The sequence below is a fragment of the Schistocerca piceifrons genome, chromosome 3 (assembly GCF_021461385.2).
Source record: "Schistocerca piceifrons isolate TAMUIC-IGC-003096 chromosome 3, iqSchPice1.1, whole genome shotgun sequence".
NCBI classification, from domain to species: domain Eukaryota; kingdom Metazoa; phylum Arthropoda; class Insecta; order Orthoptera; family Acrididae; genus Schistocerca; species Schistocerca piceifrons.
This window is the reverse complement of record NC_060140.1, coordinates 827,038,074-827,182,252: the sequence shown is the minus strand read 5'-3', so window position 1 is coordinate 827,182,252 and position 144,179 is coordinate 827,038,074. Positions and strand designations below refer to the sequence as shown.

At 44.9% G+C, this 144,179-nt stretch overlaps 1 protein-coding gene across 1 annotated transcript; it reads right to left on the bottom strand.

Moving 5' to 3' along the window:
• Positions 1 to 33,594: 33,594 nt before the first annotated feature.
• On the bottom strand, positions 33,595 to 113,338 carry LOC124789091 (putative uncharacterized protein DDB_G0290521). Its single transcript, XM_047256381.1, has 4 exons — positions 113,241 to 113,338; positions 107,502 to 107,677; positions 97,007 to 97,142; positions 33,595 to 33,823 (listed from the first exon to the last, which is right to left on the bottom strand). Exons 1-4 carry the CDS (start codon positions 113,336 to 113,338, stop codon positions 33,595 to 33,597), a joined length of 639 nt encoding a protein of 212 aa, XP_047112337.1.
• Positions 113,339 to 144,179: the final 30,841 nt, after the last annotated feature.

The following is a 144,179-nucleotide window of genomic DNA, read 5'->3' as shown; positions in this document are numbered from 1 at the left end:
TATTCCAGAAATATTCCTAAAAAAATAGTTATTCGAGTTTGTAACACCACAACAAAGACACGATATTTTTACAATAATTTTTTTTAGGGGTAATAACACTGTAGCGGCATAAAAAACGTTACCTTGAAAATTTTTTTGGCGGAAACAAAGGCGATAGAAAAATAATACCTATGATAGTTATTGAGCGTATATTTGAGTATATAAGAAAAAGAAATTTGGAGGGAAATATTACAAAATGGTGACAATGCAGCAGTTCTCCCGAAGCGTGCTGAATTTGAGGCGATCTTCAGCATGCACTATAGCCGGTGCCAATTTGAATCCGGAGAAAAGAAAAAAAATCTACGCAACCTAAATGAGTGTAGCTAGTGAACCACCTAGGGGATTTAGAAATATAGCGAGATGAATAAAGTCGTTAAACTTTCACCAAAAAAACAATCGTCATTTGTTAATAAATATTGCTCAAATTAACTAATAAAAATATCGTATGTTGCTAAGTTTGAAATGTTATTTCAAAGTTGTGTTAACTTTTGAAATGAAATGATTGAAAATTGTTGGATTTACGCTGCGTGCCGTTTTCAAAAATGATGTTTTGAGAAAAACGTGTTTGAAGTTTTGAAATGTCTTCTAGAGACGAAAAACTGAAAAAATTCTATCTATACGAAACACTTACCGTTAATCTGTTATCCTTGGACTGGTGAGTCGTACTGCTGCCGCTGCGATTAAAATCATAAGCACTAATTTCTCATAGAACGACTGAAATGTCGGTCGTGTTTATTCTGTGAAAAGCATAAAACTTTACAATTCCGTTTAGCACTACTCCAAGCAGGCACATCACTAGGACGATTCGACAGTTGATTTTCTATGTGTTCCGTATAAACTTACTACTTGTTATAATAACTTCTGGGCAGTTTGGAGAAACAATAAGCCCGGAGAACTTTGTTCTTGTAGCGTGACGTCTGCATTGCACGTTTTACATTTCACGTGTTGAGAAACAACAGAGAAATGGCAACAAAATTTACACTGGTCAGCCGTAACACTATGACCACCTACGTAATAGCCGGTACGTCACCTATGAACGGATAACAGCGTCGACGCGTCGTGTCAAGGAAGCAGGGAGGCCTTTGTAGGTCACTGGAGGCAATTGGCACCACATCTGCATACACAAGTCACATAATACCTGTAATTTCCGGAGAGCGGTGCGATGAGCTCTGAAGCCACATTCAACCACGATCCAGATATGTTGGATTGGGTTCACATCTGGCGGACTTGGGGGCCAGCAAATCAATTGGAACTCGCCACTGTTTTCTTCGAACCATTCCATCACACTCCTGGCCTTGTGACATTGCGCATTATCTTGTTGAAAAATGCCATTGTCAACGGGAAACGTGATAGTCATGAAGGGGTGTACGTCGTCTGTAGCCACTGTACGATACTCTTTGACCCAGACGGTGCCTTGCACGAGCTCCACTGTACCCATGGATGCCCAAGTGAATGTTCACCACACCATAATGTAGAGCTTGTCTCCGTCCTGCAGTACAGGTGTCAAGGGGCTGTTCCCATGAAAGACGACGGATTCGCACACTCCCATCGGGATGATGAAGTTATCGGGATTCATAAGGCCATGCAACGCTCTGTTAACGTGCAGTGCCGATGGTCACGTGCCCATTTCAGTCGTAGTTGCCGATGTCGTGGCGTTAAGCCGTCGGCACACGGACCGTGCATCCGAACGTTGAGCGTTGAGCGTGCCGAGTTTCTGACGTCATAGCGTGGAACAGCACGCTCGGGAGTCTTTCCGAACGTGCAGAGGAATATCTGGCACGTCAGATATTCTGAGCTTGCGTCTGAGCATTGACCAATGAGATGGCACAACGCCACCTACGTCACACGCACGCCGTCTCCCTTCGGTACAGAGTTGTGAGGCGCCATATTGCTATTCATTTCAAGCCTATATGTATATATGCCGTTCCGAGCACCAGCAAATTGAGAATCTCTGCAAAACCCGTTGTTAACTGTGTGATTCATTCCAATAAAATACAGCGAAACATCATATTCGTGGAAAAAGAATTATTGTAACTTGCGTATTATGGGAGTATGCTATTTGAAGGCAGCGACACACTGAAGATCCACCCAAAAAGCATTGTTCTTGGTACAATTTGTTATAATTAAATTTCAGTTAGTAACATATCTACGATTAATGTTTTTAGCAAGCGCTAAGATACTATGATTAGAAGCAAAAGGCGATATGTTGGTTTAGCGTAATGAATAGCGTCAGTGTCCACGAAAGAGTTCATTTTGTTGGGGCGATGGTACGCGTTGTGACACAACCAATTTTTTTTTTTTTAACATTCGCGTTTTTATTAGGTTCCGATACTTTATTATTAGTTTAATACAAGTGTAGACTATAATATTTGATGTTATGTAAATACAAGTTCACCTTTTTTTGGGGGGTGACTTTGTTCGATTGGCTTAATCTAAAGGACAGCTTGCGCTACTTGTATAAAAGATATTTTACTCCTTCTTCTTTTACGCTTCGTAATTCTGCTACCGGGTAGGAACAGTGATCAAGTAAGACTGACCTCGGGGTTTTACTAAATGTGGGAATCATGAAATAATGTTTATCTTATGCGGAGAAGTATTCCAAATTTGTGACGCACTGTTTGTAACGGAACTTCTATAAGCCTGTGTCCTTATCGATTGGACACGGTACTTTCCTTTTCGGGACGATGGAAGAAATGTGCGTTTTAATAGAGCTAACGTGAGAATTTTACGCGCGCCCGTTGAGTAAACAGTGTGATTTACGAACTAGAAACATCCCTCAACTGCCGCTGGAGTGCGTTGCGATCGCGTATACCACGTTGGGGGTCACTTACCGTATGAACGAGTCGCATCGCTCCTGAGCGTTCAGCAGCACGTCGAACTTGGCACTCTCAACGTTAACGTTCGACAGCACGGTCCGTGTGCCGACGGCTTTAACATTGGCACATACATGTATCATCGATTGCGGAGGCCCGTCATTAGGACTGTTCTGTGCATTGTGTGTTCAGACACATTTGTACTCTACCCAGCAATAAAGTCTGATGTTAGTTCCGCCTCCGTTCGCCGCCTATTCTGTTTTATCAGTCTGTAATGAGAGGTGGACACCGAACCCCACGACGTCTGAACGTGGTTTCGACTCGGTTTCGCTACGAGTCGAAGACACTCACCACAGCCACTCCTCGAACACTCGACAAGTCGTGTAGCTTCCGCAATGCTCGTGCCGAGCCTCTGGGCCATCACAATCTGTCGTCGGTCAAATTCAGATAGATCGCGCCTCTACTCTACCCTACACATGGATAGCACGCTCACTGATACTATAATGCACCGTGTGTGTATCTGACTAGCAGTCATTCCACGCCAGGTGCCGATGCTATCGCCTGGCCGGGTTTGTATGGATACTAGGTCGGTGGTCATAGCGTTCTGTATAATGCTATAGCTCAATACGTAATTCACATCAAAATCCTGGTCAACGTCTTTCACTTTGTCAGAAGAGGCATTGACTCTTTCCGAACTGCTGTCAGCTTCAAATCTACTGTTTGGACCCTTTGACGTCGCGATGGATACGATGCTTTCGTACCTTTTCTACCTAAGTACACTTTCTTGCCACTCATTCCTACTTGAAAGACAAAAATGTATACTATAAGACCACAAATAAACTATGAAAAGTCAATATCGCACACAGACATCGAGATTCGAAGCCAAATAATTGGCTTTTTCGTACACATACTGACGCTTGCACGCGTCAAGCTAACGTATTATTGTTCTGAAATGCTTCTAACTATACACAAAGATTAAAGGGGGTATCAAGTTGGCGCAGGTAGGCTGTTTTGGGTCATCCGAGGTGCTAGAGGAGCAGCTCGAAATTCCATATAACAAATTTTTTTCAGGGATTAGACGTTTGCTTCATATTTAATAAGATTCAAGGCATCTTTTAAGCCAATAAAATATTTTTGAAAAATTAAATATTATCTAATTTTGTATAAACAACAATATTGGTTTTCCTCTATACAGTTTCATCTGTGAGTAAAGAAAAAAAATCTATTTGATCTGCATTTTATATAACGATTTTTAACAATCTTTGTAATTTTATGCGAATTTTTATTACATAAGATTACTGCCAGTAGTGAAATATGAGGGTAATCCCAAAAGTAACGACTCCTATTTTTTATAAGTACATAGACATATTTATTTCTGCAATGGTTTACATCGGTTTACAGCGTGAACATTTAGCTATTTTTCGACATAATCACCATTTCCGTCGATGCATTTTTGTAGACGCTGTGGCAGTTTTTCTATGCCCATGTCATACCAGCTCTCTGCCATGCTGTTCAGAAAGTTATGAACCTCTTCTTTCACCTCGTCGTCGGAGCTGAATCGCTTTCCGGCCAAAGGTTCTTTTAACCTAGGAAACAGGTGATAGTCACTAGGCGCGAAGTCAGCACTATAGGGTGGTCGGGTGATTATATTCCACTAAGACTGTTGCAAGAGAGCAACGGTTTGCCGAGCGATGTGTGGGCGAGCTTTGTCATGGAGAATGAGTACGCCCTTGCTCGACATTCGTCATCTCCGGTTCTGAATTGCCCGTTTGAGTTTTTTCAGAGTCTCACAGTACCTGTCAGCATTAATTGTGGTCCCAGCGATTCAGCTCCGACGACGAGGTGAAAGAAGAGGTTCATAACTTTCTGAACAGCATGGCGGCGAGCTGGTATGACATGGGCATACAAAAACTGCCACAGCGTCTTCAAAAATGCATCGACAGAAATGGTAATTATGTCGAAAAATAGCTAAATGTTCAAGCTGTAAACTGATGTAAACCATTGTAGAAATACACCGGTCTATGTACTTATAAAAAGTAGGAGACCTTACTTTTGGGACTACCCTCGTATTAGAGAATGGCTGGTGTTTATATCTGCCAGACAAGAGACTGTGGTAGTAGCAAAACCTATGTGCGCTGGCTTGCTGCGTCATACTGTGCGCACACAGCTCTCCAGTAATCCACTGTGTATACTGGATGTGTGTACTTCGTGCAAGACGAGAAATTGGTCACGTCAGGCAGTCATATTTTACGACGCATGCCGGCAGGTCAGTTAAGCTCCAAATAACATCAAAAGCCCCAAATGCAATTGACCAGTGTTATCTTAACAAATGGAGCAATGCAGCATTTCGGAGACGTCGTCACCGTCGTATCAACAACATCGATAATCCTTAAGATTGCTCACAAACTAACTTAGAACTTTTGTAAGGTATACCCAGTGGATTTCACTGAGTACTGAATAATAACACTAGTCATGTACTTCTCGATGTTGTCAGCAACCTGGACTGAGATCCTACACTTTTCCTACTGTAATATAACCGAGTTTCGTTTCTGAATGTGTGTTTCAAAGATTATGCCAGCATTATTTTTTGTAAAATTAATTAAACCGTTCAAGAATAAAGCTCCACTAAGTCAGCCAATTAGTTCAATATTACATGCTGAGGCAGTGAAAATCGTAATTTGAATAAAATACTTAATGAGTATGACTTAGCCTGATGTCGACCAACTTCTCGCCTTGCACGAGGTACACACATCCAGTATACACAGTGGATTACTGGAGTAAATAAAAAAATTGAATGTAGTAATACTGACAAACTAATATACACGATCCAGTCACATTAATGTGACCACGTCCTATTTTCGATGTCAACGAGCAGTAACCACTCACACACTGTAGATGGCAGCACTAGCAACGGAGGGCAAGCATGTCGGTGTCGGAGTGACAAAATTGGAACCTGTTATATGAAGCGTATCGGGGGACGCGGAAAACAGTGCAGTCGTTGTCGTAATGGGGGTACGGAGTGACCTATCTTACGTCCAAAAGAGCAAGCTCATTGGCTTTCGAGCCAAGGTTGGAAGCATTTCCGGAACAACTAAGGCCCGTTTCAGACTGGGACACTGGTGACGGTCAACAGTGACGGTCACCGGTAATTGTGGTGAACACTCCTGGATCACCAGTGTCCGACACCGCAGGTATTGCCAACTGATTAGTTAGTGAAATGGACTCGAGCGAGGAGGAACTTTTGTTGCTACTTCTAAGGAGGAGGAGGAGGAGGAGGAGGAGAATGAAGACAAAACGATTTTTACACATACATTCACTGCTACACGATCGGCTCGAGAAAGGATTGTTTTATACTCTTTACGCCGTCTGAGGATACGTTAACTATTCAGGGATCGCACATGTCACCTCGTTCAGTCCGTGGAGGAAATATTGCGTACAGTATCAGAGATGACTTTGCAAACTACTTTGTTAGCCCTGAAGATGAAGTGGCTTGGCAGTAGCAAAAAATGTAATTGCTAGAAATGTTACGTGAACGTTAGTGTGGTTAGGCCTCATTGTTCAACTGGCATTGCATTTGTGATGTGCATTGTGCAATTATTTCTATGCTAACTGTAAGTCACATTATTGTATGCCCTGAACAGATTGGAACTTACAGTTAAAATTACAGTGTGTCAGGAACTCGTACCTCAATAATATTATAACAAACAAATAAAATTCATTATTGTAGCAGCCACATATGCGTAAATAATTGTAATTAAGAATAATATTTTAACTCTATTTTTGGACCATAATGCGAACGCCTGAAGACTCAGAAGAAAAGAGGGCGAGGGATGCAAATGTGCTTGAAGGTTACTACCCTTCTAGCCACCACTTTGTTGCTATAGTCATCGCTTTTGACGTCCCAAATAGCGGGAGGAGTTGCTACTTCACTTATAAAATCTTCCGTGTTAGTGAAATCTAAACCCATGGCTACAATGTGTACAGTGTAATACACTACTGGCCATCAAAATTGCTACACCAGGAAGAAATGCAGATGATAAACGGGTATTCATTGGACAAATATATTATACTAGAACTGGCATGTGATTACATTTTCACGCAATCTAGGTGCATAGATCCTGAGAAATCAGTAACCAGAACAACCACCTCTGGCCGTAATAACGGCCTTGATACTCCTGGGCATTGATTCAAACGGAGCTTGGGTGGCCACCTCGATCGGCTGTTCGTGCCATAGATCATCAACTCAGGAATTAAGCGCAGCTGGCCACAACTCCAAATCCCTGTCGGTACCTTCCAGAACCTTACCGACTCTCTTCCTCCAGGACTTGCAGTGGTTCGCGCTGCAAAAGGCAGTTATTCAGGCTTTGCTTTTGACAGGTGGTCATTTGAATTCGACTAGACACACACTCTCTCTATACATAGACAAGTCAGAAAACACTTTGAATTATTTATTGCAAAAGAACTAAACATTGTACAGATGTCATACATATTACATTTTGAAGAGAAACTCTGAGTATATATATACACAGGGCGGTCCATTGATCGTGACTGGGTCAAATATCTCACGAAATAAACGTCAAACGAAAGAACTACAATAAACGAAACTTGTCTATCTAGAAGGGGGAAACCAGATGGCGCTATGGTTGGCCCGCTAGATGGCGCTGCCATATGTCAAAAGGATATCAACTGCGTTCTTTTAAATAGGAACCCCCATTTTTTATTACATATTCGTGTAGTACGAAAAGAAATATGAATGATTTAGCTGGACCACTGTTTTCGCTTTGTGATAGATGGCGCTGTAATAGTCACAATAGCTCACAATTTTAGACGAACAGTTGGTAACAGGTAGGTTCTTTAAATTAAAATACAGAACATAAGTACGTTTGAACCTTTTATTTCGGTTTTCCAGTGCGATACATGTACCATTGTGAACTTAACATTTCTGAGAACGCATGCTGTTACAGCATGATTACCTGTAAATACCACAGTAATGCAATAAATGCTCAAAATGATGTCCGTCAACCTCAGTGGATTTGGCAATACGTGTAACGACATTCCTCTCAACAGCGAGTAGTTCGCCTTCCGTAATGTTCGCACATGCATTGACAATGCGCTGACGTACGTTGTCAGGGGTTGTCGGTGGATCACGATAGCAAATATCCTTTAACTTTCCCGAGAGGAAGAAATCCGGGGACGTCAGATCCGGTGAACGTGCGGGCCGTGGTAAGGTGCTTCGACGACCAATCCACTTGTCATTAAATTTGCTATTCAATACCGCTTCAACCGCACACGAGCTATGCGCCGGACATCCATCATGTTTGAAGTACATCGCCGTTCTGTCATGCAGCGAAACATCTTGTAGTAACACCGGTTGAACATTACGTAGGAAATCAGCATACAATGCACCATTTAGATTGCCATTGATAAAATGGGGGCCAATTATCCTTCCTCCCATAACGCTGCACCATACATTAACTAGCCAAGGTCGCTGATGTTCCACTAGTCGCAGCCATCGTGGATTTTCCGTTGCCGAATAGTGCATTTTATGCCGGTTTATGTTAACACTGTTGGTGAATGACGCTTCGTCGCTAAATAGAACGCGTGCAAAATATCTGTCATCGTCCTGTAATTTCTCTTGTGCCGAGTGGCAGAACTGTACACGACGTTCAAAGTCGTCGCCATGCAATTCCTGGTGCACAGAAATATGGTACGGGTGCAATCGATGTTGATGTAGCATTCTCAACACCGACGTTTTTGAGATTCCCGATTCTCGCGCAATTTGTCTGCTACTGATGTGCGGATTAGCCGCGGCAGCAGCTAAACCACCTACCTGGGCATCATCATTTGCTGCAAGTCGTGGTTGACGTTTCACATGTGGCTGAACACTTCCTGTTTCCTTAAATAACGTAACTATCTGGTGAACGGTCCGGACACTTGGACGATGTCGTGCAGGATGCCGAGCAGCATACATAGCACATGCCCGTTGGGCATTTTGATCACAATAGCCATACATCAACACGGTATCGACCTTTTCCGCAATTGGTAAACGGTCCATTTTAACACGAAGCAAATATCGTCCGCACTGGTGGAATGTTACGTGATACCACGTACTGATACGTTTGTGACTATGACAGCGCCATTTATAACAAAGCGAAAAAAAGTGGTACAACTAAAACGTTCATATTTCTTTACGTACTACACGAATATGTAATAAAAATGGGGGTTCCTATTTTAAAAAAACGCAGTTGATATCCGTTTGACCTATCTTGTTTCCCCCTTCAAGCTAGACGAGTTTCGTTCTTTGTAGTTTTTTTCGTTTGATGCTTATTTCGTGAGATATTTGGCCCAGTCACTATCAATGGACCACCCTGTATATATATATATATATATATATATATATATATATATATATATATATATATATATGATGTGTCGGCAGCTGGGCCAACACCTTGTAGATCGAGATGGCTGAAAATGCACGCTAGACTAACGCAGACGGGCGTGAAGTACTGGAACAGGCTACGTAATTAATGCTATGAAGAAAAGTACGTAGCTGGATTAATACTTATCTTTAATCAATCATTGTGGTACATCGCTCTTGACGATACACAGGAGACTTTAATTACAATCACTGTAAGGCTAATGGCGCCTTGCTAGTTGGTAGCCATTAACTTAGCTGAAGGCTATTCTGTCTCTCGGCTAATGAGAGAGAAAGGCTTCGTACATCTAGTCGCTAGCTAGGTCGTCCGTACAACTGGGGCGAGTGCTTGTTCGTATCACGAGACCTGCCTTGTGGTGGCGCTAGGTCTGCGATCACACAGTGGCGACAAGCGGGTCCGACATGTACTAAATGGACCGCGGCCGATTTAATCTACCACCTAGCAAGTGTGGTGTCTGGCGGTGACACCACATTCCTCCCCCGCAAATCGGCGAACGGTCGTGAGATAAGGCTTCCGCCCGCCGTGGGGAGGACCCCTTGTTGACGTATGCGATGAGGTGGGGAGCCTAACAACAGGCGAGGCTGTGCCACCCGCACCCGGCCATTCGGTCCGAGGGGAGCTAGGAAACGCCTGAAAACCTAGTCCAGGGTGCACGTCAACATGCGTCCCCAGGGCGCTGACCGGACGGCACCGTCGCTGAAAGCAGACGGGGAGCGGCAGAACCCGTGCGACGACAGAGGCGCAGCTGATTGAGATGCCGACGCATCTCACCAGAATGCGACTCTTTCAATTTCAACATCTGTGACTTGAAAGTCCGGACCAATCGTTCAGCGGCACCGTTTGACTGAAGTGAAAACGGCGCGGATGTCAGATGTTGAATACCATTGGCCTGGCAGAATGACTGAAATTCTGCGGACATGAATTGTGGGCCATTGTCGGAAACAATAGTCTGCGGAAGACCTTCAATGCAAAAGATAGCAGACAACGCTTGGATGGTGGCGGAGGACGTCGTGGAAGACATCCGGACAACAAAAGGAAAATTACTGAAGGCGTCGACCAGAACCAACCATTGAGCATTCCAGAATGGACCAGCAAAATCAATGTGCAAGCGTTGCCAAGGGGAAGTGGCTTTTGGCCATGCAAAGACTTTCCGCGGCGGTGCGGATTGTTGTTCGGCACACGCCACGCAAGAAGAACACATATTCGTAATCGCAGCATCGATTCCGAACCAAGTACAGTGCTGACGAGCTAGTTGTTTCGTTCGCACTATACCCCAATGTCCTTGGTGAAGAAGCCGTAAAACAGAGGACTGTAACGAACGTGGGACCACGACTCTGGACTGATCATTATCAGAACGCAACAACAAAACACCACGTCGAACAAAAAGTCTCTCCTTGTGAGCAAAAAATCGGCGAACCAACGGATCCTCGATCCGAGACTTTGACAAAGGCCATTGCGTAGCAACAAAACGTAAAACAGTAGCAAGGACAGGGTCAGCAGCTGTGGCTGTAGCTACACGACGAAAATCGATCGGAAACGATTCGACCACTTCATCGGTTTCCGAATCAATGAACAGGCAAGCAAGTTCGGAAGAATCGAATGCTTTATCCTCAGCAACAGGCAAACGGGACAACGCATCGGCGTTTCCGTGCTTAGCAGTGGACCGATACAAGATATCGTAGCGGTACTGCGAGAGGAAAATAGACCAGCGAATGAATTTCTGCGCTGTACGCGGAGGTACAGGCTTGTTCGGATGAAAAAGCGATGTCAAAGGTTTGTGGTCTGTGATGATGGTAAAATGACGACCATACAAGAAATCATGGAACTTAGTAACACCAAACACGAGAGCCAAAGCTTCTTTCTCTATCTGCGAGTAATTTCTTTGCGCAGACGAGAGCAATTTGGACGCAAAGGCAATAGGGCGATCATGCGAGCCAACTTTGTGCGCAAGGACAGCACCGATCCCGAAATCCGATGCATCTACCATCAACAAAAGGGGTTTCTGGGGATCGAAAGGCGTAAGGCAAGTATTAGAAAGCAACGCCGATTTCAACTGGCGAAAGGCGCGTTCGCATTCCGTCGTCCAGACGAACGGAACACCTTTACGGCGAAGCGATGAAGCGGAGCTGAAATGGAAGAGGCATTGCGCAGATATTTTTGATAATAGTTAATTTTACCCAACACGCTCTGTAGCTGTTTCACATTGCGAGGGGAAGGTAAATCTTGTATGGCATGGAGGTGCTCTGGACTCGGATGTATGCCTTGGGCATTGATGACATGGCCCAGGTATGGTAAGTCACGAGCAAAAAACACACATTTGTCCTTCCTCAAGCGAAGACCATATTGTCGCAAGACCTGAAATAACGTTCGTAGGTTCGCAAGATGATCTTCTTCTGTCTGTCCGGAGATCACTATATCGTCCAGATAGTTTGCTGCAGTAGGGACCGACGCACAAATAGTTTGTAAATACTGCTGAAACAATGCAGGGGCGGATGCACACCCGAACGGCAGTCTTTTGAACCTGTACAATCCAAGATGCGTGTTAACCACCAATACGCCCTGGGATTCGTCGTCCACAGGTATTTGCAAGTACGCATCGGCTAGATTCAACTTCGAAAAATATTTTCCCGGGCACAGTTTAGCAAAAAGATCTTCCGGGCGGGGCAAAGGAAAAGTAGCAGTCACTAGTTGTGGATTCACTGTGGCCTTGAAGTCCACGCAAAGTCTCAATTTTCCGGAAGGTTTCGGCAAAATTACTAAGGGTGAGGCCCAGAGAGAAGCTTGCACACGTTCAATTACACCCTGTGATTCGAGATCGTTCAACGTTCTTGCGACCTCATCACGCAATGCGTGGGGAACATTGCGCGCTCTGAAAAATTTCGGTTGCGCATTGACCTACAGTTCCAAATGTGCTTCATAGTTTTTAGCGCAACCTAAGCCCGGTGCAATAATGTCTGCAAATTCTTCACATACTCTAGAAACACTGTCCGTAGGTACAGTTTGATTCACTGATAGCACCTGATTTACAATAGACATGTTAAACAACTGAAATAAATCTAAACCAAACAAGTTCACTGCAGTAGAAGAACGAAGAACGTAAAACGACACAAGCTTTGTTTGTCCTTTATATGTTGCAAGAAGAGTGCACTGTCCTAACACAGGTATTGTCTGTCCTGAATAACTATGTAACTTAACATTTGCGGCACGCAACGGAGGTGCGCCCAGTTGTTCGTACGTGTCGTGATTGAGCAATGAAACTGCAGCTCCGGTATCGAGCTGGAATGGTATCACTTTGCCTTCAAAGTCTAAGTCCACAAAAAGTTTATTGTCCTGCTGACGACAAGAGCGACTGTTTTGTGCAATATGAATAGACACTGGTACAGAATCACTTGCTAATTGACGTGATTTCCGGCGACGTCGACGCACAGTTTTTGTGGGACGAACACAGTCACTGTTAGAGAAAGTAGCACTGGACGAAGTGGAATTAACTACATGAATGTCCATGGGCGAAGGTCCACGATCCTGAGTGTCCTTGGTTCGATTCCAGCGCGAAGCAAAGGGCCTGGAATGATTGTGATTGTCTGATCGGAGCTTTTTCTGGCAAACACTTTGAACATGTCCTTTCCTATTACAGAAAAAGCAAATAGCTTGGCGTGACGGGCAATGTTCACGCGAATGTCTAGTAGCACACCGCGGGCATGATTTCACCGCATTTGTGGGCTGGCGCGGCACACGTGGCTTATAGCGCGGCGGCAGCTGCGTCTGTTTGCGCGAGGGCAGTTGACCGGGCCGCGCAGCTCGCCCGGCGGGCCGGATAATGTTACACACTGCTGGCGAAGTTTCAAAAGATTCCTGAGCACAGTCAAGTGTGTCGTGTCTATCCAATATGCCTATCACTTGTTGAAGGGAGGGATTAACTAGTTTCAAAATTTGCTCCCGTATGCGAACATCAGAAACGTTCTGAGCAATTGCATCACGTACCATTGTATCTGAAGAAGAAAGACCACAGTCACAGTCAAAGGCACAGTCCCTAGTAAGTCCTTGCAATGTTGCTACCCACTCCCTATTAGTTTGACCGGCCGTACGTTTTGTACGAAAAAACGTATACCGTTTTGCAACCACATTAACTGTTTCTTTGAAATAGGCATCTAAAGCAGACAAAATTTCGTCGTAGGACAGAGTTGCTACGTCGCGTCGGGGAAACAATTTCACGATCACACGGTAGGTGGACACACCGACACAAGAAAGCAAAAACGGCTGCCGCTCATTACCTTGAATTCTGTAGGCGGCGAGGTGGAAGGCAAACTGGCGGGACCATTCCCGCCAAGTCTCGTGGTTTTCATCAAAACTTCGAAATGGTGGTGCAACGGCAGGTTGTGGCTGCGGTACCGGTGAAGCGGCGGCGGCCGCATCGGTTTGAATGGCACGTTGACCCTGGATGAGCTGTCCAAGGGCATCCAATAACGCCTGCATCTGCTGATTCTGCAAGCGATAAAATTCGGACAGTACATCTGGAGAATGTGGCGAAGCCATGACACAAATAAATTAGGGCAAAGTAAAACACAAGATCCTTTGTAGACTCGTCGCCATGTGATGTGTCGGCAGCTGGGCCAACACCTTGTAGATCGAGATGGCTGAAAATGCACGCTAGACTAACGCAGACGGGCGTGAAGTACTGGAACAGGCTACGTAATTAATGCTATGAAGAAAAGTACGTAGCTGGATTAATACTTATCTTTAATCAATCATTGTGGTACATCGCTCTTGACGATACACAGGAGACTTTAATTACAATTACTGTAAGGCTAATGGCGCCTTGCTAGTTGGTAGCCATTAACTTAGCTGAAGGCTATTCTGTCTCTCGGCTAATGAGAGAGAAAGGCTTCGTACATCTAGTCGCTAGCTAGGTCGTCCGTACAACTGGGGCGAGTGCTTGTTCGTATCACGAGACCTGCCTTGTGGTGGCGCTAGGTCTGCGATCACACAGTGGCGACACGCGGGTCCTACATGTACTAAATGGACCGCGGCCGATTTAATCTACCACCTAGCAAGTGTGGTGTCTGGCGGTGACACCACAATATATATATATATATATATATATATATATATATATATATATATATATATATATATGAACCGCCATGCAGCAGCGCTGCTCAGTCTTCGCTGGAGTACTGGTTGTTCTTTGCGTTTCCCTCTGCCTTTTAATACGTATCGATAAAACTAATAATGCTGTATACTAATATGGGACCACTCTACCGAATGGGCATGTACAGTTTTGCTTTGAAAACCATTTTGTTTGTAGAAGGAAACAAACGAATGCTTTGCGTCCATACTGGGCGTCGCATGAAAGACCTGATCAGCAGTATTTGTTTGAGCCGACTCTAGCCAGCTACATCTTTTAAATATGGAATTGAAAATATCTGCGGTTGTGTATTCTTACATTTTGTGTTTCTGTATGCCTTTTTCCGTTTTTGGTGTCTTTTGGACTGCACTGTATCCTGTACAAGGGCACTGCGCGAAGTCTCTCAAAATGCAAGGGCAGCTATCTACTGAGATCTTGTATGTATTTTAAATTTGACTTGCCGTGTACTCAACACTGTTTTATACCAGGGCACCACACAATGTTTTAAAATATTGAAAAAGGTGTCTACCTGATAAGAAATTTGCATGAGCGGCATCCAATGTGTTTAAAACATGTTGTGCCAGCCAATCTGACGATGCCTTAAAAAAAACTGCAAAATATAAAATAATGCAGCCTGTTTTGCAAACAGGACTGATTACCTTTTCAAAACATCACGACATGAGTGGGAGAAAGATCAGAAACTATTGTATTATAAACAGGAGTGCAGTCTCTTCGGAACCGCATTAAATTTAAAATTACTCTGGGCTTTTGCTGTAATCAGGGTGGCAGTATGTCAAATCCTTGGATTTATGTTTATTCTTTCTCTCATAACGGGACCGTCGGGATTTACTATGAAAGATGTTAATTTATTATAAATATAACAGTGAAGACATCGGACTACCCTTCACCGATTTATAATGAAATTTCAGCACGCACGGTAATATTATCTGACTTTTGTGTACACGTGCTGATAGTTTGTAATTATTATGAAACAAAGCAGTTATGAAAAATGGAAGGTTAATATGGAGTAGCTAACTAAGTTACACTGTATTACTGGATCACGTAATAATCTAGTAACATAATAACTACAGTGATCAGTCACATCGTTATGGACTAATAAACAGAACTACTCATGAAGATGACAATGTATTTACTAAACTGAGTAATTTACTGCTGGGGCCGAAATAGTACGCTCACAATGAATTCTTTGAGTGGCAAAATAATTTGTTACGAAGGGTTGACAAATTAATAAAAAAAGAATCATTTGTCTAAACTGTTTTTAATTCTTTACTTTCAAAATGTGAATGCAAAACGTCAGAGAGAAACTGCAATTTACAGATATGCACCACTTAGATGGGGCGTTGCTATGACGTCACTGATTAGAGCTAGAAAAAAAATTCCCCTTTTACTGCCATGTTATTTTCTTATTTACATAGTGGTACATTTCTTCTTGTATTATCTCCATATATAGCCTCATTATAAATATTCCTCCATAGGTATTTCATCGATCATCACAGAATGCTCGCAGTTGCAGACAGATCACTCCATTGCAACGAACCGACAACCGCACATCACTACTCTAAAAGTTATTGTAATAACGGAAGTCTCTGCCTAAATAGTGCGGCTGTCGTGCAAGGGCAATAAATGTTTTACGCACTTTGTTTCTTTATAACACGCATTCTCTTACTCAGTTTGATATAAATTTTTAAATAATTGATTGCACAAATAACGTTATCCGCAAATTCGGTAGTGCTCAGACACAAATGACAACATTTATGAAAATAGTTCCTTACACTACTAACAGACGACGTAACTGGTAACAGTTACAGAACAGTGGCGCGCACTTTCAAGTACCCCGGATCTGGTTACGAATCGAAATTAATAAACTCGTAAATAAAAATTATGCTGCGTCTTTATGTTTTCCAAGTCAGTGAATTTAAGTGTATGTTACCTCTTGACATAACTGTGTCTTTACAAAAAATGGTTCAAATGGCTGTGAGCACTATGTGACTTAACATCTGAGGTCATCAGTCCACTAGACTTAGAACTACTTAAACCTAACTAACCTAAGGACATTACACACACCCATGTCCGAGGCAGGATTCGAACCTGCGACCGTAGCACCAGTGCGGTTCCGGACTGAAGCGCCTTGAACCGTTCAGTAACAGAGGCCGGCTGTGTCTATACACCCTACCCCAAGTGAATCAAGCCCATGATTAACGAAGATCCCAGACGGCCTAGTTGCTCATGGATGATTGGAGAAAAGGCGTTCCACAGCAGGACGAGCAAAAGTTTGGTATGCTCGTGATTTGGGAACAGTGAGGATTTCCAGTTTCCGACCTATGCAAACGCAACAAAATCCTAATGAAACATGCATGCGTAAAACTATTACTTCATTAATTCTGTCTTATCCTATGCTTATCCACCTCCTTAGCTGCGTGGTCAGCGCGGAAGACTGGCATGAGGGGTACCAGGGTTCGGTTCCCGAAACTGCGGGTGATTTTTCCTTGATTGGAGGACTGATACTGAACGCACTCAGCCTCATGAGGCCAAGTGCGGAGCTATTCGACCGTTAAGTGGCGGTTCCAAGGTCAAGAAACCCGACAACGACAGGGAGCGCTGTGCTGATCACATACAGGCTCCATACCATACCCTCTGACGCCGTTGGCCGAGGACGACACGGCGGTCGGTCGAGTCTGAGTGGCCCGTCTAGGGGCAGAACGGGGAAGTTTATCCTATGCCATACTGTTGAGTGAGTCGGCATGTTAACTTGTTCACTGTGATTAATAACGTTGTTAAGTTCTTCAGCAGTCCAATGTGTCTGCGGGCTACATAAGTGTGTAAAAACGATCGTGTTGTAAGCTGGTAGTTATTAGAATGAGCTATCCTCTAAGACGTTGAAGTGACTTGTATCCGTATTCGAATGCCAGTAATTGTCATTATGTGATTGAGAAAGAATTATGGGACGTGTTGAATGGAGTGAACTGTCTGATGAGAACACGCTAGGATTGAGACTAAGCCGAAGAAACTACTGAGAAGTAATAGAACTAAGATTAGCGACAAACTTAACAACAAAATTGGGGACCGAGCGGTGGACGAAGTTAAGAAATTCTGCTACCTTGGAAGCACAATAACACACGACGGACGAAGCAAGGAGGATATAAAAAGTACACTGAAGCGCCAAAGAAACTGATATAGGCATGTGTATTCAAATACAGAATACGGCACTGGGGTCGGAAACACCAATACAGGGTGGAGAAAAATTGTGTCACGAAATTTTAACCATGGATAGCTGATGCCAGTAGGAACCAAAATTAATAATGTTGCGCCGGCCGGAGTGGCCGAGCGGTTCTAGGCGCTACAGTCTGGAACCGCGCGACCGCTAAACGCAGGTTCGAATCCTGCCTCGGGCATGGATGTGTGTGATATCTTTAGGTTAGTTATGTTTAAGTAGTTCTAAGTTCTAGGGGACTGATGACCACAGCAGTTAAGTCCCATAGTGCTCAGAGCCATTTGAACCATAATAATGCTGCGTAAGTCGAACAGGAAAGAAAATGACTAATAGTGATACAGAGTCCCCTCCGCCACGCACCGTACCGTGGTTTGCGGAGTGTGTATGCAAATATAGATGTAGATATGCGAAACGCTGAAGGAAGAAGGTATAAGATGATAGGACACGTCTTAGGGAGCAGGGAATAACCTCCATGGTGCTAGAGGAAGCTGAAGAGGGTAGAGCTGTACATTGTCTTATTGTTTGGAAAAAAATCCATCAAATAGTTGAGGATCAAGACCGAAATCACTACTGTGAGATGAAGAGGTTGGCACAAGAGACGAATTCGTAGGGGGAAACATTGAAATAGCCAGAACACCGACGAGAAAAATGTAAAAAAAAACCCACAAAAAATAAACAGTGTAGCCTCATAACTGATCAAATTCATATAGTGAAGGCCTTATTACTCGAAATTCCTAAATAAAATTTACTACTGAAAAATGATTCCGGATTTTGTATAGGGTTATTGACTGTATGCGTATCTTTCATATTAATATATTAGGTTGGTGCATAAAGCACTCCGTCGTCAGACCACGAGTTGCCCACCGGGACCATCGACCGCCGTGTCATCCTCAGAGGAGGATGCGTGGGGTCAGCACACTGCTCTCCCGGTCGTTATGATGGTATTCCTGACCGAAGCCGCTACTATTCGGTCGAGTAGCTCCTCAATTGGCATCACGAGGCTGAGTGCACCCCGAAAAATGGCAACAGCGCATGGCGGCCTGGATGGTCAACCGTCCAAGTGCCGACAGCGCTTAACTTCGGTGATCTCACGGGAACCGGTGTATCTACTGCGGCAAGGCCGTTAGGTTGGTGCATAAGTTCGTGGCTTTTCCCCACACGTTCAATAAACACAAGAGATATACAAAACAGAGACTTTATTCATCAATAATGTATTCTCCTTCACTGTTTACAATAGTCTGCCAATGCTAGGGCAACTTTTCGATCCCGCGGCTGTAATTATCACGTGTTTTTGAGGTGAAGAACTTGTAGAGTCATGTAAGAAGCGCATTTTCATCAGGTAAGGAAGTTCCTTGAAGGATATTCAATAGAGAGCGGAAAATCTGAGGGCACATGATCAGGTGAATAAGGTGGGGTGCGGAATGACTTTCAGACGCAACTTCCGTAAAGTGTGTTTTGTCAGTCTAGCGGAATGCAACCGGGCGCTATCGTGGAGTAGCATCACCTCGCGCAGACGTTCTGGTCTTTGTTCTTGGATGGCGTCTGCAAGATGTCTCAGTTGATGACAATAAATGTCAGCAGTGGTAATTACACCTCAGGGAAGCAATCCGTAGCGCACCACACCGTCGTTGTTCCACCAGATTCATAAAATACTCTCTTGTGGGGGCGCACGGGTCTTTACGAGGTGCATTCAAGTTCTAAGGCCTCCGATTTTTTTTCTCCGGACTGGAAAGAGATAGAAACATGCGCATTGTTTTAAAATGAGGCCATGTTCATTGTCAATACGTCCCAGAGATGGCAGCACCTTACGGCAGATGGAATTTTACCGCCAGTGGCGAGAGTGAGAACTGTTTTAAATACTTAAAATGGCGACGTTTTCCTTATTTGGACAGCGTGCAATCATTCGATTTCTGAACTTGCGTGGTGTGAAACCAATTGAAATTCATCGACAGCTAAAGGAGACATGTGGTGATGGAGTTATGGATGTGTCGAAAGTGCGTTCATGGGTGCGACAGTTTAATGAAGGCAGAACATCGTGTGACAACAAACCGAAACAACCTCGGGCTTGCACAAGCTGGTCTGACGACATGATCGAGAAAGTGGAGAGAATTGTTTTGGGGGATCGCCGAATGACTGTTGAACAGATCGCCTCCAGAGTTGGCATTTCTGTGGGTTCTGTGCACACAGTCCTGCATGACGACCTGAAAATGCGAAAAGTGTCATCCAGGTGGGTGCCACGAATGCTGATGGACGACCACATGGCTGCCCGTGTGGCATGTTGCCAAGCAATGTTGACGTGCAACGACAGCATGAATGGGACTTTCTTTTCGTCGGTTGTGACAATGGATGAGACGTGGATGCCATTTTTCAATCCAGAAACAAAGCGCCAGTCAGCTCAATGGATGCACACAGATTCACCGCCACCAAAAAAATTTCGGGTAACCGCCAGTGCTGAAAAATGATGGTGTCCATGTTCTGGGACAGCGAGGGCGTAATCCTTACCCATTGCGTTTCAAAGGGCACTACGGTAACAGGTGCATCCTACGAAAATGTTTTGAAGAACAAATTCCTTCCTGCACAGCAACAAAAACGTCCGGGAAGGGCTGCACATGTGCTGTTTTGCCAAGACAACGCACCCGCACATCGAGCTAACGTTACGCAACAGTTTCTTCGTGATAACAACTTTGAAGTGATTCCTCATGCTCCCTACTCACCTGACCTGGCTCCTAGTGACTTTTGGCTTTTTCCAACAATGAAAGACACTCTCCGTGACCGCACATTCACCAGCCGTGCTGCTATTGCCTCAGCGATTTTCCAGTGGTCAAAACAGACTCCTAAAGAAGCCTTCGCCGCTGCCATGGAATCATGGCGTCAGCGTTGTGAAAAATGTGTACGTCTGCAGGGCGATTGCGTCGAGAAGTAACGCCAGTTTCATCGATTTCGGGTGAGTAGTTAATTAGAAAAAAAATCGGAGGCCTTAGAACTTGAATGCACCTCGTATATGGGGAGTCACTGCTTTTTTTTTTGGGCTCAACCATTCCTTTCTTTTCCTTATGTCAGCAAAAAAAAGACCATTTCCCATCACGAGACGATTGATGACGAGCAAGCAGAGATGCACATACATGTATGGCCAAATGGATTTTTGTGAATTTGGCCTAGAGCAGGCGGTACCCATACACCAGATTTTTGAACCTTCCCACTGCATGCAAATGTCGCACGAAGATGGAATGAGCACAGTCAACACATTTGACGGTTCTCGGGCACAATGACGTGGACCCTTATGGATTAACGCCTTTAAACAATGAACGTCTCCCTGAAGATGGAGAATCATTAATGTCAAAACGATCCTCCTTAAAACGAGAAAACAATTTTCTTATTGTGCTCTGTCCAATGGGATTATCCCCGCACATGGCGCAAATGTTACTGGCTTTCTCCGCCGCTGTCACCCCTCTATCGAACTCAGACAGAAGAATTTCTCCAATTGGCACCCAGTATTCTAGCGTCCACAGGTCAGTGCACTACCTGCAAACGACAGAATGTCCGTATGTAAACTCAAATAGCAACAGGGAACTATGTGGTATCTCGATAGTGGTGGCGCAGGATCTGGCAGATTCAATGGTATGCGCACACGGAGCCATCAGCAGCTCCGTACCACGAACGCCCTCTGCTGCGGTGATATACACTTATGCTCATAAATTAACGATAATTGCAGAATGTGGTGCCACACAACGTGGCACTACACAAAACTGGCGCTAATAGCAATAGGCTCATAGGAAAAACACACGACACAGATCTGTAAGTCCACAGTATTGGTGATAAGTTGAGAAAACCGCTCCGAAACACATGTGCTACTATACGCTACCGTTTCCTGCGCGTGTACCCCGCCATAAGTATGGGATATGATCACCATGCACACGTACACAGGCCGCACAACGGGTTGGCATACTCTGGATCAGGTGGTCGAGCAGCTGCTGGGGTATAGCTTCCCATTCTTGCACCAGTGCCTGTCGGAGCTCCTGAAGTGTCGTAGGGGTTCGAAGATGTGCAGCGATACGTTGACCGAGAGCATCCCAGACGTGCTCGATGGGGTTTAGGTCTGGAGAACAGGCAGGCCACTCCATTCGCCTGAAATCTTCTGTTCCACAATACTCCTCCTCGATGGCAGCTCCGTGGGGCCGTGCGTTTTCATCCATCACGGGGAAGGTGGGACCCACTGCATTCCTGAAAAGGCGGACATACTGGTGCAAAATGACGTCCTGATACACCTGACCTGTTACAGTTCCTCAGTCAAAGACATGCAGGGGTGTATGTGCACCAATCATAATCCCACCCCACACTATCAAACCACGACCTCCATACAGGTCCCTTTCAAGGACATTAAGGCGTTGATATCTGGTTCCTAGTACACGCCAGATGAAAACCCGGCGAGAATCACTGTTCAGGCTATACCTGGACTCGTCCGTGAACATAACCTAGGACCACTGTTCCAATGACCATGTAATGTGTTTTCGAAACCAGGCTTTACGGGCTCTCCTGTGACCAGGGGTCAGTGGAATGCACCTTTCAGGTCTCCGGATGAATAAACCATGTCTGTTCAGTCATCTGTAGACTGTATGGCTGGAGACAACTGTTCCAGTGGCTGCAGTAAGGTCCCGAGTGAGGCTACCTGCAGTACTTCGTGGCCGTCTGCGGGCACTTATGGTCAGATATCGGTCTTCCTGTGGTGTTGTACACTGTGGAAGTCCCGTACTGTAGCACCTGGACACCTTTCCTGTCTGCTGGAATCGTTGCCATAATCTTGAGATCACACTTTGTGGCACATGGAGGGCCTGTGCTACGACCTGCTGTGTTTGACCAGCCTCCAGTCGCCCTAGTATTCTACCCCTCATAACGTCATCAATATGTGTTCTTTGAGCCATTTTCAACACACAGTCACCATTAGCACGTCTGAAAACGTCTGCACACATACTCGCTGCACCGTAATCCGACATGCACCAACACACCTCTGTGTATGAGGACTGCTGCCAGCGCCACCGTGCGACAACCGCAGGTCAAATGCACCGCATTCTCATACCCCGTGATGATTTAAACCCGCAAACCGCCCACCAGAGCTTTGTTTCACCATGTATCAGCATTATCCTTAATTTATGAGCATGAGTGTAGGACGGCTTGCTGCAGGTGCTCAGCCCACTTGCACTTGCGGCCTCTTCGCTATGACACCATCGTTCATGCTTAGTACAGTGAGCTTCATCATAGTTTCTATTGTGTGGCCTGGGCTCTAGATCTTGCTGCATCATTTGTAATGAATGTATTTCTACACAGGGAGAAATAAAAGTCAAGGAATTTTTTTTTTACTTTGTTAACTTCTGAGCTAATCATTTCCGCTCCTTCCATATTTCCTATGACGACAGTCACCACACCACTGTGCAGCACACTCCCCCATCACCATTGTGTACTAATTCGTACATAACAGACTACAAATAAAAAATACCATCATGCAAAACAAAAACGCTACAAACTTGTACAGAAACCTAATATGTCTACAAAAACCATCGTAGTGTATTCTGATTATTAATGCATTGAGCTATCCTCTAAGACCTTGAAGGGGTTGTATCTGTTTAGCAGTGCCAGTGATTAGTTTTCATAGAGTTATATTTGTGGAAGTGAAGAAGAATTACGGGATGTGGTGAATGGAATGAACAGTCCAATGAGCACTCACTTGAATTAAGAGTAAACTGAAGAAAGACGAAAATAATGAGCAGTAGCAGAAGTGAGCCTAGTGACAAACGTAACATCAAAATTGGGGATCGAGAAGTAGACGAACTTGAGAAATTCGGTTATCTTGGAAGCAAAATAACACATGACGTACGAAACAAGGATCTAAAACGCAGATAAGCACACTCAATAAGGACATTTCTGGCCAAGAGAAGTCTGCTAGTATTAAGCATCGGCCTTAATCTGTATACAAGAAATTTCTGAGAATGTACATTTGGAGCACAAAATTGCATGGTAGCGAGTCGCGGACTGTGCAAAAACGGGAAAAGAGAGTCGAAGCGTTTAAGGTGTGGTGCTGTAGAAGGGCGTAGAATGTTAGACCAATAAGGAATGAGGAGGTTCCCCACAGAATCAGCGAAGAAAGGAAAATATGCAGCGCACTGACAAGAAGAAGCTACAGGATGATAGGACACGTCTTAAGACACCAGGAATTAACCTCCATAGTACTAGAGTGAGCTGCTGAGGATGAAGACTGTAGACGAAGACAGAAACTGGGGAACATCCATCAAATAATTGAGGATCAAGGGTGCAATCGCCACACTGAGATGAAGAGATCGGTACAAGAAAAGAATTCGTTGCGGACTACATCGAACCAACCAGAATAATGTTGAAGAAAAATAATTAAAAAAATGAACTGAAGGATGTTTCCAGAATGAGACTTTCACTCTGCAGCGGAGTGTGCGCTGATATGAAACTTCCTGGTGGATTAAAACCGTGTGCCGGACCGAGACTCGAACTCGGGACCTTTGCCTTTCGCGGCCAAGCGCTCTACCATTCATTTTATTTATTTATTTATTTTTGGAGGAAACGCTGCAGGAGAAAGACGACGGGTAGGGCAGGGGTCGACACCCGAAGCCTGGCCATCCCGCTGCCACGCCAAAGCAACGTGTTCGAGGATCGAAGGATTAGGAAGAGGATGTAGTGGGTTTGTCTATGTTGTTTTATTTATTTATTTCTTTAATTTTTATTTCTTAATTTTTCAAAATTTTTATTTTGTATTGTATTTATGTATTTATTTTTGTTACGCCGGCCGCTGTGGCCGAGCGGTTCTAGATGTTTCAGTCCGGAACCGCGCGACTGCTACGGTCGCAGGTTCGAATCCTGCCTCGGGCATGGATGTGTGTGATGTCCTTAGTTAGGTTTAAGTAGTTCTAAGTTCTATGGGACTCATGACCTCTGATGTTAAGTTCCATAGTGCTCAGAGCCATTTGAACCATTTATTTTTGTTTCATTACAAAGAAGATCCTACCACTGCCGTAGCCGAACGTCCGAGTCGTCTTCTCGTCTGTTGGGAGGGGTGCCCCCCCCCCCCCCCCCCCTATTCCGTCCGTAGAGGATTCTTCTTCATGTTCAGCGTCTCATACTCGGAACGCCCCAGTGAGCAGGAGGATCCGCAAATAATGAACCAAAAAAATTTGCGAAACGGGTTCTCTACTTAGGATTGCGACTGTAAGCTGCATGTGTCGTCATCAGTAGGGACCAAAAGTCGAGTGTGCCTTTGGGAGCATCGCAAAATATGTTGTAAAGGGCCATGCCTTTTAGCCAGTTAACGGCGTTCGTCCTGGTTGATGGAAAGTATACGCCGTCGGGGCGCAATATATCATTAGGGGAGATAGACTCCGGCAATTGCCACAAGAGTAATGGCAGCACGCGCTGCGTCAGTAGCCAGCACTCGCTGGTCGCGGCACAAGTCAGACGGTATGCATCCGAGTCAAAGACTGAGCATGTCTGATACAAGGGGTCGTCCGTCAAATGAATGGAATGTAGCCTCTGACGAATAGCGAAAATCCCATTCACAACCACGTACCACAATGAACTCACCGTCGTAGGTAGAAAAGGCGTGTGTACCGCTCTCCACACCGTGTTCCAGGAAACTTCAGGATTTCTGTGGGCGACCGTATTTATAGGTTGCTGCTGTTGATAGAGGAGGTAATAGCCTTTCGTGCTGGGCATCCGTGTCGTGGGAAGTTCTGACCGAGAGTAGCTGAAGTCAATCAAGAACTCTTTGATGTGGGCGAGTGCCGGTGAAATGTGTCCTACAGAAACCGGGGGATGCAGAGAGTGTGGTGCCACTTCCTCTGTGAGGGTGCCCGTCAGGGTTGCGTGGGCAGAGGTACACGTGCGACGCATAGTGTTGAGATAAAGCTATCGCGCACGGTTATATACATGAATTAAGCCGCTACCGCCCGCCCTCTGCGGCAGTGTCAGGGTGGCGTATCGGACTTTAAAAACAAGGCCGGTGCTTACTAAATGTCCATATGCTGCTTGAAATCTGTCGGCCATCGTAGCCGTCAAGGGAAGAAAATGCGCAAAATAGTTCAGTTTGGAGACAAGATGGGTGTTGACATAACGTGTTCTGAGGAGCATATTCAAGTGACGCAATTTGTTGTCCTGCAGCAGAGCACGTGTCTGGTGTAGTAGCCGGCGGTACGTAGCCACCGCCGTGCAGCGAACATTGATATAGAATTGCACTCCTAAACAATTGAGTACGGGCACCTTGTCAAAGGGCACAGCCGTTGTGTGGGAAAGCCCCCCTCCGACATCCATGTATTTTGTCTTCCTCACGCTGATGACGCTCCCAGCGACCGCCCCGTACTGGCGTAGCCACTGTCGCGCCATATGCATTTCATCCTCTGATCTGGCCAGGAACACCACGTCATCGGCGAATGCACCACAATGAAAGGTCAAGTCCCGCATGGAAACGTCTGTTAATCGCTGCCGTTGACCATGTAAAGCTGGTTCAAGCGCTGCCGCAAATAATATACCCGACAGGGGTCACCCTTGTCGCACTGACCGTCCAACAACAATGTGACCAGACTGATAACCGTTGACCATCACGCGGGAGCGCGCTCCGTGGACCACCTGTGCAGACTCTGGAGAGAGGCCCATGTGTTGCAAAACTGCACTTAAGAAGCCGTGGTCGACGCGGTCGAATGCGTGGTCAAAATCTACGACGACAAGGGTGCCTCGTATTTTAGAGACCGCCGTCAAATCAATTACGTCGCGGTATGCTCCTAACGCCGTATGAATGTTGCTGACACCACCTAAACTTGTCTGATCGGTGTGGATGGCTTTCCCGATAGCGGTGTGGAGACGCGCGCGGAGGATGCAGGCGAAGATCTTGTAGTCGTTGTTGAGGAGTGTGAGTGGGCGAAAGTCCTGCCACCTACAACCACCATTCGGTTTCGGTACTAGGATCAAGATGCCGTCTGTGAATTCTGTGGGGACAGTGAAATCTGGGTGGATCAGCCACTTGTCGCCCATAAGGTCGTAAAAAGTGCGGCAGAAGTCCAGGGGTAAACCGTTCGGTCCATGAGACTTGTTCGGTGCTCCGCGTGCCAAGGCCGATGTCAGCTCGTCGGATGTAATGGGCAACAGCAGAGTATCATCGGGTGCTACGTCCCTAGGGGCGGGAAAATCGTGCAACAGCTCGTCATAATCACGCACGTTTCTCGGATCTTCCATGTACAAGGACCCATACTGTCGGGCGAACGTGTGCGCTATGTCCGTTTGCGTCACTGCGCGGGCGCTCTCCTCCGTGTTTACCGCCGTAATGAGCTGACGTTTGCGGTGGCGCCTCTCGCGCACGGATGCGGACACCTTCTAGCTGCTCTGCCCTGATGCGAAGTAGAGCTTTGATGCGCTGTACGGACATTTGACGTTCGGGAGATGGCGGTTGCGTCGCCAGCTCACGTAACGCTGTATAGCAAAATTCCGATGTTGTCCTTTGCCAATTCGATCTGTAACGCCCGTAGGCGATCAGGGTCGTTCGGAGTGCAGGTTTGACACATCCCAGCCACCACAGCAACGTGGAAGCACACATGGGCAGGTGCCTGATACATCGACGCCACGTGTCGGTAACTGCTTGCCGACACGCTTCCTCGTGGAGGATGGAGACGTTCAGCGCCCACGGGCCTCTGCTGCGTCTTGGGAGTTGTCGGGGTAAGGTGGTAGTGCAGATATACGCGAGATGATCCGTGAAGACCGTCGGCCAGAGTTTTGCATCACGGGTTGCTGTGCGGAGGGCACGCGAGACTTATATCCGGTCCAGACGATTGGCAGAGTGGCTGGTAAAGTGCGTATATCCAAGCTGGTTCCCATGATGTAAGAGCCATGTGTCGTGGAGCGCAAGGTCACGTATCAATGCTTGTAGAGCCGGGCGTGGGACGTAATGCGGTATCTGGTCCTCGCTCCGCAGAACATTGTTAAAATCGCCGCCCTCTATGTGATGGTCCATATTTCCTTGCAAAAGTGCGACTACCTCCTCCGAATAGAAGACATGCTTGTCACCACGGTGCGAATTACTGAAGGGAGCGTAGACGTTAATGAGGCGGACTGCGACAAGTGTGAGAGCGATGCCTCACCCGTTCGGCAAGTACGCCACGTCCGTCGCGTCTATGTCATCTCGGAGAAGGTTGGCCGTTCCTCCTGCGCCATCACCAAAGGGTAGGCTGTAGGTGGTGTAGCCATATTGGTCTAAACGCAGCTAGGGACGGACCTCCTGGAGAAGGGCAATGTCCAAGTCTGCCGCTCTGGTCATGTCGTGTAACATGCGGGTCTTGACAGTGGAATGGACACCACCGACACTGACTGTTCCCACACGGTGTGACAGACATATCAGTGTGCTGGGGCAAGCCCACACTTATCTCACACACCACACAGCCATCCAGCCGCATGCTGTGCATTACTGTGCCGTATGATCCCCTGACTGGCAGAGCCCTCCGGGCTCAATGTCAGCCATGGGCACTGGTGGAGATATCGATGTTTGCTGTGCATCATCGGCCTCCATATCGTCTGCCCAATCACCAAGAGAGGTTTGTTTTGGCACTAGCTGGTCGCTTTCACAGGAGCACTTATCGACCTTAATGACAGTGAAAAAATAAACCGCGTGTACCTAATGGAAATTTGGGAAAAGCGATAGTCACAGAAGTTAATATGTCGGTAAAGAGAGAGGAAAGGGTTACATCTAAATGAAAGGAAAAATGCAAATGAAACTGGTGGAAATTAATTTTGAAAAAGGGTAAAGTTAATAAAGAAAGTAAATGTGCGGTCGTTACATGTACATCTACATTTATACTCGGCAAGTCACCCAACGGTGTGTGGCGGAGGGCACTTTACGTACCACTGTCATTACCTCCCTTTCCTGTTCCAGTCACGTATGGTTCGCGGGAAGAACGACTGTCTGAAAGCCTCCGTGCGCGCTCTAATCTCTCTAATTTTACATTCGTGATCTCCTCGGGAGGTATAAGTAGGAGGAAGCAATATATTCGATACCTCATCCAGAAACGCACCCTCTCGAAACCTGGCGCGCAAGCTACACCGCGATGCAGAGCGCCTCTCTTGCAGAGTCTGCCACTTGAGTTTGTTAAACATCTCCGTAACGCTATCACGGTTACCAAATAACCCTGTGACGAAACGCGCCGCTCTTCTTTGGATCTTCTCTATCTCCTCCGTCAACCCGATCTGGTACGGATCCCACACTGATGAGCAATACTCAAGTATAGGTCGAACGAGTGTTTTGTAAGCCACCTCCTTTGTTGATGGACTATATTTTCTAAGGACTCTCCCAATGAATCTCAACCTGGTACACGCCTTACCAACAATTAATTTTATATGATCGTTCCACTTCAAATCGTTCCGCACGCATACTCCCAGATATTTTACAGAAGTAACTGCTACCAGTGTTTGTCCCGCTATCATATAATCATACAATAAAGGATCCTTCTTTCTATGTATTCGAAATACATTACATTTGTCTATGTTAAGGGTCAGTTGCCACTCCCTGCACCAAGTGCCTATCCGCTGCAGATCTTCCTGCATTTCGCTAGAATTTTCTAATGCTGCAACTTCTCTGTATACTACAGCATCCCGCGAAAAGCCGCATGGGACTTCCGACACTATCTACTAGGTCATTTATATATATTGTGAAAAGAAATGGTCCCATAACACTCCCCTGTGGCACGCTAGAGGTTACTTTAACGTCTGTAGACGTCTCTCCATTGATAACAACATGCTGTATTCTGTTTGCTAAAAACTCTTCAATCCAGCCACACAGCTGGTCTGATATTCCGTAGGCTCTTACTTTGTTTATCAGGCGACAGTGCGGAACTGTATCGAACGCCTTCCGGAAGTCAAGAAAAATAGCATCTACCTGGGAGCCTGTATCTAACATTTTCTGGGTCTCATGAACAAATAAAGCGAGTTGGGTCTCACACGATCGCTGTTTCCGGAATCCATGTTGATTCCTACATAGTAGATTCTAGGTTTCCAAAAACGACATGATACTCGAGCAAAAAACATGTTCTAAAATTCTACAACAGATCGACGTTAGAGATATAGGTCTATAGTTTTGCGCATCTGCTCGACGACCCTTCTTGAAGACTGGGACTACCTGTGTTCTTTTTCAATCATTTGGAACCTTCCGTTCCTCTAGAGACTTGCGGTACACGGCTGTTAGAAGGGGGGCAAGTTCTTTCGCGTACTCTGTGTAGAATCGAATTGGTATCCCGTCAGGTCCAGTGGACTTTCCTCTGTTGAGTGATTCCAGTTGCTTTTCTATTCCTTGGACACTTATTTCGATGTCAGCCATTTTTTCGTTTGTGCAAGGATTTAGAGAAGGAACTGCAGTGCGGTCTTCCTCTGTGAAACAGCTTTGGAAAAAGGTGTTTAGTATTTCAGCTTTACGCGTGTCATCCTCTGTTTCAATGCCATCATCATCCCTGAGTGTCTGGATATGCTGTTTCGGGCCACTTACTGATTTAGCGTAAGACCAGAACTTCCTAGGATTTTCTGTCAAGTCAGTACATAGAATTTTACTTTCGAATTCACTGAACGCTTCACGCATAGCCCTCCTTACGCTAACTTTGACATCGTTTAGCTTCTGTTTGTCTAGCCGGCCGAAGTGGCCGTGCGGTTAACGGCGCTGCAGTCTGGAACCGCAAGACCGCTACGGTCGCAGGTTCGAATCCTGCCTCGGGCATGAATGTTTGTGATGTCCTTAGGTTAGTTAGGTTTAACTAGTTCTAAGTTCTAGGGGACTAATTGACCTCAGCAGTTGAGTCCCATAGTGCTCAGAGCCATTTTTGAATCTGTTTGTCTGAGAGGTTTTGGCTGCGTTTAAACTTAGAGTGAAGCTCTCTTTGCTTTCGCAGTAGTTTCCTAACTTTGTTGTTGTACCACGGTGGGTTTTTCCCGTCCCTCACAGTTTTACTCGGCACGTACCTGTCTAAAACGCATTTTACGATTGTCTTGAACTTTTTCCATAAACACTCAACATTGTCAGTGTCGGAACAGAAATTTTCGTTTTGATATGTTAGGTAGTCTGAAATCTGCCTTCTATTACTCTTGCTAAACAGATAAACCTTCCTCCCTTTTTTTATATTCCTACTAACTTCCATATTCAGGGATGCTGCAACGGCCTTATGATCACTGATTCCCTGTTCTGTACATACAGAGTCGAAAAGTTCGGGTCTGTTTGTTATCAGTAGGTCCAAGATGTTATCTCCACGAGTCGGTTCTCTGTTTAATTGCTCGAGGTAATTTTCGGATAGTGCACTCAGTATAATGTCACTCGATGCTCTGTCCCTACCACCCGTCCTAAAAATCTGAGTGTCCCAGTCTATATCTGGTAAATTGAAATCTCCACCTAAGACTATAACATGCTGAGAAAATTTATGTGAAATGTATTCCAAATTTTCTCTCAGTTGTTCTGCCACTAATGCTGCTGAGTCGGGAGGTCGGTAAAAGGAGCCAATTATTAACCTAGCTCGGTTGTTGAGTGTAACCTCCACCCATAATAATTCACAGGAACTATCCACTTCTATTTCACTACATGATAAACTACTACTAACAGCGACGAACACTCCACCACCGGTTGCATGCAATCTATCCTTTCTAAACACCGTCTGTACCTTTGTAAAAATTTCGGCAGAATTTATCTCTGGCTTCAACCAGCTTTCTGTACCTATAACGATTTCGGCTTCGCTGCTTTCTATCAGCGCTTGAAGTTCCGGTACTTCACCAACGCAGCTTCGACAGTTTACAATTACAATACCGATTGCTGCTTGGTCCCCGCATGTCCTGACTTTGCCCTGCACCCGTTGAGGCTGTTGCCCTTTCTGTACTTGCCCAAGGCCATCTAACCTAAAAAAACCGCCCAGCCCACGCCACACAACCCCTGCTACCCGTGTAGCCGCTTGTTGCGTGTAGTGGACTCCTGACCTATCCAGCGGAACCCGAAACCCCACCACCCTATGGCGCAAGTCGAGGAATCTGCAGCCCACCCGGTCGCAGAACCGTCTCAGCCTCTGATTCAGACCCTCCACTCGGCTCTGTACCAAGGGTCCGCAGTCAGTCCTGTCGACGATGCTGCAGATTGTGAGCTCTGCTTTCATCCCACTAGCGAGACTGGCAGTCTTCACCAAATCAGATAGCCGCCGGAAGCCAGAGAGGATTTCCTCGGATCCATAGCGACACACATCATTGGTGCCGACATGAGCGACCACCTGCAGATGGGTGCACCCTGTACCCTTCATGGCATCCGGAAGGACCCTTTCCACATCTGGAACAACTCCCCCCCGGTATACACACGGAGTGCACATTGGTTTTCTTCCCCTCTCTTGCTGTTACGTTAACAATTAACTAGCGGTAATTAGATATTTGAGATTTTGGGTAAATTACGGTCGCCAGTCCTATGGACAATTACTATAGTAACTGAAAAACAAAGGTTATTGCACATATAATTAGCACTAAAAGCGTGGCAACTGAAGGTTGACACGTGTAGTGTGAAAACTGAAAGTTTGTCAGAAGTAATAAATTTCGCTACACTCTTACTTAATTTAGCAAAAGAATTAATAAAACCGGAAAATTGAAAGTTAATTTAGTGACTAAAGTTAATAGTGAGCTTTCTTTCTGAAGCACTACGAAATTCAGTAGAATGCGGTTAGGCTTGGGCTACCTCAACAATCATTTCAAAAGCTACTTGAATCTACGCAATTTAGAAATAAGAGATTTAACTTTGAACTTGAATTAAATGATTCTGAACAATTAACAATAGTAAAATTTAGTACATACCAAGCTGAATTGCAGTCACAGGTAAGCTAAAATACGATAACAAAACGCGCATTCTTAATTTGTGCTTGTGTAATCTAAATATTGTAGCCAGCTATGAATACCTTAACTGAACTTTGAAATTAAAGCAGTGAAATCGAATGATATTATTTTAATGCTGGCGTTTGAATTTCAACGACACTCAGGTTCATTCCGGAAAAGGAAGGGACCCTGCTTGGTAATGCAATTGAGCCAATGAGCAACAAAGGTTCATGCTACGTTGCTGTAATTTAGTGAGAAAAATTTAACAGTTTGAAAAGCTGAGGTCTGCCATACAGTTCTAAAACTTAACGTGCTACCAGTCTTCCTTGTTGGTTGATTGAAGGTTTGAAGTCGTCGGTCGAGGAGGTGGCGACAGTCACTCATTGTCGGCCGTCGCTGTTGCAGAAGCTGGATGTTGGCGCGCCTTTTTCTCGACACGGTCTCCAGCCGAATCGGGCTCTTGATGTGTGCCAGCTAACGCTCCCATTCGCGACACCACGTCAGAAACTAACATAGCAAGTCGAGCCAATTACATGCTGCCAAACCCCGATAGCGCGGCAACTCGCGGGAGCGTCACACAACACACCTGCTCCACTGCCTTCCTCCAGCCAGACTCTGCTCTGCCCCCGCTCCACATGGCCGAGTTCACACTACCAAAGATCCTAAGCACTTTGGTTCTCGAAACGACCTATCGATGTATTCGTTCGATAGCATAGTTTTCCCTAGGCAAGACCCAGCGTGTAAATACAAATAATAATAATAGTTACAAAACAAACCAATTATACATCGACGACACAGAAATGTAATATCTTCAGGTAACGAAATACGGAAAAAAATTTATAGTACAATAGATGGAAATAGGATGATATGCATTTCCCTGCGTTACAAGCCCACATTTTGGAAGTCGACGCAATGCGGCTCGTTTTCTGGGCCACCAGATATAGGAGAGTGTTCCTTGTCTTCAGGTGCCTTCTGGTGAATGATGCCACTGGAGTCCGTTGCAACTGTGGACGAGTCAACGAAGTCGTTGTCTTCCGCCGGCTTCACATCCCTGTCCCGTTCTTGAACTGACAATCACCTCTACTTGTGTCGCTTGGGTGATTTTCGCTTGCGGGTCCGTGATTCGACATCCACTGGAGGGCGGGGCTTGACACGGTCTCGGTCACCAGGAGTCCGTGTGTCCGATCCCGACAGTGACGGCGGCTGGGTGCCCACAACGCTGCGGTGGGCAGAGGCTGTAGGTACCTCCGCACCGTTTGGCTGCGGCGTCGTCGATCGTGGATCGTTGGGGAAGTTCATTGCGGGGCACCTGAACGAGGCGGCGATGCAGACGTTCTAACATGGCCCTCCTGGTCGCAGCCCGAGCAGGTTTTCGGTTGGCCGTCATATATAACATTTGCGCGGCAGCCACCAACGAAAACATATGATGGAACGTGCTTCTTAAGTTCTATGCGCACTTGTAGTACTCCGTTAAGGACAGGGTACGCTTCGAATGTGTTCCATTTCTCCTCTGTGTGGCGCAAAACTGTGCCGTATGGCCACAGCGCATCAGCGACAAGGTTGACAGGAGCTTCGAACGGTAGTTCAAGGATGCGCACGGTATGCACCCCCAGACCAGCATGGTCAACTACTACCGCGCTCACATTACCGTCTGCGTGGCAAAAGCGAAAGCCGTTTGCAGATCGTTGAAGTAGTCTGTCGCAGGCCGCTTTGTCAATCAGTTTGAGGTACACTGTGCTGGATACAACAGACAAATGAATGCCTATCAGTTCTTGCGGTTCTATGTGCATGATGTCTCGAAGAAACCGTTCAATTTCATGGGCCTTCGGTCTCGTGTACGATGCGTTGAATGTCAGTTTGATTGTAGCTTGTAGATAAGAGAGCGCCATGGCGGGTCGGTACCGGTACTATAAGGCAATAAAACGACGCAACCGCGTGCTAGCGGTTAAACAACACCTGCAGAGCGATGCCCGGCGTGCTGAGCCCGTCCGCACGCTATCACGGCTGAAGGCCGGCTGCCCATCTGAGCTACCCAAGCACGACTCACGGCCCGTCCCCACAGCTTCAATTTGCCCGCGAAAGGCGAAGGTCCCGAGTTCTAGTCTCGGTCCGTCACACAGTTTTAATCTGCCAAGAAGTTTCATATCAGGGCACACTCCGCTGCAGAGTGAAAGTCTCATTCTCGAAACATCCCCCAGGCTGTGGCTAAGCCATGGCTCCCGAATATCCTTTCTTCTAGGAATGCTAGTTCTGCAAGGTTCGCAGAAGAGCTTCTGTGAAGTTTTGGAAGTAGGAGACGAGGTACTGGCAGAACTGAAGCTGTGGGGACGGGTTTTGAGTCGTGCTTGGGTAGCTCAGATGGTAGAGCGCTTGCCCGCGAACGGCAAGGGTCCCGAGTTAGAGTCTCGGTCTGGCACACAGTTTTAATCTGCCAGAAAGCTTCAATTAAAAATGGCTTAACCGCATAAATAATCAAATACGAAGGGCATTCAATAATATTTTTCTGAAAGCAGGTTTTTTTATTCAGGATTCAAATAAATCATATTTTTCCCCACTATCTTGACTACAAAACCCTATTTTTCGATATAATCTCCGCTCAATTCGATGGCGTTACCCCACCTACCTGGTAGGTTCTGTATGCCCACATTGTATCGCTCTACTGGTCGGTGCTGGGGCCAACGTCTTGCTGCATCAGTAATCTCCCCATCATCGACGCACTTAAACCCGCAGTGTGCATCCTCCATTATGCCAAACAAATGGAAGCTGGAAAATGCGAGATCCGGAATGAGGTAGAACAGTTGAGTGAAGTTTCATTAGGTCCTCCTTGGTGCGCAGACTTGTGTGAGACGACCAGTTGTGCAGCGACGTGTTTTGATTGTGATCCATCTGTCGCTTCTAATGAGAGTGTCCGCACGTTCAAACATTGCAGGAGTCATAGCTGTGTGTTGCCGTCCGGCACACGGGGTTCGGTCAGATTTGCACGACACTGTTGCGATGACGACAGGCACCTCACCCAACGATTCACCGTGATTTTGTTTACCGCTATATCTCCGTAGACATTCTGCAAGCGCCTATGAATATCTGCTATGCTCTGGTTTTCCACCAAAAGAAACTCAGTGAGAGACCACTGCCTGAAAAGCACGTCCGTTAAAGGCACCATTTTGAAGGCTACACATGGTGCCATCAGCTGTCAGAATTTTATGATACTATACAGGATGAAGAGGGAATTCTCCACGATGTCCCACTAAAAATTCCGCAATTTTTTCAACAGAAATCGGCCGAGAAAAGAAAATGTTATAATACTTACTGTATGCCCTTCGTACATACAGTGAAGACCTAACTAATCGAAATTCCTACGTAAAATTTACTGTTGAAACATGTGACCGGATTTTGTATAGGATTACTGGCTGCATGCGTATCTTTGATATTAATACATGTTGATGGCGTTATTTCGGCTCTTTGACCGCTAAGCGGAGTCGGCCTTTATGGCCACACATGCAGATAATGGCCGAAACTCATAAATAACTGCGTGAAATCTCGACTGTAACTGAAATGAGTACGGAGCTAACACTTTTCAGATTTCGCTGCACCCCTTCACAGACATTACGTCTACCATTAATTTTTGGTTTTACGGTAAGCAGACCAAGAAATGAGTTTTATGTTACGTAGAGTGATACATTTTCACTACGAATGTTAACACTAAATGCGTTGCGGAGTCCTGGGGACTCCAAAACAAAGTGTGAAGTGTCTGGAACTTTTTTTTGTTGTTTTTGGTACAATACGTTATCAAAGACGTATAACGAAACAAACTTTTTTATTTACAACAAAATTATTTATTTACAACAAAATAAAGCCAAAAACTAAAGATATTATGAAAATAACCATAATCTTTCTGTTATATCTATTTTCCAAGAAGAAACTTACAAAAGCTTTTTTTTTTATGGAATAAGAAAAGAGCAAACATTTACTTCTACCGTAAAATATTGACAATGGTGCAAACGCTTTTATAAAAAGAGATAATTTTTAGGATTCTTGTAGATCTGCAATGAATTAAACGCACAATTTTCATCTTCACTTTCAGTACCTTGCGTATCATCTCCGTCAATAGATGCATCGCCAGAAAATTCACTTGCTATTTTTGATCACTTGGAATAACATTTACAACGATAATATTGCTCTCGGGATCGCCATCTTGATCTGAACAGTCAGCATCACATTTCTCAATCCATCTTAGTTCATGTTCCTCAAAGTTGCGATCTGCAGTGTTAACCAGTTTTGGATTCGCGACAACAGTCGCCTGAACATGTGGCGCGTCTTCCCTGGTCAACAAACACAAAAGTTACTACACTTCATTCTTCCCTGGAGTCCCAATTATAGGTTAACTGTTGCATTGTTGTTGTCGTTGTTGTGGTCTTCAGTCCAGAGACTGGTTTGATGCAGCTCTCCATGCTACTCTATCTTTCTTCATCTCCCAGTACCTACTGCAACCTACATCCTTCTGAATCTGTTTAGTGTATTCATCTCTTTGTCTCCCTCTACGATTTTTACCCTCCGCGCTGCTCTCCAATACTAAATTGGTGATCCCTTGATGCCTCAAATATGTCCTACCAACCGATCCCTTCTTCTAGTCAAGTTGTGCCACAAATTTCTCTTCTCCCTAATTCTATTCAATACCTTCTCATTAGTTATGTGATCTACCCATCTAATCTTCAGCATCCTTCTGTAGCACCACATTTCGAAATCTTCTATTCTCTTTTTGTCTAAACTATTTATTGTCCACGTTTCACTTCCATACATGGCTGCACTCCATACAATTACATTCAGCAAAGACTTCCTGACACCTAAATCTATACTCAATGTTAACAAATTTTCTTTCTTCAGAAACGCCTTCCTTGCCACTGCTGGTCTACATTTTATATCCTCTCTACTTCGGCCATCATCAGTTATTTTGCTCCCCATATAGCAAAACATATTTACTACTTTACGCGTCTCATTTTCTAATCCAATACCCTCAGCATCACCCGATTACATTAGTAATGCGAAAAAGAAATTACTTAATGCCTCTGACGGGGAAGGGAGGGGGTCGTGACTTTTCTAACCGAGGCTGCCCTTCTGAGGGATCAGTTGATTTCTCCCGCTCAGCACTGCTCCGCAATTAAGTCTGGAGAGGGCGGCTGCGACGAAACAAGACGCCAGGTCGGTTTACAAAGCCCAGGGAGACGCTCCCCAGGGCTTATGATTGCGGACCGGACGGCACGGGAAGAGCAAATAAGGAGGCAGGAGAGCTAGCGGATTCATTTTTAAGTCTGCACGTTCCGGCTGGCGTGCGCGTTTCCGCCCGATAGCTGCGAGCGAGTGAGTGGGACAGCCAGCGAGGGGAAAGAAAATACGGCAGCGTCGGAGTGTGTTATTGGTCCCGGCGGGCCGCCGCCAATCTATACCGCAGCCAATTACTGAGTGGCCGGCGCCCGGCGCTAGGCAACCCGCGCGGCGGCATCGAAACGCGCGTTGTGCGCTGCGTCCAGAGGCCAGAGCCCTGCGCGTGTTTTAAATTACACACGCTCGCCGAGGCAGCCGCGCCTAGCGGGCCGGCCACCCGCGCACCAGAGGCGCTAATTCACAGAGTGCACCAGTAGCAGGGGGGGGGGGGGGGCGATCACACTGGGTGTTAGCGGTCCGTAAACTTTGGGGACGAGGGGGGAGGAGGGGAGGGGAGGGAAGCGAGTATCTATTAGAGAGAAGGGAACACATGAAATTGTCAGGGATTGTTTTTCAAGGAATTAAGTGGTTCTCTGAAAAATGGAGTCTTCCTTAACTTTGAGAAAACACACTACATGCAGATCCGTACAACAAATAGTCATTTCAAACATCTTACGGGTTTGCTGCCGGGTGACGTCGCCGACCACCGCCGATATTTTGCGAGGTGCCGGGGCAAGCAGTGTATTTAACACTAAATTCTTCTAGAATCTACATATGTAAATGATACTCTAAGCCCCCCCCCCTATTCTAACTCCGATTAAAAAAATATATAAACTCCAATTAAAAAAATATACGCGAACTGACTGTAATCAACCCTGCAAGTGGAGTAGAAAAGAGTTTGGCACCTGCAATAATTTAATTTGATAAATAAGTTAAATAAAGGAAGGTTTCATTAACGTAGTGAGAAATGATGGGTTGCTCTACCGATTAACAGAATGAAAGTTCTGTCCAAAATAACAATATGATTTATTAAGACTAAACACAAAATAATAAACAAAAACACATGAAACATTTATAATACATCAAATTGGCTCAAATTGGATACTCAAACAAACGCTGTGAAGGAGAAGTTGTCCCTAAACTAGATTGTGAGGTTTATGACGAAGTGGTATGTGGAGCCAATTCCTTGCCACTCAAATCTTAAGAGACACACACAGCTAACCCAACATTAATTCCTGCTACTCAAGACAGAACAAAGTTAGAAAAAGACGAACAGGCGCGCTCTGCTGAGCTCTGATTATCACCTAGGAAAATCCCTATCTGCCGGTGCTGCGGACATACATTACCAAACTGTCTTCTTAACTGCCGGAACACGATCTGGCATACCGGCGGCGATGGCTGGTTGCTTCGACATCCTCGACCGAAAAGCGAGAGCCGACCACCCTAGAGCACCCGTACATGCCGAACACCGAACATTCCCGCCCCCACGACAGTGGCCGTGGTTAAACGTTCCAATCAGCAACTCGAAAACCGGCGGAAAATTCCACTCCATTGTCAGAGCACTACCATTCCACCAATGGAGATCCTTGGCGCCAATTTCTGCGCTGATTTTGCTACGTCACGGAGCTATGCCCTGAGCAAGCCAATCACAGTTACTATTTTGCAGAAAGCGCAGGAATTTTCCCGCCACAACTGCCTGGGTACACAAGTCATTCCCACGCCTCGCTGGTAGCCCGCCAGAAAGTGTTTTCGCTAAGTTTCTTCGAAGTAACGGAACCTCTAGCCCAGCCGCTACTTCAGGCCCCTCCGGGCGTGTCTTTTGACAATGTCGGCGTCTGGAAAGCATTCACTCGACTCCCTCACACCCTTTCAAAGTCAGCAGAGCCCGCCTGTCACCGGACCACCCGGGTGACGAGAGACGCTGCGTGGGAAGTCCGCGTGTGAAGGAATAGCAACTTTCCACCGCATGCAATTAGAGAGGAGAATCGTAAGATAGAAATATGAGAGGGGGCTCATGCCAACTCTCAATTTCAACAGGAGCACACCCTGCCATTCTCAAGGCACAAATGCAAGGAGGAAGAAATGTGCACGGAAATTTAATACCTCGGTTCACAGAGGAGAAACAAGAAAGATACCACTCACAGAACAAGTGTCAACGGAAAGATGACCAACACCAGAAATATCGATAGTGACTCATCAACAAGTGAGGTAACACTAATTCTGTCCCTCTGTTTTTTGATGAGATGCAGAGCCGGATTCCAAGCAGCATTTAAACGAAATCCACCATCTCTGTTAATAAGGTTGCTTGATAGTTTGATTTCAACATCTTCCTTAATAACACTATCCCAATAGCTGGACGTGCAAACCAGATCACCGTGTTGTTGTATTCCATAGGATGACCGGTGTCAAGGCAGTGTTCTGCAATAGCGGATTTGCTCGGCTGTTGTAACCGTGTGTGGCGCTTATGTTCAATACACCAGTCTTCCACAGTCCTGATTGTCTGACCAATATATGACATACCACAACTGCAAGGAATACGATGGACCCCAGCCTTACGCAAACCAAGATCATCTTTTACGGACGCCAACAGGGCCTTAATCTTAGGTGGTCGAAAAATACATTTCACATCATACTTCCGCAAAATACGGCCAATCCTGTTGGAAATGCTTCCTGCGTAAGGCAAAAACGCCGTAGACTTAGGTGGCTCTTCGTTGCTATCGTCACTCACCCGTTGAGCAGAAGGCCGATGGCGCAACACACGTTTGATCTGCCTCTCACTATAACCTACTGAAGAAAAGTTCTTTGTCACAGGAGACTATCAAGAGTCTGAATTCTTACTGTGCTGTACCACCTAGATTATATGGCCTCCCTAAGGTCCATAAAGAGGCTGTCCCGTTGAGGCCTATTGTTTCTAACATTGGTGCTCCGACTTATCGTGTAGCTAAACATTTTGCTAGTTTGTTGAGCCCACTAGTAGGTAGGTGTGAACACCACATTAAGAACTCTGCAGATTTCTTACGTCGATTGCAGGGATTGCGTTTGAATGACTGATATTTTAGTCAGTTTTGATGTGGTTTCTCTTTTCACTCGCGTCTCTCTCTCTGATTCGTTGCAGCTAATTGAGGTGAAGTTTGGTGTCGAGTTAACAAATTTGTTTCGACATGTGCTGACTTCCACTTTTTATTTAATGGTCAGCCGAGCAAATCCGCTATTGCAGAACACTGCCTTGACACCGGTCATCCTATGGAATACAGCACGGAGCTTCTGGCTTGCACGTCCAACTACTGGGACAGTGTTATTAAGGAAAATGTTGAAATCAAACTATCAAACAACCTTATTAACAGAGATGGTGGATTTCGTTTAAATGCTGCTTGGAATCCGGCTCTGTCTCTCGTCAAAAAACAGAGGGACAGAATTAGTGCTACCTCATCTGTTGATTAGTTACTATCGATATTTATGGTGTTGGTCATCTTTGTTTGTGTTGACACTTGTTCTGTGTGCGGTATCTTTCTTGTTTCTCCTATGTGAACCGAGGTATTAAATTTCCTTGCACATTTCTTTCTCCTTGCATTTGTGCCTTGAGAACGGCAGGGTGTGCTCCTGTCGAAATATCGGCGGTGGTCGACGACGTCACCCGGCAGCAAACCCGTAAGTTGTTTGAACATTCAATTCGCCGGGAAAAGTTAAGGTCTCACAATAGTCATTTGCTAATTTCCAGGAAACGTTAGTACTTCAAGTGCTGGCCGACTTCGGAACGTCTGAGCGCCGTTAGCTGCACTGCCTTTTCTTATTTTCTGTTGTGTGTCTTTGTATAGCTCACAGCCGATGGTTTTGAATTAATGTTGAATTGTTGTCAGTGGTGTTTTAAGTCATGGGCCTTCAGCTGATTTAAAATTAAAGTTCCTTACTTTTCAAGTGTTAGGTTGGTTGGGCCTTCAGCCTGATTAAAATATTGTACAAAGACAAAGCCTTGGGCCTTCTGCCTACTAAAAATTATTTTAGTTGTGTTTTGAGTCATGGGCTTTCAGACGTTTTAAAATTAAAAGTTTCTTGCTTGACAGGTGTTAGCTTGTTTGGGCCTTCAGCCTCATTAATATATCGTTCAAAGATAAACCCTTGGGCCTTCTGCTTAATAAAAATGATTTTAGTTGTGTTCTAAGTCATGGGCCTTCAGTTGTTTTAAAATTAAAGGTCCTTGCTTGTCAAGCTTTAGCTTGTTTGGAGCCTTCAGCCTAATTTAAGATAAGGCTGTGTTGTTTAAATTTATTTTACCTTGAGTTTTACATCATGGGGCCTTCAGTCGTTTTTAAATTAAGGATATCTGTCTTTCGAGCATCAGACTATTTGGGGCCTTTAGTCTAATTGAAGATAAGACCTTCTGCCTTGTGTTTCTTTTTACTTAATTTTACCTTGAGTCTTAAATCATCGGCCTTCAGCCGTCTGTAAATTAAGGTTGTTGTTTTTCAAGTGTTAGATTTTTGGGCCTTCAGTCAAATTATAGAACTTACTTAACGTGAGGCCTTCTGCCGTCTAAATATTCTTTTGGCGTCTGAATTTTGAATTAATGCCTTTTAGCCGTTTCTTTTACATTAAAGTGGTTGTGCCATTAAGACGTAAGATAGTGTGCCGTATTCAGCCGATAACTAAGTTCAAGAATTTGTACTGTAATGTTTGGTCAAATAAATAAAGTTATATGTGTTCTAGTGTAACTGACAGCCGGTCATTTTGGCCCCTTTCCACAATTCCAACTACCTGTCCTGTCCTGCGCGTTTGGCAGGGCGTTTCACCAGTGTGACCGGGTCGCCGTGTCTCCGAGTTCCGAACGAACATGTCGGATTGGAGCTGCAGTCAGCTTCGGACAGCAAAGACTCGCCCGACCGTTGCCGACCCACGTAACTTGAGTGGGAACGACCTGGGTTGGTCGTTCGGTCGGTCGACGTGTATTTGGTCGCCGACTGCTTGTGGAAACTCTCTGTGTGTCCAATTCATTCGTCCTTGTTGTTCCAGTGATTGCTTTTACGATTGGTCGGGTCTTTTGTGCAAGTGAGTTTACGTGGAACGGTGTGTAGCTTCTGTGATTTCCACTGAGCAGATGAATGATGTCTGCGTACTGAAGTAGTCAGTCGGTCGATTGAAACAGAGCAGCTAGTGTGTCGGATGGAACGGAATTGATTAGGCTGTTGGTTGGTTCCTCAGCCGTCCCTAGGTCGTGTTGCCACTCGATTGTTCAGTGTTACGCTTACCTGCCTGTCTCACCTAAACTGTGGGTCGAGTTTTCTCTACAGGCCGACCCTTGGAACAGTTCTGAGTATCACTGTTTGTTGTTTGTGATTGTCATTTTATTTGGTCGCAGGTACTGTGTGAGGCCTTCAGTCGTGTATTAATGTTTTCTGTTTATATTTAGTATATGGCCTACAGCCGAACTTCATGACAATTATTTTAAGTGATCTGAGGCTTTCCCGGCGAATGTGCTGTATCCAAGGTTCTCGGGTGTCCAGCCGGATCCGATCGTCGAAGATCCACGATATTTCGGCGAATAACCCTTCCGCCATCGTCAGGTGGTGCTGATGGAATGATCTGTTTGCGCTGTGTCCGTGGTATTTATTTCCGCGGGGTCCCTAGTCGTACCCCGGCGAGGGCGGCTGGCAGGGCGCCGCGTGGTGGGAGGGGTGGGAGTAGCTGTAGCTGTAGCGGGCTCCCCATGGCCAACCTGTTCATGGAGAGTTTCGAAGAGGAAGCACTGGAAGCCGCCGAACTGAAACCTGTATGCTTCTTTCGCTACGTGGACGACACGTTCGTCATCTGGCCACATGGACACGAACAGCTACAGATTTTTCTACAACATCTGAATTCGGTCCACAGTAACATTCAGTTCACCATGGAGACTGGCGGTGGGCCGGCGCCATGTATATATAGGACAATCCCCCTCCTTGTGGGGCCTTATCCGGAAAAAATGGACGCATTTTACGTAAACACCAAGTGAAAACCATCTTCCGTACTCCAAGCAAAACCAAGAGCCTTCTTGGTGGTGTCGAGGACAAACTTGGTGTACATAAATCAGGGGTTTATCAAATACCTTGCCAATGCGGTAGTGTATATCTAGGGCAGATCATTCGCACCGTTGAGGACCGATGCCGAGAACATCAACGGCACACTAGACTGCAACAGCCCAGTAAGTCGACAATCGCTGAGCATTGTCTGTCGGAACTCCACAGCATGGATTATGACCAAACCAAAGTCCTGACACAGACTTCCAAATACTGGGACTGTGTCATCAAACAGATCAGAGTAAGGGGGCCACAACTAAAGAGGTTACATCCTTAGCAAGACGTGCGAACCCGCGATCACCCGGATTAAGAAGAAAAAGGATATTTCCCAGAGTGTACCGACTTCGGGGGAGGAGGGAAGAATAATGAGAGCGGTGCTGGCAGACCCTCCTGAACGAGAAGCCCTAGGACGCAGCGCCCAGACGGCGGGAGAACGGACGCTGTACCTGGACCGCGCGCGAGGCGCGGACCTCACCCACTCATAGGAAGCGCCTGAGGGAGGAGCGGGAGGGGGATTGTCCTATATATACAGGGCGCCGGCCCACCGCCGGTCAGTACATCAGCGCACCTGATGATGACAATGTGGCCGATTGCCGAAATATTGCGTCCTATGCACACTCAAACCAAGCTATTCACCCGAGATTTATTTCGTCCTAAAATACGCCTAGAGAAATTGAAGAATCAGAACAGGCCGGCTACAACCGATACCGGTACTTTAGTTCTGAATAACCGGTATTTTTCGTTTTTTTGTCTCGTTTATAGCAGCTTTTTCATTTTTTAGTAGTAACTGGGCAGAAAAAACATATCAGTTTACCACAGTAGTGGTGCTAATTTTTGTTTTTGTTTTTGAATAAAACTTTTTTTAAAGACGAGTAATATTTATGCCCAAAATTTCTTTTGCTTTGAAATATTTTAATAGCAGACAGCGACAAACGCGTGACATAAGAATCAGTACAATATTGCTGAGACAATGTACAGGGTCACAGTTATTGAACTATTTGTAAAATAAACGTAAATTAGTTACAAACTACGGCTTGCACACACTTTATTCAACATGTAAACGTCACTGCAGATATTCGAATTTAGGTTACGACATGTTCGATATGCCTGCCATCATTGGCTATGATGTGGCGCAGAGGAATAACTATATTCTGCACGACCCGTTGAAGTGTAGGAACATCGATGCTGTCGATGACCTCCTGAATGGTTGTTTTTAGCTCAGCAATGGTTTTTTGGGTTATTGCTGTACACCTTGTCTTTAATATAGCTCGACAAAAAGGAGTTACATATGTTCAGATCCACAGAATATGACGGCCAATCGAGGCTCATGCCAGTGGCCTCTGGGTATCCCAGAGACAGAATGCGGTCCCCAAAGTGCTCCTCCAGGACACCAAACACTCTCCTGCTTCGATGGGGTCGAGCTCCGTCTTGCATGAACCACATCTTGTCGAAATCAGGGTCACTTTGGTTAACTGGGAAGAAATCATCTTCCAAAACCTTCACGTACCGTTCGGTACTCACCGTGCCATCAAGGAATATTGCACCGATTATTCCGCGACTGGTCGTTGCCAATTTTGTTTATTGACGAAACCATCCATATGAGAGTGGGATTCGTCTAAACCAAAACATAAAATTCCCATCATGCCCGCAGCCAACCGTGCAGCTTGAACGTCCTAACGCAAATCGTCCAGAAGTTATGACGTTTTTATTTCATATAGTTCAATAATTGTCACCCTATATCTGTTGCTGTGTGGCACCGTCTATTAGTTGGTGCACGTGCATCTGGAGAGTGTAAGACTTGGCCCCACCTGGCCTATACGGTAGTATCTCGCAGAGGACGGAAACACCACAAAACTCCACAAACAACATAGTCGCCAGAGAACACACAAATGCACAGAACAGAAACACTAATGAGATGACCAACAAGAACAGTTCGTACAGTTTAACATACACCCGCAAATAAACAGACAGAATAGCAGATACTGCATAGAAACACACACATAACATACAGAACAGCAAACACACTCCAGTTGTGAGCGGCGGGTGGATAATAAGATTAAATTATATTTTGGTCGCGGTCTTTTTACAAGAGCCTGTAAACCATTTTTGAGGTCAGCCAGAAAGCGATGGAGAACATACTGACCATAATTTTCAGTCTGCAAGTCCCCATTCTTCTTGGATAGCTGAAAGAAATTTTCTACTCTATTTACTCAGCGGAATCAGCGTCTATGATTATAAATAAAGGTTCTGAGTCGTAACTAATTCATATATTCAGTAGAAGTTCACACGCACAAACGTAGTACTATTTCTGATAATAATAATGATGTCCCTGTCATAGGCAGCACTACGAGCAGTTCAGAGGCGTCCTCTGCTGAAAGTTCCAATTAAACGGTATTCTTCCTCCACTTCTAATCATCAAAGTTAATTGCTCACCACAAAAATGAAAAATAATCTCATCACTTGCTACGCGGTTTTTGTAACATTACGGCGGCACACAAACTGTTACTTCCGTAAAATCTAAGCGATCCAGGATGGTGTACAGTCCTCGCGAGTTCAATTCCTATTTGTACCGAAACGATGCGTTTTGCAGCAGACTGGCTATGATGTTATTCGAGGCAGTGTGTAAGCAGGCGTTTGACTGACGCGGACAAAGTGATAGCTCGGTGAGACGTGAAGTCCCTCAGTGCCCCTTAGGTCGCATTTATACTCGTATATAGGCGCAGCGAACGGCCGAAGAGAACATCTGCCGTCATCTGCTCTAAGCCTAGGTAGCAGCATCTAAATGTTCGCTTTCTCAGACACGTATTATTTAATAGCTCGGTCATGAATCAATTTACAAATTTTTATATGAGCGGAGTTAAGTTGGCTTTAATTACAGAAAAAGTTTCAGCTTTATGAAATTCAACTATGACGTGTAGAATTTTTAGAATGGAACTGACAGTAGAACATGACCTCTGAACTACTTCTTTAGGAGTCCTTGTATTGATTTTCATTTACATCAAAGACTTGAAACTTGTAGCTTTATTATTTAACGGATGTAAACAAGTCCTGTAATCAAAACTTTCTATCATTAGTATAAATGATTAATATTATGATACTTAATCTGTTACAAGTAAGGACATTTTGTTCCAAATTTAGTTTTTAGTAAGTTACTTGAAAACTACCTGAGGTAGTTTAGTGGGGTCGTATATTTAATGCTTTTATGACAAACTGAAGCTGCGTGCCAATTTTCATCTTTTTAATATTTAACGCCTTCAATTTTTCGTATAAACGCCGATTTTGAGCAATATTGCTCCGATCAAGTTGAGACCCGTAACAGTTGATTTTGACATACATATGCACATTCTGAACTACTTTTGGCTTTCTAGCTTTATTATTTAGCGCCCGCTTGTTTTTTCTAAAAACAATATATTTAGGGAACATATTCAGCTGATCACGCTGAAATTTAACAGTTTAACATTAACACACTGAAACATATGTTGACAAAGCTTGGAAAAGCTACTTTGCTTCCACCCTTAGGATATGGCGCAATACTTTGTGTGTTACGCTCAGGTGTGTTATGATGACGCGGCGCTAGTAGCAGTGAACGGGGAAGTCCCGCCATACTCGCTCGCCTCTGTATCTCTCACAATGATACAGCGCTTGTGTCTCACATGGTCACACACCAACAGAAAAACCAGGAAGATTCCAAGGAGCTGACATGTATCAGTTAGATTGTCAAGACTGTTAAGTCAGTGTATCTGGGAAGGACAGGCAGAGATTTCAAAACTAGACGCAAAGATCACATAATAAGCTGAAAGTATGAAAATGACCAGTCTACCTACGACGGGAAAGAAACCATCCAACACGGAACAGGGTGTGAAAATTATTAGAAAGAACAATTACAACAGAAAACGCCTAACGTTATAGGAAAAAAATTTGCACACAAAGTAAACTTGCAATGAACAAGGAAGTAACGAATGATCAACTCAATGTAAATAGCAACTCGATGGTCAAATGGTTCAAATGGCTCTGAGCACTATGGGAATTAACGTCTGAGGTCATCAGACCCCTAGAACTTAGAACTACTTAAACCTAACGAATCTAAGGACATCACACACATCCATGCCTGAGACAGGATTCGACCTGCGATCGTAGCGGTCGCGCGGTTCCAGACTGTAGCGCCTAGAATCGCTCGGTCACTTTGGCCGGCAACTAAAACAACCACTAGCCACTAAAATAACAAACACAGCTGCAGAGCAGCCGGACTACATACTAACTTAATCTTCCACCGAAGTCCTAAAAAACATTATTTGCAGTTCCCTCCACCAACACAGAATAATACACACAAACCCATGACAAACAAACGAATATCGAAATACATACAGACACCATAACATAAAAAAGTCAAACGAAAAATACCCAGCGACAGTTGGCCATACCATATACAGTAAACTCACACAACCGAAACACTGTGAAAGTGAAGTGTTCAATTTTAAGGTATTGGAAAACGCCGAAAATAGGACAACCTGCTGTAGGCAGACAACCACAGTTGCAGGACGACTCATTTGGAACCTTCAGATCACAAAATCGTAAGTAGAAACAAACACTAATTAAATTTACGAAACGTGTGCTCTAAGTAGTTGTTTCTTACTTAACAATAGGAAAAATAAAATGTAAAACCTTCTCGGTTTTCCTGCGGCGTCAATTCGGGATAAAATCTCAAGCTTTCGATAATAGCCGTCATCGTCAGGAGCAACTGAATGTCTTCATTGCTGCTGTGGTGGCCTTATATAGCCGTTGGATGGCTTCTCATTGGTCGGCTTGTGATTGGTCGGCAGTTACGTACTGCTGTCGTAGACGGTGTCAATGTGTGCGCTGGTGGCGCCTCCGCTTCCGCTGGAACGTCAACCTTGGAAGGAATGTTTCTGCTGCTTCTCTGCATCGAGCGCTCGTTTCCATGCACCGCTCAGATAGTACCCGCTATCAAGGTTAAAGTTCTTCTCGCTCATTCTTATTTCAACAGCCTCTTAAATAACAGACTCCCGTATGTGGAGGCATGGGACAAAATTTTTGTTTCATCGAACAGTATTTTATATTTGTTCGTGAGGCTGTACTCCGCAATTTCCGATTTCTCTAGTTCTCTATTTTTAATATGCCGTTGGTGTTATGCACAACGCTCAGAAACGGTACGAATGGTCTGACCTATATAATTGCTTCCACACTCACAGGAGATATAAATTCCAGGGACCCTGAGGCGGAGAGTGTCCTTAAGAGCGGGCATCATCTCCTTAATTTTCTTAGGAGGACGAAAAATCGGTCTTATACCCCGTCTACCTAGGACTCTTACTATTTTGCTGGATATAGCACCAAAAAAGGAAAGACCGCAATCGTTATTTCATCCCATGTGTGTGCAGCATTTTCACGTTTTCTTTTCTTGGAGAACGCTGCCTTTATATCGCTTGGACGGTAGCCATTCTTTCGGAACACGTAATTGATTTCGGACTTCAAGTGCTCCTCGTCACAAACAGTTTTTGCTCTATATACTAACGTGTTCAAGACGACTCTCTTCTGAACAGGGTGGTGGAAACTCGGTGCATTAAGGTATAAATCGGTATGCGTCGGCTTTGCGGTACATAGCGTGGCCGAGACGCCCGTCCACCTGTCGTCGTACTAAAACGTCTAAGAATGCCGCGAGGGGTAGCCGCGCGGTCTGGGGCGCCTTGTCACGGTCCGTGCGGCTTCCCCCGTCGGAGGTTCGAGTCCTCCCTCGGGAATGGGTGTGTGTATGTGTTGTCCATAGTGTAAGTTAGTTTAACCTCCTGAGGCCCCTGGTCCAGTATACTGGACTACGCACAAAAGCAGTGCTTGAGACCCAAAGTTCAGTATACTGTAGCAGCCATTCTGAAAAAAGTAAAATTGCAAAAAAAGTCCCGTTTTAATATATATTTTAGACATATCTGGCCCCAAAATGAGTATATTCTAAATGAAATTAAAGAAAAACCCCTTTGGGCCTCAGGAGGTTAAATTAGATTGTGTGTAGGCTTAGAGACCGACGACCTCAGCAGTTTGGTCCCACAAGAGCTTACCACAAATTTCCAAAATTTCCGCCAAAGAATGGCAGCCTTCCTTCCTTCTCCATCTCGACAGTGAACCGGATGTTCGGATGTATGGTGTTCATGTGTTCCATGAATGGTTCGAGAGCTTCTGCGCCGTGTGGCCAGACCATAAGTGTATCGTCAACATAACGATAAAATAAGGATGGATGGAGGGCAGCCGAATCTTATGTAAGTTCCTCAAAATTCTCCATAAAAAAGTTAGCCACTTATGGGAACAACGGAGAGCCCATCGCCATACCGACCGTCATTTCATAAAATTTTTATTACCATAGAAGAACTAGGTGGTCGTCATCACATGTCGGAACAACTTTATAGTTTCAGGAGGAAAAAGATCCTTCAGCAATTTGAAAGTGTCCTCCACAGGAACTTCTGTGAACAGCGATACCACATCCAGGCTGACTAAAATGTCATTTGGACCAACCCTAATCTGTTTGATTTCTCAAAGAACATCTGGGAGTTTTTGATGTGAAAATCATACCAGCCGACTATAGGAGTCATCAACTTTGTTACGTTTTTGGCCAGCTTGTAGGTAGGAGAACCAACTGCACTGACAGTAGGTCTCAAGGGAACATTATCATTAGCCTTGTAGATCTTCAGTAGTCCGTACAACCTGGGAGGTCTAGGAGCTCAGACTCTGAGGTTTTTCGGAACATAATCTGGCAGACCGGAATTCTTCAGTAGCTCCATAGTTTTTCTGCTGTACTCTAACATTCTGCGTGGTTTCTGTTGTTCTATATCGTGTCTACCTACCACTTTCGCGCAACGACGCTCTGAGCATGTTTTTTAGGGAATTGACTAGTTTGAACCTGGGACCTGTTGCTGGTAAGGAGACGTCAGACCACAAATGACATGTAGAGTTCAGAAGAGTTCAGTGAGACTAGCGATGATATGACCAAATACTTAATGATTTCAGCGTCAGCTCCACTGCACTCCCTGTAAAAGAATCTTAATACTAACTAAATTTAGTGGAAGGGGTTCAAGGCTTTCCTATTTTTAGTTGGCTGGTAAAATAACGTCGAAAAAGCAGTTAAGTGTATCATTGGAAATTTTATTCTACTCACAAAACATTGTTTAGCAGGCCGCAGTGGTCAAGCGGTTCTAGGCGCGCAGTCCGGAACCGCGCGACTGCTACGGTCGCAGGTTCGAATCCTGCCTCGGGCATGGATGTGTGTGATGTCCTTAGGTTAGTTAGGTTTAAGTAGTTCTAAGTTCTAGGGGACTGATGGCCACAGTAGTTAAGTCCCATAGTGCTCAGAGCCATTTGAACCATTTGAACCAACATTGTTTATAAATTGCACTATTGATAAAAGGAAATGTTTTAATACAGGATGGTAAAAACCAACTGCGTTCAACAAAAATGTGAACGAATATTCCCTGAATGGGTTTCCAAGTTCTACAAAGGATCGAAGGATGACCTATGCCATATCACATCTGTAATCTAGGTTTGAATTAAGTTTCACAAAAGAGGAAACTATCAAAACGGTCTACAGTGACCCTCAATTATCTTTAATTACTCATCTAACTTATCGTAAATTACAGTGGCTGATGTGGCTTCTCAATAATTATATAACAGAAAAATCATCGCTTTTCAGATTTTAACTTACGTAGCAAATGTGAATACCATGAGCTTTAATTGACGATCGACACTAGTATTACGCAAAACGGGGATGTAACAGATGAGACTTCTGCAGTTCTGAGTGAAGCCTTATGCGCTCAAAAATGCGGCATCACATGCGTTCATTACCTTGTCGGTGTTCGTCAGGGGGCGGCGGACAGCACAGCTCCGCTTACCTCGCCGTCTCGGAAGCAACTCTCTCCTAACTTCTCCTTACTACAGTTTACCGAAGTTGGTTTTAAAAAACTATCTGGCTGTGTTTTCATCTGACCAATCAGGGTTTCAATGTTAACCTTAAGCTCTGCCTACAAAAATTCTGTCTATCCAATGAGAAACGTTATACTTTTCTTGGTGGGGCAATGTTTTTAAAGTTTGAAACGTAACAGAGACGCGAAAAGTCTCACGCTAAAACTTGCAGCTGGTGTGGTCCTTTTAGTGTTATCGTAAGATCTATACTGTTCTTCTGGAGGTCTCTATCTTTTAACATGGGCTGGGTGTGGTCCTGACGTAACAGAGACCCGAAAAAGCCCACGCTAAAACTTGCAGCTGGGGTGTGGCCCTTTTTGTGTTATCGTAAGATCTATACTGTTCTTCTGGAGGGCTCTAGCTTTTAACATGGGCTGGGGGGTGGTCCTAGCGGTTAGCTGGCGACGTGGGTGTCCGTCCCTTATCGTAGGGCCTTCCAGCTTAACACAGTTCTGCTCTCGGCTTCTGTTCTCGTTTCTCCCCTCGGAACTGCGTCTGTCTCACGGTGGGAAGGTATGACATGCATTTAGGCATTCTTGTGTTATTCTGTGGTATTCCATTTGCTCACTCGTTACTCGTATTACTTTGGTTAATTTAATGCCACGATTTATTCGGAGCTATGTGACATACTACTGGATTTGCTTATCATGTCAGGGTTTTCATGGAAGGTGTTGGATTTGCTTGACACCTTACAGTATACCAAACTTGGGTCCCGTCTAAGACATTTGTACTTACTGTCATCCAACAGAGATGTCATTTTGCTATTATATTCGGTAGTATTAAGAATGACGGCGGCATTTCCTTTGCCATCTGGTAATACGACAAGATCTTCATCCTTCCGAAGTAAACGGAGCCCCTCCCTCTCCTCTCTATTGATATTAGATCTGGGAGGCTCAGCTGAGGCCAAAAAGCGACTGGTGATAAGTCTCACTTCGTCGGCGTCGTGCTGTGCAAGATGCTGCACCGCCTGTTCTGTCCACTGATAAGACCCACGATGGGTATAGTACGTGGTGTAGGAACTATCTCGGTCCTTAATAAAGGTTTGTATTTTGCTCCTACACCCCGTCGAAAGCATGAGATTTTATCCCGAGTTGACGACGGAATTGTAAAATGAATCTGCGTTGCTATCCTGCTGTGTTCAAAATTACTAATCAAGAAAGTGTACGATGTGTTACACATGACTTAAAAAGGTACTAGTATCTAAACAGATTTAGTCAGACAACGCTATGAAAGCACACCTGGAAATAGTGCGCAAACTGTGTGTACATCACTGAGTTGTTGTGTGTCTGCACGAGTCTTGTAGTTCAGTTACAGCGGCAGGCCCTAGTCTGTTACGGTCACTCGTCTGTGTTTAAACCACACTGTATTTTAGAGCTCAATTAATTTGCACCTGGGGGTGGATTAACGGTACGTCGCAATTACTGCATATCAGTTAAATTGTACATTTGCGTTTTTACCCTGAAACGGTCCACTCGTTGTCTAATCAGGCTGTCGCCCTTATTACATTCTGAAATACTGTTTCGGAAGTTCTGAGGCATTCCACGCTTTATGTACGAATTTGCCTTTGTTAATAATACCAGAAAGTAAGGATAAGGATTGGAAATGAAATGTCAGAAGGGAGCAGCATTGGACGAGGTGTAAGACAAGGGTGTTGCCTTTCCCCACTGTTGTTTAAAGCATACCTTGAAGAGATTATTGCGAAAGGCTTAGATGGGAAAAGAGGAATATGTAATGGTGGAAAGAGAATAGAATGTATAAGATTTGCTGATGACATGGTATTAGTGGCAGAAAGTGAGCGGACAGTGAATAACATGCTGAAAGATCTGAATGAAGGTTGTGTGGAATATGGGGTGCAAATAAACACAGCAAAAACAAAGATTATGGTCATCAGTACAAGACGCAGACTGTCCAATATTAAAATTGGACAATCTACCATTAGCCAAGTAAGTGCATTTAAATACTTTGGAAGCACAATACCTGAAGACTTGAAATGTCACCAGGAGGTGAAAACTCGAACTGCCATAGCGAAGGAGGCATTCAACAGAAAGAGGAGACTCTTACGTGGCAAATTAGATACAGGTCTAAGGAAAAGGCTTGTCAAATGTTTCGTCTGGGGTGTGGCATTATATGAGGCAGAAACATGGACGCTGAGACAAGAATATGAAAAAAGGTTAGAAGCATTTGAGATGTGGATGTGGAGGAGAATGGAGAGAATGAGCTGGATGGAAAGAATGAGTAATGAAAGAGTATTGGAAAGGGTTGGTGAGAGAAGATGTCTGATGAAGGTTGTAAGAGAAAGGAAAAAGAACTGGTTGGGACATTCATTGAGAAGGGAGTGCTCGCTAGCAGATGCTTTGGAAGAACTGGTTTGTAGGAGAAGACAGAGGAAGAAGGAGATACAATAGACGACATGAAGGGAAGAGGAAATTATGCAGACCTGAAGAGGATGGCATAAGACCGGACAGCCTTGAGAACTACCAGGTGAAAACCTTCCTTTTGGCAGAACACTTATGATTGATGATGATGATGATGATGATGATGATTTAGAAAGTACTGTCAAGTTTCTTTTTCTTTCTCTGTTTGTTTTTGGCACGGATGTTGCGATGGACTCGAAATGATGTCTGACGTTTTGTAGTAGCTTTATGTACGTTTTAAATAAATCGTGGAAAATAGACATGAGTTCGAGACCAAATGAAGATATTTCATTTGTATTTTACGTTAACGTTTAATTCTATCATTCACAAAAATTTTTTACGGGCCTTGTACGTTAGGAAAGCAGTACAACGTTTTTTTCCTTTAGTTACTTTCCTGTTAGCTGCTAGTAACTCCCCTCTCTCACCACCGATTCTTTAATAAATCGTGCTCCGTTTTAAGAGAAATAAGTTTTTCACTCATCTATATGTTTATGACGTCATACCTCCCGAACTATGTGTCGTCTAATAATGTAATGTTGCAGGTATATTCAGTGCAATATGTGGAGACTGTCTGCAAAATATGTTGCGAATAGAGGTACTAGTAAAGAAGTAATAATGACCGATGGTGACGTTTTGCTCCATGAACAGCAAAAATATAGTAAGCGATAATTTTTTCCTTTCGTCATTTTGTGGGGGGGGGGGGGAGGTGTCATGTGTTTTCAAAGACGAAAAGTATTTTGCCATAACATTGGAGTCGTCTACGTCAGCGCGCTCCAGGCCTCAGCCTCGTTCTGCTAGACAATGGCGCGTCTTCCGGTCTGCTGTCCCGCTAGGGTAAAAATGACGTGACGCTGACACCTTTAATAATTTTGAGTGTTTTTCATACTGGAATGCCTTCCATCGGTACCTACAAGTCAGACCCTTGCAGGCTGATATCTGCCCGAATTTTACCTAACTATTACAATCCGTAAGATTACGAGGCACTACACGGTCTCTGAGTTTTTATGTTACTCTGAACTCGTCCAACCGTTCGGAAGGAAGGGTTATCCGCTGCAGAAAACTGCGCAGTTTTGTCGTATCCATCCTCCAAACTTCGAATTTTCCAGAAGCGCTGGCTCCGTCGGCGTCCCGATAACTTGCGTTTCTTTACCGACACTGAACCGCCCCGCGACCTTGGCGGAACCCGCACGCTCCGAGCAATCGTGAATTAAGATCGACCAGCGGAATTAAAACGTAAATATCTTGTGAGCCGTTAGCTGGATAACGCTGCGGTTCTCTCCGTGTGATAGGACGGATCCTTATGTGAAGTACAGGGTACCACGCTTTTACATACTATGCCGTGCACATTTCACACTCTAGCAAATGTTAAAATACAACTTTTGGTGCTCTTTGTTGTATCTAGTAGCATTGTACACGAGATATATAAAATGTAACAGACCCATTTAGTCAACTACTGTTCACCTATACATAATTAGCAGGATTCTTTAATTAGTCGCCGGCCGTTGTGGCCGAGCGGTTCTAGGCGCTTCAGTGTGGATCCGCGCTGCCGCTACTGTCGCAGGTTCAAATCTTGCTGTGACGAGTGTTACGATTAATCAAGGAAAACCCCCAGTTGGGAAACGGGGCCAAAATTAGTTGGTTACTGTCGAGTTGCAATGTACAATTTCTATATTGATTACTTCAACCATTAAAAGTCATTTCTTTATCACTTGACCAGGAACAGATCCAAAAAGCTAGTAGGCATGAGTAACTTTTCAAAACAATTTACTTTACAGTTAACAGCCAAGCCATTTTACTTAAAACCGACTTTGATAAAGCATTTAATAACAAATTAAAACTTTCCAATTAATGAAACAAAAACCACCAATTTGCATACAATTTCGCTACCGAACATGTAGGGAGCCAACTTCTTTTAAACTTTGGCACAACAAGATATTAAATTACAATGGCTCGCTAACAGGGAGGCAGAACTAGCATTTTCAAAGGATGCCAAGTAGATTAAAACAATCAAAGTAAAGACACAGTCATTCACCTTTTACAATAACTAACAATTTTAAAGCCACGTAATTTTAAAAACCCACCAATGAAAGACAAACATAACCTTTTTAAACAGTGGCCAAAAAACAATCAGAGTAAAATACAACCATTTAACATTTTACAATAACTAACGACTTTAATACCATGTCCTGCCACCAAAATGTCCTGGGATAGAAATAATTAACCGAGCGGGTGTAAGGACGGCCACTGTTGTCTCCCGAAGGATGCTCAGGCTAGAAGCGGACTAACAGACCCACAACACCTCACATTCAGCAATCACATCGACCTCACGCGAGGCCAGGGGAGGAGGAGGAATCAAATCAGGAACCATAATCCCTGCTCAAAAATACACTTCCTCCCAGGCAGTACTAATAAGAAGTCACTGTCTATAAATACACCGGCGACAGAGACAGGAAACCCGAACGCAGGAGGCCACGAGGCAGAAAAGACGCTGGCTGCACAAACCAAAATTCAATTAACATCTAAACCTTTAACCAACTTAACTTGCAGTTTATCAGAGAAACAAATTCCTCACACCCGACCGTGTACACGTCGCCAGCATACCCAATTGGGCACAGTCATGCAGCCACGCGCTCTGTCACCGGAGCCCTCGTTTTCTCTGCACCCACGGCGGCGAAATACCACTCCTCAGGTTAGGCGAGTTACTAGTCCATCATTCCCGCCTCCAGACGGAAAATTTAAAGACATCCGTTGCCGCTCCCACCAAGGAACCACAGCCGTGGCCCCCGGGTGCTCACAGCAAGAGCTTACAGCCTTGTCCGTCAACTCGTCCCACTCGTCTCGCACAGCCAGGATAGACCGCGCGGCTTCTCGGAACAACAGCCAACTCTCCACCGCCACGCCACGCCGCGGTCTCATAGTACGACATTCTCTAATTCCCGATTTTAAAACCCGACCGATCGGCTCGTCACAGCTAGGCAACCAACCGGCCATCCCCCAAAAGATCTTATTCCCTTACACAAGGCTAACAGGAAGCAACGACTCGAAGATCGATAAGACCAGACACGCCGCCAGAGGGGAATCTCAACAGAATCGTACGCAGCATAACGATAAATATGAAAGAACCAATTAACGATGGAACAGAAGGACTCAGAACAATCTTTACAGCGCGATATATGTTGAGAGCCGACACACGGCTCACCTGCCTCGGGCATGGATGTGTATGATGTCCTTAGGTTAGTTAGGTTTACGTAGTTCTAAGTCTAGGGGAATGATGACCTCAGATGTTAGGTCCCATAGTGCTCAGAGCCATTTGAACCATTTTCAATTAGTCGGAAAGTAACTCTTCAGGCTTTCCCGGCGATCTAATGACATCTTGGGTTGTCGGGTGTTCTGCCGGATATCAGCGTCGTACTTGCACGATATTTCGGTCACGTAGCTCGAGACCTTCATCAGGTGCGACCTGAGACTGCTCCTCGAGTGGACCTGGTCCAGTATTTATGCCTATGGCCTTCCCCCTCCACCAACGGCTGCAGGCGCTTCCTCTGTGGTCCGCGCCCATTCCCTGTGGAGATCAGGTGCAAAGAACATCAGAGGCACACTAGATTAAGACATGTGACTAAGTCAGCCATTGCTGAACACTGTCTGGAACTAGATCATTCCATGAAGTATGAGGATACCAAGATTCTAGCACAAACACCCAGATTTTGGGACAGTGTTATAAGAGAATCGATTGAGATTAAAATGGCTGACGATCTTATGAATCGTGACACAGGGTACCAGCTAAGCAAAGCCTGGGATCCGGCTCTGGAATTGTTAAAGGAGCAACGGGGCCAGCTGCAACACTACTCAAACAGAAAAACCAGAGACATGGAGATGGTAAACGAGCCCGTGACGGACTGCCAGGAGCACCAGACCGAAGATGGAACACCCAGAAGTGGGACTGGTGGGCGCGGACCGCAGAGGGAACATCCAGAGCCGCAGCAGATGAAAAACGGAGCGGCAACGCTCCAACAGGTCGTGGTGAGCGGGTGCGGACCGCAGGGGGAACGCCTGGTACCCCAGACCGTAGATGAAACCCCCAGGAGCGGGTTTGGTGGGCGCGGACCACAGAGGGAACACCTAGAACCGCAGCGGACGGAAAACGGAGCAGCAACGCTCCAGCAGGTCACAGGGAATGGGCGCGGACCACAGAGGAAGCGCCTGCAGCCGTTGGTGGAGGGGGAAGGCCATAGGCATAAATACTGGACCAGGTCCACTCGAGGAGCAGTCTCAGGTCGCACCTGATGAAGGTCTCGAGCTACGTGACCGAAATATCGTGCAAGTACGACGCTGATATCCGGCAGAACACCCGACAACCCAAGATGTTGTGGGGCGGCGGATGCATAAGTTTGTAATATAATAAAAAGACTGTAGAAACATTTCCCGGCCGATGCACCATATGTGGGGCGGCGGATGTGTTTGTAAGAAGTAAACTAAAATCTGATTGCTGGATATATGCTTGCGTGTTGAATCAGTTTCTAGCTTTTAGAATGTTGTTATTGCTGTCTTTTGCCGTTCTCAACACTGGCTCTCTATTTACTCCGTGACCCCCAGAAAGTGATTTAATAAAACTTGGAGCCAGTAAATAGATATCCTAGTGCCCACTTTACCTGAGAATGTTCTTATAGCTGCAGCTTATAGCTCTGAGGAATTAGGAGATTGTCCGGGATTTCTAATCAAAAACGGTTTTCCAAAATAGTTGAGTATATTCTGAAATTCACTAATAAAAACCACAAGTATCCCTACAACCTAACTAACAGAACAGTTCAGAGTCTAATGCGCTGATGCAACTATAAATGTCCGAATCAAATGTTAAAAAGAATGCTCGCCATAATTTGATGAAAATATTTCATCAAACGCCACGCTAAATATTTGGTAGAATGTCTGTCTCGCGACGGCACGTGAAAATACGACAATACGCAAACTGAAGCTAGATAATGAAAATCATCCCAGAATTAACACTTCACATGAAATGTTTTCATGGTTCCGCGTATCTCTAGTAACTTAATACGGCACCCGAGGCTGTTTGTAGCAGATACACTGATGCGACGCGACTACCGACACAGATGGCGTGTCATTCAGCGTCTGGAGAGAACTGGGCCTTCCTTCCTCGCGCAGTGTTCTTATATATAAAGCCGCGGTGCGGACGGCTGAGGGAACGCCTGATTAAATCCGCTCTCCCAACTAGCCGCTGGGCTAGTAACGCACCACTTCAAGTTACATAATAATTTATAGCTTCTTTGGCTGATGGCCAAAGAATCTCTTAATTTAAACGTGCATTCAGCACGCAGGTAAGTATTGATAATAAAATTTTGACGTGGCTAAGTTAAATACTTTAGGCGAGAGAATTAATTTAATTGCCCTGCACGCACTAGATGAGCTCTGAACTGGCCCTGTTGAGATCCGCTATCGCTATAATTTTATAGGTATTAAAAAGAAACTTTACACATCTTCATAATCATAGCGGACCTCCAACCTATTTAAATCTAAACATCCTAGCCTTATTTACTAGCCTACTTAATCTATCTTGCTTCCTTCAGTTTTGAGATGAAAACCAGAAAATCATGAATTTCCACTAAAATCTTAATTTGTGAAATCCAAAGTACTGTTTTTATTAAATCATTATGAAAGATGAATCTAAATATAAATTTTGAAGTCTCTAGCTCTTTTCTGTTGCGCCCATGATTTTTCCAGAAAAACGTCCAAATCTCGGAAATGGCTGAAGTTATCGAACTGATATTTAACACACATTAATTTAATATTATTTCTGACATGCTAGAAAAGTTTTAGTTCATTTGCTTGATTTTTAAGGTATTGCGCAACATTTATGACGTCAGAGCTAGTTACAGCAGACTGGCTGGCACACAATGGAAACTGATGTGAATTTACTACAGCGTGAGTAGGCTGCTTCCCTACATCAACCTCTACTTAAATTTTTTGTTTATGAATGTTAATGAATGAAAAAAAAATTTAATTACAAAAAGGGAAGCAAGAGTATAGTTTAACTCCCTATGAAAATTCAAAATTGAAATATAAACCTGTAGAAACATTAAAGAAAACTTATTACCTACATTAATTATTTAAATTGTAGGCATGTTCACTGCCTTTTTTTTTAACAATGTCATTACTGAAAATTTTAAGCAAAGTCAACGAAATATTTTGACATACATATTGCCTTAGACAAACAAACACATACAAATTGAAAAATTATAAAAATCTTAACTACATTAAATACATTTTTACATACACAAATTCAAAGAAAATAACATGACACATAAACAGATGATTATCTCTTAGCAGTCTTTTCTAAACCTGAAAGAAAAAGTTCACAAATAATTTTTACACACGTGGTTGTAGCCGCTTTGGCTGGCGTCCTACACTTCCATTCACAAGGGTAGAGGAGGGGAAGTTGCTATGGTGTGCGTCCTTCACGTTCTCTCTAAATTACATGGGGGAAAGGGGAGGGGTCACTGTGAGTTGTGTCCAAGTCACTCCACGCTTTCACGCAGCTACCAGGCTGCCATTATCTGGTTTGTTCTGTAGAACAAACAAAAGAGTGCCTCAGACTCTGTTCACTTAATATCTAAGGGTGGGTCACAATGAAATGGGGATATATACATTTTATCTTCCAATATGTTACTGGAACAAAGTTAACAGAACTTTTTCAGTATTACTCTCGCGGTTACTTAACTGTCATAAAATCGTTAAACAAATGGCTCAAAACGCCTTTAGTCATGTATTAGAGAAAATTTATGCTCCTAAGGCATACAGTCATAAATCATATTTAATCTGAATTTATTATTTCTGGGCCGGAACACTGAACCAATGCTCGGTACATTTCTGACAAATCTGCATCTTATTTACTTAACTGGCTCATCTTTGATTACTTTATTCTTAGAGATAGTATGAGTATGATTAGTGGTTGTTTTCTCAGCTTCCATGTACATGTGAGTAACTTTTGGTAATAGTACAGTTGTGAGTGTTCAAAACACACTACGTTTAGTTGACTACAAAATCCACTTATTGGTCCTCTGCTGTTGTCAGTTCCACATCTGCAATTAGGTACTTACTTACTTTGAAGTGTATTTATGCGGAGCTAAAATATGGTTTCACGTCTGTCATTATGTTACTTATTTACTTTGCTAGTGTATGAACTTATTTAACACTCACTCCATTTTAAAACATAGGAAAGCACATTTATTTCATATTCATAGTGTACTGCAGCTGATTAGTTTGCTCACGCGACAATCCATTTCCACTCGATCGGACGCTGAAACCTCAGGTAGTCTCTCTCGGACCTACCACTAAACTGCATCAAGTAATTATGGACGAACGTAATGCTAAATTCCTTAAACCTAAAGGACACCATGAGCTGCTCTGTCTCATCTAACATAAGGGTACCTACGGTCGCATTCACGCCTCCAACTCATAACCTCAATACGTATAGGTGTATCCTGTCACACACTACACTAAAATAATGGCCAGCTCCAACCTTATAAATACTTCAGGGACGTGTCCTTCACGTCTCAACCACAAACACTGCTCAATTTTATTACACTGCCTTTCCTTGCTACACCAGGTGAGTTTAATCTTACAACTTATCTGCATATTTTTGATAACACTAAGCAATCTCTTTCTTACTATTTATTAGTTAGCTCTACAGCATACACTAGGTTTCACTACCACTTCAGATCCTGCTTGTACATGAATACATCTTTTTAAATTACTGTTGGTGGACCATTTCCAATAAAACAACACTTTGTACTTACTATATTACCAGGGTACTATACATAATTGTTACTCAAATACATTTGTATCTTAATTACGTCATACTTCTCTATTGTTTGTCACTATTAGGTTTGTCACATTAGGTATTTTTCTTCACTAATCGGTAGATAGACTGGTTACATAACTCATGGCTTGATAGCCATGACAGAAAATTTTCATTTCTGGAAAGAAGAGGTCGAAATTTTTGTGGATAGGAAAGATGAAGAATGAGTGAGACCTGAAAGGGAAAGAAGATCTCACACAGCTGGGACTGCACAGCTGCCACACTGTGTAGAGGTTAAAGAACAACCTCCTCCCTACAGCACTCATTGGTTTAATGCTGTAAAGAAGAGTTAGAAATTTTAGGTGGATAGGAAAGAGGAAGAATGAGTGAGACCTGAAAGGGAAAGAAGATCTCACACAGCTGGGACTGCACAGCTGCCACACTGTGTAGAGGTTACAGAACAACCTCCTCCCTACAGCATTCATTAGCTTAATGCTGTATTGATAATTATACTGGAAAATTTAGTATTTTGGAAAGAAGATGTCGAAATTTTTGGGGATAGGAAAGATGAAGAGTGAGTGAGACCTGAAAGGGAAAGAAGATCTCACACAGCTGGGACTGCACAGCTGCCACACTGTGTAGAGGTTACAGAACAACCTCCTCCCTACAGCATTCATTAGCTTAATGCTGTAAAGAAGAGTTAGAAATTTTAGGTGGATAGAAAAGATGAAGAGTGAGTGAGACCTGAAAAGGAAAGAAGATCTCACACAGCTGGGACTGCACAGCTGCCACACTGTGTAGAGGTTACAGAACAACCTCCTCCCTACAGCATTCAGTGGCTACCTATGAATCTGACAGGTCGATCAGAAAATACTTTATGATGCCTTTTTAGAACCTGTCTCAGTTCTTCCTTTTGATTGGCTGAAATCCTATCGATTTCCTGCAATTTAGTTTCTATTTTGTCTAAAATAATTGCTTCTTCTTCTTCTTCCTCTGTGTTCAACTTATTGTTATTAAGATTAACATCCTCGTCCCAATACCTCCTGTTTTTCAGAACTCGTATAGGCAGCTCCCAAGTTTCATGATCAGTTACTACATATTTATCACTAAAAGGTACTATAATTACTCCGGTTATTGGCAAGACCATTTTTAACTGGCTTCTTTCAAAGTCAACAACACTCTGATATTTTGACAAGAAATCTATGCCAATTAAAACCTCAATACTGAGATTGTTTACAATTAAACATGGATGATCAATTAAATTACCATTAATGTTAAAGGGTAGTAAAGCTTCTTGCTTTACCGTTTTTGAAACCTTGCCAGTAGCACCAATTATTCTTAGTCCTGATACCCTCATTACTGTAAGCTTATCTTTACCAGGTAATGCGTCAAAGAAGGACTGAGATATTGCACTCACCTCACTTCCACTGTCTAAGAGGCAACGAACATTGATACCCAACGTATTCACTATTATTATAGGGTGGCTTATTCTAGGTTTTACAGGTGGTTCCTCAAATTCATCTAATAGTTCCTTTTGGATTTGTCTCCAACTAAAGTGATCGACATCTGTCTTCATTACATTTAGGTCACAGTGTGTAGGGGTTTCCTGAATTACATTTTCAGCTGCCTTTCCCAGTCGGTCTATTAATTTTAAATCGAAACACCGCACGACTTCATTACATTTAGTTTGCTGAACATGACCCAAATTACTGTAGTCTGAGCGATTCTGCGCCTCCAGACCGGGCATAATACTAGTTACAGCTAAACCACTTTCACCATTATCGTCGGTTTCCTTCTCAAGTGACAACTGGTCACAGCTACTGGGTTCATCGACCCCCAACAGGCTACCCTCTACATTCTCACTTATCTCCTGTCCTAAATCTATTAGTACATTATCAACATCCTGCACAGGCACTTTAGATAAGAGCACATCATTTTCATCGTAAATATAAGCATGAATTTCTTCTGCTTCTTCACCTGACAATTCAGTATTTTGTAGCTCATCCCTACTGTTACGCTGCTGCGCCTTCTCTTTCTCTTCCCACTTAGAAAGCGTCTCTAACACGGTATCTATCAAATACTGTGAGTGATCTAATATTTCTGTTGTATCCTTAGGAGCTACCGACTCTTCATCCACATGTTCGGTTTGAGTATTCTGATCTGTCTTACCAATTCCCGTAACTACTGGCTTAGGAAAAGTAACCGCCTGGTGAGCGCCAGTGTCCTCATAGACGGGAACTAGTTTTCCTGCCTCGGCATACTACTGTTTCCTTTAGTTTCATTATAGTTAGCTGGCATAGCCTTACCTTCCGTACTGTTGTTTACATGCATATTTCTGTTTGGAACAAAATTATTATCCCTTGGACGCCATTGTTGGTTCGGATAATTATTTCCCCAATTCCTACCTCTCTTAGGATGGCGAACACCTACTGTTCTGATGTTTACATTGCCATTTTGCTCGTTCCTAAAATTACTACTATTATTGTTATTGGCATTTCTGTTATTACGTGCTTGCTCCTCATTGGCAGCAACACGTTCTACACGTTCCAAATACTCAATGAAACGATCCAGATTGTCTCTAGGGGCTGATATAATTCTAGTTTGCCAGTACCATGGCAGTTTAGCTTCCAGACCTAGTATAATCATTTCTGGTTTTAGCTTTTCCGCCAAATGTGACAAACGTGAAATCCATGACCTAGCAAACTCTTTAATTGATTCCTTGCCTGCGTTGAAGCGTTTCCCACTCCAAAATTCTCTCAACACTTCATTTTGCTTATTGCTAGACCAATACTCATTAATGAAAGCTGTTTTAAACTCCGCTAATGTTTTACACTTCAACATAACATCAGCTGACCAACGCATAGCGTCGCCTGCTAAATGGCTTTTAATAAATGAGATTTTCTCTCGTTCAGACCAAGTCGGTGGAATCACATCTTCAAAATCGTTCCAGAAATCTAGCGGGTGGATATTTTTATCTGGATCGAACCGCAAGAACTGCCGACACCCGATAAAAGCGGCGTTTGCAGCTACAACTTGTTGTACATTACCATTACCAGAAGTTACTGAAGCTACTTTACTCTCAATGTTAGCAATGTTAGTACTAATATTTTCTACTCTCATTTCCACATTATCTACTCTTTGCACAATATGAGTAGTATCAGTTTTGATTGCTTCTACTTCTGCTTGACATATGTTTACCTTTATATTAACATCTTTAAATCTATCTGAGCACAGTTCAGATTCCGCTTCGATCTTTTCTGTTAACTTGTGCTCCAGCTTCGCATCTTCCATTTGGAAGTCTTTGCGAACCTCTGCAACTTCGGATTTAACTGTTTTATACATTTCAGAAAACTGTTGAGCAACCTTTTTCTTAATATCCTCATGGTTATAATCAATTTTATAATTCAAATTGTCCAGATCCTCTTTCAACTTATTGCAACTAGCCTTGAAAGAATTTTCTAATTCAGCTTTATTGGATTCTAATTTATTGTCCATCGCCTCAAACCGCATATTAAAATTTGTTTGGCTGGCCACAATCCTGTTATTTACTTCAATTATATCAGATTTTAAATCAGCTGTCATTCTAGCATTACTGGCAGCTATTGCTTGTAATATAACATTTAAATCAACAGCCCCAGCATCTTTGGGTTGCTCACTAGCTGGCTTTTTATCACACTCAGGTGACGAAAAACTAGCTCCAATACCAGAATCATCAAAACTACATGAAACTTCTGATTGATTAGTCATATCCAACTGCTCCTTCTTAAACTCTACCATCTCTGATGACTGTTTCATTTTTAATTCATCAGAGAAACTATCATCCCATAAATTTACAATTTCTACTTTCCGCTTTACTACAGGGGTCTCTATTATTGAATCATTGCCCCTTCGCACACTACTGTCAGGAGACAATACTTCATATTTCACTTTAACATTACTACTTTCATGCATATTTACACTTGAACCGTTGTCTGGATTTACAGTTCCCTCAACAGACATAGGTTCTGATTTAAGTTTAACCTCAGTTTCTTTTGGCGGTTCCATCGCCGACAGTCTTTTAGTGCAGGTTAATAAAATTTTTAACAGCTTTTCACTTAACTTAGTTCCTTCTGCACGACGTATGGCGTTGCCGGCGCGTCGTACCAGGATTCCTGATGCGACGTGGCACGTTGAACTGCAGACGGCTCTCCGACGGCTGTTGTGTGTTTGCGTGGCCCGCCATTGCAGGCTCTGCGTCGGCTGCTCCAGCGGACGACTGCGGTACGGCGAAACTGGCTTCTCGCGATGCTGGCAGCACCGCTAGACTCAGTGCCAGCTCCGTCAATCCAGATGCGTTGTTAATCCAATTGCGTCGTCCATATGCTCACGTAACACATTCACTGTTCTATACTCAGTTGCGTGTCGCATTTCACTCGCGAATCCGAAAAGTTAAAAATCACTTTCACTTAGTTGAGTTTCCCGGCCGATGCACCATATGTGGGGTGGCGGATGCATAAGTTTGTAATATAATAAAAAGACTGTAGAAACATTTCCCGGCCGATGCACCATATGTGGGGCGGCGGATGTGTTTGTAAGAAGTAAACTAAAATCTGATTGCTGGATATATGCTTGCGTGTTGAATCAGTTTCTAGCTTTTAGAATGTTGTTATTGCTGTCTTTTGCCGTTCTCAACACTGGCTCTCTATTTACTCCGTGACCCCCAGAAAGTGATTTAATAAAACTTGGAGCCAGTAAATAGATATCCTAGTGCCCACTTTACCTGAGAATGTTCTTATAGCTGCAGCTTATAGCTCTGAGGAATTAGGAGATTGTCCGGGATTTCTAATCAAAAACGGTTTTCCAAAATAGTTGAGTATATTCTGAAATTCACTAATAAAAACCACAAGTATCCCTACAACCTAACTAACAGAACAGTTCAGAGTCTAATGCGCTGATGCAACTATAAATGTCCGAATCAAATGTTAAAAAGAATGCTCGCCATAATTTGATGAAAATATTTCATCAAACGCCACGCTAAATATTTGGTAGAATGTCTGTCTCGCGACGGCACGTGAAAATACGACAATACGCAAACTGAAGCTAGATAATGAAAATCATCCCAGAATTAACACTTCACATGAAATGTTTTCATGGTTCCGCGTATCTCTAGTAACTTAATACGGCACCCGAGGCTGTTTGTAGCAGATACACTGATGCGACGCGACTACCGACACAGATGGCGTGTCATTCAGCGTCTGGAGAGAACTGGGCCTTCCTTCCTCGCGCAGTGTTCTTATATATAAAGCCGCGGTGCGGACGGCTGAGGGAACGCCTGATTAAATCCGCTCTCCCAACTAGCCGCTGGGCTAGTAACGCACCACTTCAAGTTACATAATAATTTATAGCTTCTTTGGCTGATGGCCGAAGAATCTCTTAATTTAAACGTGCATTCAGCACGCAGGTAAGTATTGATAATAAAATTTTGACGTGGCTAAGTTAAATACTTTAGGCGAGAGAATTAATTTAATTGCCCTGCACGCACTAGATGAGCTCTGAACTGGCCCTGTTGAGATCCGCTATCGCTATAATTTTATAGGTATTAAAAAGAAACTTTACACATCTTCATAATCATAGCGGACCTCCAACCTATTTAAATCTAAACATCCTAGCCTTATTTACTAGCCTACTTAATCTATCTTGCTTCCTTCAGTTTTGAGATGAAAACCAGAAAATCATGAATTTCCACTAAAATCTTAATTTGTGAAATCCAAAGTACTGTTTTTATTAAATCATTATGAAAGATGAATCTAAATATAAATTTTGAAGTCTCTAGCTCTTTTCTGTTGCGCCAATGATTTTTCCAGAAAAACGTCCAAATCTTGGAAATGGCTGAAGTTATCGAACTGATATTTAACACACATTAATTTAATATTATTTCTGACATGCTAGAAAAGTTTTAGTTCATTTGCTTGATTTTTAAGGTATTGCGCAACATTTATTACGTCAGAGCTAGTTACAGCAGACTGGCTGGCACACAATGGAAACTGATGTGAATTTACTACAGCGTGAGTAGGCTGCTTCCCTACAATGTCAGTCGGAAAGTATCTTATTGTAACCATCAATTTTACGAAATTTACAGCAAAACTGATTATTTCATTCGTGTGACAATCAGATAATAATCACGTAGAAATGTTGGTGTTGAAATCAGTTCAGTCATTAAATGGAAAATTAACTGAAAAAATTCTATTATTTCATAAAAAGCGAAAATTGATGTTTGCAGTAGAATTCTGGCTAACTGACCCATTGAGTTATGTTCACTCCAAGAGATTATGTTTCTACAAAAACTCAAATCAAATTTTTGTAATTAATTCTGTTATTGCGAGTTCTAGAACTTTGTCATAAACGAACTATTGTTTCGATCATTTGGTCAAAACGAGATTATTATGTAAAATTTGAACCTCATAAACTATTTTCACATTATGTAAAGCGCTCCAGTATATGTTAGCATCAAAATCATGTTTTAATTAACGAAATATCAATTATTTTGTATCAAGTATTGTTAGTCACATTTCACAAGCAGAATTTCGATATTATATTTGAAAAAGAATTTGACTAGTCACATTTGTTACAATTAGTCATTTATTACCTTCAAAACTGAAACTGTAATTTCTTGTGCAACAACTGATTTTAATTGTAACTCAATTAATGTGACTCTGTTGAACAATACCTTCAAAAACTTGTATTGTTAAGAAACTACATAAGTGAGCCTAAGAGCTTGGGATTGGGAGTAGAGTGGCAGTTGTTTTCAGTTAGTTCGAGTACAATATCTGTAAAGTCAGTTTCTTCGAGATGTGCATTGTACGAACGTTTTGGAGCTATATAGATATTAACAGAAAATGAAAACTATGTGTTGGTGTAAATTATTTAATATAATCGGCTTTTCACATTGACTCCTGCTATTTCCGCAGTGAATCAGTTAATATTGAAACTTTCTGGCAGATTAAAACTGTGTGCCGGACCGAGACTCGACCTCGGGTCCTTTGCCTTTCGTGGGCAAGTGTTCTACTGGCGGAAATGAAGCTGTGAGGACGGGGCGAGAGTCGTGCTTGGGTAGCACAGTTGGTAGAGTACTTGCCCGCTAAAGGCAAAGGTACCGAGTTCGAGTCTTGGTCCGGCACACAATTTTAATCTGCCAGGAAGTTTCATATCAGCGCACACTCCGCTGCAGAATGAAAATCTCATTCTAGCAGTTTTATCCAAATTAACATTGAATTGGTGGAGAAAAGTCATCGAAACCAACAAGCTAAGTATACACTCCAAGCTTTTCGTTGAACACAGACTCGTAATCTACAGGTATGTTAATCGAATATTTTGAGCTAGAACCTGGTAAAAGAAGTGTGTTAGAACCTCCATTAATCTAATGAAATTCTCTAAGCAACTAGATATGCTTATACTGGCTCAGGTCTTCTTTAATTATTTTCATTTATCCAGTCTTGGACTGGGAATACACTGAGCGTTGACAGTGGACAGTCGTACCACTGCCACGTCTCAGTTAGTGGTACATCATGCAGTTTCCTTGGGGGGAGTTCCATTAGGGTGCTAAGCTGGCTGGCGTGGTCGCTTACTGCTGGGCTCGCTCGCTAGCCCTTTATGGCAGATAAGGGCAGGGCTGCAGGGCTTATAAATGGCGCTATCGACGAGTGCGCGCGGATGTGCCGCCGCTAAGCTGGACACGTGGCCGCCGGCGGCAAACACGGGGAAAGCACGTGCGGACGCCTGGGATCAGCCAAACCGATGAATCTGCACGCCTCACACTGGGGCAGAGTTTCAAATCTGGCGCAGCGGACGGCACAAAATACTGGCTTAGCCACACTGCTCCGCGAAACTTAACGACGAGATAGATAGAGCAACATTGTAAGCTTTCTATGTAATTTATCTGTATGTACTGAATACTCTTTTTTTCAAAAATTTTCTTCTCGTCTATAGTGTGCTTTAGATATCGGATTGAACTGCTGAGCGAAACTGACTGTTGGTTAGCCCTGTGCTGGGCATGTGAACAGTGTCTTGAATCCAAACTTAAATCTTAATGAAATACTGAATTTGAAATAATGGAAATGAATCTAATTAAATGCCAAAAAGGAACTTCCTCAGTGAAAACAGTTCAACTTACACTCGATACTGAAGTACATTATACAAGGTACGTAATGTGAAGTTCAATGTCTGACTTGAAATATCCACGAGATAAAATACTGCTGAGCACGGAAGAAGACAACTATTTAATATTACCTTCACTGTTTCTGACGACGTACTGTTTGCTCACAACAATGCAAAGTGAGACCTCACGTGAAAAAAGAGCAGCTTACCTTTTGCTCACCATGCTACTTTGTGTATGGTGTACTGACGTTCTCGAAAGCAAATTTAAATCAGCAAATGCAGCAGGTAAAAAAAATAATCTACTATAAATCTTTCTTTGCTTGTCAGGTGGAAGGTGCAGTGGTCACACGACAAAATATTTTAAACTCCACGAAGAATGATCGAGGAGGGTTTCACTCTACAGAAAAGCGTTCTTGAAAAATTCGGCTCTGATTACTACAACATAGGAACTCTAACAATTACAAAATTCTCTCATTCCAAAAATTACGCATTTCAACCAGCTGCTTAATTTGCAGCACAATGAAAACAAAAAGATCAGATTAACACAAATTATGAATATTATTAATTATCTAGGGGACAAATATTTTCTTCAATTAATAGTTCTGACCAACAAACATTTCATTCTTGTGCATGCATTGATAACCTTAAAATATTCCTCCAAAAATGTACTCCATCATTACAATCAATAAAATAGCATTATATTTCTGCTATTACCGGTTTAGAAAGAAGCAGTATAGAAACAGAAGATATAACCAACAGGGAAACCTTTCGGGAAAAAAATTAAAAAGGGAAGGATTCCAAGGCAGGGCAGCTAAAAAGACTGATCCAAAATGGTCTGAACACAGACAGTACAAACATAGTGAACAGATGAAAGCGTACTGGAAGAAAACGAAATAAGAAATAACGAAGAATTGAAATTGCAACGTGGTCCTCAGATCGCCTATTCGCAATAAAACAAAACTAGTTTTATAAAATTATTATGGATAATAAAGTACTCCAGATAATTTCTCCCAGATTCACAAATACCATATGTCCTTGTCTGAAAGCTCAGCTGCTCGCTGCAATAAGAAGGCCTCAGCGCTGCACAACCGACTCGCGACCATGCACACTGCAAATACTCGTAACATCAAGCACAGACTCAAGCATCTTGTTCACTACTCGTGCAGGGCGCTCCTACATCTTTGTCCCAGTCAGTAAAGGGGAATTTTTCACAATGTCAGAAAACACTGAAAATCTTATAACATAACTTATTAACAAGTCGGTGGAAGTGAATGAAAGTGCGGAAGCTCCTTGCCAGAAGTCCCCCAGTCGTGCACAGAAAGCTGGACGTCACATGGTGTGAGGTTAGCGTGATTACAGTGAAAATAGGATTGGCTCAGTTGAAGGAACGGGAAAGGACAATGCATATCAATCAGCGAGCAATCACACTGCAATAAGCTGGTGTTCCCTGCTACATCATAGCGCGGAGACATCTGGATGAGCTGACATAGGGAAGAATAATTTGGAAACTGGAAGAAGGACAAAGTGTGACGAGTGTAGCCTTGCACTTAGCTATTGCTCACAGCACTGGTTCACGTGTATAGGGAGAGTTCCGAACCACGAGCATTGGTGCCTGAAGGAAAGGAGATGGTCGACGACTGCCAATTGCAGCAGCAGATGGCCGCTACATTGTGCAACAGGCAAACACGCCCCTACATCAAGCAGCAGGTGCAGTTGGGTTGTTTGGGGGAAGAGACCAAACAGCGAGGTCATCGGTCTCATCGGATTAGGAAAGGACGGGGAAGGAAGTCGGCCATGCCCTTTCAAAGGAACCATACCGGCATTTGCCCGGAGCGATTTAGCGAAATCACGGAAAACCTAAATAAGGATGGCCGGACGCGGGATTGAACAGTCACCCTCCCGAATGCGAGTCCAGTGTGCTAACCACTGCGCCACATCGCTCGGTCAGCGGTTGTAGTTGCAACCGCATTTAACGGGACTGCAAGACAGGCAATCTCACGCTCAACAGTGGCAAGGCGACTGCTTGGCAGTGGTCGCTGCACGATAGCCAGACGTCATGTTCCGTTGGTACCCTACATCAGCGGCACCGTTTGCAGTGATGCCGATAGCAATGGGACAGAATGAACGAGAAGAGAAGTCACGTGATCTTTCCAGATGAAAGCAGGCCTCTCCAGCCACTGTATATCCACTCGTTACAAGACCTCCTCCACCTGCGCATCATCCATAAAAGTGACGTCATGACACAATGCACCCCTGAAAAGACGCAAATGGGAAGGAGCACAGTACCAGCAATTTGATCGGTGAGCCTGCCCGGTTCAAACGTTTGTAGGTCAGTAGGCTCATGCATCATTATGCCTCCCCACATCAAAACACCTGGACTACCAAACCAGTCATGTTCAACAATGCATTAGAAATTCATTCGAAAATGCAAGGCAGTGTATGGAAGAGGCAATACCTATGCACAGAAACTGGGCAACACTTTGACTGGTACTTTAGCTGAGATATTTGTAAATGCGCTAGAAAATAAGTTTTTTGAACAAAACCCTGACGTCTGCGAGAAAATTGTCTATTACCGACGATATTTAGACGATATCATACTACTGTAGAAAGGATACGAAAGTGAAATACACGAGATAGCGGAAAGAATGGGTGAGATGCACGAAGAAATTAAATACACAATGGAATTTGAAGAAGGAAGTACAAGTCTTTTGGATCTTAGGTTAACTAAAAGAGATGGAAGACGTAATACTAGCATATTTAGGAAGGCAACGGCCACAGACCCTACTATAAATGCGAAATCCTGTCACCCAAGGAAGTATAAATGGGCATACTTCAGAGCTATGATCAACAGGATGCTAAAATTACCACTTGCCCCTAATGACGAGGTGGAAGAATTAGGCGTGGTTAGACAAGTAGCTACGGCAAGCGGATATAAAGATCATGATGTAATGAAACTTTATTATAAACTAAAATCAAAAATATGCGGCAGGAAGGAGTCAATGGAATCTGAGGGCAAGACGTTTGTTGCTTTGACGAACAGCGGTGCATTTTCCGACAAAATTGCGTAGGCTTTCAGAAGACGAAAAAAAATTTAGTTTCAAACGAAAGGTACAATTGGCTGTAAGCTACGACACAAAGTTGACAACGACAGCAATAAAGATATGGGGTCTGGTGTCTATAAGATCAGCTGCCAAGACCGTGACAGTTTTTGTTTCGGTCAGACAGGAAGGAATTTCCAGACTCATTTTAAAGAACATACGAATAATCAAAACAACAGCGCTTTCGATACACATTTAGGCAGAGAAAGACATTTAGTAGGAAACACAGACAATAATATGAAAGTGTTGCATACGGCGCCAAAGGGACAGTTACTGAACCTATTCGAAGAAATGGAGATTTATGTGCACAGAAAACGACAACCGGAATTACTGCTGAATGAACAGAATGAGTTCAATCTAAATGCTTATTTTGATGTATTCAGAGAGCTACTAGTTTGAGTAGCGTAGATCACCCCAGCGGACTGACGTGCGCCGGCCGCCGACGACGTGGAGACTGGGCCATCCTCCGTAAGCTCCACCACAGGAAAACAAGGATACTAAGACATGTCGCCATTGAGACCACACGCTGGATATAATGTCGACTTTGGATTTTTTGACTTCAAACATATACTTACTATATTATTAAATGTACACTACTGGCCATTAAAATTGCTACACTACGAAGATGACGTGCTACAGACGCGAAATTTAACCGACAGGAAGAAAATGCTGTGATATGCAAATGATTAGTTTTTCAGAGCATTCACACAAGGTTGGCGCCGGTGGCGACACCTACAACGTGCTGGTATGAGGAAAGTTTCCAACCGATTTCTCATACACAAACAGCAGTTGACCGGCGTTTCCTGGTGAAACGTTATTGGGATGCCTCGTGGAAGGAGAAGAAATGCGTACCATCACGTTTCCAACTTTGGTAAAGGTCGGATTGTAGCCTATTGCGATTGCGGTTTATTGTATCGTGACATTGCTGCTCGCGTTGGTTAGCAGAATATGGAATCGGTGGGTTCAGGAGGGTAATACGGAACGCCGTGCTGGATCCCAACGGCCTCGTATCACTAGCAATCGAGATGACAGGTATCCTACCCGCATGACTGTAACGGATCGTGCAGCCACGTCTCGATCCCTGAGTCAACAGATGGGGACGTTTGCAAGACAACAACCATCTGCACGAACAGTTCGACGACGTTTGCAGCAGCATGGACTATCAGCTCGAGATTGTGGCTGCAATTACCCTTGACGCTGCATCACAGACAGGAGCGCCTGCGATGGTGTACTCAACCACGAACCTGGGTGCACGAATGGCGAAACGTCATTTCTTCGGATGAACCCAAGTTCTGTTTACAGCATGATGATGATCGCATCCGTGTTTGGCGACATCGCGGTGAACGCACATTGGAAGCGTGTATTTGTCATCGCCATACTGGTGTATCACCCGGCGTGATGGTTTGAACAGTGGACGTTACATTTCAGATGTGTTACGACCCGTGGCTCTACCCTTCATTCGATCCCTGCGAAACCCTACATTTCAATAGGATAATGCACGACCCCATGTTGCAGGTCCTGTACGGGCCTTTCTGGGTACAGAAAATGTTCGAGTGCTGCCCTAGCCAGCACATTCTCCAGATCTCTCACCGATTGAAAACGTCTGGTCAATGGTGGCCGAGCAACTGGCTCGTCACAATACTCCAGTCAGTACTCTTGATGAACTGTGGTATTGTGTTAAAGCTGCATGGGCAGCTGTACCTGTACACACCATCCAAGCTCTGTTTGACTCAATGCCCAGGCGTATCAAGGCCGTTATTACGGCCAGATGTGGTTGTTCTGGGTACTGACTTCTCAGGATATATGCACTCAAACTGCGTGAAAATGTAATCACATGTCAGTTCTAGTATAATATAGTTGTCCAATGAATACCCGTTTATCATCTGTATTTCTTCTTGGTGTAGCAATTTTAATGGCAGTAGTTACAACAATGACGTTTATGGTAACTGATCTGTCAGGTTGTAAGATTTTTTACATATTTTATTGTTACACTTTTTGTACTAGCTTATACAGGTTGTATGTTTTACCTTGTCAGGCTACTGGCTGTATTATATTAATTTGTACTTTTTATGGTATTTTAAGTATGAATCCAATTTCACATCAGTTACGTTTCATTATCAGATACTCGTTTTGTTATGGGAAGTAATTTAAAAAAAAAATTAACTAATGACTGTACATGCCGCAATTTAATCAGCACATTGGCGGCACTGGTTTAATATGCGCTCTAGCTAAAGTGCCCTCTGCTGACGCAATATGAGTATTACCAGCACGTACCATGTACTCACATGTTTAACTTGACGATGATTTACACCAGAATATTTTAATCGTATGTATGGCTGCTATATGTGGCTATAAACATTTTATAATTTTATACTTTATGTATCACTAAGACTTGTTTGATTTAGCGTTAACTGACTGAATCTGTCGCTTTCGCAATATTAATCTTTATAACGGATCTGAGGATGGCAGTATGCCGAAACCGGTAATAAAGTGTAACAAATCTGTGTGACCAAGACGGCCTTGTGAAAATAAAGTACCAAAAATGGTTGAGGACTCATTTACAGACTTTATGTCTTTAATTAACACCTATGCAATTTGATAAAATTGAAATTCAACCCACCTCTCCTACTGAAATTAGCAAAATAATACATTCACTCAAAAGTAAGAGCTTACACAGAATTGATGGCATTTCCATCAGAATACTAAAAGCTTGTTCCCCACAAATAAATAGGATTCCCAGCGACATATGTAGTAGCTCACTGAAACAGGACACTTTTGCATGTAGACTGAAATGAGCTATTGTTAGACTATTGCATAAAAAAGGGATAGGTCTGATGCTAACAACTACCGCCCAGTCTCAATTCTGACAGCTTTATCCAAAATTCTTGAAAAAGTAATATAGTCAAGAGTAGCATCACATACTTGTAAAAATGAAGTACTAACTAAATGTCAATTTGGTTTTCAGAAAGGCTTTTCAACACAAAAAAACGGAACAGCACCCATTGTGATATTTTGTGATCTTTCAAGGACTTTTGATTGTGTGAATTATGCAGTTCATCTAGATAAGCTTAAGTCATCGAGTAAAACAGAAGTAATATCCGGCGTTCCCCAAGGAAGTGTTACAGGCCTTCTATTATTCCTGATCTATATTAACGACATAGGAGACAATCTGAGTAGTCGTCTTAGATTGTTTGCAGACGATGCTGTTATTTACCGTCTTGTAAAGTCATCAGATAATCAAAACGACTTGCAAAATGATTTAGATAAGCTATCTGTATGGTGCGAAAAGTGGCAATTGACCCTGAATAAAGAAAAGTGCGAAGTTGTTCACATGAGTGCTAAAAGAAATCAGCTAAATTTCGATTACGCGATAAGTGACACAAATCTGAGGGCTGTAATTCAACTAAATACTTAGGGATTACGATTACAAATAACCTAAATTGGAACGATCACATAGATAATGTTGTGGGTAGAGCAAACCAAAGACTGCGATTCATATTTAAATATTCATCTATTGAGTAGAAGGAGTTGCCATTCAGAAATTATTTTAATTTACTTTTAAATGTTGGTTGGCTATCTGTCAGACTTTTGATGCTATTTGGCAAATGAGCAAAGATTTTTGTGGCAGCAAAATTCACCCTTTTCTGTGCCAACGTGTGATTTAATCCAGCATAGTGAAGATGATCCTTTCTTCTAGTGTTGAAGCTATGCTCTTCGCTGTTATTTTTGAATTTCATAAGTGAATATATGTATTGCGAAGGTACTGTGAGTATCCCGAGTTCCTTAAAAAAATATCTGCAAGGCGATGTTGGGTGGGCAGTAGCTATTATTCTGATTACACGCTTTTGTTCAATGAATACTTTTTCTCTTAATGACGAATTGCCACAGAATATGATGCCATATGAAAGCAGTGAATGAAAATAGGCATAGTAGGCTAATTTACTGATATGTTTATCCCCAAAATTTGCAATAACCCAAATAGCATAAGTAGCTGAACCTAACTGTTTCAGCAGATCATCGATGTGTTTCATCCAATTCAATTTCTTGTCAATGCAAACAGCCAGAAATTTTGAATATTCTTCGTTAGCAACAGACTTCTGTTCACAGTCTATATTTATCAATGATGTTATGCTGTTTACTATACACAATTGTATAAACTGTTTCCTCAAAATTTCGTGAGAGTCCATTTGCAGAGAACCAATTAATGATTTTCTGGAAGACTTTAGTTACAATTTCCTCAGCTGATTCGTGCTTGTTGGGTGTGATTACTATACTTCCATCATCAGCAAAAATAATTATCTTTCCATCTTCATGAATATAGAGTGGCAATTCATTAATATATATTAAGAACAATAAGGGACCTAAGACTGAACCCTGTGGGACGCCATTCTTCGTACCTTCCCGGATAGAGGACTCTGCTGATTTCTGCAGGCTATCTGTACTGTTAATTTCAACCTTCTGCATTCTTCCAGTCAAATACGAATTAAACCATTTGTGCACTGTACCACTCATACCACAATACTTCATCTACATCTACATCTATGTGATTACTGTGCTACTCACAATAAAGTGCCTGGCAGAGGGTTCATGAACCACCTTCATGCTGTCTCTCTACCGTTCCACTCTCGAACGGCACGCGGGAAAAACGAGCACTTAAATTTTTTCGTGCGAGCCCTGATTTCTCTTATTTTATCGTGATGATTATTTCTTCCTATGTATGTGGGTGCCAACAGAATGTTTTCGCAATCGGAGGAGAAAACTGGTGATTGAAATTTCATGAGAAGATCCTGTCGCAACGAAAAACGCCTTTGTGTTAATGACTGCCACTCTAATTCACGTATCATGTCTGTTTAATGTTATCTTCTCTGTTCGCAGTAAATCTGCTTATTTAGTACAACGTCTGAAATATCTGACGACGCTCACAAGAATGCTCAGTGAGATCTCCCATGAAAAAACAAAAAGGAACTCTAGCTCAACATATTATCAGGCTGTTTGTGTCTGGCGTACTGACGTTCTCGAAAGCAAATTGAAGTCGACAAATGCAGCAGCGAATGAAAAATAATCTACTCTATCTTTCCATGTAGAAACAATCTGTGACTGCATGTGGTGTAAGGTGCAATCGACACACAAGAAGATATTTTAAACTTTACTAAGACTCGTCGCTAATGTGGTGCCTGCAGGGTGCAGTGTTCTCGGAATGATATACAGCAATTCAAACAGATAACATTAGTAGGTTTATTTCTGGAAAACAATCGACAATACTTAACTTCACTACAGCAAATGTTGCTAGCTAGACGCGACATGAAAACATCACAGTTTTTGCTATACACAGAGTCCAAGGACACACTTCATACGGAACACGACAATCTGACAGCGTAGCACTAATCACGTTGCAGACTCGGGCCGATCTGAGCGGTCAAGGCTAGCAGGAGATGCGTTTATATGCACTTGTTGCAGGGGGCTCACCTGGCGCGGCGCGGTCCAATTCCATGTTTCATAGGCCGCCGTTACCTCACTGCCTTCTCTGGTCTTGCGTTCCAAACCTCCGTTCCGGCGTTACGCCAGAACTGGTTTTACTTTAAAGAAAAGCGTTCTTGAAAAATTAAACTCTGATTACTTTGAAAAAAAGATTGTACAACATAGAAGACTATAACAATTACGAAATTTTCTCATTACAAAAATCACACCTTTATCAAAGAGATGAAATTAATATATTATTAATTATCTAAAGACATAGATTTACTTCAATTAATAGTTGTGATAAAGAAACATTCCATTCTTTTGCATGGATAGATTACCTTCAAATATTCCTCCAAAAGTCTACTCCATTATTACAATTAATAAAATATCTTTATAACTCCGTTATTACCGGTTTAGAAAGAAACAATATAAAAACAGAAGATATAACCAACAGAGAAGCCTTTCGGGTAAAGTTTTAAAAACGGAAGGATTCTAAGGCAGGGTAGCTAAAAAGACTGATCCAGAATGGTCTGAAGACAGAAAGAAGAAACATAGTGAACAGATGAAAGCGTACTGGAAGAAAAGGAAATAAGAAATAACGATGAATTGAAATTGCAACGTGGTCCTCAGATCGCCTATTCGCAATAAAACAAAACTAGTTTTATAAAATTATTATGGATAATAAAGAACTCCAGATAATTTCTCCCAGATTCACAAATACCATATGTCATTGTCTGAAAGCTCAGCTGCTCGCTGCAATAAGAAGGCCTCAGCGCTGCACAACCGACTGGCGACCATGCACACTGCAAATACTCGTAACATCAAGCACAGACTCAAGCATCTTGTTCACTACTCTTGCAGGGAGCTCCTACATCTTCGTCCCACTCAGTAAAGAGGAATTTTCGCAATGTCAGAAAACATTGAAAATCTTACAACATAACTTATTAACAACTCGGTGGAAGTGAATGAAAGTGCGGAAGCTCCTTGCCAGAGGTCCTCCAGTCGTGCACAGAAAGCTGGACGTCACATGGTGTGAGGTTAGCGTGATTACAGTGAAAATCGGATTGGCTCAGTTGAAGGAACGGGAAAAGACAATGTATGTCAATCAGCGAGCAATTACAGTGCAATAAGCTGGTGTTCCCTACTACATCATAGCGCGGAGACATCTGGATGAGCTGACATAGGGAAGAATAATTTGGAAACTGGAAGAAGGACGAAGTGTGACGAGTGCAGTTAGCTATTGCTCACAGTACTGGTTCACGTGTATAGGGAGCGTTCCGAACCACGGGCATTGGTGTCTGAAGGAAAGGAGATGGTCGACGATGGCCAATTGCAGCAGCAGATGCCCACTACATTGTGTAACAGGCAAACACGCCCATACATCGAACAGCGGGTGCAGTTGCAACCACATTTAACGGGACTGCAAGGCAGGCAATCTCACGCTCAACAGCGGCAAGGGGACTGCTTGACAGTGGTCGCTGCACGATAGCCAGTACGTCACGTTCCGTTGGTACCCTATATCAGCGGCACAGTTTGCAGTGATGCCAATAGCAACGGGACAGAATAAACGAGAAGAGAGGTCACGTGGTCTTTCCAGATGAAAGCAGGCCTCTCCATTGACTGTATATCCACTCGTTACAAGACCTCCACCTGCGCATCATCCATAAAAGTGACGTCATGACACAATGCACCCCTGAAAAGACGCAAATGGGGAAGGAGCATAGTGCTACAATTTGATCGGTGAGTCTGCCCGGTTCAAACGTTTGTAGGTCAGTAGGCCTCCCCACATCAAAACACCTGGACTACCAAACCAGTCATGTTCAACAATGCATTAAAATTTATTCGAAAATGCAAGGTAGTGCATGGAAGAGGCAATACCTATCCACAGAAGCTGGGCAACAGTTTGCCTGGAACTTTAGCTGAGATATTTGTATATGATCTAGAAAATAAGTTTTTTGAACAAAATCCTGACGTCTGCGAGAAAATTGCCTATTACAGACTATATTAGACGATATCATACTACTGTACAAAGGTAACGAAAGTAAAATACGCAAGATAGCGGAAAAATGGGTGAGATGCATGAAAAAATTGAATACACAGTTGAATTTGAAGAAGAATGAAGTTTTTTTGGATATTAGATTAACTAAAAGAGATGGAAGACTAAGATTAGCATATTTAGGAAGGCAACGGCCACAGACACTATTATAAATGCGAAATCCTGTCACCCAAGGGAGCATACTTCAGAGCTATGATCAACAGGATGCTAAAATTACCACTTGCCCCTAACGACGAGGTGGAAGAATTAAGCGTGGTTAGACAAGTAGCTAAGGCAAGCGAATATAAAGATCGTGATTTAATGAGACTTTATTACAAACTAAAATCAAAAATATGTGACAGGAAGGAGTCAATAGAATAAAAGGGCAAGAAGTTTGTTGCTATGATGTACAATGGTGCGTTTTCCGACAGAATTCCGCTGAATTTCACAAAAACGAAAAAAATTGAGTTTCGAACGAAAGGTACAATTGGTTGTAAGCTACGGCACAAAGTTGACAACGACAGCGATAAATATATGGGGTCTGGTGTTTATAAGATCAACTGCCAAGACTGACAGTTTTTATATCGGTCAGAAGGAATTTCCAGACTCATTTTAGAGAACATACGTATAATCAAAACAAGAGCGCTTTGGGTGCACATTTAGATAGAGAAAGACGTTTAGTTGGGAGCATAGGTAATAATATGAAAGTGTTATATAATGCGCCAAAGGGACAGTTATTGAACCTACTCGAAGAAATGGAGATTTATGTGCACAGAAAACGACAACCGGAATTACTGCTGAATGAACAGAATGAGTTCAATCTAAATGCTTATTTTGATGTATTCAGAGACCTACTAGTTTGAGTAGCGTATTTGTTGTTACACTTTTTATACTAGCTTATACAGAGTGTATGTTTTACCTAGTCAGGTTAGTGGCTGTATTATATTAATTTGTACTTTTTATGGTATTTTAAGCATGAATCCAATTTCACATCAGTTACGTTTCATTATCAGATACTCGTTTTGTTATGGGAAGTAATTTAAAAAAAAACTAATGACTGTGCATGCCGCAATTTAATCATCACATTGGCGACACTGGTTTAATATGCGCTCTAGCTAAGTGCCCTCTCCTGGCAATAGTATCTTGTATAAATGCCAGACGCAATCTGAGTAGTACCTTCACCTTCACCCCCCTCACCACCCTCGTCTATCTCTCCCCTCCCATGGTACAACAACCCTACCCTGTACCACAATATTCGCTGCCTGCCCACCCACAAACTCCTCTTCCTCCACACCCTCCGTCAGCACCGTGTGGATGCCTTCATCCTAAATGAAACCTTCCTTCAACCCCGTATTTCCATCTCCACAGCTCCTTACACCCTTCACCGCATCGATAACTCATACCTCTGGCGCGTGGCGGAGTTGCTATTGGCCACGTCAAGCACCTCCCTGTCCGGCCCCAACCTCTCCTTAACAATCCTGCCGAGCATCTCACCCTCAGCTTCTTGTTTCCCACCCTTACCGTCACCTGTGCAACCATTTATATCCGCCCTCACACCCCCTTCCCGTACGATTTCCTGGCCCACATTGGCCGCATCTTCTCCACCTACGTGATTGCCGCCGACCTCAGTATCCACAGCCGTGATCCTGCCGACTTCCAGTGGTGGCATCAGTTTATCACCACCCTCCAGGGAGACCTGGTTCTCCTCCCTCAGCACACCTGACACGAATCCAACACCACTCCCGATGTGGTCCTTGCGTCTCCCAACCTCCTTGGGCGCATCACCGCAGATGTCCTTGACCTCATTGGCAGTGACCATGCTCCTGTTCTTCTCACTGTCTATAGTGGTCACAATCCCCAAACGGTCCTCGCCCCAACATCCCTCCTAAACTTGTCCATGATTACTCCCGTGCCAACTGGGATGCCTACCGGGACTCCATTCACACCCAGGTTGACGGCCACGACCTTACCCTCCAATCTCCTGATGACATCTCTCGCACTGCTGCATTCCTGGACCAGACCTTGTCTGACGCCGTCGCCACGCATATCCCCACCAAAGCCATTCACCCTCACCGCCCCACCTTGCCTCCACAGGCCGTCCGTCTCCTTCGAGAGTCCCGCTGCCTCTACCGCTCTTTTCTCCGCACTGGTGACCGGGATGCACTTACCCGCCACCGGCAATTACAACGACACATCCGCAACCTGCTTACTGCGAAGAAACGCCGTGCCTGGCGCCAGACATGTACACAACTCAACACCACGATCGCCATAAACTCTTCCAAGTATTGGTCTGCTTTCCACCGCCTTACTGGGAACCGCTCCACCCCCCAGTACCCTCTCCTCCTTGATGACCGTCCCTTTCCTGACAACCTCAGTAAGGCCAACCACTTTGCCTCTCACCTCTCCAATGTTTTTTCCACCCCAGATTATCCCCATTTTGATTATTCCCTTCGCTGACGTTATGGACCGTACGAATACCTCTGTTCCTCCCCTTGCTCCTAGCTTCCAGTACTTGGACCACACACCACCATCTGAACTTAACACCCCCATCACTCCACAGGACGTCAGCCTCACACTCCGCACTAAACGCATCACTGCTCCTGGCCACGACTGCATTACCTACCGTTACCTCAAACACTGCCCTCATTCCTTCCTTTCAGTCCTTGCCACCCTCTACAATGTCATCCTTGCCACTGGCTTCTATTCCGACCTGTGGAAAACCTCCCGTATCCTGAAGTTCTCCAAACTCAACAAGCCTCCATCTGATGCCTCTTCCTCTCGTCCTATCTGTCTCACATCGGTGTTCTGCAAGCTCTTGGAATCCATACTTTCCTGGCGCATCCATCACCACCTCCACCAAAACCACCTCCTCCCCGACACCAAATGTGGCTTTCGACCTTCCTTCTCTGCCGATGACAAACTCCTCCACCTCCCTCCAGCTTACCTCCTGTCGCTCCGCCATTTTTGTCTCCCTCGACCTCGAAAAGACCTACGACCATGTCTGGCATCCCGGTCTCCTGTTTAAACTCCAAACCTACGCCCTTCCTGTCAACTACATCCATCTGATGGCCTCCTTCCTCTCCCGCCATCCCTCCTATTTTACCATCCATAATGCCAATTCCCACACCTTCTACCCCTCTATGATCTATATTAACGACATAGTAGACAATCTGAGTAGCCGTCTTAGATTGTTTGCAGATGATACTGTCATTTACCGTCTTGTAAAGTCATCAGATGATCAAAACGACTTGCAAAATGAGTAGAATAAGATATCTGTATGGTGCGAAAAGTGGCAATTGACCTTGAATAAAGAAAAGTGCGAAGTTGTCCACACGAGTACTAAAAGAAATCAGCTAAATTTCGATTACGCAATAAGTGACACAAATCTGAGGGCTGTAAATTCAACTAAATACATAGGGATTACAAGTACAAATAACCTAAATTGGAACGACCACATAGGTAATGTTGTGGGTAGAACAAACCACAGACTGCGATTCATTGGCAGAACACTTAGAAGGTGCAACAGGTCCACTAAAGAGATTGCTTACACTACACTTGTCCGCCCTATTCTGGAGTACTGCTGTGCGGTGCGGGATCCGCATCAGATGGGACTGACAGATGACATCGAAGTACAAAGAAGGCTCGTTTTGTATTATCGCGAAATAGGGGAGATAGTGTCACAGACATGATACGTGAATTAGAGTGGCAATCATTAAAACAAAGGCGTTTTTCGTTGCGATGGGATCTTCTCATGAAATTTCAATCACCAGTTTTCTCCGTCGATTGCGAAAACATTCTGTTGGCACCCACCTACATAGGGAGAAATGATCATCACGATAAAATAAGAGAAATCAGGGCTTGCACACTAAAATTTGAGTGCTTGTTTTTCCCGCGTGCCGTTTGAGAGTGGAACGGTAGAGAGACAGCATGAAGGTGATTCATTGAACCCTCTGCCAGGCACATTATTGTGAATAGCAGAGTAATCACGTAGATGTAGGTGTAGATGAAATATTGTGGTATGAGTGGTACAGTGCACAAATGGTTTAATTCATATTTAACTGGAAGAATGCAGAAGGTTGAAATTAACAGTACAGATAGCCTGCAAAAATCAGCAGAATCCTCTAACTGGGGAGGTACCAAGAATGGTGTCCCACAGGGTTCAGTCTTAGGTCCCTTATTGTTCTTAATATATATTAATGAATTGCCACTCTATATTCATGAAGATGGAAAGATAATTATTTTTGCTGATGATGGAAGTATAGTAATCACACCTAACAAGCACGAATCAGCTGAGGAAATTGTAACTGAAGTCTGCAAATGGACTCTCACGAAATTTTGAGGAAACAGTTTATACAATTGTGTGTAGCAAACGGCATAACATCATTGATAAATATAGACTATGAAAAGAAGTATGTTGCTAAGGCAGAATATTCAAAATTTCTGGCTGTTTGCATTGATGAGAAATTGAATTGGATGAAACACATCGATGATCTGCTGAAACAGGTTCAGCTACTTATGCTATTAGGGTTATTGCAAATGTTGGGGATAAACATATCAGTAAATTAGCCTACTATGCCTATTTTCATTCGCTGCTTTCATATGGCATCATATTCTGTGGCAATTCGTCATTAAGAGAGAAAGTATTCATTGCACAAAAGCTTGTAATCAGAATAATAGCTATTGCCCACCCAAGATCGCCTTGCAGATATTTTTTTAAGGAACTCCGGGTACTCGCAGTACCTTCGCAATTCATATATTCACTTATGAAATTTGTCGTTAATAACCCATCCCAATTCAAAAATAACAGCGAAGCGCATAGCTACAACTTTAGAAGAAAGGATGATCTTCACCATTCTGGATTAAATCACACTTTGGCACAGAAAAGGGTGAACTTTGCTGCCACAAAAATAGTGTTAATAGCGTTAAAAGTCTGACAGGTAGCCGACCAACGTTTAAAATCAAATTAAAAGAATTTCCGAATGACAGTTCCTCCTACTCAATAGATGAATTTTTAAATATGAAGTAGTAACTATAAAGAAAATCAATTAATTATTTTGTGTAAAGAAAACTTATGTTAAAGTTATACGTTCGACATCATCACGAAATGTTGTGTTCATGATCTGTGGAACAAGGATTAATGTATGTATGTATGTATGCTGGACGTATTCTCACATGGCGAGAGGTGGGAACACGGCAGCCTTGTCGAACGTGGTCGTTTTGGTGGTCCAGGCATAAGGGAAGGCATAATGATGAGTGAGCTTACTGACCTACAAACGTTTCAACAAGGCACACTCACCGATCAAATTGTGACGGTGTACTTCTTCCCCCCCTGTGCGGCTCTTGAGGGGTGCATCCTGCCCTGACTTCACTTTTATGGATGACCGCGGAGCTGCTGGAACAAATGGATGTACAGCGACTGGACGTGCCTGGCCGTTCCTCCCACTTAAACACCGTCGGGCACGTGTGGGATTCACTGGGGAGACCTATTGCAGCACATCCACGTGCTCCAACGACCTTCCAGTAGTTGTCAACTGCCCTGCTGGAGGACGCCCTACCACAAGGACACATTACCAACCTTGTGGCCAGTTTGGGAGCACGTTGCAGGGCGTGCACTGCCGTCCGTGGTGATCGGACACTCCTTATTAAGAACCGTGTCTCGCACTTTGTAACGTTCGGTGCACCTCATAAATCCCGATTACTTCATTGTAATTACTGTCTTTGAATAAAAGTGTCATTTCTGTTAGTTTCATTGCGTGTTTCTTTCAGTTACCTTCTCTACTATACTGTAGCAGTTATTTCAATGTATGCTCAAACATTCATCTAGCTATGTTACCAGGTTTTCTTCGAGGAAGCGTTATCAGTATACATAAACGATACATCAGATAGGATCACAAATACTATGACTTGTTTCTGAAGAAGCTGTTACGTAGAGAAAAGGTTTAACCGCTGGACGACCGTAAAGAAAATCGGACAAAATTTCCTCTTCCTGTAACGAATAGCAACTCCCTTCAAATATGAATAAATGTAAAATAATGCCTATAAGTAAGACAAAGAGCCATAAATTTTCAGATTAGAAAGACAGTGGTGGACATATGTTACTGTCGAAACATAATAAGTACCAAGATATTTATTAGAAGAGTTACTGACTGTAACCGCAGAAACAGGTCTACTGACAATTTTGTGCGCAGTAAAGTTAGCTGAGTTCTGCCGCCCTTCCATTGGTAGTCGTTCGGTTACGTTCAGGCGTCAGTTGTTTTTATAAATTACTCTGTGCAGTAAAACGTATCGGAACAGTTGTATACTAGTCATATATTTTCCTCTCAGTCCATCAGAGGCGCTAAAGTAATTACACTGCTGGCCATTAAAATTGCTACATGTCATTACATTTTCACACAATTTGGCTGCATAGATCCTAAGAAATCAGTACCCAGAACAAGCACCTCTGGCCTTACTAACGGCCTTGATACGCCTGGGCATTGAGTCAAACAAAGCTTGGATGGCGTGTACAGGTACAGCTGCCCATGCAGCTTCAACACGATACCACAATCCATGAAGAGCAGTGACTGGCGTATTGTGATGAGCCAGTTGCTCGGCCACCATTGACCAGACGTTTTCAATTGTTGAGAGGTCTGGAGAATGTGCTGGCCAGGGCAGAAGTCGAACATTTTCTGTATCCAGAGAGGCCCGTACAGGACCTGCAACATGCAGTCGTTTATTATCCTGCTGAAATGTTGGGTTTCGCAGGGATCGAATGAAGGATAGAGCCACGGGTCGTAACACATCTGAAATGTAACGTCCACTGTTCAAAGTGTCTTCAGTGCGAACAAGAGGTGACCGAGACGTGTAACCAATGGCACCCCATACCATCACGCCGGGTGATACGCCAGTATGGCAATGACGAATGCACGCTTCCAATGTGCGTTCACCGCGATGTCGCCAAACACGGATGCGACCATCATGATGCTGTAAACAGTACCTGGCTTCATCCGAAAAAATGACGTTTTGCCATTCGTGCACCCAGGTTCGTCGTTGAGTACACCATCGCAGGCGCTCCTGTCTGTGATGCAGCGTCAAGGGTAACCGCAGCCATGATCTCCGAACCGATAGTCCATGCTGCTGCAAACGTTGTCGAACTGTTCGTGCAGATGATTGTTGTCTTGCAAACGTCCCCATCTGTTGACTCAGGGATCGAGATGTGGCTGCACGATCCGTTACAGCCATGCGGATAAGATGCCTGTCATCTCGACTGATAGTGATACGAGGCCGTTGGGATCCAGCACGGCGTTCGGTATTACCCTCCTAAACCCACCGATTCCATATTCTGCTAACAGTCATTGGATGTTGACCAACGCGAGCAGCAATGCCGCGATACGATAAACTGCAATCGCGATAGGCTACAATCCAACCTTTGTCAAACTCGGAAACGTGATGGTACGCAGTTCTCCCCCTTACACGAGGCATCACAACAACGTTTCACCAGGCAAGGCCGGTCAACTGCTGTTTGTTTATGAGAAATCGGTTGGAAACTTTCCTCATGTCAGCATTTTGTAGGGGTCGCCACCGGCGCCAACCTTATGTGAATGCTCTGAAAAGTTAATCATTTGCATATCACAGCATCTTCTTCCTGTCGGTTAAATTTCGCGTGTTTAGCACGTCATCTTCGTGGTGTAGCAATTTTAGTGGCCAGTAGTGTAATAATCCGTAACATAATTCGCACATGAGTTACGATTCTTATCCTTGTTCTCTAGTCTTGCATCATCTAAACGTCAAGAACTTGACGATATTCATTACGCTTTGGTAATCCAGGACATACCAGATGTCACACACCAGGATCCTTAGCATGGGATCACGTGCAGTCGTTCACAAAGCGTCCAGCCTCTGCTCCTCTACCACTTAGGAATATAAATGCTGCAGAATTGATATTAAAGGAAAAAAAATCACTAATTTATAAAAAAATATGCAACCACTCCGAAACGTCACAAACAGCGTGTTAGGGCAACGTATTTAACAGATTTTGACGGTTCTGTTTTAGCCATGATGCCCGTTTGTCGATTACACTTGTGACGAGTAAGTAATCTTTGCTGTTGCTCGATAGGTGGTATCCTATCGTGTTGTCAGCAGCGGCAGTTGGAAGATTCGTGCATATCAAAGACCTTGTAGTACATATGGAGGCGCTATACTATCTGGATGTCGAACTCCAGACGTCTGAACGTGCCAGAGAAAAATGCCCCTATTTTGTTTTTTGCCTAGTTACAACATGGCTGCCACGAAATGTCACGAGAACACTGAATGTAAGTACTGTTCAATTCTTCTCTCACATCAGCCTATTCGTCTCATATTGATGTAAAATTCAAATGAACAGAAGAAAATGAACAACTCTTTATCACGTACAGGCTGGTGGAAATCTTCTGCCTAATTACAACACGGCGGATTACGCAGATGACAAGAATCTTCAAGCACATCGAATTTCCATGCCCTCAGATCAGAGATCTACATCCAGGTAGCATAGAGATCACTGACAGTCGTTTGTGCTCGGGTAGACCTCTCTGGTGACAGTGCTCTTAGTGTGCTAACAAGTGGTAGTGCTTTGGTCTGCAATATTGAGAGCGCATTATTCTCTGCAAGAATGCTCAGCTGTGTTCCCGGGTTTGACCTAGTCTAGCAGAGGGCAGTGCGGCGCAGAGCTGTTGACAGCCGGTAGCAAGCGCCACGGCCCAGTCTTCCCTCAAGACGCATGAGTACCTCGCGACGGTTCACTAGCCATGGGCAGAGTGGACCGCTTCACGTCTACAATGGTGTATCTTGAGAGTCGGACAATATATTCAAAGTTGCACTCAGTCACGCTGTGGTCCCTACTATGGAATTAGACCAGCTTACTTCGAGTGGAGTGCATCTGTCTTAGAATGGTGAGCATCTGAGTTTACTAAAAGATGTTATCTGCATCGTGCCGGCCGGGATGGCCGAGCGGTTCTAGGCGCTTCAGTCTGGAACCGCGCGACCTCTACGTTCGCAGATTCGAATCCTGCCTCGGGCATGGATGTGTGTGATGTCCTTAGGTTAGTTAGGTTTAAGTAGTTCTAAGTTCTAGGGGACTGATGACCTCAGAAGTTAAGTACCATAGTGCTCAGACCCATTTGAACCATTTAAAAAAAGCGAAGTCATCTTAATAATACGGTTCTTTACAGGGAAGTGGGAAACTCTCTTGACATAAATCTCTCAGCAAATAATGGTATCGTCTGAATGGTGGGACACGGATGCTCTTTGAACGCACTGAAACAGAAACATTCGCTACAGGTGGGAGAGCCGCTAGAAAATGTTTTCACTCTAAAACTCCTAATAACTCCTACGATTTGGAATATTTTGCCATCAAACCTGGCTTGTGACCATACGTTCTGCTCAAGAAATTCTATTAAGCACAATGGAAAAGCCATAACGTGGCTGGATAATCAAAAATTCTTCCAAAAACTAAGTTGAAATCAATAAAACTGACACCCAAAAAACTCTCCTGATAACTGAATTTAATTACTTACATCATGAAAAGAAACGGTTGACCGGAGTCCCAAACAAAACGTTTTATACTATGTGTGCTCGAAAGCAGCACGACTTGCTTACTGTTGTGTATAGGAAAGCTACATACTCGGTTCGCTAGACAAATAGCGAAACAACTGTTATTAATGAGTTCGAAGTTAAGTATTTGTATTTGTCTTATTGTAATATAACACACGGATGTGTCACAGGCAAAGGGCGACATACAAAATCAACTGAACGTTAGTGACTCCTTGTCTCTAGCCGCTACGTAGAAGTTGGTAATGAAGAGGCTACGATGCGTCGGGTAACGAAGTGGCTAACGTTGAAGCTGTGCGGCGCTTATGTCTCCTTCACCTAGGGGCTGCTGCTGGCGCGTTGTCGTCCTGAAGGGAGCTCGGTCAGTGTGCAATTGGCTGACCTCTTCTCACAGCCGTCTCTTCTCTGTCGTTCCCGACTGGCGTGCCGGCGCTGACTTTACGCCGAAACACTTACCACGCCATCAGATTCCGACTAACTTACTCAGAAAATTTCTAAAAATCCCCAGACGCAGTGCTCTGGTCAAACATCCCTGAATGGAGGCGGAGGACAACCAGGCGTCGACAACCACCCAGCGGCTCAGGGAGCTTGGTTCAGTCGAGTGGAGGCTATAAGATACCAGCGTCAGTTGCTCAAGCCTCCCACCAGTTTACCGTACAAAATTTGAAAGAAATTTCAGTGGAAATTTCAACAGTTCGTGCTTCGGTCGGCCTCACCAATCGCAAGACGTACTTTATAAAGAGAGGGAGAGAAACTGTAGTCTGCATCGTGGTCACGCCTCATGACAGCTTTGAAAACTAAATTCAGAGGACGTTTTCAACGTCTATACAACGAAAACTGAGAAAGCTGTTCAGATACTACGATCGCATATGCTCTTCTAGTCATCCACATATTCATACGTTACAACGCTACCCACGGTTAAGATTATGGATAAGGGTTAACGTAGGATATCGATATGAAATAAAAGGGAAGTAAAATCGATAGAGTAAGTTCCCTACGCAATCCTACACCCAGGCATATGTAGATATCAAGCAAGCAGTACTCTGCTGAAGTAAATGAAGACAAGTTAACCTTTACAAATAATAATTTCATTAACAGGTTTGATTACTAGAAGAGGGAGACAAGGTCCGATGCAGAGTGGCGCGTTTCGTCGTCACTTGATCGTTCAGTCATCGCGGGAACATCACGGAGATGCTCAACAAATTCCAGTAGTAGACACTACAAAAGAGGCGTTATGTGTCATGAAGAGATTTACTACTGTAATTCCGAGCGAATATGTTCCGCAAAGAGTCGTACGACATATTACTTCCTCCCACATATTTCCCGTGAAATAATGACAAAATTCTTGAAATCATTTTTCCTACGAGTCAATCGCGAATGGAAAGAGGAAAGAGGGCCGAGGGGGGGGGGGGGGAGGAATCCGCCACACTCAGTTAGGTCACTTGCAGAGTTGTAAGGGTGGTAAATAAAAGCCTGAAAAGCTAGTAAGAATTTTTCAGGGTAGGTTGTGCTGTGAAATAGTTGTTAAAAAATTCGATACGTTGGACCGTTTTCAAGTTAACCAGTATCGAAGTTAGCCAATAAGGCCACTGCACACGCAAAATCAAGTGGTCCGCCAGATACAACGCACGGGACTGGTCAACCTGTCGGCATATCCATCCTTGTTAGATAGCAGGCGAGAACCACAGCCGATAGGATTATTACAGTTTTCAACGCTACCGTCAGATTTAATTTCATTGTCAATTTATTACCAACACTTCAATCATCATTAGGCCCCCTAAATACATAGTGGCTGAATTTTCCCGAAAGACATCAGTCACAAAGTCTCACGTGAAAAAAAAAAAAAAAATGGTTAAAATGGCTCTGAGCACTATGGGACTTAACTTCTGAGGTCATCAGTCTCCTAGAACTTAGAACTACTTAAACCTAACTAACCTGAGGACATACATACACATCCATGCACGAGGCAGGATTCGAACCTGCGACCGTGGCGGTCGCGCGCTTCCAGACTGTAGCGCCTAGAACCGCTCGGCCACTCCGGCCGACTCTCACGTGAAAAGAACCGGTATCCGCATCAGCTGGTGCAGTAAGCAACCACACACGGTGAGACTGTAGATAGAAGCACCCACTGTGTGTGGCTGCTTACTATAAGAGCTGATGCGGATACCGATTATTTTGACGTGTGACTTTGTGAGCGATGTCTTTCGGGAAAATTCAGCCACTATATATTTACCATAGAGGGCCTAATGATGACGACGTGTACTGTCGAAACCGGTTCCAATAAACTGATAAGGAAATTACAGTTGACGGTAGTTTTGAAATTGTAATAATGCTCTGCCTTCGTCTTGGATTCTATCCTACCACCGTCCCATATTCAATTTTTGTATCGCTATATTGTTCGGTTGTAGATCCCCAGACTCCGATTTCACAACATTTTTGCTAAAGCTAGAGGAGGTTCTTGGTTCACTTTATAGGAAATACAAAAAGTTAGTTATATGTGGCGACTTCAATATTAATTGTATAAGTGATTGTGCAAGGAAGAGGATGCTGGTAGACCTCTTTAATTCATATAATCTTATGCAAACCGTATTCTTTCCAACGAGAGTGCAAGGGAACAGTAGAACAACCATAGACAACATTTTTGTTCGTTCCTCATTACTAGAAGGGCATTCTGTTAGCAAAAAGATGAATGGCCTTTCAGATCATGATGCACAAATTTTAACTTTAAAAGATTTTTGTGCTGCAACACGTGTTAAATATAGTCATCAGCTGTTCAGGAAAGCTGATCCAGTTGCTGTAGAGACCTTTGTAAACTTTATAAAGGAACAAGAGTGGCAAGATGTTTATAGCGCTGATACAGTCGACGATAAATATAATGCTTTTCTCAAGACTTTTATCATGCTCTTTGAAAGTTGCTTTCAGTTAGAACGTTTAAAACAGGGTACTAGCACAAACAGGCAGCCTGGGTGGCTGACTAGAGGGATAAGAATATCTTGTAGAACAAAGTGGCAATTATATCAAAACGTTGGAAACAGTCAAAATCTAAATGCAGCAGCCCATTACAAACAGTATTGTAAGGTGCTTAAAAATGTTATTAGGAAGGCAAAAAGTATGTGGTATGCAGATAGAATAGCTAAGTCTCAGGATAGAATTAAAACCATATGGTCAGTCGTAAAGGAAGTTGCTGGTCTGCAGAGACAGGTCGAGGATATAGAATCAGTGCGTAGTGGGAATGTCCGTGTTACTGATAAGTCGCATATATGTACAGTATTTAATAATCACTTTTTGAATATAGCTGGTGAACTAAATAGAAACCTAGTCCCAACAGGGAATCGTATAGCGCTCTTAGAAAAAAGTGTTCCGAGACTGTTACCTGAAATGCTCCTCCATGATACTGACAAGAGGGAGATTGAGTTAATAATTAAATCACTAAAGACCAAGAACTCTCATGGATATGACGGGGTATCTAGCAGAATACTGAACTATTGTTCTATGTATGTTAGCCCAGTTCTCAGCCATATATGTAATTTTTCCTTTAGGAGTGGTCGGTTTCCTGACCGATTAAAGTACTCGGTAGTGAAGCCACTTTATAAAAAGGGAGACATTGATAATGTTGACAATTTTAGACCTATTTCTATGCCATCGGTGTTTGCTAAAGTTATCGAGAAGGTTGTATATACAAGGTTGCTGGAGCATTTAAATTCACATAATTTGCTGTCAAATGTTCAGTTTGGTTTTAGAAATGGTTTAACAACTGAAAATGCTATATTCTCTTTTCTCTGTGAGGTTTTGGACGGATTAAATAGAAGGTTCCGAACGCTAGGTGTTTTCTTTGATTTAACGAAGGCTTTTGACTGTGTTGACCACAAAATATTACTGCAGAAGTTGGACCATTGTGGAGTAAGGGGAGTAGCTTACAATTGGTTCGCCTCTTACTTTAAGAACAGAAAGCAGAGGGTAATTCTCCGCAATACTGAGAGTGGTAGTGATGTTCAGTCCCAATGGGGCACTGTTAAGTGGGGCGTTCCCCAAGGGTCGGTGCTGGGGCCACTGCTGTTTCTTATTTATATAAATGATATGCCTTCTAGTATTACAGGTGATTCAAAAATATTTCTGTTTGCTGATGACACCAGCTTGATAGTGAAGGATCTTGTGTGTAATATTGAAACAGTAAAAAATAATGTAGTTCATGAAATAAGTTCGTGGCTTGTGGAAAATAATTGGATGCTAAATCACAGTAAGACTCAGTTTTTACAGTTTCTAACTCACAATTCAACAGGAACCGATATTTTGATCAGGCAGAATAGGCATATTATAAGCGAGGCGGAACAGTTCAAGTTCCTAGGCGTTCGGATAGATAGTAAGCTGTTGTGGAAAGCCCATGTCCAGGATCTTGTTCAGAAGCTAAATGCTGCTTTATTTACCATTAGAACAGTATCTGAAATAAGTGACACTTCAACACGAAAAGTAGTCTACTTCGCATATTTTCATACGCTTATGTCGCATGGTATTATTTTTTGGGGTAATTCTTCTGATTCAAAAAGGGTATTTTTGGCTCAAAAACGGGCTGTTCGAGCTATATGTGGTGTAAGTTCGAGAACCTCTTGTCGACCCCTATTCAAAAATCTGGGAATTCTGACATTGTCCTGACAGTATATATTTTCTTTAATGTCGTTTGTTGTTAGCAATATTAGCCTATTCCCAAGAGTTAGCAGCTTTCACTCAGTTAATACTAGGCAGAAATCAAATCTGCATGTAGAATGCACTTCCTTGACTCTTGTGCAGAAAGGAGTGCAGTATTCTGCTGCATCCATTTTCAATAAGCTACCACAAGAACTCAAAAATCTTAGCAGTAGCCCAAACTCTTTTAAGTCTAAACTGAAGAGTTTCCTCATGGCTCACTCCTTCTATTCTGTCGAGGAGCTCCTGGAAGAGCTAAAAAATTAAGCAAATTCCAGTGTTACATTGTTGATTTTCTTCATTTAAACTTACGACTTGTCACCTGTATATGTTTTTTTATATTTCATTTTATCTGTTTCTAATATCGTGTTATAATTTCATGTATTGACTCGTTCCATGACCATGGAGACTTCTCCTTAATTTGGTCCCAGGGAACAATAAATAAATTAAATAAATAAATAAAACAAAGAACACGTTTGGCGACACCATTTCTGGCTTGCCGCTTGAATTTGCACTCGCAACGACCTGATAGGCAAACTGCAATGCTGATTAACTCGGAAGCGGCGCGGAAACGTATCAATTTTTTTTCTGGGCAGTGATTTCTCAGCACAGCCTACTCTGCAACAATGTTACAAGTTTTCATTCTGTTTCTGACCACTCTATTACAATTCGGGTGTGCAGCCGCATAAATTCCACTTTTGTAATATTTCGGTCATGTGCCGTCAGTCACCTTCAGAGTGAGCCAGAGACCGACGCTCCAGCACTCGCCCCAGCACTAGCGGACCGTGGCACTGCGCATGCTCCCACAATATACAGACGCGTGAGAGGTTGATCAGCAGCAAAGAAGTACAATGTGCATGCATTACATCTGTGGCTGCGCAGTGTGTCTACTCTGGAATGTTGATGTATCACTCTGAGCTGCACTGTTGCGACATCTATGTAAGTTGATAGAGAACGCGCTGGATTCCACGACTTATCCAAGGTGCCACTATCTCTATTACTTAAATTTTCCGCCAAGCGAATTTCAGTTGCCTCTTTCACCACAGAGTCCCAGAAAGATTATGTGGACGCTAAAAGTTCGACATTTTCGTACAACATAGAGTGACCAGTATCAACACAGTTTTCTGCCACAGCTGATATATTTTGCTGCAAGAGGCGGGTGTATCTATTGTGTTTCCTACGTCTCTCATGAACTGTACGAGTCACCCACTTGATGTACGAATGGCCACACTCGCAGGGGATCTCATAAACCCTAGCCTTCCGTAGCATCAAACAGTCTTTAACGGAAACCAAGGGTACTGCTGTCTTCGGTGGAGGACGAAAAATCACTTTTACCTTGTGCTTACTGACGACCCATCCTATTTCTGGCGATAGGTTTCCCACACATGGAAAGCAGTGTATTTAAATCTTTCTGTATCTTCTACAGCATTGCTTGTACCCACCTTTGGTTTCATTCGTAGTGCCGTAGGGACCTGTTGTGGAGAATACTGGCTTCAAAAACTCTCTTCAAGTTTAGATCTGTGAATCAAAGTTTTGAAAACGTTCATCGTCCTCGAAGGATGGTTGCAACTATTTGTACGTAGATATAGATCTGTACGCGACAGCTTCCGATGTGCTGTGTTTCCCAAGGTGTCATCGTCCTTGCACCGAACCAAAACATCCAAAAATGGAAGACATCTCACCTTTTCAGTTTACAATGAAAACTGGATTTGTGTATGAGTGGAATACAGATGGTTTAAAAATTGTGGTAATATATGTTGACCATGGGGCCACACTACTAACATACCGTCGACATTCGTCCGTGAGGTTCAAGGCAGCATTTTCCAGTGCCTTTTCCGCGAAGTTCTCCATATGTATACGTGGAAATGCAGATGTAAATCTGAGTTGAGTAGGAAAGAGGTTTTAAGTGAGTTTTAGAGAAAGAGAGAGAAAAGCGAAAAGAGAGCAAGGGACAGGGAGAGAGAGAGAGAGAGAGAGAGAGAGAGAGAGAGAGAGAGAGGAGGAAGAGAGGTAGGGGGGAGGTGTAGAGGCAGTAGCTGCGAGCGTGGGAGGTAGGATGGGAGGGGGGACCGTGTTGTTGACAGTAAGAGTACGTCAGAGGAGGGGGCAGGGTGTTGTTGGCTGGGAAGACGGGTGGCAGGCGGTGACAAGCTTTCCTCCTCAGCGGGGGCGGCGCCACGTGGGCTGTGGGGGCGGCGGCGGCGGCGGCGGCGGCGGTGGCGGCAGCGGCTGTTGCAGACAGCAGCAACCGCTAATAATACGGACGCTGTCACCGCAACGCGACGCCCGGCCTCGGGGGCATCTGAAAGTAGCGTCGCAGCAGCTCCGCACCGAGAGACACGCCACGTGGCTGAGCTTTCAGCAAGTGCAACAAGTAGTAGAAGTACCCCCCCCCCCCCCCCCCTTTTCAGCAACGCCTATTCCCCGCCACTCACTGTAAAAGTCCGTTGTCAACTTGACTGTTTCATAAAACAATTTGCTCTCCATTGAAATGTTGCACTTAGACCTTACGTACCACAAGAGAGATGGAAGTCACCACATTCAACTCTCCTCTCTCTCTTCTCTTCGATTGCATAAGTGAGCTGGCGCTTTTCTACCAAGTTAAAAGAATTATTGCACAATAGTCAAACACTTTCGAGGCACACATCTAGTATTATTTTGAACCACATACCTTCTAAATTAAGAAATGTGCTTGCTTATACGAGGGTTACCCAGAAGGTAATGCACCGCATTGTTTTTCTCGGCCGAAAACGATGCTACAAATGCGAAACATTACATATGTATTATTTGACATCTCCTGAGTGAGCGCGCCAAGTTTCCGTCACTTCCGACAGATGGCGTAGCTGCAGGACAGTTCCAAAATGGCGTCTGTAGGTGATGTACGTCACCAGAAACGTGTCATCACGGGCCGGCCGCTGTGGCCGACGGGTTCTAGGCGCTTCAGCCCGGAACCGCGCCGCTGCTACTGTCGCAAGTTCGAATCCTACTCCGGGCATGGATGTGTGTGCTGTTCTTAGGTTAGTTAGGTTTAAGTAGTTCTAAGTCTAGGGGACTGATGACCTGAGATGTTAAGTCCCATACCGCTTAGAGCCATTTGAATCATTTGTCATCATTGCATTTCTCACTGCAGGGAAAGAAACTGTGGGGAATATTTTCAAACCCTTGTGCAAAGTCTACTGAGTATCTGCTGTCGACAGAAGCACAGTTAGTCGCAGGGAACCAGAAGGCGGTTCTGCGGAGCTGCACGATTTCCAGTGGTCGGGGAGACCATCCACGGCTCTCACACCTGACAGCCTTGACCTGTTATGATGACGACGGACGAGTCGTCGCCAATGTTGACTGGCGGCCAATGCTAAATACAAACATATAAATCACAGCAGATTTGGTAGTAACGTCTGGATCTGCAACGACTAAAATAATTAGTCCTTGGTGAAAAATAGTATATATTGTACACTACTGGCTATTAAAATTGCTACACCACGAAGATGACGTGCTACAGACGTGAAATTTAACCGACAGGCAGAAGATTCTGTGATAAGCAAATGAGCTTTTCAGAGCATTCACACAAGGTTGGCGCCGGTGGCGACACCTACAACGTGCTGACATGAGGAAAGTTTCCAACCAAACAGCAGTTGACCGGCGTTGCCTAGTGAAACGTTGTTGTGAGGCTTCTTGTAAGGCGGAGAAATGCGTACCATCACGTTTCCGACTTTGATAAAGGTCGGATTGTAGCCTATCGCGATTGCAATTTATCGTATCGCGACAATGCTGCTCGCGTTGGTCGAGATCCAATGGCTGTTAGCAGAATATGGAATCAGTGGGTTCAGGAGGGTAGTACGGAACACCGTGCTGGATCCCAACGGCCTCATATGACTAGCAGTCGAGATGACAGGCATCTTATCCGCATGGCTGTAACGGATCGTGCAGACAGGTCTCGATCCCTGAGTCAACAGATGGGGACGTCTGCAAGACAACAACCATCTGCACGAACAGTTCGACGACGTTTGCAGCAGCATGGACTATCAACTCGGAGACCATGGCTGCGGTTCCCTTGACGGTGCATTACAGACAGGAGTGCTTGCGATGGTGTACTCAACGACGAACCTGGGTGCACGAATGGCAGACGTTATTTTTTCGGATGAATCCTGGTTCTGTTTACAGCATCATTATGGTCACATCCGTGTTTGGCGACATCGCGGTGAACGCACATTGGAAGCGTGTATTCGTCATCGCCATACTGGCGTATCACCCAGCGTGATGGTATGGGGTGCCATTGGTTACACGTCTCGGTCACCTGTTGTTCGCATTGACGGCACTTTGAACAGTGGACGTTACATTTCAGATGTGTTACGACCCGTGGCTCTACCCTTCATTCGATCCCTCCGAAACCTTACATTTCAGCTGATAATGTACGACCGCATGTTGCAGTTTCTGTACGGGCCTTTCTGGATACAGAAAATGTTCGACTACTGCCCTGGCCAGCACTTTCTCTGGATCTCTCACCAATTGAAAACGTCTGTGGCCGAGCAAGTGGCTCCTCACAATATGCCAGTCACTACTCATGATGAACTGTGGTATCGTCTTGAAGCTGCATGGGCAGCTGTACCTGTACACGCCATCCAAGCTCTGTTTGACTCAGTGTCCAGTCGTATAAAGGCCGTTATTACGGCCAGAGGTGGTTGTTCTGTGTACTGATTTCTCAGGATCTATCCACCCAAGTTGCGTGAAAATGTAATCATATGTCAGTTCTAGTATAATATATTTGTCCAATGAATACCCATTTATCATCTGCATTTCTTCTTGGTGTTGCAATTTTAATGACCAGTAGTGTAAATAGAATCATATAAATCACAGCAGGTTTTCAGGAACGTTGATAAGGTGCTGGTTGCAAGGTCTGGATCTGCAACGACTACAATAATTAGAAGTCTTTGGTAAAAAAATAACATATATTGTACTTAACTGGTTGTACAGGATTCTTCTTGGGTGCATATACACTCCTGGAAATGGAAAAAAGAACACATTGACACCGGTGTGTCAGACCCACCATACTTGCTCCGGACACTGCGAGAGGGCTGTACAAGCAATGATCACACGCACGGCACAGCGGACACACCAGGAACCGCGGTGTTGGCCGTCGAATGGCGCTACCTGCGCAGCATTTGTGCACCGCCGCCGTCAGTGTCAGCCAGTTTGCCGTGGCATACGGAGCTCCATCGCAGTCTTTAACACTGGTAGCATGCCGCGACAGCGTGGACGTGAACCGTATGTGCAGTTGACGGACTTTGAGCGAGGGCGTATAGTGCGCATGCGGGAGGCCGGGTGGACGTACCGCCGAATTGCTCAACACGTGGGGCGTGAGGTCTCCACAGTACATCGATGTTGTCGCCAGTGGTCGGCGGAAGGTGCACGTGCCCGTCGACCTGGGACCAGACCGCAGCGACTCACGGATGCACGCCAAGACCGTAGGATCCTACGCAGTGCCGTAGGGGACCGCACCGCCACTTCCCAGCAAATTAGGGACACTGTTGCTCCTGGGGTATCGGCGAGGACCATTCGCAACCGTCTCCATGAAGCTGGGCTATGGTCCCGCACACCGTTAGGCCGTCTTCCGCTCACGCCCCAACATCGTGCAGCCCGCCTCCAGTGATGTCGCGACAGGCGTTAATGGAGGGACGAATGGAGACGTGTCGTCTTCAGCGATGAGAGTCGCTTCTGCCTTGGTGCCAATGATGGTCGTATGCGTGTTTGGCGCCGTGCAGGTGAGCGCCACAATCAGGACTGCATACGACCGAGGCACACAGGGCCAACACCCGGCATCATGGTGTGGGGAGCGATCTCCTACACTGGCCGTACACCACTGGTGATCGTCGAGGGGACACTGAATAGTGCACGGTATATCCAAACCGTCATCGAACCCATCGTTCTACCATTCCTAGACCGGCAAGGGAACTTGCTGTTCCAACAGGACAATGCACGTCCGCATGTATCCCGTGCCACCCAACGTGCTCTAGAAGGTGTAAGTCAACTACCCTGGCCAGCAAGATCTCCGGATCTGTCCCCCATTGAGCATGTTTGGGACTGGATGAAGTAACGTCTCACGCGGTCTGCACGTCCAGCACGAACGCTGGTCCAACTGAGGCGCCGGGTGGAAATGGCATGGCAAGCCGTTCCACAGGACTACATCCAGCATCTCTACGATCGTCTCCATGGGAGAATAGCAGCCTGCATTGCTGAGGAAGGTGGATATACACTGTACTAGTGCCGACATTGTGCATGCTCTGTTGCCTGTGTCTATGTGCCTGTGGTTCTGTCAGTGTGATCATGTGATGTATCTGACCCCAGGAATGTGTCAATAAAGTTTCCCCTTCCTGGGACAATGAATTCACGGTGTTCTTATTTCAATTTCCAGGAGTGCATATGATTATAAACAGATAGCTATTGAGGCCTCACATAAGCCATAGGTTAATAAGCGCCTTGTCAGTGAAGCTGAAGCTGAAGGCTATGCTACATTCCTAGTTGACGTCCCGAGCAAGAGTGGACGAGAGCTCGCTAGAAACTTGATACAACTTGCGGAGCGGCGTTAACGGCGCTTGTCACGACTCGCGGGTCCAACGATACTAATACGGACCGCGGTCGATAACTGCAAACCCTAACAAGTGTGGTATCGAACGTTGATATCACATGACCTAGCTCTCTCAGACATCCACTTGTTTGGGCAATTAAAGGATGCCATTCGTGGAAGACATTTTGAGGACGATGAGGCGGTGATTCACGCAATGAATCACTCTTCCCGCCACCAGAACAAGGATTGGTAGCGACAGGGCATACACGTCCTTGTTTCACGCAAAATGAAGGCCATAGAACGGGATGGAGATTAAGTGCAAACATGAGCTGTGTAGATAAAATACCATTATGTTCAATAAAGAATTGATTTAGAAAAAAAAAGTGGTGCATTACTTTCTGGGCAGACGGTTCATGGCAGTAGCAGTGCATCATTAGCGTAGTCAAAAACATGGAACACCCCCCCCCCTCCCCCCAAGAAAACGTTTTACATTTTCTCTCGGAAATTTCGAGTAGATATAAAAACAAAAAAGTTTCATATTTTGTGACAGAATCGTTGCATGTAATTATTCCAGTTGTTTATCTTGAAAACATTGTGGTACATCAGATTCAATACTACAGTCTTTGCACCACTACTACTCGCTTTCTTCTCTTATCCACTTCCCACTCTTCTTCTTTTCTTTGTAATACAAAACTTTACAGTACCAAGTAGTGTTTACGTTATTGGCAGTGAGTGATACTCTTTCTGAAAACTGGCGACCAATGTTTCTGTCTAGGCTAGTGTTTGCTACAGTAGTCCAATGTCTCCTCCTGCAACTACCAAGTCCATGGTAACATTATGAAAGGTAAATTCGACTATAGATATCCTTTGCTTGGTGATATCCTTGTACAAAATGAAACCATTCACAGTAGATATTAGGAAAACACTAAAGAAAAGTTTTTTCCACCACTTGATTGTCTTGTTTGCGAGTGGGTACTAGGCTGTACAGCTGACTGACAGGATCTACACCATTCTTGTTTACGTTGTGATCTATGACAATGTTTGGCTTTATTTATTTATTTTTTCTTTATTGTAATTTTCAAACCCGTACAAACAGGCAGGCTGTCAGCAGCATGTTACGCCACTCTTCAACCATAGAATAGATCAATAAACAACAGAAAGAATACACATAAGTGACATAACGGTGGGTGATAAAACAGTAGACACATAAACACAAACACGGAGCCGTTCACACTCGACGATAAACCACACTACAAACTGTTGACACGACGCACGAACACTGAAGATGGCGATGGCACAGGTGTACGATGGAGTGCGACGGTGAACACTGAACACTACACACGATGGCACACACGAGACACTGATGGCGATGATCTCCGGCGCGCGAATGTCCACTTAGTGTGTGCGGGTCCGGGGACCTGCCAAGAGGGGAAGAAGGGTGAGGTGGGGGAGAGGGGAGAACAATGATGCCAATGGCTGAGGAGATGGGGGGAGGAGGAGAGGGACAGGTGAGGGGAAGCCCAGGGAGGAGTGGGGAGAAATCGAGGAGGGAGGGAAGAAAGAGAGAAGGGAGGGAGGGTGCCCATAGGAGCAAACACAGGAAGAGGGAGGGAGGATCAAAGTTGATAGGAGGGGTAGAGGGAGGGGAGGAGGGCATCATCAGGGAGAGGGAGCTGGCAGAAGCCACCTTGGGAGAGGGTAAGGAGGGTGGAGAGATGGAGACCGGGTGGGACGTAGGAATACAGGTGCAGCAGCGGGTGGGGGCGGGAGAGGATGGGCGAGACAAGCGGGTGAGGAGGATCGAGTTTGCGGGAGGTGTACAGGATCCGTATCCTTTCAAGGAAAAGGAGGAGGTGGGAGAACGGAATGAGATCGTACAGGATCCTCGTGGGGGAGGGGAGACGGATGCAATAGGCGAGGCGGAGATCATGGTGTTCAAGGATTTGAAGGGATTTATAAAAGGTAGGGGGGCGGAGATCCAGGCTGGATGGGCGTAACAAAGGATAGGGCAGATGAGGTATTTATAGGTGTGGAGTATGGTGGAGGGGTCTAGACTCCACGCATGGCCGGAAAGGAGCTTGAGAAGATGGAGTCGGGAGCGTGCCTTGGCTTGGGTTGTCTGGAGATGGGGGGTCCAGGAGAGGCGACGGTCGAGGGTGACACCAAGGTACTTAAGGGTGGGGGTGAGGGCGATAGGACGGCCATAGATGATGAGATAGAAATCAAGGAGGCAGAAGGAAGGGGTGGTTTTGCCTACAATGATCGCCTGGCTTTTGGAGGGATTGACCTTGAGCAACCACTGGTTACACAAAGTGGTGAACCGGTCAAGATGGGATTGGAGAAGGTGTTGGGAGCGCTGCAGGGTGGGGCAAGGGCAAGGAAGGCGGTGTCATCGGCAAAGTGGAGAAGGTGGACAGGGGGTGACAGCGGCGGCATGTCCACTGTATATAAAAGGTACAGAAGGGGGGAGAGGACGGAGCCGTGGAGCACACCGGCGGAGGGAAAAAAGGTGTAGGAATCCGTGTTATGGATGGGGACGTAGGAAGGACGGTGCGAGAGAAAGGAGCCAATCAGACGGACATAGTTAATGGGAAGGGCGAAAGTTTGGAGCTTGAAGAGGAGACCGGAATGCCATACGCGGTCAGAAGCACGTTCAAGGTCCAGGGAGAGGAAGATTGCGGAGTGACGGGAATTAAGCTGTTCGGAAAGGAGATGGGTGGGGTGAAGGAGAAGGTCATCGGAAGAGAAGGATGGCTGAAAGCCACACTGGGTAACGGGAAGGAGGCGGTGCTGGCAGAGATGCTGGTGGATGCGGCGGGTGAGGATAGATTCCAGGACCTTGCTGAAGACCGAGATAAGGCTGATGGGATGGTAGGAGAAGATGGCGGATGGCGGTTTACCAGGTTTAAGGAACACCAGGATATGGGAGGTTTTCCACAGGTCGGGGTAGTAACTAGTGGACAGGACTACATTGTAGAGCCTGGCCAGGGTGGAGAGGAAAGAGACAGGAGCTTCACGAAGGTGACGGTAGGTGACACGATCGTGACCAGGAGTGGTGTTGCGTTTTGTGCGGAGTGTAGCAATGAGATCCTGTGTAGTGATAGGGGCATTGAGTTCTGTGTGTGCAATGTTGTCCAAGTACTGGAAACCAGGTGCAAGGGGAGGGACAGAGGTGTCAGTTCGATCGCAGACATCCGGGAAGAGGGAGTAATCGAACTGGGGATCATCGGGGATGGAAAATACATCAGAGAGGTAAGAGGCAAAGTGATTGGCCTTACTAAGGGTTTCAGGGAAGGGGTGATCATCATGGAGAAGAGGATAGTAGGGGAAGGGTTTAGTTCCGGTAAGGTGACGGAAGGCTGACCAGAACTTGGACGAGTTTATAGGTAGGGTAGCATTTAAATAGGTGCATGTATGTCGCCAGTCGCAGCGTTTCTTAGCCACGAGAAAATTTCGAATGTGTCGCTGGAGTTGCCAGTGGAGTCCGAGTGTGTCTGGGTCACATGTGTGGGGGAAGGCACGGTAGAGACGGCGGGATTCACAGAGGAGGAGGACGGCCTGTGGGGGTAAGGGAGGACAGTGGGGGTGGGTGGTGACAGTAGGGACGTGGGCCTCCATGGCCCCAGACAAGGTCTGCTGGAGAAAGGAGGCTGCATGGGTGACATCGTCAGGGTGGTGGTAGGTGAAGGGGTGGCTATCGACCTGGGTGGAGAGGGTATCCCGGTAGGCATTCCAGTTGGCATGGGAATAGTCATGGACGTACTTTGGGGGAGGGTCATTACGAGGGTCGGGGCAGGGGCGACGACCGTCTGAAACGGTGAGGAGGACAGGGAGATGGTCGCTACCAATAGGCTCCAGGACATCCACCATTCTGCGGCCAAGGAGGTTAGGGGAGGAAAGGATAACTTCGGGAGTGGAGTTGGATTCAGGATGGGTGTGCTGGGGGATGGGGATGAGGTCGCCTTGAAGGGAGGAGAGGAACCGATGCCACCGCCGTAACTGGGCGGCGGAACGACTATGGATGTTGAGGTCGGCGGCGATCACGTAGGAGGAGAAGGTATGGTCAATGTGGGAGAGGAAGTCGAAGGGAATAGGGGTGTTAGGGCGGACATAGATGGTGGCGCAGGTGACGGTAAGGCCAGGGAAGAAGAGACTAAGGATCAGGTGTTCGGTGGGGTCGGGAAGGAGAGGTTGGAGCCCAACTGGGCTCTGGCGGTGGTGACCAATGGCAACTCCGCCACGCGCAATCGGGAGGGGATTATCGGAGCGGTGAAGGAGGTAGGGCGACATGTGGATGGTGTGGTGGGGTTGGAGGAAGGTTTCATTGAGGAGGATGGCATCCATGCGGTGGGTGGCAAGGGTGTGCAGGAAGAGGTTCTTGTTGGTGGGAAGGGAGCAGATGTTGTTGAAAAGGATACAGTGCTGTTGCGCCATAACAGGGATTTAGACAAGGGTGTTAAGACGGGAGAAGGTGAAATGGGCCTGGTTGTGGGAGTAGGTGGCATACATTTTGAGGTGGAAGACGGAACGGGCGGCGAGGGAGACCTGTTGGAGGGTGTGAGGGCGCTGGAAAGGGTGGACGTTTTGTAGGACAATGGTGAGGAACCTGATGATGTCCTCAGCGGTGGGGAGGGACGAAGGGAATTTCCAGGAGGGGTGGGGGCGTCCAGAGGACGGACAGGGACGTTGAGTTCAGGAGTGGTCGGAGGGGGTTGGGCTTCACACTTTTGGGAGTAGGTGGGATGGGGGAGATTGCAGGTATTACAGGAGAGAGGGGATTGAAGGTTAGGGCACTGCCAGAGGAAGTGCGCTTGCCTACAATGCGGGCAGGTGGGGGCCTCGCGGCACTCAGCTGTTGGGTGTGCGTTATAGTGCAGACACCTCTGGCAGTGCAGGGATTGAGGAGGGGAATGGAGGGGTCGACCTTATAGCGCTGGTTGAAGAGGAGGGCACCCTCCTTCAGGAGACGGTCATTGGAGTGGGTGTCTTTGGAGAAAACACGCATAAGGCGGGTGGGGCCGGCCGAGTTAAAATGCGGTGGACCGCCCGCACTTCCAGTGTGGGATGCGCCAACACCTCCTCCTCCGTGATCGTTTGATCGTTTGACTAAACCAAGTGATCACAGCGGTGAGGGTTGGCGGGTGACTCGGGGGTTCAGGTTGGCGGGTAGGAGATGGAGAAGGAGCAGGGTTGAGGGAGGCGTTGCGGCCAAAATGGGTGATGGGGAGGCGGGAGAGGATGTCAGTATGGAGGGTGGGGCTGGGGGAGGAGATGAGAGCTGAATCCTGTCTGGGAGTGAGGAGTGAGATGGGGGCACCAGGGAAGTGTTGGCGGCAGAGGAGGGAGAGATTCTGGGCCTCGAGAAGGGAAGGGTTGGGACGGGAGAGGAGGTATTTGTATAAAGAGGGGGGGAGGAGGCGGAGGCAGAGGGAGCAGGGCCAGGTGGGGAGACATCCATGGCATCCTGGGGGGGGGGGGAGGAGGATGGGGCAGGGCCTTTTTGGGAGTGGAGGAGGTGGTGGTGCCACTAGGGCGTTTAACGGCGGCGGAAGGGTGGGTGGTGACATGAGGGAAGGGAACTATAGGGAGGTGGCGGGAAGGGGCAGGTCCTGGCGTGGACGCAGCAGTCGGCGCCCGAGATGGTGACGGTGAAAGCGATGGCGATGGCAATGGTGGTGGTGGTGATGGCGAAGGTGATGGGGAGAGTTGAGCATGGGCAGTGGCCCGATGGGCCACCACCCGAGCTGGAGCTGCAGTGACAGGTTGGGAGAGTGGGGGGAAAGGATCAGAGGGAGAGGAGCGGGAGGAAGAAGCTGGAGAGGGGGCGACAAACAGCGAGGGCAAAGGGAGAGTGAGAAGAGGAGGGATGGAAAGAGGGGGCTGTGACTGGGCACACCATGTAATGGTGGTGGTGGCGGCAGAGGGCGACGTGTACACAATGGCAGTGGTGGTAGTAGTGGCAGGGATAAACAAAAAAGCACAGGACGAAAAGGAGAGGAAAAAACTGGGGACGGACGAAGACAGACGAAGACGGACGAAGATGGACGAAGACCAGTCCCACGCTGCTGGCGCCGGCGCTGGCGACGGCTGGCAGGAACGCCGTAGCTGCTGCTGCTGCCGCGGACGGGGCTGGGGCCGCTGCTGCTGCTGCTGCTGCTGCTGGAGGGAGGGCTGGCTGGCTGGCTGGCTGGCTGGACTGCTGCTGCTGGCCGGGACCGCTGTTGCTGGCTGGGACCGCTGCTGCTGGCCGGGACCGCTGCCGCTACTGCTGCTGCTGCTCGGCTGGACCGCTGCTGCTCGGATGGCTGGTTGGCTGGCTGGCTGGCTGGCTGGCTGGCTGGCTGGCACCTGAAACCCTATCGCTTCGATTAGAACCGGAAAGGCACAATCTGAGGGCTTTATCCTTCCGGATTACCGTCGGAGATGTTTGGCTTTATTGTTCTTGTAAAACCTTTATTTGAGCGTACAGAAACCTCTTTAATGTTTCGTGGAGAGGCAATGAGAACCACTTTATTTTTCCATTGTGAATTAGAATAGGACCCTTCCTCAAAAAACAAACATTTCATCTTCTTTTAGGTTCATTGTATAGAATCTTTCCGGTAGGCACTTCCTGTTCTTCGTGACAGTTCTGTCAGCTATTGTCTAGTGTTCTACAACATGGTCAGTAAGGGCAAACTTGTAAATCGACTCCTGCTGCATCTCGTGGACAAAATATGAACTACTATGGCTAACCTGGACCTCCCAGCTAGAAGCGTGGTCTGACGCGCTGCTTCCGCCCGGCGGATTAGTGTCGAGGTCCGGCGTGCCGGCCAGCCTGTGGATGCTTTTTAAGGCTGTTTTCCATCTGCCTCGGCGAATGCGGGCCGCTTTCCCCTATTCCGCCTCAGTTACACTATGTCAGCGATTGCTGCACAAGCACTGTCTCCACGCACTGTACCACACAAACATATGGGGTGGTATGAGACGTTCCCGGTGGGGTCCATTGGGTGCCGAACCGCACATTTGCCCTGGGTTCGGTGTGGGACGGCGGTGGCGTGGGTGGACCGCTGTGGCTTGTTGTGGAGTTGTGAACCCCTGAGGGCTACGGCGGGACAAGGCCTCTCCGTCGTTTCTAAGTCCCCGATTCAACACACACACACACACACACACACACACACACACACACACATACACACAAACGGCTGCCCTACAGCTGGCAGCCGTCTAGTGTGAGGGAAATGTATTCCAGTGGATGGAAGAGCAGAGCCTCTAAGGGATATGGGAGTCATCCACAAGGACGAAACATGCATGCCCGTATTGCGTACGGGCATAGCGCTGTGTTAATATACGAAAATTTACGTATCAACATCCACATATGAGAAATCCGATTGCCTGCCGGGAGTTTCTGGTTCCGCAAGATACGCGGGAGAACTCCTGTCAGGACAAAATAAACGGAACACACTTGAGGAAGTGGAAACGGTGAGGGCCATTAAGCGGTTACCCGAGCAGACTCTAAACGAGAACTACGTCATCGTAACATTCTGGATAACTTTGATTTTTTAAATGAAAGTGGCAGTTAAGGTTCTGTACACCTGTACTTGGTGAGTTCTCGAGTACTGGACCAATGTTACCGTATTTTTTTTTGCTTCAGTATACCTTACTTTATCGCTTATGATTTGGATTTATGTATACACAGATTTTATAACATGAACTATTTGTAGCTATGTCTGTAGTGTTTAAACATTATGTTACCATTGTCCACTAAAATGTTCAGTAATATGCTTTGATTGTTCATCACTCGCGTCTGGCAATATGCCCAAGTAAGCACGCCTCAGAATAATAATTTACCCGTCTATATTCTGATAACGATTTTTTCCAGTATTATTCCCAGTAGGTGCGTAATCAACATATGACAAATCGAATCATTTTCTGCTCACGGTTCTTTGTGATCTGTAATTGTTCCGTCACGTAAGTAAATTGCTTTATTTCTCACTATTGGCTGCAAATATAATTCGACCAAAACTGTGGTGAACGTTTTTTATTATTCTACACGTTTAAGCTGATGATGTGTCTTCTACGCTACGAAAGCGATCGTTAAATAAATTATTTACAAGAGCAGCCAAGCGATTACTATTCAAAAATGTCAGCTACCAGAGAGGGAAGAGCTGCGATATCGCCTTGCGTAAGGGCCACAGACATGTATGTACGCATGGTCGTATTCTCTACTGCTATGATTGCTTTTGTCGTTGAACCTAAGAATCTTCCGTTCTGGTGTTCCTTTCGATGTGACATACACCGTTGGTATTAAGTGTGTGACATATGGCCCCGGCATGAATTTCAACATTATCTACCCGGGCGAAACGTGTTATAAATAAATTACAAACGTGCAACCTACGACTGGTTTTACAATCAACATATAATAAGGTTCCTGTATGAATCCGCCATAGTGGAGTACAATAGTTTTTACCACCAGGATGAGATTATCGTCCTCCCCTGTCCACCAAACTCCAAAGTTGTAAACCCAGCCGAGAATCCGTGGGAGCTCCTCGATCAGGCTGTTCACATAATGGATCCTCAACCGAGAAACGTGGCGCAGCTGACCACGGAACTGGAGTCGGCACGGCTCCACACCCACTTCAGTACCTTCCGGAGCATCACTGAGCCCCTGTCACCGTGTCTTGCCGCAGCCCGCCCTGCAAAAGTGGTTATTCACGTTTTTGACAGGCAGTCGCATTGGTGTGATTGTACAGTATATTATGAGTATTGGCCTGTTGCCTTCTGCACACTGTCAGATCTGAAGATGGTCATTTAAGTGGTCGAAACTAGTAATCGTTGTATTCTTCCTTGCGATCTTGACAAACAGAAAGTTTCCCAAAACAAGACTGCAACATTGTTATAGTCTGTTTTTGTCAGAGTAGTGGGGTACTTACTTTCTGGTCACACAACCTCTTCCTGGCCAGTAAGTCATCTTAAAGAAACAAATGGGCGACCAGAAGGAGCACAGCGTCGGATGAACTTGTGCAGTAAGAGGCGCCGGCAGGTAAGTTTTGCTGGTCGCCTCGTCACTGAACTAGTTGCCACTTCCTATCGGCATGGGTGACTGTGATCCAGAGGGTTCTTAGGCGTCCCTGAAGCTACGCTAGCCACCCCTGTAGACAGTTGCTTATGTACAGAGTGACAATTATTGAAATATATAAAATAAAATCTTCATAACTTCTGAACGTTTTGCCTTAGGACGTTCAAACTGCACGGTTGGCCGCGGGGCATGACGGGAATTAGTATGCACATGCGCATGCGCCTTGTTTTTGTCATTTGGATGGGTTCGTCAATAAGCAAAATTGGCGCATTTGGGGGACTGAGAATCAGCATTTCGCAATCGAGATGTCTCTTTACCCTCAAGGGGTGACTCTGTGGTGTGCAATGTCCAGTCACGCAATAATCAGTGCGATTTTCCTTGATGGCATGGTGACTACCGAACGGTACGTAAAGGTTTTGGTAGATGATTTCCTCTCCATTATCCAAAGCGACCCTGATTTCGACAAGACGTGGTTCATGCAAGACGGAGCTCGACCCCATCGAAGCAAGAGAATGTTTGATGTCCTTTGGTGCACTTTGGGCACCTTTTCTGGGGTACCCAGAGGCCACTGGCATGGGCCGCCATATTCTCCTTGTTGGGGGTGGGGGGTGGGCTATATTAAAGACAAGATGTACAGTAATAACCCAAAAACCATTGCTGAGCTGGAAACACTCATTCAGGAGGTCATCGACAGCATCGATGTTCTGACACTTCAGCGGGTCATTCAGAATTTCGCTATTCGTCTGCGCCACATCATCACCAATGATGGCAGGCATATCGTAGCCTACAAGACACATCATCAGCTTAAACGTGTAGAGTAACAAAAAAACATTCGCCACAGTTTTGGTCGAATTATATTCTCAGCCAATAGTGAGAAATAAAGCAATTTACTTACGTGACAAAACAATTACAGATCACAAAGAACCGTGAGCAGAAAATGATTCGATTTGTCATATTCGATTACGCACCTACTGGGAATAATATTGGCAAAAATCGTTATCAGAATATAGACGGGTAAATTATTATTCTGAGGCGTGCTTACTTGAGCATATTGCCAGACGTGAGTGATAAACAATCAAAGCATATTACTGAACATTTTAGTGGACAATGGTAACATATTGTTTAAACAGTACAGACGTGGCTACAAATAGTTCATGTTTTAAAATCTGTGTATACATAAATCCAAATCATAAGCGATAAAGTAAGGTATACTGAAGCAATAAAACTACGGAATCATTGGTCCAGTACTCGAGAAATCACCAAGTCATAACCTAAATCCGAATATCCGCAGTGACGTTTACATGTTGAATAAAGTGTGTGCACGCACTATTTTGTAACTAATTTGCGTTTTTTTCAGGTAGTTCAATAATTGTCACCCTTTATGTAGAGACGTTGAAATTGTAGCTTTCTATAGGTTGCAGAAAACGGTTGCTAATATTAAAAGCTGCTGCATAATCAAATGAATAGGAAGGTGGGTTACAGAAAGGACAAACAATAGAGAGGTCCCTCCTGCAACCACAATGGGGCTCGGATTTAAGTCGTGTGAGACCCATTCTTCCCTTTCTTTGAGCTCTTCCTTGCACAGATACATCACTGTCTGCGGATATTAACAATTTTTACAGCCATAATGATGAAGCTTTTATTTTAATACATTTAAACAAATAAAACGAATAATGAATCTCGTTACCATGGTAACAAAATAACACGATTCAGAGAGGGCGTAAAATACAGCCAAACTGAGACGAAGGAAGAATTCATCGCTAAAATAAATGGACTACAACCAGACATACATGTAGTGGCAATGACCTGTGCAATTTCCCGTTGCTGTAATCGCACTGCTTTCTCAAAATCAGCCGGCGCAGCATTTCGCCACCACGCCCGTCTCGATACTCTGGCCCAACTGCTTGCTCAGCGACCAGAATAAAAGCATAATTTAAAAGAATGTTGACAAAATATTACTTCAGAATAACATACTGTACTTCATGTTTCTCGTGTACATTGCAAACTCTGCTCATATTTGCAAATTACGTAACAGTGTGCTGCAAAATTACTTATTCTTCCCTAAATAAAACACTGCGAACTTTCTAGAAACTTCCAGAAATAAATTACTGTAGTAGAAAACAAGTATTTATGAACTTTTCAATTTCTAAAATCAGTAACTGTGACGCAAAGCTATCCATAATGCGAACTCTTTCTGGTTAACTTTAAGTAATGGTATTAACTGTGTTTTTACATCTGAGCTATTCGTTCTCTTCTCACCTGATTACAATTCAGTGATTAGTTCGTAATTACAGTTCATAAACAATTAATAATTATACAGCAATTTTTGCTCACACAGTGAGCTGGTTACAGTTCTTAAGTGATTTGTTATCTAAAATTGTAACAGATTCAGTTTATTCAGTCCGAAATTCACTATCTATTTCTTATTTTTACCTTTTTTGTCAAAATTTCTTTCGATCGTTACCGTGCGAAAGTATTCGCCCTGCACTTATCATTATTCTATGGAATAAATGCCTCTCCCAGACAACAAGGAATATTAGATGTACGTATCATTTAAAAATCCTAATTGACTGGAAGTCTAGGTCCGTTATTTGCTCATCAACAAGATCGGCCGACGCGTATAAATGCTGAACATTCCGCCAGCAAGCAGCATCGAATCGGCCACTGCTGTACAGTGGGTTCGTCCTTGAGGACGTTACCGTTCACCAACCATCCAGTGTAGCAGCTCTCTCCGTTCGCAAGGTCGCCCACTTGGGAAACCAGCCACATCAGTGATGGGCCCGGGGTTGAATCCCTCCCAGTCCCCATTCCACTGAGTGCCCAACACCAACACATGCCAAGGGCGAGACGCCGAGGCCACAGTTTGCACCTCAGGTGTTTACGTTTCCGTCACTCGCCACTGCTAGGCTGGGCTCCTGCCCACCGTAGCAGTGCCTGTCTGCTGCGTCAGCATCTTATGGACTGGAATGCCTGCACCCGAGCTGTGCTGGATGCAGTCTGCAGGCCTCTTCGCGGTTATGTACCGGGCACCGAGGGCTCTCTGTTTGATGTGCTTCCTTTAACACCACTGGTTCAAATGGCTCTGAGCACTATGGGACTTAACATCTATGGTCATCAGTCCCCTAGAACTTAGAACTACTTAAACCTAACTAACCTAAGGACATCACACAACACCCAGTCATCACGAGGCAGAGAAAATCCCTGACCCCGCCGGGAATCGTACCCGGGAACTCGGGCGCCGGATAACCCCACTGGAGGGGGGGACGAGTCTTATGTAGTAATGTGTTGTAAATAAATAAAAGCATCGACTGCCTCCACGCTGAGTGTGAGTGGAACTACCTGGTCTGCCCACTAGAGAAACAGAGCACCTACACATAGGTCTTAGTTTGGGGATCTATAAGTGGAGCATAGCGGTGTATGGATGCGATAGTAAACTGGGCATAAAATGGAAGAGAATAGGATAGAGTTGAAAAGCGTCAAAGCTTTTCATGTTTATAATTAAAGGAGATAATTGCTTTTAAAATCAGTCATTAGTTTATTGCAATATATGAAGTGTGATGGAGGTGATTTATTGTGTCATTAGGCATCGGTAAAGGGCTATGCTTCTTCTCTTTGAAAACTTGGTACATTTTGTGCATGAAAGGAATTCTAGGTTCGTTTGAGCAGTTACCAGAATGCAACAGACAACAGGCTGTACTGCGCATGCGCAGCTACGATGACGTAGGCAGCCCGTGCTTGCTGCTTGCTCTGCTCATACGCATTTCGTCGTATTTCTGGTGGGGCATCACGTGACCGACCATGTGTAGCCGTGCCGCCAGTGCGGCATGTTGTTGAGAGGACATACTGAGTTGTACTTAGAGCAACTGTTTTATCATATCCCACACAGATAAAGGATGCAAATAAGGAAGCAATTCTTGGCTTTTGAGTCATTTCAAAATTAGACTCCACAGCTCGAAGTACCATAAAATTTTTGACAGATTTTTTTTTTTTAATTCGTGCTCTGAAATGTTGTTATGTAGCATTTCCAACACGTTTACATCTACACATCACTGCAAAAAGCTACTAGGATGTAATACAAATTACTTGCAACAAAAAAAGAGAGAGTTTCTTGTGTAGCTTAACCCGGAATAAAGGACAATAAATTTCATGACTATTTCAAAATGTGAAAAAATTAACATGGTTGTCTATGAGGCATAGAAACCGTACAACTGACAGTTTACATTCTACTCTAGGAATAAATATGAAGCCATGTGGGGAGTTTAAAACGATAAAACATGGTATGTTGCCAGTCTAAAATTTAGCATAGAATGGCATTCTATAAATTTAAGACGTAAACACAAATTAAGAAATAACTTCAGGCTCAGAGGAAGTACGAGACAAGTGCCTTGTGATCGAAAAACACTTTCACAGAAGGCAGATCTATAAAATTCTGCTACAGCTGTCATTATATTTGAAACAAAATATTTAGTTCAGAATTGACCAAATTTGCCTACTTCATCAGCTTCAAGTAAATGTTTGCGTATGTTCGTACGTATATAGCATTAAGAGATCGTACAGTGTCATAAAAGGAACTGGACATCAGAGACTACTCCAGCACTATCGGTATTTCGTAAACCACACTAAAATGCTTCATTCCGCTCTAATTGCACATTTCTATGTCCAGATGGACTCTGAAGTTCCTGATATTCAGCTTTTCATGTGGTTCTCGTGATACAAATTTTCTTGGAGGTCCAGTACTGTATTCTCATATTTGGTTCTTTATTATGGTATAACGCCATTCATCCCAGAAAATGAAAATTTCACTTTAAATTGAACGAGGTTGAAAGTAGCCAATAGCGCGGAATGAAACACTTCGTTTCGTTTCAAATAAACTAACTGCCTCAGCGGGAAAAAAAATTAACTGAAGCAAATTTCTCTCTAAAACAGACAGAAATAGCTTCAGTAAGACTTTAATGGTTGATTGCTAATAACGTGGAAATAATATAAAATCAGAAAATTGAAACCACTAACTTATTTTGGTCTTTCATGGTTATGAGAACGTATATTAATTCACTTGATGGCTCCCGGCCACAGAAACCCGTTTTGTTTTCATTTGACGTGGGAGCTGTAAACGAAGACACTGCCACGGGTCACGTGAGGAAGGACCCCCCACTATAACTCAGCTTGCTCTGCGCATGCGCAAATCTGGCAGCTTGGGGGCGCCAGGAAAATTTTTCCGGGTAGCTTCTGGCTACTTGCTGCTACTGCTCGTACACCAAACAGCCACGCTCCAAGTAGCCAGAAGCGGGAGGAAGGCACTGCTCATACGCGAATTCAGCTCTGCGCATGCGCACGAGCCCGCTGGCAACTGCTCATACGAACCTAACCTAACCTAACCTTCTGATGCGTTCCTAGCTGGGAAGCCCGGCGACCAGGTGGACACAGGTAGTGCGCCCACGGGCGAGCGGCGGTCGCGCGCCCATGTCGGCACGCTTCACAGAGGATTAGCGACAGGCAAAGACGCTGCATGCATCAACACGCTGCCAAGGGAAGCCGTGGACATTCGCAAGTGTGCCCGAGGTAGCGGAAACTACAAACTTAAAGCGAAAAACAGCTTTGCCACGATTCTAGGTAACGCGGACAGAGCGGCGAGTTGAATAGCAACAGTACGACTTGGGTGTCCAAGAATCTCAAGTGGCCCGGGGAATTTTGACCGTTTGCCGCGAGCAGAACACCTGGGAACGTAGCGGCAATACTCAAAGGCAGAAGTCTTGATTTATTTGTATACTCTGTCGCACACAGAGTATGGCTCTCTTTTCCTCGCGGAATGAGACGGCAAGGAGGGAGGAAATTTTGAAAGGGACTTCTTCATTGGCAAGAATCTACCGTTGGCTTTGAAAAATAGTACGAGCTACGTAATTTGCGGAAGGGCGGAGACAAGACGCTGGAAGGGAGCGGCTCTCTGTCTCTCCAGGTGCGAGGAGCGCACTAGTTTTGACATTCCGAATATTGCTTCTGAGGAGGCAGGAGTTCACTCTTGACTGCTTCCGATAAGTCGCAACGATTCTCTTATCGCTTGTCATGAGACAGTGCACTTTGCATTCGTCGCAAACAGCGTAGAGAGTAAAGTTTGTTAGTTCCAAGTAGGTGAGCGAGCTTCACTCACTGTGCGCGTTATCAAGAACTTAACTCAGGATCATTTTGATTTACTACATGTCCGACGACGGTAGTACTGTCAGAACAGTTTTGAGCTTTGTTTAATGCAGTTTGACGTAGGTTTGTACTTGCACATGGACGCATACCGTCGTCCAGTAATGATAACTTCCAGTAGCAGGTTTCGGTCACTATTTTTAGCGTAGGGCATGTCAGACGCTATCAACTACGTCGCCGGCAGATTCTTCATGCAGCCGCACGCAATCAGCCGACCGCCTCGCCGACCACGCTATGAACGTGGTAATATACAAAACGCCCTCTTTCCTAGCTGCGCATTCTTCTTTCGCTTTCTTCAATTTCTTTGCAATGTGTTAGATGCTCATAAAGACGCAAGGCACAGTATTCACCGTTTGCCCGCTAAGGGAGTCATATGTTCAGCTGTTTTTTTGATTTTTAATTCCTTCCTCATTTATTACACGAGGTAAACCCGTCTCGTGTAATTTATTTATATGTTAAATTAGAATGAATTCATACAATGCTCATGTTAAAAAGCAAATACCAGGGCAGATACCTTGTATAATTCACATGTTGTGAGCTCTTGGTGTCAATTCAATTCTATTTGTTGCTTTTTTTTAATACTTTCTACAGTATCTGGCGACCCAAATTTTTTATTTCCGTTTATCATTATTTGAATAATTTGTGAGTGAATGTTTAATGAATTTGATAAAATTTCAATAATTATTGCATACGCAGTTTATGCAGTTTTACTGAATAAACCACTTATATGCTGAACAGCACTCCTTGCATTTCATTTATAGAATCTAAATGAAATTCGCATTTTTCTCCCTCCCACACGAGGTATCATGCAGTGTGTTCTCAAAGCACGCTGAAAAGTGGACCGATAAGAAATCGGGAGGTTTTCTGTAAAGTCAGTGGGAAATGGCATGTTTGGAAAGAACTAATTAGAAAAAGGGATGTTAAGAACTCAGGGAATAACTCTCGTGGTAGTAGAGTGACTCATAAAGGGCATAAATTGTATAGAAAAACAGAGATTTACCCTAGAATACTACTGGTTGTTGATTCAAAAATGGTTCAAGTGGCTCTAAGCTCTATGGGACTTAACATCTGAGGTCATGAGTCCCCTAGACTTACAAGGGAACCTCCCCATTGCACCCCCCTCAGATTTAGTTATAAGTTGGCACAGTGGATAGGCCTTGATAAACTGAACACAGATCAATTGAGAAAACAGGAAGAAGTTGTGTGGAACTGTGAAAAAATAAGCAAAATATACAAACTGAGTAGTCCATGGGCGACATAGGCAAAATCATGCACAGTGTGAGCTCAGGGGCGCCGTGGGCCAGTGGTAGCGTGAGCAGCTGCAGAAGGAGTGGTCCTTGGTTCAAGTCTTCCCTGGAGTGAAAATTTTACTTCATTTATTTTTGCAACGAACGGACAAGATGCTGTCCGTTCGTTCATTGACGTCTCTGTTCACTGTAATAAGTTTAGTGTCTGTGTTTTGCGACCGCATCGCAAAACCGTGCGATTAGTAGACGGAAGGACGTGCCTCTCCAATGGGAACCGAAAACATTTGATCGCAAGGTCATAGGTCAACCGATTCCTCCACAGGAAAACACATCTGATATATTCTATACGACACTGGTGACGGCATGTGCACCACATGACAGGAATATGTTGTCGACCCACCTAACTTGTACACTTGGTGATTCTTCTACCTTGCCCGATTTAGGTTTTCTTGTGGATGTGATAATCACTCCCAAAAAAGTGATGAAAACATAAGAGTTTGTCACATAAACTGAAAATAAAAAATAAAAATTTTCACGCAGTGGAAGATTTGAACCAAGGACCTTTCGTTCTGCAGCTGCTCACGTTACCACGAGACCATCACACTCCTGCGATCTTATAGGCCTTGATGTTGCATATGTTCCTATGAACTACTCAGTTTGTATATTTTGCTTATTTTTTCACAGTTTCACACAACTTCTTCCTGTTTTCTCAATTGATCTGTGTTCAGTTTTTCAAGGCCTATCCACTGTGCCAACTTATAACTAAATCTGAGGGGGGTGCGATGCGGAGGTTCCCTTGTTAGAACTACTTAAACCTAACTAACCTACGGATATCACACACATCCATGCCCGAGGCAGGATTTGAACCTGCGACCGCAGCAGCCGCATGGTTCCGGACTGAAGCGCCTAGAACCGCTCGGCCACACCGGCCGGAGGTTGTTGATTCGACGAACACATTCCCGCTATTGTTGTAGACGGGAAGGATGCGCCGTCCTCGCAGTAGTGACTGGAAGCGTCTGGTTGGCTCTGCGCCACCACCGGAGGACGTGACCTAGACCGCTCTTCGATCAGGAAAACCATTTTTCGTCCCGAAGTTACAACGTCGAATCGACGAAATTTAATAATTCGGTCAAGAAGGCTACGAGAGTGTTTCTTCTAAATAGAACAGAAAAGCAGTTACTCGTATCTCACTTAGACAGTGAACTAGCATCACTAGTTCCAGTAAGGTGGATGTAGAGGATTTATGGGCAAAGTTTAAGCACTGTAAATCGTGGCATGGAGAGTTACGAGCCTAGTAAGTGGATAAAGGATGGGAAAGATCCACCATGGTTTAATAACGAAATTCACAAGATGCTGAAGACGTAGCGGCTCCTGTACTCTCGGTTCAAAAGGGGACGCACCGATGACGACAAGAGAAGGTTAGTAGAGATTCGGGCGTCTGTGAAAAGATCTATGACCGAAGAATACAACAACTACAACCGTCACACCTTAGCAAAACATCTTTCAGAGAACCCGAAGAAGTTCTGTTCTTACGTAAAATCGTTAAGCGGTTTTAAGGCTTCCATTCAGTCCTTGTTGACCAGTCTGGTCTAAACCGAAGCCCAAGTTTTAAATTTCACGTTCAAGAAATCGTTCACACAGGAGAATCGTACAAAAATAGCGTCATTTGACCATCAGACAGATTTCCTTATGGACGACATAGTGATAAGCATCCCTGGCGTAGCGAAACAACCGAAAGATTTGAAAGTAAATGAATCACCTGGTCCGAATGGAATCCCAGTTCGGTTTTACAACGAGTGCTCTACGGCATTCGCCCCTTACCTGTCTTTCATTTATCGTGAATCTCTCGCCCACCACAGAGTCCCAGGCGACTAGAAAAAGGTGCAGGTGACTCCAATATAGAAGAAGGGTAAAAGAATGGGCCAGCAAAATTACAGACCAATATCCGCAAATTCTGTTTGCTGCAGTATCCTTGAACATATTCTCATTTCGAATACAAAAGATTTTCTTGTGACTGAGAAGCGTATGTCCACGAATTAGCATGGTTTTAGAAAGTATCGCTCTTGCGAAACTCTGCTTGTCCTTTTCACACATGACATATTGCGAACTATGGATGAAGAGCAACAGGCATATTGCATATTTCTAACAGGACACTACTAATGCTATATTTGAACGTTATTAATTTGTTTTTCCTACTCATGCGCATTAACTTACATTTTCCTACATTTGGAGCTAGCTGCCATTCATCACACCGACTATAAATTTTGTCTAAGTAATGCTGTATCGTCCTACAATCTCTCAACTTCTTGTATATTACAGCATAATCAGCAAACAAACGCCCACTCTGTCTGCCAGATATATATATATATATATATATATATATATATATATATATATATATATATATATATAGAGCAAATAATAGTAATCCCATCACACTTCTACGGGGCTCTCCTGATGATATCCTTGTCTAAAATGGTTCAAATGGTTCTAAGCACTGTGGGAGTTAAGATCTGAGGTCATCAGCCCCCTAGAACTTAGAACTACTTAAACCTAACTAACCTAAGGACATCACACACATCCATGCCCGAGGCAGGATTCGAACCGGCGACCGTAGCGGTCGGGTGGTTCCAAACTGAGAAGTTCTCGAGCCACTGAGATATCTCTGAACCTATTCCGTATGTTCATGCCTTTATTAACAGTCTGCAGTTGGGCACAGTGTCAGATGCTTTTCGGGAATGTAGAAATACAGAATCTGCCTATGGCCGTTCGTCGATATTTGGTGGGACATCACGTGAGAAAAGGGCAAGTTCAGTTTCGTAGGAGTGATGCTTTCTAAACCTGTACTGATTCGTGGACATAAGCTTTTCGGTCTCAAGGAAATTTACAATATGTATGAGCATGAAAACGCACCTGGCCTTAAACCAAGAATCTGTGTGGCAATGATTTGTGGACAATAACATTCTTGAAATGGACTGGCTTGCTCAGCTTCCCGACCTGAATCAAATGGAACACCTTTGCGATCAGATAGAACATCGAATTCGCTCCAAACCCCAATGTTCAACATCATTAGCTCCTCTGTGTTCAGCTCTTGAGAAAGGGTGGACTGCAAATCCTCCACAGACTCTTAGGCACCTCACCAAAATGTCCCCTGCTGCGTTAAAGCTGTCATAAAGGCGAAGGCTGCGTATCCTGCATGTTAATATCCACTAATGGTTTGTAATCCCTGACACAGTACTCTTTAAAGCCTGAACTATGGTAAGTGAGCGGGATTCACCTTATGAGAAAGGATTTTCGCATAGATATCGACCGCGTGTACCTGAATGGTGGCAAATCAGACTTACATCCGCTCTGTAATAACAACGATCCGTCAAGTAAGTTCGAAATGCAATCACACGTCAGGATGGATCAAAAGCAAACCAGAAGATGCTACCAACGTGACAATAATACGGTCGCCAGCCTAATTAGGCATTAACTGAGTTTCTTCCCAGTACAAGTTGGTACATATTCATGCAGAACAACAAGTTGTAACACTGCATAATATAGTAGAACTTTTGATCCAGAAAATCTATTGAACTGATAGTTTCACGTTCTGTACTGATATGGAAAATCATGAATACGTAACACTACACTATAATGTTTACTAAAAAACTTTGTACTGTCTATTAATCTGATTAAAATCGGGCATAGGTTACTCTAGAAATTGTACTTCCATGCCACACACAAAGTGTCAGTTTTGATAACGACAAAACACCGATAAGTTTTGACTTTTATATTGACTTTAACTTTTGCTGGTCAAACCAATTTAGAACGCTTTAGAATTCAAATGAATGGGGGGGGGGGGGACCATGAAACTGTTATGATCACTGTATTAAAAAAAAGAAAAGATTACTGAATTTATTATTCATTCAAGATTTCCAGTATATAAGTTACTACTCTTGTCATCTTACTTACTGCTCATTTAAATGCCTTTAAATCTGTCTCGAAATAATAAACTTACTATATCAATACTAAAGTTATCTTTCGACTTCGTATTCATTTACTGGTTCATTAACAATTAACAAAGCATTTCTTTAAACATCATTCTAATATAACTGGTTCTGCAAATAATTATTATTAACACAATTTTTAATGTTCATTTCGGGACACTCGCATTGCACAACGTTTGGAAAGGACCCTGTCTAGGTTAGTTGTGAGGATAATTAGCTGATGGAAAAGTTCTGGTAAAATTTAGGTTATTATTGCACCAAACAAACACATTTCACTCTCTGATCCAAACTAATACAGTACTAAAAGTTTCAGCCTGCTAGTATCGATACGGCTGTTGGCGGGCGGCAAGATGGCGAAGCACAGAGCACACATACCACCATAGCTATGGCTCTTAACGTATCGGCACTTTAATTCTTCTTAGCGTCGCAATACTTTTCCATTTAGTGCCTATGGAATTTTGCCATGCTGTGTGGGCGTTGGAACGGCATACCCGAGACTCAGCGAAGCTATGTCTTCCAGGAGAGCCTCCTCGCTCCAGAAGGTGTTGCTCCAGCCAGTGCCGTGCAATGCCCGCGCGCATTTTCGCGGCGCTCGCCTGCCATCCACCTTTTACCGCTCCCTGACAGACCGGATATTCACCCGAGATTTTGCATTCTACATATCCTAACACATTGCCTGCGTATGGACCAGACGCACAGTTACAATTTTAAACATCTTACAACAGTTTCAACATTTGTTACATTTCAATTCTATTACAATATTAGTTGACATTTTAAATAAACATTAATATTCACATTGAAACTTATTTACAGGTTTCTTAACATAATGGCATGAAACAAAAAGAAATGAAATCAGAACATGAATTACACAAGTTTATCGTAAAATCAGATGAAAAGACTTCCTTATCTGTACAATAGTACAGAGTCATTGTTTTTAAAGGGTGTCCACATATTTTTGAGCAGATGGTGTTCCAGTGCTATCCCAGTGGACAATATGAGTTGTACCATCTGGCGTGTGTAAGTGTGATGGCTGCCAATTTTGTGTTGGTAATAGAGTGGTCACGCTTAAAAAGTCAACTAAATTAGCCCTGCCATTGAGAGCCTGAAACCGTGACTAACATGTAAATTTAGTCACCAAGTTGTGATAATACTCTACTCTAACCTAATCAGGATCGATATTTGGAATGTAATCCTAGGAAAAGTAGAACAACTGGCTCTTGACAAGATATTTATTGTAAAAACAACACTGAACAAGTATTGACCTTCAAAGTTAACTCCTATTCATTTATCTTAATTTCACATCAACAGAACATCTTTCGCTTGAATCGAAATCGCTCCCCCATTTATTCGACGGTAACTCCGAATGGTTGATACTGTTTAGCATCGAAGTTAAGAAAGCCTTCACGCTGACTACCATTGATAGTAAAGGGACCTGTGGTCAAACCAATGGAACTTAACACATTTACTGTTAAAGATTTCCTGTCTGCCAAGAAATGTTGTGTACGTCACAGAACTCATTGCTGGTTAGGGCAGTTTTGCTGCCAACCGTAGTCGAGACGAAGTGCGCTCTGTAGCTGTAAATTCAGACGACATAGAGGACGTGGAATGGCGTCCGCAAACTTCTAGGGTCGAAACTACTTTAGTACAGCTCTTCTTCTCATAAAACAGATTTGAATCGTGCAGTCATCAAGAAGCACTTTGTAATGCCTTAGTCTCCGCAAATAAACACAGATACGTTTCTCTGCTGAAAGAGAAATAAATGATGAAGTTCCTGGTGGCGAAATCAGCACTTTATCAACTACAATGAAAAGCCAAAAAACTGGTACGCCTGCTTAATATCATGTAGGACCTCCGCGAGCAAACAGAAGTACATCGACACGACGTGGCATGGACTCAACTAATGTCAGAAGCAGTGCTGGAGGGAATTAACACTATGAATCCTGTAGGGCTGTCCATAAATCCGTAACAGTACGAGGAGGTAAAGATGTCTTCTGAACAGCACGCTGCAAGACATCCAAGATATGCTCAATAATGTTCATGTCTGGGGAGTTTGGTGGCCAGCGGAAGTGTTTAAACTCGGAAGAGTGTTCCTGGAGCCACTCTGTAGCAATTCTGGACGAGTGGGGTGTCGCATTGTCCTGCTGCAATTTCCCAAATCCGTCGGAATGCACAATGGACATGAATGGATGCAGGTGATCAGACAGGATGCTTACGTACGTATCACCTGTCAGAGTCGTATCTAGGCGTATCAGGGATCCCACATCACGCCAAATGCACATGTCCCACACCATTACAGAGCCTCCAGCAGCTTTAATAGTCCCTGCTGACATGCAGGGTCCATGCATCCATGCATTCAATACCCTACACGTCCATCAGCTCGATACAATTTGAAATGAGACTCGTCTGACCAGGCAACATGTTTCCAGTCATCAGCAGTCCAATGAAGGTGTTGACGGGCCCAAACGAGACGTAAAGCTTTGTGTCGTGCAGTAATCAAGGGTACACGAGTGGCCTTTCGGTTCCAAAACCCCATATCGACGATGTTACGTTGAATGGTTCTCCCGTTGACACTTGTTGATGACCCAGCATTGAAATGTGCGGCAATTTGCGGAAGGATTGCACTTCTGTCACGTTGACCGATTCTCTTCAGTCGTCGTTGGTCCCGTTCTTGCAGAATCTTTCCACGGCCGTAGCGATGGCGGAGATTTGGTGGTTTACCGTATTCGTGATATTCACGTTACATTGGTGAAATGGTCGTACGGGAAAATATCCAATTCATCGCTAATTCGGAGATGCTGTGTCCCATCGTTCGTGCGCCGACAAAACACCACATTCAAATTCGCTTAAATCTTGATTACGTGCTATTGGAGGAGTAGTAACCGATCTAACAACTGCGCTAGACACTTGTCTTATGTAGGGGTTGCCGACCACAGTGCCGTAACCTGTCCGTTTCCATATCTCTGTATTTGAATACGCATGCCTATAACTGTTTCTTTGGCACAGTAGCGTATAATAGTGAGAATGTTCACTGGCGCCACCAATGTCTCCCCGCGCTATCCAGCAGTGTGTGTCCTCTCAACATCCGCGAGAGAGTCCTCCCATGACGCAGTGTCCAGTTTAGAGCAAACCCATTTCATCAGCTTCTCGACGGGGCGGCGGTCCTAGGTAGTAAACGCCCCCATCGCCCCATTTTTTTCACAGCCACAAAAACTTCACTGCCTCCAGCCCTCAGCCCATGTCGCTTTCGAAGACTGCGGACGCCCTTGTTCTCTCTGCTGCCAGAGTCAGCGCAAAATTATTCTCAAAGTATGCAACTCTACAGAAATACTAGTATGAGGCTACCCAGTATCAACTAATAAATGATTAATAATTCGGTAATCCCACCTAAAAGGCAGTCCCATTCAGAGTAGACTTGAAATATGAATTGTCCAAATTATTGATGCATGGTGGAAAAACCTTGCCAAGTTACGGTGCACATTGAACCCGTGGTCTTGGGGTAACGTTTCCGATTAGTAGTCAAAATATCCTCAGTCCTAAGTTAGAACGCCGCCATCGCTTAAATTTTAATTAAAAATCGTCAGCACTAGTAGTCGAACACTTCGGCATAAGACGTTACCCTCATTCTGCCAACGGCCTTGTCAAAGAGTACGGAGGAGTGGACAGAGGTTCAGAGCACTCTCTTGTCCTTGGATTGGGAAACTACCCCTGAAGGTGGAAGAATCAGCAATGACGATGCAGGAGGCAATGGAAAGCACTGTATTAAAGGCACATAACGTGTATCCACAGGGCATGTGCCCTGTAATTGAAAACACGTCTTGATGATCTCTCCATTTGCAAAAGATTCTGGAATAGTCTCCCATTCGGAACTGTGGGAGGGGATTTCCAAGAGGGAGTTGACCACGAGAAAAAGATTGAATAACCAATGAAAGGATAACATTTACGAGTCGGTACGTGGAATGTCATAAGTTTGAACGGGGTAGGGAAGCTAGAAAACCTGAAAAGGGAAATGCAAAGGCTCAATCTAGATATAGTGGGAGTCAGTGAAGCGGAGAGAAGACACGGCTTTCTGGTCAGATGAGTATAGGGTAATAATAATAGCAGCAGAAAATGGTATAACGGGAGTAGGATTCGTTATGAATAGGAAGGTAGGGCAGCGAGTATGTTACTGTGAACAGTTCAGTGATAGGATTGTTCTCATCAGAATAGACAGCATACCAACATCGACAACGGTAGTTCACGTATACATGCTAACGTTGGAAGCTGAAGACGAAGAGAAGAGAAAGTATATGAGGATACTGAAAGGGTAATTCAGTATGTAAAGGGGGATGAAACGCTAGTAGTCATGTGGGATTGAAATGCAGTTGCAGGGGAAGGAGCAGAAGAAAGGGTTGCGGAAGAATATGGGCTTGTTACTAGGAATGAAAGAGGATAAAGACTGATTGAGTTCTGCAATAAAATTCGGCTAATAATAGCGAATACTCTGTTCAAGAATCACAAGAGCTGGAGGTGTACTTGGAAAAGGCCAAGAGATACTGGAAGATTTCAGTTTGATTACATCACGGTCGGACAGAGATGCAGAAATCAAACACTGGATTGTAGGGCATACCCAGGAGCAGATGTAGACTGAGATCACAATTTAGTAGTGATGATGAGGAGGCTGAAGATTAAGAGAGAAGTCAAGAATAATTAATCCGCAAAGAAGTTGGATATGCACTTTAAGTTCTCTAAGGCTATAGATACTGCGATAAGGAATAACTCACTAGGCAGTTCAGTCGAAGAGGAATGCACATATCTAAAAAGGGAAATCACAGAAGTTGAAAAAGGAAACGTAGGTAGAAAGAACTTAACTACGAAGAAACCATGGGTAACGGAAGAAATAGTTCAGTTGATAGATGAAAGAAGGATATCGGAATATACGTCACTTAGGGATGTAATAAAAAAGAAGTGCAGGGAAGCTGAGGCAAAATGGTTGATGAAGAATGTAAAGAAATCGAAAAAGTAATGATTGTCGGAAGGACTGATGCGGCATACGGAAAAGTCAAGACAACCTTCGGTGAAATTAAAAGCAAGGGTGGCAACATTAAGAATGCAATGGGAATTCCACTACTGTTAAACGCAGAGGAGAGAGCAGATAGGTGGAAATTGTACACTGAAGGCTTCTATGAGAGGGAACACTCGTCTGAGGTAGTAGAAGAAACAGGAGTGGATATAGAAGAGGTAGGAGATCCAGTATTAGACTAAGAATTTAAAAGAGCTTTGGAAGACTTAAGACCAAATAAGGCAGAAGGGATAGATAACATTACATCAGAATTTCTAAAATCATTGGGGGAAGTAGCAACAAACGGCTATACTCGATGGTGTGTAGAATGTATGAGTCTTTCTCTATACCATCTGACTTTTGTATAAATATCACCCACACAATTCCGAAGATTGAAAAAACTGACAAGTACTAGAATCATCGCACAGTAAGCTTAACAGCTCATGCATCCAAGTTGCTGACTAAAATAACATACAGAAGAATGGAAAAGAAAAATGAGGATGTGTTAGATGACGATCGGTTTGGTTTAGGAAAGGTAAAGGCACCAGAGATCACAGAGACAATTCAGACCTTACGGTTAATAATGGAAGCAAGATTTAAGAAAAATCAAGATACGTTCACAATATTTGTCGAGCTGGTAGAGCCGTTCGACAATGTCAAATGGTGCAAGGTGTTCGAAATTCTGAGGAAAATCGGAGTAAGATATAGAGAGATGCGTAATATACAACACGTACGAGAATCGAGAGGGAATAATAAGAGTGAAAGACGAAGAACGAAGCGCTCAAATTGAAAAGGGTATGAGACAGGGATGTAGTCTTTCGCCCATACTGTTCAATCTATACATCCAAGAAGCAATGATGGAAACAAAAGAAAGGTCAAAAGAGAGTATAACCCTAGCACTACTATCGTAATTTAGTACGTTTTTACCTGAATAACAGAAACCCTGTCTCCATGTTGCCACGTATAACCCTCTTACTAAAATTTAGTTTAGTTTCTCAATAAAGTACACGATGGGAGGATAGTCCTCTTAATGGGAAAAGCTAATTAATAGAGTTACCCTTTTTACTCGATTTCACGTGTGTTGTGTCTAATGGATAAGTAAATCAGACTATTCACTTCTTTTCCTAAGATCTTACACAGCGGCTAGATAGAAACGCAGTATGAACAGTGTTATATTGAAGCTAGGAAAACTCAGTTCTAAGTTCACTTAGTGCTTGACAACATGTACTAATGGTCGCCAGCCTATCCAGGCAATGAGACAGTGAAGTATTGGGAAAACAGAAGTACGAATTTTGCCTACTTTCTTGCTACTGTTTAATTTGGTTCTTCAAATAAATATTACTCCACTTAAAATATGTTGGACTATACCTTTATACATTACGTTTTTAAAAGAGAAAAAGCGCAGTAGCTAACTTCAAGGAAACTAAGAGAAATTCGGTAAGGGGGACCTTTAGAAAAGCACTTTCCATACTCAACAAACTTAAATACTAAAATACTTAGATACCAAACCACACACTTCTTATACTGAACATTTCGCTTCAAGAAAACCTCTTTCTTAGTGGAATTTACTAGCAAAAGCTGTTACTCTTTGAACTAACTCTGTTTATTCATTTAATAAATTTCAGTATGCTTCACTCTGATTGAATTTTACTTAAGAAAACTTTTACTATAACACTTTGCAATAGTTAAGAAAACTGTCTGATTATTTACACAAAAACAATTTAAATAGTGCCTCTTTATATTAACTTGGCACTTCATAAGTCTGTAAAACGGGATACTCGGATTAATCAAACACCAGGAAGGAATCCTATAAAGGTATGTGATTAGGACAAAATAACGGGGTGAACCAGTCTCTCTGAAGTTCAAGAATGAATATTAAGACAGTTTTAATTAATGGTTCATGCTGTACAAAATTAAAATACTACTTAAATCTAACTAACCTAAGGACATCACACACATTCCTGCCCGAGGCAGGATTCGAACCTGCGACTGTAGCAGCAGCGCGGTTACGGACTGAAGCGCCTAGAACCGCTCGGCCACAGGGGCCGGCAGAATCGAAGCTTTTGAAATATAGTGCTACAGACGAATGTTGAAAATTAGGTGGACTGATAACGTAAGGAATGAGGAGGTTATGCGTAGAATTGGAGAGGAAAAGAGTTATGGAGAACACTGACAAGAAGGAGGGACAGGATGATAGTGCACCTGTTAAGACATAGGGGAATTGTTGTGGTTGGCAGGAGAGCCAACACCATGTTACTAGAGGAGGCCGAAATGCACGCGTTTTAGCTCACGCAGGCTGGCGTGAGGTCTGGAACAGGACAAGGAAATTAGAATTTAGAAAAAAACTGACGTAGCTGGTGGAATACTTAACTTTAATCCATTAATGATGAACGTCGGTCTTGACGGTACATGATTCACAATATCAATAGTAACTGATAATGGCGCCTTGCTAGGTCGTAGCAAATGACATAGCTGAAGGCTATGCTAAACTATCGTCTCGGCAAATGAGAGCGTATTTTGTCAGTGAACCATCGCTAGCAAAGTCGGTTGTACAACTGGGGCGAGTGCTAGGAAGTCTCTCTAGACCTGCCGTGTGGCGGTTCTCGGTCTGTAATCACTGATAGTGGCGAAACGGGTGCGACGTATACTAACGGACCGCAGCCGATTTAAAGGCTACCACCTAGCAAGTGTGGTGTCTGGCGGTGACACCACATTCCTCCCCCGCAAATCGGCGTACGGTTGTGGCATAAGGCTTTCGCCCGCCGTGGGGAGGACCCCATGTTGACGTATGCGACGAGGTGGGGCGCCTAACAACAGGCGAGGCTGTGCCACCCGCACCCTGCCATTCGGACCGTGGGGAGCTAGGAAACGCCTGGAAACCTGCTCCAGGGTGCACGCCAACAGGCGGTGTATGCGCCCGCAGAGAGACAGGAGGGGCCGAAGGGTCGACCTCCATCGGGCCGGGGCACCCGACGGGCGAAGACGACATGTGGTCCGGAGCGGGCAAGAGTTCCATGTCGGAGGACAACTGGTCACGGGAAGCGATCGGCGGTGCGTGACCCAGGGAGGCGCCCTGCAGTTGCAGCGACGCGTCCACTGCGGGCGTCGCCGGCGGGAGAACAGGCGGCGGCGGCGGCGGTGGCGGCGGCGCATCGCCATGGGGCAAACTGGAAGGCAGCGTCGGTAACACCTGGGGCTGAGGCGAGCCAGTAGATGGGTCCCCCAGGGCGCTGACCGGACGGCACCGTCGCTGAAAGCAGACGGCGAGCGGCAGATCCCGTGCGACGACAGAGGCGCAGCTGGTTGAGATGCTGGTGCACCTCGCCAGAGGCCCCCAAAACCAGATACATAGCGCGTCCGAGGCAGCGAAGAATGCGCCCTTCGAGCCAACGCCGTGAACCTCGGTAGTGGCGGTAGTAGACAACGTCGCCTGGGGCAAAAGCAGGTGTCTGCCGCTGCACAGGAACCTGATGCGGCGGATGTAGCAAAGACATCAAGGTTCGATGAGGGCGACCGTGGAGCACCTCAGTTGGCGAGCGACCATCTCGGGGCTGAGAGCGATACCAGGACAAAAAGAGCAATAACTTGTCCTCCCGAGAGTGCGACTCTTTTAACTTCAACATCTGTGACTTGAAAGTCCTGACCAATCGTTCAGCGGCACCATTTGTCTGTGGCGAAAACGGCGCGGACGTCAGATGTTGAATACCATTGGCCTTGCAGAATGACTGAAATTCTGTGGACATGAATTTTGGGCCATTGTCGGAAACAATAGTCTGTGGAAGACCTTCAATGCAAAAGATAGCAGATAACGCTTGGATGGTGGCAGATGTCGTGGAAGACATCCGGACAACAAAAGGAAAATTACTGAATGAATCTACCACAACTAACCATCGAGCATTCCAGAATGGGCCAGCAAAATCGATGTGTAAGCGTTGCCGAGGGGAAGTGGCTTTTGGCCATGCAAAGAATTTCTGCAGTGGTGCTGATTGTTGTTCAGTACACACCATGCAAGAAGAGCACATATTCGTAATCGTGGGATCGATTCCGAACCAAGTACAGTGCTGACGAGCAAGTTGTTTCGTTCTCACTATACCCCAATGTCCTTGGTGGAGAAGCTGTAAGACAGAGGACTGTAACGAACGTGGTACCACGACCCTGGACTGATCATTATCAGAACGCAACAGCAAAACACCACGTCGTAAAAAAAGTCTTTCCTTGTGAGCAAAAAATCGGCGAACCAACGGATCCCCGATCCGTGACTTTGACAAGGGCCATTGCGTAGCAACAAAACGCAGAACGGTAGCAAGGACAGGGTCGGCAGCTGTGGCTGTAGCTACACGACGAAAATCAATCGGAAACGATCTGACCACGTCATCGGTTTCCGCATCAATGAACATGCAAGCAAGTTCGGAGGAATCGAATGCCCTATCCTCAGCAACAGGCAAGCGGGACAACGCATCGGCGTTTCCGTGCTTAGCAGCGGACCGATGCAAGATACCGTAACGGTACTGCAAGAGGAAAATAGACCAGCGAATGATTTTCTGCACTGTACGTGGAGGTACAGGCTTGGTCGGATGAAAAAGCGATGTCAAAGGTTTGTGGTCTGTGATTATGGTAAAGTGACGACCATACAAGAAATCATGAAACTTTGTAACACCAAATACGAGAGCCAGTGCTTCTTTCTCGATCTGTGAATAATTTCTTTGCGCAGACGAGAGCAATTTGGACGCAAAGGCAATAGGGCGATCGTGCGATCCATCTTTGTGCGCAAGTACAGCACCGATCCCGAAACCCGATGCATCCACCATCAACAAAAGGGGCTTCTGGGGATCGAATGGCGTAAGGCAAGTGTTGGAAAGCAACGCCGATTTCAACCGGCGAAAGGCGCGTTCGCATTCCGTCATCAAGACGAACGGAACACCTTTACGGCGTAAGCGATGAAGCGGAGCTGAAATGGAAGAGGCGTGTGGAACATAACGGTTATAATACGTAATTTTTCCCAGCACACTCTGTTGCTGATTCAAATTCTGCAGCGAAGGCAAGTCTTGTATGGCACGGAGGTGCTCAGGACTGGGATGTATGCCTTGGGCATTGAGTACATGTCCCAGGTATGGCAAGTCACGAGCAAAAAACACACATTTGTCCTTCCGCAAGCGAAGACCATTTTGTCGCAAGACCTGAAATAATGTTCTGAGATTGGCTAAATGTTCTTCTTCCGTCTTTCCAGAGATCACAATATCGTCCAGATAATTTGCTGCAGTATGGACCAACGCACAAACAGTTTGTAGATATTGCTGAAACAATGCAGGGGCCGATGCACACCTGAATGGCAGTCGTTAGAATCAATACAAACCAGATGCGTGTTAACCACCAAAACATGCTGAGATTCTTCGTCTACCGGTATTTGCAAGTACGCATCTGCGAGGTCCAACTTCGAAAAATATTTACCCGGGCACAGTTTGTCAAAAAGATCTTCCGGGCGGGGTAAAGGAAAAGTTGCAATCACTAGTTGTGGATTCACTGTTGCCTTGAAGTCCACACGAAGTCTCAACTTTCTGGAAGGTTTTGGCAAAATTACTAAGAGTGATGCCCAGAGAGAAACCTACACACATTCAATTACACCTTGTGATTCCAAATCGAGTAATGTTTTTGCGACCTCATCACCCAATGCGTGGGGAACATTGCGCGCTCTGAAAAATTTCGGTTGTGCGTTTACTTTCAGTTCCAAATGTGCTTTAAGTTCTTAACGCAACCAAGGCCCGGTGCAAAAATGTCTGGAAATTCTTCACATAGTTGAGAAACACTGCGGAGGGCACAGTCTGGTTCACTGATAGGACCTGATTTACTATAGACAAGTTAAACAACTGAAATAAATCAAAACCAAACAAGTTCACTGCAGAAGAAGAACAAAGGACGTAAAAGGACACAAGTTTTGTTTGTCCTTTGTATGTTGCAAGAAGGCTGCACTGTCCTAACACAGGGATCTCTTGACCTTAATAGCTAGTTAACATTTGCGGCTTGCAACAGAGGTGTGCCCAGCAGTTTGTAAGTGTCTTGATTGATCAGTGAAACTGCAGCCCTGGTATCGAGCTGGAATGGTATCACTTTGCCGTTAATGTCCAAGTCCACAAAAAGTTTATTGTCCTGCTGACGTCAAGAGTGACTGTCTCGTGCAACGTGAACTGACACTGGTACAAAATCACTTGCGATTTGACGGGAGTTCTGGCGATGCCGACGCACACTATTTGTGGGACAAACACAGTGTTAGAGAGAGTGGCACTGGGAAGAGTGGAATGAACTACATGAATTTCCATGTGCGGAGTTTCGTGAGCCTGAGTATCCTTGGTTCGATTCCGATTGCAGTGCAAAGCAAAGGGCCTGGATTGGTTTTGAGCTTCTGACCTGAGCTTTTCCTGGCAAACACTTTGAACATGTCCTTTTTTATTACAATAAAAGCAAATAGCTTGGCGTGACTGGCAATTCTCACGTGAATGTCTAGTAACGCACGGCAGGCAAGATTTGAGCACTGCATTTGCTTGCCAGCGTGGCACACATTGCTGAGAGCCTGGCGGCAGCGGCGCGGCCGGGTGCGAGGACTGTTTACTGTTCCGTGCAGCTCGCCCGGCAGGCCGGTTAACCTGACACACAGGTGGCGAAGTTTCAAATGATTCCTGAGCAAAGTCCAGTGTGTCCTGCCGATCCAATATGTCCATCACTTGTTGAAGGGAGGGACTGACTAGTTTCAAAATCTGTTCCCTTATACGAACATCAGAAACGTTCTGTGCAATTTCATCACGTACCATAGTATCTGAATAAGGGAGTCGACACTGACACTCAAAAGCACAATCCCTAGTAAGGCCTTGCAAGGTTGCAACCCACTCCCAATTAGTCTGACCTGCCATACATTTTGTACGAAAGAAGGTATACCTTTTCGCAACTACATTGACTGATTCTTTGAAATATGCATCTAATGCAGACAAAATTTCTTCGTAGGACAGAGTTACTATGTCGCGTCGTGGAAATAATTTGACTATCACATGGTACGTTTGTACGCCGACCGATGATAAGAGATAAGGCTGCCGCTCGTTACCTTGAATTCTGTAGGCGGCGAGATGGAATCCAAATTGGCGTGACCACTCCGTCCAGCTATCCAGTGCAGCAACAAAAGGTCGAAAAGTTGGTGCAACTGCGTGTTGTGGCTGCGATAGCGGTGGAGCGGCTGCTGCCGCATCGTCTTGCATCGCGCGTTGACCCTGGACGAGCTGTCGAAGGGCATCCAGTAATGCCTGCGTCTGCTGATTCTGTAAGCGATAAAATTCGGACAGTACATCTGGAGATTGTGGCGAAGCCATTACACCAGTAAATCAGGGCAGTTTAGAGAAGAATGCGGTTTTGCCTCGTCGCCAAGGTTGTGGTTGGCAGGAGAGCCAACCCCGTGTTACTAGAGGAGGCCGAAATGCACGCATTTTAGCTCACGCAGGCTGGCGTGAGGTCTGGAACAGGACAAGGAAATTAGAATTTAGAAAAAACGGACGTAGCTGGTGGAATACTTAACTTTAATCCATTAACACTTTCGCTGCGGTTGACGCTTATAAGCGTCACAACAAGCCATGAGCCAGTGCGGCTGACGCTTATAAGCGGCCGCGCTCACTATCGGATTACTCAGTCTAGTTGCAGTGTCTAAGCTAGCATCATAGCGTGTAAACGTTTGTTTCCTGTGATCAGTTATCGAATGTATATTGTTCGTAATGGCGGCTAATGAACATTTGAATGACGCCTGTGTGACCCGTATAGGTGTCAGACAGCAAACAGACTTTAAAACAAGACCACAATACAGTCGAAGCTTATTTGAAGTAATGCATCTAAGGTGTCATAGGTGTCATCATTAAGTCGGTATATAACATGACCCTACAGATCTTACAAGGTCTTTACGTCAGCCTGTAACTCAGGTGTGCTTAGGAGCGTCGGTTACGAGCGGTACCTGCACTTTCGGAGTGTTACCGGCCCGCACTCGCAGGTTGCCGGGCCGCACTGGAGAGTTGCGCGCCTGCACCGATGCCGCAGCGAAAGTGTTAATGATGAACGTCGGTCTTGACGGTACATGATTCACAATATCAATAGTAACTGATAATGCCTTGCTAGGTCGTAGCAAATGACATAGCTGAAGGCTATGCTAAACTATCGTCTCGGCAAATGAGAGCGTATTTTGTCAGTGAACCATCGCTAGCAAAGTCGGTTGTACAACTGGGGCGAGTGCTAGGAAGTCTCTCTAGACCTGCCGTGTGGCGGTGCTCGGTCTGCAATCACTGATAGTGGCGAAACGGGTGCGACGTATACTAACGGACCGCAGCCGATTTAAAGGCTACCACCTAGCAAGTGTGGTGTCTGGCGGTGACACCACATTCCTCCCCCGCAAATCGGCGTACGGTTGTGGCATAAGGCTTCCGCCCGCCGTGGGGAGGACCCCATGTTGACGTATGCGACGAGGTGGGGCGCCTAACAACAGGCGAGGCTGTGCGACCCGCACCCTGCCATTCGGACCGCGGGGAGCTAGGAAACGCCTGGAAACCTGCTCCAGGGTGCACGCCAACATGCGGTGTATGCGCCCGCAGAGAGACAGGAGGGGCCGAAGGATCGACCTCCATCGGCCGGGGCACCCGACGGGCGAAGACGACATGTGGTCCGGAGCGGGCAAGAGTTCCATGTCGGAGGACAACTGGTCACGGGAAGCGATCGGCGGTGCGTGACCCAGGGAGGCGCCCTGCAGTTGCAGCGACGCGTCCACTGCGGGCGTCGCCGGCGGGAGAACAGGCGGCGGCGGCGGCGGTGGCGGCGGCGCATCGCCATGGGGCAAAATGGAAGGCAGCGTCGGTAACACCTGGGGCTGAGGCGAGCCAGTAGATGGGTCCCCCAGGGCGCTGACCGGACGGCACCGTCGCTGAAAGCAGACGGCGAGCGGCAGATCCCGTGCGACGACAGAGGCGCAGCTGGTTGAGATGCTGGTGCACCTCGCCAGAGGCCCCCAAAACCAGATACATAGCGCGTCCGAGGCAGCGAAGAATGCGCCCTTCGAGCCAACGCCGTGAACCTCGGTAGTGGCGGTAGAAGACAACGTCGCCTGGGGCAAAAGCAGGTGTCTGCCGCTGCACAGGAACCTGATGCGGCGGATGTAGCAAAGACATCAAGGTTCGATGAGGGCGACCGTGGAGCACCTCAGTTGGCGAGCGACCATCTCGGGGCTGAGAGCGATACCAGGACAAAAAGAGCAATAACTTGTCCTCCCGAGAGTACGACTCTTTTAACTTCAACATCTGTGACTTGAAGGTCCTGACCAATCGTTCAGCGGCACCATTTGTCTGTGGCGAAAACGGCGCGGACGTCAGATGTTGAATACCATTGGCCTTGCAGAATGACTGAAATTCTGTGGACATGAATTTTGGGCCATTGTCGGAAACAATAGTCTGTGGAAGACCTTCAATGCAAAAGATAGCAGATAACGCTTGGATGGTGGCAGATGTCGTGGAAGACATCCGGACAACAAAAGGAAAATTACTGAATGAATCTACCACAACTAACCATCGAGCATTCCAGAATGGGCCAGCAAAATCGATGTGTAAGCGTTGCCGAGGGGAAGTGGCTTTTGGCCATGCAAAGAATTTCTGCGGTGGTGCTGATTGTTGTTCAGTACACACCATGCAAGAAGAGCACATATTCGTAATCGTGGGATCGATTCCGAACCAAGTACAGTGCTGACGAGCAAGTTGTTTCGTTCTCACTATACCCCAATGTCCTTGGTGGAGAAGCTGTAAGACAGAGGACTGTAACGAACGTGGTACCACGACCCTGGACTGATCATTATCAGAACGCAACAGCAAAACACCACGTCGTAAAAAAAGTCTTTCCTTGTGAGCAAAAAATCGGCGAACCAACGGATCCCCGATCCGTGACTTTGACAAGGGCCATTGCGTAGCAACAAAACGCAGAACGGTAGCAAGGACAGGGTCGGCAGCTGTGGCTGTAGCTACACGACGAAAATCAATCGGAAACGATCTGACCACGTCATCGGTTTCCGCATCAATGAACATGCAAGCAAGTTCGGAGGAATCGAATGCCCTATCCTCAGCAACAGGCAAGCGGGACAACGCATCGGCGTTTCCGTGCTTAGCAGCGGACCGATGCAAGATACCGTAACGGTACTGCAAGAGGAAAATAGACCAGCGAATGATTTTCTGCACTGTACGTGGAGGTACAGGCTTGGTCGGATGAAAAAGCGATGTCAAAGGTTTGTGGTCTGTGATTATGGTAAAGTGACGACCATACAAGAAATCATGAAACTTTGTAACACCAAATACGAGAGCCAATGCTTCTTTCTTGATCTGTGAATACTTTCTTTGCGCAGACGAGAGCAATTTGGACGCAAAGGCAATAGGGCGATCGTGCGATCCATCTTTGTGCGCAAGTACAGCACCGATCCCGAAACCCGATGCATCCACCATCAACAAAAGGGGCTTCTGGGGATCGAATGGCGTAAGGCAAGTGTTGGAAAGCAACGCCGATTTCAACCGGCGAAAGGCGCGTTCGCATTCCGTCGTCAAGACGAACGGAACATCTTTACGGCGTAAGCGATGAAGCGGAGCTGAAATGGAAGAGGCGTGTGGAACATAACGGTTATAATACGTAATTTTTCCCAGCACACTCTGTTGTTGATTCAAATTCTGCAGCGAAGGCAAGTCTTGTATGGCACGGAGGTGCTCAGGACTGGGATGTATGCCTTGGGCATTGAGTACATGTCCCAGGTATGGCAAGACACGAGCAAAAAACACACATTTGTCCTTCTGCAAGCGAAGACCATTTTGTCGCAAGACCTGAAATAATGTTCTGAGATTGGCTAAATGTTCTTCTTCCGTCTTTCCAGAGATCACAATATCGTCCAGATAATTTGCTGCAGTATGGACCAACGCACAAACAGTTTGTAGATATTGCTGAAACAATGCAGGGGCCGATGCACACCTGAATGGCAGTCGTTAGAATCAATACAAACCAGATGCGTGTTAACCACCAAAACATGCTGAGATTCTTCGTCTACCGGTATTTGCAAGTACGCATCTGCGAGGTCCAACTTCGAAAAATATTTACCCGGGCACAGTTTGTCAAAAAGATCTTCCGGCCGGGGTAAAGGAAAAGTTGCAATCACTAGTTGTGGATTCACTGTTGCCTTGAAGTCCACACGAAGTCTCAACTTTCTGGAAGGTTTTGGCAAAATTACTAAGGGTGATGCCCAGAGAGAAACCTGCACACATTCAATTACACCTTGTGATTCCAAATCGAGTAATATTTTTGCGACCTCATCACCCAATGCGTGGGGAACATTGCGCGCTCTGAAAAATTTCGGTTGTGCGTTTACTTTCAGTTCCAAATGTGCTTTAAGTTCTTAACGCAACCGAGGCCCGGTGCAAAAATGTCTGGAAATTCTTCACATAGTTGAGAAACACTGTCGGAGGGCACAGTCTGGTTCACTGATAGGACCTGATTTACTATAGACAAGTTAAACAACTGAAATAAATCGAAACCAAACAAGTTCACTGCAGAATAAGAACAAAGGACGTAAAAGGACACAAGTTTTGTTTGTCCTTTGTATGTTGCAAGAAGGCTGCACTGTCCTAACACAGGGATCCCTTGACCTTAATAGCTAGTTAACATTTGCGGCTTGCAACAGAGGTGTGCCCAGCAGTTTGTAAGTGTCTTGATTGATCAGTGAAACTGCAGCCCTGGTATCGAGCTGGAATGGTATCACTTTGCCGTTAATGTCCAAGCCCACAAAAAGTTTATTGTCCTGCTGACGTCAAGAGTGACTGTCTCGTGCAACATGAACTGACACTGGTACAAAATCTCTTGCAATTTGACGGGAGTTCTGGCGATGTCGACGCACACTATTTGTGGGACAAACACAGTCAGTGTTAGAGAGAGTGGCGCTGGGAAGAGTGGAATGAACTACATGAATTTCCATGTGCGGAGTTTCGTGAGCCTGAGTATCCTTGGTTCGATTCCGATTGCAGTGCAAAGCAAAGGGCCTGGATTGGTTTTGAGCTTCTGACCTGAGCTTTTCCTGGCAAACACTTTGAACATGTCCTTTTTTATTACAATAAAAGCAAATAGCTTGGCGTGACTGGCAATTCTCACGTGAATGTCTAGTAACGCACGACAGGCAAGATTTGAGCACTGCATTTGCTTGCCAGCGTGGCACACATTGCTGAGAGCCTGGCGGCAGCGGCGCGGCCGGGTGCGAGGACTGTTTACTGTTCCGTGCAGCTCGCCCGGCAGGCCGGTTAACCTGACACACAGGTGGCGAAGTTTCAAATGATTCCTGAGCAAAGTCCAGTGTGTCCTGCCGATCCAATATGTCCATCACTTGTTGAAGGGAGGGACTGACTAGTTTCAAAATCTGTTCCCTTATACGAACATCAGAAACGTTCTGTGCAATTTCATCACGTACCATAGTATCTGAATAAGGGAGTCGACACTGACACTCAAAAGCACAATCCCTAGTAAGGCCTTGCAAGGTTGCAACCCACTCCCAATTAGTCTGACCTGCCATACATTTTGTACGAAAGAAGGTATACCTTTTCGCAACTACATTGACTGATTCTTTGAAATATGCATCTAATGCAGACAAAATTTCTTCGTAGGACAGAGTTACTATGTCGCGTCGTGGAAATAATTTGACTATCACATGGTACGTTTGTACGCCGACCGATGATAAGAGATAAGGCTGCCGCTCGTTACCTTGAATTCTGTAGGCGGCGAGATGGAATCCAAATTGGCGTGACCACTCCGTCCAGCTATCCAGTGCAGCAACAAAAGGTCGAAAAGTTGGTGCAACTGCGTGTTGTGGCTGCGATAGCGGTGGAGCGGCTGCTGCCGCATCGTCTTGCATCGCGCGTTGACCCTGGACGAGCTGTCGAAGGGCATCCAGTAATGCCTGCGTCTGCTGATTCTGTAAGCGATAAAATTCGGACAGTACATCTGGAGATTGTGGCGAAGCCATTACACCAGTAAATCAGGGCAGTTTAGAGAAGAACGCGGTTTTGCCTCGTCGCCAATGTTGTGGTTGGCAGGAGAGCCAACCCCGTGTTACTAGAGGAGGCCGAAATGCACGCATTTTAGCTCACGCAGGCTGGCGTGAGGTCTGGAACAGGACAAGGAAATTAGAATTTAGAAAAAACGGACGTAGCTGGTGGAATACTTAACTTTAATCCATTAATGATGAACGTCGGTCTTGACGGTACATGATTCACAATATCAATAGTAACTGATAATGGCGCCTTGCTAGGTCGTAGCAAATGACATAGCTGAAGGCTATGCTAAACTATCGTCTCGGCAAATGGGAGCGTATTTTGTCAGTGAACCATCGCTAGCAAAGTCGGTTGTACAACTGGGGCGAGTGCTAGGAAGTCTCTCTAGACCTGCCGTGTGGCGGTGCTCGGTCTGCAATCACTGATAGTGGCGAAACGGGTGCGACGTATACTAACGGACCGCAGCCGATTTAAAGGCTACCACCTAGCAAGTGTGGTGTCTGGCGGTGACACCACAGGAAAAACTTCCATGCTACTACTGGGTGCTGTAGAAGGTAAAAACTGTAGAGGAAGACAGAGGTGGAATATGTTCAGCAAATAAGTGATGTAGGTTGCAAGTGCTACTTTGAGATGAATATGTTGGCGCAGGCGATGAATTCGTGGCGGGCCTCAACTAACAAGCCAGAAGACTGATGACTGGAAAAAAAACATATAATTGGTGACTTTAAGTGTAGAGATATTCCTGGTGGATCATATCTGGCCTGGCAGAAACTTGATATCCAATAAAAAGGTTAAGGTATGGGAGGGGCCACAGGTTCCGTAAATTGTGTCTGGCAGCCAGCAGAGGGGTCGCTGCTCGTTCGCTACTTGTTGCCCGGAGGCGTAGCGGGCCGGCGTGATAAGCAGTGGCGCACTCTGCAGCTTATCTGCTGATAGCGGCGGCGCACGGCCGGGCGGGAGAGGACAGGCCGTACATCGCACGGCGCGACCTCGCAGCGGCTGAGTAATGGCGGCGGCGGACGCAACTTTACTGCCCGGCGCTCTGGACGCGACAGCACCAGGCTGGCGCGACCGCTTAATGCTGGAGGGCAGCGCGCTGATGTTACCACCACGTCACCAGCAAGGAGGTCGCGACGTAGTGCAGTACCCAGACGCAGCAGCAATTACACTACTGGTCATTAAAGTTGCTACACCACGAAGATGACGTGCTACAGACGCGAAATTTAACCGACAGGAAGAAGATGCCGTGATATGCAAATGATTAGCTTTTCAGAGCAGTCACACAAGGTTGGCGCCGGTGGCGACACCTACAACGTGCTGATATGAGGAAAGTTTCCAACCGATTTCTCATACACAAACAGCAGTTGACCGGCGTTGCCTGGTGAAACGTTGTTGTGATGCCTCGTGTAAGGAGGAGCAATACGTACCACCATGTTTCCGACTGATAAAGGTCGGATTGTAGCCTATCGCGATTGCGGATTATCGTATTGCGATATTGCTGCTCGCGTTGGTCGAGATCCAATGACTGTTAGCAGAATATGGAATCGGTGGGTTCAGCAGGGTAATACGGAACGCCGTGCTGGGTCCCAACGACCTCGTATCTCTAGCAGTCGAGATGACAGGCATCTTATCCGCATGGCAGTAACGGATCGTGCAGCCACGTCTCGATCCCTGAGTCAACAGATGGGGACGTTTGCAAGACAACAACCATCTGCACGAACAGTTCGACGACGTTTGCAGCAGCATGGACTATCAGCTCGGAGACCATGGCTGCGGTTACACTTGACGCTGCATCACAGACAGGAGCGCCTGCGATGGTGCACTCAACGACGAACCTGGGTGCACGAATTCCAAAACGTCATTTTTTCGGATGAATCCGCGTTCTGTTTACAGCATCGTGATGGTCACATCCGTGTTTGGCGACATCGCGGTGAACGCACATTGGAAGCCTGTATTAGTCATCGCCATACTGGCGTATCACCCGGCGTGATGGTATGGGGTGCCATTGGTTACACGTCTCGGTCACCTCTTGTTCGCATTGACGGCACTTCGAACAGTGGACGTTACATTTCAGATGTGGCTCTAACTTTCATTCGGGCCCAGCGAAACCATACATTTCAGCAGGAGAATGCACGACAGCATGTTGCAGGTCGTGTATGGACCTTTCTGGATACAGAAAATCTTCGACTGCTGCTCTGGCCAGCACATTCTCCTGATCTCTCACCAACTGAAAACGTGTGGTCAATGGTGGCGGAGCAACTGGCTCGTCACAATACGCCAGTCACTACTCTTGAAGAACTGTGGTATCGTGTTGAAGCTGCATGGGCAGCTGTACCTGTACACGCCATCCAAGCTCTGTTTGAATGAATGCCCAGGCGTATCAAGGCCTACGGCCAGAGGTAGTTGTTCTGCGTACTGATTTCTCAGGATCTATGCACCCAAATTGCGTGAAAATGTAATCACGTGTCAGTTCTAGTATAATATATTTGTCCAATGAAACCAGTTTATCATCTGCATTTCGTCTTGGTGTAGCAATTTTAATAGCCAGTAGTGTAATTAAAAACTGCGAAACTGAATGGGGGAAAAATACCGTGAGTGGAGTGAAAAAAACACGTTTCTCGGGAATGAAGGTCGTGCAGTGCGTTCAAAGCAATGAAATGATCGTCTGGCACTGGTGGCCGGGAGGCCCTATGCGGGGAGGTTCCGCCGCCGTGTTGCAAATCTCATTTCAAGTGACGCCACATTGGGCGACTCGCGTGTCGGTGCCGATATGATGATGTGTACAGCACTACACTCAGTCCACGAGCGGAGAAAAACTCCAACGCAGCCGGGAATCGAACAGCGGCCCGTTGGATGGTGGGCAAACACGTAACTACTCGGCTAAGCAGGCGGACTCAAAACAGTGAAAGTGCAGGACACAGACCAAAACAGATGGTACGAGGGGCATCTACGTTCGTTCGTATGATCCAGAAAGCAGCAGACGCCATCGCCTAGAATGACACAGCATGACGTTTTGAACGGAGATGAATCTTCAGACGTTAAACATTTTCGCGCGTACTCCAAGGGAGAGGATAACGAGGTGACAAAAGTCATGGGGTACCTCCTGATATGGTGCCGTGCCTCCTTTTGCCGGCATAGTGATGCAACTCGACGCGGCCGCTGTAAGTCCCCTGCGCAGATAATGAACCAGGCTGCCTCTCTAGCCGTCCATAACTGCGGTAGTGTTGCCGGTGCAGGATTTTGTGCACTAACTGACATCTCGATTATGTTCCATTTATATTCGATGGGATTCACGTCGGACGATCTGGGTCGCCAATTCATTCGCTCGAAATATGCAGTATGTTAATGAAACCAATTATAGTTCGGTGACATGGCACAGTGGCATCCATAAAAATTCGATCGTTGTTTTGGAACATGAAGTCGATGACTGGCCGCAAGAGGTCTCCAAGTAGCCGAACGTAACCATTTCCAGTCGGTGATCGTTTCAGTTGAACGATATGACGCAGTCCACTTCAAGTAAACACAGCCCACACCATTATGGCGCCACCACCAGCTTACGCAGTGCCTTCTTGACAATTTAGGTCCATGGCTTCTTGGGATCTGCGCCACATTCGAACCTTACCATCAACTTTTGCCAACTAAAATCGGTACTCATCTGGGTAGGCCATGGTTTTCCAGTCGTATAGGGACCAATCGATATAGTCGCGAGCCCACGAGAGGCGCTGCAGGCCATGGAGTACGGTTAGCAAAGGCGTTCGCGTCGGTTGTCTGTTGTCATAGCCCATTAACGTCAAATTTCACTGCCATGTCCTAACAGACACGTTCGTCGTACGTCCCACATTAATTTGATGTGGTTATTTCACTAAGCGTTGCTTGTCTGCTAGAACTGATAACTTATGCAAACGCCGCTGCTCTCAGTCGTTAAGTGAAGACTTGAAATTTAGTATCCTCGGCACCCTCTTTACACTGTGGTTCTCGGAATACTGAAGTACCTAAAGATTTCCGAAATGGAAGGACCATTGCGTCGAGTTCCACCAACCATTCTGTGTTCAAAGCTTGTTTAATTCCTGTCCTGCTTCCATAATCACATCGGAAACCTTCTCACATGAATCA

Coding starts and splice junctions, on each gene's coding strand:
- LOC124789091 (XM_047256381.1), bottom strand. CDS start 113,338: ATGGGGACTGGGAGGGATTCAACCCCGGGCCCATCACTGATGTGGCTG. Junction 107,678..113,240: donor GAGAGCTGCTACACTGGATG/GTTGGTGAACGG, acceptor CCCGGCCAGCAG/CAGCAGTCCAGCCAGCCAGC. Junction 97,143..107,501: donor GTCCATCTTCGTCCGTCTTC/GTCTGTCTTCGT, acceptor TGTCTGCAACAG/CCGCTGCCGCCACCGCCGCC.